This window comes from Lissotriton helveticus, chromosome 10 (assembly GCF_964261635.1).
Source record: "Lissotriton helveticus chromosome 10, aLisHel1.1, whole genome shotgun sequence".
In the NCBI taxonomy this organism is placed as follows: Eukaryota; Metazoa; Chordata; class Amphibia; order Caudata; family Salamandridae; genus Lissotriton; species Lissotriton helveticus.
In genome coordinates, this window is record NC_136071.1 from 47,718,022 (window position 1) to 47,862,200 (window position 144,179).

The following is a 144,179-nucleotide window of genomic DNA, read 5'->3' on the forward strand; positions in this document are numbered from 1 at the left end:
TCTGCAACAACCAAAGGCTTAAGGGAGGAGGGTGGCACATGTGAATCTACACCACTACATGGCGCAAACAGATGCTAACAGAGTAAGTAACATTTTCCGTTCATGGAATGTGTAGCTCTGGATGCACATGCTCTGCATACAATGTAAAGCAGTTTCCCCTATGAAGCAGTGGCTAGCCAGAGGATGTTGCAGGGCACTGGAAGTGTATGCTGGACAGTTTGGCCCTCTTGGGCTTGCTGCCTCTGTAGGACATCCACCCAATAATGTTTGGTGCATGTGTGTGGGGAGGGGACCAAAAGCTGCTTAACAAATATCAACTTATTGGATTATTGCCTAAGAAAGCCATTGAGGCTGCTTTTTTACATGCAGAATGCTGCCTTGGTGGGGCGGGAGTTGCCTTTTGGCTTTGGCATAGCAGGTTTGAATAGCCTTGGCAAGCCAGTACACCATCCCTGCTTTTGAAATTGCTCTGCCTTTTTTGTGATTTTGAAAAGGCTACAAATGGTTGTTACTTTTTACGAAATGGTTTTGTCAATGTAGAACATGAGGGCCCTCTTTACATCTAATGTGTGGAGTGCCCTCTCTGCAACTGAGTTTGCATGCCGAAAGAACAGTGGTAGTTCAATTGTGGTAGTTCAATTGTCTGGTTAAGATGCAAAGAAGAGATGACATGGGGAAGAAATTTTGGATTAGTTCCGTTAGCGTGTACCTTTTATAAAAATAGAAAAAAGGTTTCTCTAACGTGAGCTCTTGAATCTCGCTTACCTGTTGAAGGGAAGGGACACGTACCAGGATAAAAAGTGTAGCGGGCAAAACTGAAGAGACTCATGGGGGGGGGGGATGAGCATGGTGAGGACTACTTTGAGATTACAGCATGGGACTGGGTGTATTCTAGGAGGGATAACCCTCTTGAGGCCCTCCATGAAAGCTTTAATAACAGGGACTCTGATCAGAGAAGAGTGCTCCTTGTTTTTAAGTATGCAGCCACTGCAGTTAAATGTAGGCAAATGTTTTTTTAAGTCAGGCCTGAGAGTTGCAAGTGGAGACCATGTACTGCACTGTCGGTTTCAGTGGGTTGATGTGTTTGGGTAGACAGTAGTGGACAAACCTCTCCTACTTCGTGGCATAACAGGCATTAGTAGTGGGGTGATGGGCCTCCCAGAGGATGACAAACTCGGGGTACATTTATTTAACCAAACTCTAGCACCACAGGAGCCAGATCGCTAGATTGAGCTGTCTGAGGAAGAGAGATCTGAGGTTACCCTGGTGTTGTGCAAGAGGGTCCAGACTGCTGGGGAGCTTCTCATGAGGTACTACCGACAGCTCTAGGAGGGTTGTGAGCCAAGGTTGTCCACATGGGAGCCACTAGTGTTAGGCCAAGAGAGGTTTGCCGAAGCTATCAAATCATGTGTGGAAGAGGAGGAAAAGCACAGACAGGTATCCCTGACCAATTCAGGGCAGTGTGTGTAGAAACCTGCCGGCGAAGCTTGGGCATTTGGTGTTTTCGGGGGTTGTGACTCAATCTATGTTGGAAAATCCCCAATGCTGAGAAACAGGGGAGCAGGGCGTCTGGCAGGAGATCCTTCTCGTGTACTTGTAGCTGTATCCTACTGAGCAGGTCTGTGAAGTCTTTGTCTGCAACCAGATGGTACTCCTCTAGGAGGTGAACCTTGTGGTGAATCGCCAAATATCTTGTAGCAACTCCTACAGCTGGGAGGAGAGCATGTCCTCACGTTTCTGTAGGTAGTACATGTTGTATGTCTGATCAAGACGGTTTGGTGGAGAACACGCAGTAGAATGCTTTTCGAGCAAATAGGACTGCCAACAACTCCAGATAGTGTATGTGGTAAGTTTGTTGGAGGGGAGACCACAAACCCAGAATAATGATGTCCTGTAGCTGCCCCCTAGCTCCCTCCAACCCCCGATAGGCTTCCACATGATGGTCACTTGGGGAACGGGGTCGAGAAAAAGCCTTCCCTGCAACCAACTGTTGCTATTCCACTACATCAGAGAGCGATAGGTGCTGACCTTTATCAACACTAGCTCTTCTTATAGACCTTCCACTTGTGACCACTGGTGATGCATGTGTAACTGTTCATTATTGCCACTAGGAAAAATTGTATCTGAAGTGGTTGAAGGTTGGATTTTCTCACATTGATGGACAAACCTAGATCGTGAAGGAGAGCTAAAGTGATCCAGGTGTGAGATAGACACTGCAGCTTGCCTCCATTTTTTTCAGCCAGTCGTCAAGTTAAGGGATGACATGGATGTCACTCCTCCTGAGATGAGCAGCGAGCATTACCAGACATTTGGTGAAAACCTTGGGTGCAGTGGTAACACCAAAGGGCAGAACAAGTGCTGTCCACTTACCATGGATCTGAGGTAGTGGCGATGTGCAGGGTGGATTGGGATATGGAAATAGGTATCCTCTAAGTTGAGGACAGTCATGAAATCGCCTTGCCCCAGAAGTAGTATGACATCTTGGAGCGTGACCATTCAGAAAAGCTCTGACAGGATGTACTTGTTGAGGGGTCAAAGATTGTAGGAAGCTGGCTCTCTATCTGGTGGACCAAAACGAGGTACACTGTATAGAGAGCCCAGGCAACCCTTTTGGTTTTCAGAGGCAAAAATGAGAACACTAAGGGCCAGATGTAGGTAATTTTCATTTACCGATTCTTAAATACCGACTCATACCGAATCGGTATTGCAGAATCGGAAAATGAGATGTAGATAAAAAAAATCGGTAAAAATTACCGATTCGGAATCACTCGCTATCTGAAATCGGTATTTACCGAATCGGTACATACCGACTCGGTAAAATCCGAATCGGTAAAACCCATACATTTCAACGGGCCCATAGGAATGAATGGGTATTACCGATTCGGTATTTACCGAATCGGTAAATACCGAGTCGGAAATTTGAAACTGACAAACATGTGAGCGTGTGAACCAATCAGGAACTCCAACCACACCCAATCCCAAAGGTACTGGGGAATCAACCAATCAGAATCAAGCACCCCTCCCCAGTACCTGGGACTGGCCACGCCCATGCAGGTGCAGAAAACAACAGTCAGGAGAGCAGGAGGACAGACTGAGGAGCAGGCTTCCCTGAACTAACCTGTACAGCACCATGGAGAGTCAGGATGCACAGAGGGATGCTGCTGAGCGCAAAAGGAAGCTGAAGTTCAGCCCTGAAGAACTGCAGGTGCTTGTTGCAGAGGTCGTCAGACATTACAGCAAGATCTTTGGGAAACAATCACTGCATGTAGCTGAGTCCATCAAGCGCACCACCTGGATTGACATACAAGGCAAGGTAAATGCCATTGGTGTCACCCACCGCGAAATTGACGATTTGAAAAAATGGTGGTATGATCTCCGCATCATCACCAAGAGGAAACTAGCTGCCCACCGCAAGGAATGTGCTGCAACAGGGGGAGGAAGAAACCGAGCCCCACGACTCACCGACATAGAGGAGCTGGTGGAATCCACCCTTGAGTCCGAATCCATCCACGGCATCGGGGACGCTGACAGCTCTGCAAGAGCTGCAAAGAAACAAGGTAAGATGCAAGTACATTGTCATTAACCCATTTACCTATTCCCCCCACACACTCTGTGTGCCTACATCATACTCCAGAACAGGTTTTACCAATGTCCTGCAATGCATCATGGGAAATGTAGTCATGTTCTCACCGCTCCCCTCGTCACTCCAGCGCCAAGACGCCACGGCATTCGAGCGCTTTATAAGTACTTCAGTCAGTCAGTCAGTCAGTCATGGGTAGATACCTTTAAGCAGTCAGCATGCCATGCAGCAAGGAAGCAACAGACTACTAGCATTGGCTAATGAGAGACAGGCAAATGTGCTATAGTAGTGTGTTTAATCAGGAGACACAGGTGAACCACTCCACTGACACAATGTCCATGTCTGTCCACAGGGGAGTCATTGCGCAGCGCAGCAAAGGATAGGGAGAAGAGGAGGGAAGAAGCTGGACCCAGCACAGGACACGGAGGGAATGACAAAGAGCAGGCAGCCAAGTCACCTGAGGCGCCAACACCACCACAGCCACAGTCCCCTCTGTTATTTGGGAGTCAGGAGCGGCTGCACAGTGCCCCACCCCCACAACTCCATCCCCAGTGCTGGAAAGGGCAAGGCGCCTTGATGTGCCCCCTCCCCGCATACTGGAAACATCCGAGGAGGAAGAGGATGAGGGTGACATGGCCATCAACCCACAGGATTCAGCCGACGCTGAGCAGCTGCCCACTCCCAGAGCTGTGCGGGCCAGTGTCCGAGGACGAAGGCCACGGGAGGCTGATGATGTGCGTGACGATTAGGGGGTCTTCTGCGGACTGGAGGCCACCATGGTCAAAGTACAGCGCCTCCAGGCGAGAGCAATGATGGGGGTTCAGAGGCAGGCACGCACAACCAACAACAAGCTTGATGAAATAGGCAAGGGCATTGGAGACATATCCGAGAGCATGCAGTCAATGGCATCTGGCATTTCCGACATCACACAGTGCATGACTGTCCTGTGCGACAAGTTGGACAGGGACCATTTGGAGAGACGCAAGGCTCGTGTCGATGTGCGGCAGCAGACAAAAGCCCTGAACAGATTTGCTACTGCAACCACCGTGCTGTGCAGACGGTCAGTGGCAATGCAGGATGCCATTGTGCAGTGCTGCACCAATTTATCAGTGGGAATGGCCAGAGTGACCTCTGCAATGGAGCTCATGCTCGCACAACAGACTGCCATTCGAGGCGACACGTGTGGGGGAAAGTGAGGGGTCCACCAGCAGGAGTGGCGCAAGCACTCCTGTACAAGAGGTACGTAGGAGCGGCAGGCGTCATGCAACTGAGACAGGCCACACCGAGAACATTGACACACAGCCACAGCAGTCCCACCCTGTGGTCCGTGGCCGTAAACATGGACTATGCCCTCCACCCAAGGAACAGGTCACGGTGGTGTTAACCGTGACAACACAGTAATGGACATTTATATATCTTCTAACCAATGTGTGGTATCATTGCACTTGCGTAGTGAAAATAAAACTACGTACGTCATGAACTTTGCCTGTCTGTGTCTCATTACTCACTCAGAAATATTGCTGTGTGACCTCTGCCCGTCTCAGTCTCCCATCTGTAGCCGCTGCTGCTACTGTACCATGGGGCTCTGCCTGTTCTGTGTCATCATCAATGTCCTCATGATGTGTGATCTCCACCTCTGTGCCTTCCTTGGTGGCGAGATAGTGTAACATTGCACAAGTCGCAATGATTTTGCAGCACAGGATTGGGGTGTACTGGCGTGCCCCTCCACTCTTGTGGAGGCAGCGAAACCTGCTCTTTAGGAGTCCAAATGTGCGCTCCACAACGTTGCGTGTAGATCTGTGAGCCACATTGTACCGCCTTTCGCTCCTGGTGGATGGGTTGAGGTAGGGGGTGAGCACAAAGGACCGCAGGGGATATGCACTGTCGCCTAGGGGGGAGAAAGAATGACATTAATTGCATGTACATCATGCATTGTTCTGCTGTGAGTGTCATGGTGTGTCAATGTCATTTACCTAGCAGGCATCCGTTTCCAAATTCTCCAGCAAGTAGGCGTGTGTATATTCCACTATTCTGGAATATGTACGAATCATGGGTACTTCCAGGGAACTTCGCTACGATGTCTGTGATGATGTTCCCAGCGTTGCATATGACCTGTACGTTGATGGAGTGCGTTGACTTGCGGTTTCTGTATATGTGTTCTGTGGCTGCAGGTGGACAGGGTGGTACGTGGGTGCCATCAATGCAGCCTATCACGTGAGGGAAGTGTGCCAGTTGATAGAAATCGGTCTTGGTTTTTGCTAGTTCCGCTGGTGTATCAGGGAATGAAATGTAATGCTCCATCCTCTGCATCATGGCGTCAAGGAACCTCCTGAAGAAGCGGGACAGGCAGCTCTGGGACACACCACCCACTGCAGCTATCACACTCTGGTAGCTCCCGGAGGCAAGCAGGTGTAAGCTACACAGCACCTGCACATGGGGTGGGATGGCATGGGCCCTGGGTGTTGGGTGCTCCAGGAGTGGGTGTAGGTCCCTGATCAAGTCCTGGATGGTTTGGGATGTAGCCTGTACCTCTGGAGTATTTCAGGCTCTGTCAGTTGGAACAGTGTTATCCTCTGCCTGTACACTTGTTCCTCCCTTTGCCATTCTCTCTCTTCTGCTGCCTGTAGTCTTTGCCGCCTTGCAATGACGTAGAAAGCCGCCATTATGGTTCCACAGGTGCATTTTGGGACTCTTTTTATGGCCTTCACCTGGTTACCACCTGCATTCAATCCATGGTAAATACCGACTCATAAATACCGAATTTCCGTGAATTCGGTTTTTTTGAGCTTTCCTACATCTCCATGGCCATTTTTTACCGTTTCTTATTTACCGATTCGGAAAATAAGAAATCGGTAAATATGAATTCGGTATATTCCGCCTCGGTAAAAATACCGACTCATATTTACCGAGTCGGAATTTTACCGACTCATATTTACCGAGTTGGAATTTCATGGATACCGGTCGGTAACGGCCGAAATTACCGATTTTCGGCCGTTACCGACCGGTATTAGGCTACCTACATCTGGCCCTAGATGCTTTCTTTTGTGAAACTGTGAGAGAGCAGTTTAAGCTTATCAGAGGGTAATGCTAAGCATTTGTTGTACTCACAGAGACAATAAATGAAACACACACTCAAAAGAATAAATCCGAGTCCAATTTAGAAAAATAACGTGTTTGTATCTACATTTTGATACCAAGAACTTTGTTATCAGGCAAGTACTTTTTAAAATATTGAATTCCACAGATAAGTAAAATGTTCACTTAAATGAGTCTTTTCGCGTAAAACTTTCTTATGGGAGAAAAAGGCATTTATGTAGACAGGTACTTGCAGTAGGTTACCGTAGGTCCACTTCAGGACTTAAGGGGGTAGGGGGGTAAGGTCCAAAGTACTACCAGCAGTTAGGGTTTAGCTGCCCGGGGCATCTGGGGGCAGTGGGGCTTGTCGGGTTGGTAGCCTTACGTGCTATGCCAAAGGAGAGGGACGAAAACCAGGCTTCACAGGGGGACCAGTCCGGGAGCTCTCAACAAGGGGCTCTGTTCACATGGATCCTAGGAGCAAGGCAGCACAGTCAGTTCTGGTACCCCGGGTTGGGGTGCTCGAGTACACAGTGGTTTGGCCGGCTGGGCTGGTACGTCGCTGGGCCTTGCGGTTGCCGGTCTCACTGGTTGAGAGTGCAAAAATCCAGACAGCAGGGCCACTCTGAAAGTGAGTCTCTGCGGTGCTGACGTCACTCGACAGCTGCTCGTCTCAGTGCTGTTGGCATCCCAACGGGACTTAAAAAGGCCTTGGTTGCTGCACCCCAGATAGTGGTGTTATGCGGCTCCGGTTGGTGCTGGCATCTTCTCACTTGGTGGGGCAAAAGATCTGACCACACAGAGACCTCTTTCTGGGCAGCTGCTACATAGGTACGACCAGGGAGAGGCAGAAAGGTAAACCAGACTCTGCTGTTTTGGTGCCTGCAGACTGCAAGGTAGTAGCACATCTATTCCAATGGAGATTGCTGGCAATTTACGTAGGGCTGGCAGTCTACCGAGGATCTTGGTAGAGTTTCAGTGCCAGGTTGAGTTTGTTTCTTTACAATTGTTGAGACTGGTGCAGGCGCGCCAAAAGGTCCTCAGCAAGTTTTCAGTTCTTTTTTTAGAGGCTCTTCTTTGTCCACTTCTTCTGGGTCCGTCAAATCTGACTCCCTGATGTCAGGAGTCTGTCTTGATACTAAACCTAGGGGCGTTAAGGGGAATGAAGGGTAGTAGCCAATGGGCTACTTATCCCTGGGGTCACTACACCCACTTGATGACCACTTCCTGTGGTGAGTGGGCATCAACCTGTCCAATAGTTCCTAATTCCACCACACACAAGATGTTGGATTCAATCTTTCATGTTCACTTCAGGTAGCCCACCAGAGGAGTGGAACTAGCCTGGGGGTACAACACATCTCCTTGCATAGCTAATTTCCCACCTGTAAGGAAACCTGGAGATGAAGGCATTTCACATTCTGTTGTGATACGAAGAGGTCTATCTCTGGGGTTCCCCACGGTTGGAACTATGAGTGTAGGAGTACTGTGTGAATCTCCCACTCATGTACTTGCTGATGCATTCTGCAAAGTTGTTGTCCACTCCAGGTAGGGATTCTGGTAGGAGGTGGATTTAGAGATGTATGGCCAAATGCCATATCTGCTCTGCTACATGTAAGAGCTTTATAGAATTTGTGAACCTATTTTTTAATCTTTGTGGTCATGTTGTCAGTACAGACCAGAACTACTTTGAGATGATGTTACTGAAAAGCTTTATGAGCTAACAACTGCAAGAAGCTCTAGGTGACTGATGTGAAAGTGTTTCTGCGTTGGAGACCATACACCACATACGGCGAGGTCCTGCATATGCACCCCCCTAGAACCCTCTAGGGATGCATCTGGTGGAATGGTGATTTGCAGAACTGCAACTTTAAAGAGCAGAGCCTGCAACAGTTTGTTGCTTTTCCTCCACTGCAGACAGCAATGGGTCGCTAGCCCTACCAACACTAGATCTTGTGAATGCTTGACTGAAGAGGGCATTGAAGGGGACACATATGAGTCTTGGTGTAGCACTATGGAGATATAGGATGCCATAATTCCAAGAAAACTCATTATTGTTTTGACTTGGTGATTTGGCTGAAAAAGAGGCAATGCGAATTGAAACTTTAGCAGTTTGTCTGAGGAATGGGATGGGATAGGATTTGGCTGTTGCAGAGTTTAGGGTTGTGCCTATGAATGGCTGTATTTGCAAGTATTGCAGGGGAGAGTTTGCTGTATTGAATGTGAAGCCTAATGTGTGCAGAAGGTTGATAACTTTTTGATTGTCCTGCAGACATTGCTGTTTGTTTGCACTCTTGATCAGCCAGTTGTCTAGATATGGGACATGTGTGTGGCCCTCTTCTGAGAAGAGCTGCTACTACTATGAGGCACTTTATGACTACTCTTAGTGCAGTAGTTACTCCAAATGCCAACACTTTGAACTAGTAATGTTGACCATTTACTTGAAATCAGAGGTAGCGGCGATGTGCTGGGTGTACTGGAATGTGGAAGTAGTAGTCTTTGTGGTCTATTGCTGTCATGAAGTCTCCTTGCTGTAGCAATGGTATTACTTCTTGAAGAGTTACCATATGAAAATGTTCTGAATGGATGTACTTGTTGAGCAGCCGAAGATCTAGTACAGGCCTTAAAGTTCCAACCTTTTTTGGAATGAGGAAGTACAGTGAGTACATCCAGTGTCCTTGGTGTTGTTTTGGGACGTGTTCTATGGGCCCTTTCTGAAGCAGAGTTTGAGCTCCTCTTTTAGAAGTGTATGGTGTTCTGTTGACATAGTTTGTGTACATGGTGGTGAAGTGGGTGAGGGGCTGTTGTCAGGGACTGTCCGGGACTACGTGGGGAACACAGTCAGGGACTTGAGCAAGGACTGGGAACTGGGTAGAAAACTTACACAGGAAGAGGAGTACAATGCTGCCCAGGATCATACAGGACTCAGAGGAGAAAAAGGGACCCAAAGGGGAAGCCTGTACAAGTGAACAAGATGGGTAAGACTTAGAAAGGAAGGGCACTCAGAAAGCAATTTAGCATTCAGAATAACTACACCCAGGATGAATGAGCAAGACATATATATGAAACAACATTAACAATAAAGGGGGGTGTGGGGTAAAGCACTCAGGAGCTCCACATGGGAAGACTGAAGCTCAGTAAGTTTCTTACCCACAATTGCTGTTACAGATACTGACTGCAAATACCCACATGTAGGATATGGATACAAAGGCAGGGTCTGTGGAGCTTATACCTATGGTGATGTTATACATGTAACTCAAAGACAATACTCACAGTGAACAAGAAACACCACCTAGGTAGTCAGCTGTGCCCACGGATCCTGGCGATCAAACAGGAACGCACAAGGCAGTAACAGCAAAGGGGTAGAACTAAACAAGCACAATAGACAAGGAGCTAGCAAGGAGGAGTGCTTAACAGGAAAGGAAGGAAATGACCGGGCACACTTGGCAGAAAGCAGGTAACAAACATACAAGGTAACAGAAGTAAGACAGCAGAATAGAAAGACAGCAAATTAGAACTGGAACCAAGGAAATGGGAAGTAAGGCAGGGACTGGAAACGGATATACAGAAGGGGAGGCTACAAGGGTATACTAGAATAGTGCAGGTTAAGGAATCAAGAAAACAAAGAAGCAGAGAAGGCAGTATTGGGGCAGGAACAAGAAGTGAGGTAAGGCTCAGGAGTCAAGGCAGCACTGCAGGCAGGGCTGGTTCAGGAACAGGGAATTACTAAAGCTTCAAGGAGTCAAGGTAGCACTGCAGGCAGTACTGATTCAAGGAAACAGGACATAGCTACAGCTCAGGAAACAAGGTGTCAAGAGAGCACTGCAAGCAGTGCAAATCAGGAACAAGAAATAGCTAAGCCCAGGAACAAGAACAAAGAATAACTATAGCCCTGGAACTCAGGAAACAAGGTAGCACTGCAGGCAGTGCTAATTCAGGCACAAGGATTAGCTATAGCTCAGGAATCAAGGAACAAGGAGTAACTATAGTTCAGGACTCAGGAAACAAGGTAGCACTGCAAGCAGTGCTAATTCAGGAGAAGGGAAACTACTGTAGTTCAGGAACAAGGAATACTAAGGCTCAGGGGTCAGGGTAGCACTGCAGCCAGTACTAATTCAGGAACAGGGAAAACAGCAGCAGATCAGGAACAAGGCATAATTAAAGCTCAGGAAACAAGAATAGCAAAAGCTCAGGAGCACTGGAAACAAGGATTGGTCTCACCGCTAAACAGCTACAATGACCAACCTTGGTCTGAAAGGAGCTGGGGCTTAAAGGAGCTCACAGTAATCATATGCATCAGGTGTGAGCAGGCTAGCAGCAGCCAGCCACAGGTGAACTGAATTCCTCCATCCATCCTCCATCCTTCGCCTGCAGGGGTGGAGACAAAGCAGTGAACAGGGAATTCTGGGTAATGGAGTTTCAGGCATGAATAGGCTGGCTTCATGTATAAGCAGGCTGGCTTTCAAAAACCTGGCATGGATTGGGAATGGATGTCAATTCCCAATGAGTGTCTAAATGCCTGGAAGTCAGGATATGCATACAGGTGAGTGTCTGGAGGCATATTAGAACACTGGAACGCCCCACAATTTGGCCCCCTGGTGGTGGGCACGAGAGCACAGGGAGCGAATCGTGACAGCTGTAAGTTCGACAGTACCTATCTTTTATGATAGAAAGGGCTCAATAATCTGCTGTAAGCCTAATGATTACACTTGTATTAATCTCCCTTGCACTTGTATCTGCTGACTCTAGTGCACATTGTATGGTGGCATTAGAAATATTCTTCAATTCCTCCACTAGCTAAGCCCCTCTTTGCAGGTATTGGTCAGGGAGATGCTGGAGTAGTTCTTGCATTTCATCCCAATGGGCTCTATTGTATCATGAAAGGAGGCCTACAGAACTTGCTGTTGTTAGATGGTTGGCTGCTTGAGCAGCGACATATTTTCATGCAGCATCATACACCTTGCTGTCCTTATCAGTGGAGAATCAGGGGAAGTGGCCCTTTTCTGGCATTATGAACCACCAAAGAAGCTGCTGGAACCTGCCCTTGATGTATGTAGGGGCAGATGGGCAGGGCTTCTATTTCTTGTCTACCCTTTGACTAAGGATTTTTTTATGGTCGCTTAAAAGAATTCCCACTGTGGGCTTAAGCATACCTTTTACCATGGGCAAAAACTGTAGTGTTCAGTGAGACCTGCTTAATGTTTCCTTTAAAAAGTCATCCTTAGCCTCTGATGTGTACAGATCCACTTTATGATAGTGCAGTCTACTGAGAACCTCATGGTAGGTTGTTGTATCATCTAGTGGAGATGGTTTAGAGTCAGGAAAGGATAGCGTGTAATAGGGGGGAATGTCTTCGCCTGTGTCAAGGTCTCCCGTAGATGAAGGTGCGCTGCGATGCCTGTGGTTGTTACGTTTCTTCTGTGGGGCTTTGGATGGGTCTGGGCCCATGATTCTTCCTCAAATTTTTTTTTTTACTTAGGGATTGTGTCCATTGGTGGGAGAGGTGGTTTTGCAACTGCCCTTCCAGTGTCCGGATTGATAAATAATGTTTTTAGGTCTTGCGCCTTCGCGATGCACTGTGCAGCAGTGCTCGCACAGCGAGAGTCCTTGTGTCCAGGGTTCTGAAATGGACCTTGGAATTGTACACGCTTGTGCGTGTGTTTTTACATTTGTGGCCTGCTATTGGCCTTTGCCTGCATGTTTGTTTTCAAGAGAAAAATACTTTTACACACAAGGGTTGAGGCAAGAAAAGCCTGCACCTGCTAACATCTGTGGCTATAAAAAAATGTTTGTTTTTAAGAGAGCATGCAATGGGCCAAGGGCAGGCGCATAGTTCCGCCCATGGCCTATTGGTGTCTATTACGCGCATTGCTGCCAAATGGTTTCAATTATCGTGCCCGGACACGGGAGCAATAATTGAAACCATATGGCTCGCAGTGGTGCACGTGCACCACTCGGGGTTTTCTATGTTTCCAAAAGCGATCTTTTCGCGATCGCTTTACTTGTTCTTATCTTCCCAGTGCAATCGATTATTGAGCTTGGTGGAAACCATATGACCAAGAAGCCTGACAACCGAAGACACACACAGGCTGTACAGCGTGCTATACCTTTAAGATGCACCCGCCCAATCAGCAGCTTTGAAATGTTTTCGCGCTAAACACTGCACGTCTATGCCGCAAGAAGCTTAATTTTGTACTTGTTGGTTGGGTCAGCGAGCCTCTGACCACTGTGCATATCGAGTGAAGTGGCAACAAGACATTGGCCTTCTTCTTCCGTGCAGTTATTAGGGGCAGTTGCTGAGTATTGGGAGACTGGGAGATTTCTTACTTATCAGTGCTTCGGAAACACTTGAACGACTGCAGAAAAGCAAACCACAAGGTTATTTCATTTAAAACGTCTCCTTATATTTTGCATTGTCCTAGAGTTGTACAAAAAAGCTAGTAGATATCACAGAGATACCGAGCTATTAATAAATAGAGTTTTATTTAATGTTTTGAATTTTGCAGTGTTCCTCTTTGTTCTCCTTTGAACGAGTGAATAATTGTGATACGTTTGGAGCCACCGATAACGGTTTTGATCCCTTCTCTGCGTTCTGGCAGGAGCGTGCGGGGCGGTGCGTGTCCAGTCTACTTTCCTCGCAGCTCATGAGGCTTGGCTGTGGTGCCAATCTGCATCAGCGTGCGCCTGTGAACGAAAGCCCGGAGGAGCCGTGCTAATCGCATTATTCTGGCAGACAGACATCACTAGCCGCTCCAGATGGCCAGAGTCTTAATATCAAAGGACCGGGAACGGACCCAAGGACGCACTTGCCGGTTTGGACAACAGGCCAGCTCCGGGTGTCGCCGGGAAGAGCCTGGAGATGGCTCTCGGTGTAATGCAATCATGCCAGTTCTAAGCAGGTGAAATGCACACCGGGATATGTACTGAACGCCCTCCTGCCCTCCACTGCAAGGCGATAAAACACGCACTCAAATGGAGTCAAAATACCACGCTGGTTTTTTTGTCCTGAAAAAATACCACGCTGCAAGTATCGCACCGTAATTCCAAGTTTGAACGCGGTTTGTTGAGGTGGGGGCTCTAAGAGGGGGAGATATTTATGAAAACTAGACAGCTTGGTATTCCACTCAGTGCTCTGAAACTGGTTCACAATATCTCCACCGGTTAAAAGATCAGACTGTATTTTGAGTTATATCGTTAGAGTGGTAGTCTAAGACATCGACTGCACTGGACGGCCGGATGAGTTGGGGCAGTTCAGTCAAATGTAGGGCTGCTTTACCGCCTTTCACAGGCACAACCTGTCACACACCCCCTAATTCTCCTAAATGCCTGCCAGGTTTCAGGCCAACCCTAGGACCGACTATAGTGGGAAGGGAGGTTGGGGGTGGTGTGGGCGCGGGGCTTCAGACAGTGCCATATGGGCTGGTCTAACAGGTCAGTATGTGGGCCGCTTTCTATCTTTTTTGTGCCTGTTTTATGGTCTGGAAGGCTGTTTTTTACTGTTGATTTCCCTGATATTGCCACAAGCATTGCCTGGAGCACACACACATACATACAGTCTCTGCTACCTAGCAAAACACCTATATAACTTGCGTTTACTAGTTCAAAACTGCCCGATTTGCAAATATGGGCAATGTTTTTAGATATTTAATTCACTGATGGTGGGTGGGCACTTTTATTTTGGTGCCCTGGCCAATTTTTTGTCCCAGTCCAACCGTGGGAAGAGGGCATTCTGTCCGTATCTTGTACCCATGCATAATTTACTGCCATGCTCATTGATGTCTTTGGTGTGAATTAGTGAAAACAAATCAAAAAGTGTATTCATCTGTGAAAATAAGCAAAATAAGAAAAAAAAGAATGTGCGATTTCAAAATAGAATGGTACGAACAAACCTGTCTGCCCACTCCCTTGTTCACGCTGTTCCTCCTGGCAGGGCCATCTCAGCGCCTCGCGGTGCCAGGTGAGTTCCCTCTCCAGCATCAGTGCGACGACTCAGCCTTCCCAAACTAGGCCTATTCTGGAGGGAGACTGGTGATGAGGCAGCACTCTAACTCCTGCCTCTTCGCTATTCTGCCTACTGGTGCTAGGACTTGTGTCCTAGGAGGGCACAAGTCCTCCTCACCAGCGAGAAGAAACCTCACTATCGTGCGGGGGTTACCGTGAGGAGGGGTGGGGTGTAAAATAAAAAGAAACCTTACTTGACCGGGTCCACGCCGCCTCTGCTCCTGGGCCAGGTCCCGCACCGCCTCTGCTCCTGAACAGGAACAGGTATCCTACCTCCCCTCCTGTAAGCCATTCACAACACTGCAAAGGAAGCGTTGTGATTGGTGCAGAGTCCCAGAAAGCGCCCAGCCCGGCACCAGGTAGAGAGACCATTTTCTCTATGTTGGCTACATGCAGCCTACATAGACAAAACGTAGAGTGCGCATGACTGCTTTGGTCGGCCCCAGTCAGGGTACTCGGAGTGGTGCAAGCCACTCCCCCCCAACCCGCCCACCCGCCCGCCCCCAATCAGGCATATCCTTATACCCGCCCCCAACCAGGCATACCCCTGCCTTCTGCTTTCTCGCTACAGAAAAGGGGGTGGTGATGAACAGAGTGTCTGAATTAAGCAGACCACTCTTACCCAGTCCAAAGATCAGGGCTTGATCCATCACCGTTATTTAGCTCACTGCCCCATCCCAGCTCAGAACCTGGCTATATGCAAATTAGTCTGTCCCTGACCCAGTGCATCATGGGAACAAGGCAGACCAAACTACCAAGCCAATTCTTCACCAGAAAGGAGACAAGCTTCCGGGGACCGGTTTCTGGCATTTCAGCCGTCGTCGGCCCGTTCTCGCAGCAGAAAACAAAATGGTATTTAGAATACCATTTTATTTTCTGCTTCCAAGAGAGCAGTGGGCGACGCTCCTCCGCCCGCATGGAGGAGCCACCGCGGTGTTTAGGTACAGGTCCACTTTACTCAGTCACCCCAAGGTTTATATAATCGCCCAACAGTTCAGTTCCCTTTTCCCTTCCAGAGGTTGTTCATAAACATTCTTGGTTCATACTGCAGACCTCAGTCTGCTATTCAGACTCTCATTCTCACACAGTTCTCACACCCTGTGGTTACTTCATCTGGGCATTGCACTCCAGGTGGGTGCGGGAGTGGCGCCTGCAGAGATCCTTCCTGCTCTTACGGTGGTGGCTTCTGACCATTCAGGCCACAGCAGCAGCCTCACTTTGGATCTGAAGTCTCTGGGGATTTCAGAACAGAGGGTCCCTGCAGTAGCTCCAGTCTTCTGATGTTGCGTCCTCCCCAGGCCGGGCCCAGACCGGATCCTGGTACGGCAGGTGGTGCCTCCAGGTCACTATGAAAGCAGTGGATTGGTTTCAGCTGTTCTGGGTACCAGGAAGAGGAGATCGTTCACCTCAACAGTGATGGAGCAGCCAGACTCTGATGTGGGAGCGGTAGCGCCAGTCTGTGAGTCACAGCAGGCGGACTGTCACACTAGGTTCTTGAGATGTGCACGGCCAGTCATGACCAGAACCATTTAGGGAGGCCGTGGGCACTGTCGCCACGTAGTTAGGTCCTCCATTTCCTCCCTTGCAGTCCCTCGCTCACTCTCTTTGGCAATTCCCTACATTGGAACCACTCTGGGCATCTCCCCTAGTCAGTCTCTCCTCCTCCATGGCCAGGCACACTACTTCCTCTCAGCAGAGTGGCGTCTCGTCAGACCCTCAGATTCTCCAGCTAAAAGTGCAAACTTCAGGTGATGTTCCCTCCCCTCCAAGGGACCCGCTGTCAACAGATCTGGGTTTAATCCATCACCATTCTTTAGCCCACTCTGCCACCCCAGTTCAGACATGGCCATATGCAAATCAGTCTGACCCTGTGCCTCATGAGAACAGTCCAGCCCGAACTGCCAAGCCATGCCTTCCCTGGACCGGAAACAAGCTTCCTAGGACCGGTTTCTGGCATTTCAGCCGTCTTCAGCCAGGCTTGCTTGAATCCAGTGGCAAAGTGAGCAAGGGACTCACGTCTGAGCATACCCTGCCAACTTATGGCGAACAAAGCAGTACAAAAGGGGGTGGTGATGGACGGAGCATCTTGAACCAATCAAACACTCACACCCCTTCATACAGTCACAGAGTAGTCCTATGAGTAATCTGCAGAGCACTCCCTTCCTTGATTAGGAAGAAATTAGTACTTGAATACAATGGGTGATTGGGATCACACTTGTATAAACGTTTTCCAGATAGGGTACGTGGATGCACTGTCATTTTCTGGCTGCTACTCGCACACAGCCTTTGTGCAAGGTGATGGATCTCACAGTAGGTGGTAGTGATGCTGGCTCCAAGCAGGAGTTTTAAAACGAGAGCACAATGACGTGTGAACGCTCTGCACCTGGCTGACATAAGCTGTCCTGAAGCAGTAATCAGGGACAGATAACAGAGCAGGTCTGGTCTATAAACTTTCACATCTGCAACAATAGTAACTGCAGTTCCGCCCCACACCTACCAATTACCAAATGGCAGTGCTCTGGAAGATCAAATCAGCAGCCTCTTGCTAAGAAAGTACTCCCTGAATGTCTAAAGGGAGTCCTGTCACCAACAACCCTCACTTCAGTTTCTGCATCTCCAACAGTAGGAATGCATTCAAATCATTTCATCTTTTTAGGCAGTGCTGCCCTGCGAGGCATGTTGTATTCGGTATATGTACTATAGAAAACAGTTGGCCTAGACTTATTTATCATGCACTCGAGTCGTAATGATGTTCATGATTTGAAATACAAATTGCATATGATTAACATAAGCCAAGGCATGACGAGTGAGGCATGGATTCCCGCGGGCTGCTCTTCAATTAAAAAAGACCCATTTGGGGCGATTGGTTCACCCTGGATGGAGATTTTTCTCCCTTAAATACTTTGGCGGACTATAAAAGGGTTTACGGATACCCTCTACTACACCGCAATGGCTGTGCGGACTACCCACCACCGGAAGCTGTGATCAGGCCATCCCACAGGCACCTGCGAATAGGTTGTCTCCCATTTCCCTTGTCCCGAGGAAGACCCGCGAGCTGAGGATATAACTTACCCTCCATGCGTCGAAGTCGGGGACCTGTACACTATGCCACCTGTACCCTGTCCAACCTACAGATTATATTTCTCTGTTTCCTTGGAAATGATCGAGAACGACAACAGAAATGATTCATGAGGGGCAGGCCTTGATGCACCTTATAACCAGTTTTGTTTATAATAAATGTAATCATTCTTTACTTTGAACCTATCTTCACTCTGAAACCCCTCTTTTTCACCTTATACACTCCACACATGAGCACGATTCATCTCACTCCCTTTGGAGCAACCTCCTATCTTGCTACAGAGTATTGTAATATGTTTACTTGTATATAACGTGTCTGTGAATTAAAACAACTATCTTCTCAAAGAATTAATGGGTGCCATTGTTATTTTTATTTTGATGTGAAGGTGCACACTTGAGAGCTTTGTATGCATTTGTTACCTTATGCTAATCATATGCATATCTAATTTGTTTTTTCAATCATGATCATCACAACTCGAGTGCATGATAAATAAGTCTAGGACCAACTGTTTTCTATATTACTCGATTCCCAGGTCCGCGGACATCGTTTGGGTTACCCCATTTTGTTATAATGGGTATTCATTATATGGGCTGTCGGGGACTATGGACGTGGCCTTTGGTTGATTAGTTGGGCTGCTTTTCAAAATTCCTTTTCTCTGGTTGGTCAATATTGTGCATCTGTCCCGCCTTTCGGTGCTTGGTTACCTGCCAGCGGGCATCACCAATTGATTATTTTGGTTGGCCAGGGATGACCATCACTTGACTCCTCGCTCGTACATCCTCCCTTCTCACGTCATGGGCAAATGCAGAACCCATCCATGTTTTTATCTGAAGGGGGAACATTTAGGCCCTTTTCTTTAGGTCACTGGCCTGCTGAAGAACGGCTTGGGCCACACTGATTCACAAAAACTCAGTACGCTGCATTCACTGCTTCATCTGATTCACCCAAGGTATGGACGGCAGTTCTATGCACATTAAGAGTGCACGCTTTGTGTGCCCCTCAAGGTCACAGAAGTAGTTCTGTACCCCGCATTGCCACGGACAGCACTAGACATCTGCTCATACTAGATTAGCTTGACACTAGGATTTAAAACAAAGAGTTAGGATAGCATCTTCACAAGCAGGACATGGGGAACACGCCTGCTCTCCATGCAGGTGACATTTCCATCTCAGCATACATTGATGAGAGGCTCAAAAGGCCATATGTATCGAGCCAAATTAAGATCACAAACGCTGAAATTCACAGAATTTCAGCGTTTGTGATCGCAATTTAGCAGTGTGCAATATATCACACAAAAACCCACTCGCAAAAAAAAATTGCAAAATTTGCAGTTCCCAATTTCGCGAATGCATTTAAGGAATCGCAAATTGCGGGGAAATCGAGAGGTTCCTCTTTAAAAAGAACTATAAGCAACTGCCGCCATCTTGTGGCCGCGTCCCAAACTGCACTGGGTTGTTGGTAAATTTGCATGTGCGAGCTGTTAGCGGAAATTGTAAAATGCTATCCAAGATCACTTGAAAGCTAGAGGGATTTTCCTGCTCCCAGCATTGCTGCAGGCCTAAAAGACATCAAAACGAAAGGAAAAAAACAACTCCCTTGCAGTGAAAATTCAATTCTACGTATACAATAAAGAGCGGAGCTGTCGGATAGGTCCATCTTCGAAACAAATGTGTACGGTTCGGGCCTTTATTTCACGAACCGTTCTGCCAGATGTAACTGGCACCAGGAGGCTGTTTGCCCCGAGAATAACTGAAAGAGCACGTCAAGCACGTGGGTGTTGCCTAATTCTGCCCAGGTCGGATTCTTCCATCCTAATGAATGAGTGGGTTACGGCCAGAACGCATTACCACTACTAACGTTTACCACGTGACACTTACCACGCAGGGTGCCTTCCACGCAGGGTGCCTTCCACGACGTCTTTACCACGGGCTGGGGGGGAGACGTGGTATTCCTTCAAGTCGTTCTGCGTGGGCTTGGGGGGCAGAGGGGGGGGGGCTCGGAGGGGGGCTGGGGGGGGTCTCCCCCCCCAAAAATAACAAGCAGGCTACTTTAAAAAAAAAACGAACATAAATTTAAAAGAAAAAGGAAAGAGCCTCCCCCAAAGACGTGCCGTGTACGTCAAAAAATCAGTACTTTTTTATTTTGGTATACGTGTTTTGACGCTTGTTTCAATGGAGGATGGAAGTAAGGGCTCGTAGAGAAAGACGTGCAGGTAAGACGTTTCTAGGCGTAGTAAAATCCTACGTTGTAAATACCAGCGTGGTAAAGCCACTTGCGATGTAAAATTCGCGTGGTAAAGCCATGCGTGGTAATTGAAATCGTGGTATAATCATATATTCTAAACATGCGATTTTCCATAATTACCGATTCACCAAACTTACTACAAAAACATCACTCCATAACCTGCAGATTTAAATAAATAAAAAAAAACAGTTTCCAGCTTAAATGGATGAAAAGTTACTAAAAAAATGTAGCGTGTGCTGCTGCACTGTGGCAGACCCTTTGCAAAGTTTAACTGGCCACCTTTTAGTTGATGTCTTGTTTACTATGGTGTTATGATATTAGTAAGATAAAACCTTTGTCCTGATAGTACTCCTTTGCCACATAATTCCAGTGGTTATGGTCTTTCTTTTAATCCTGCCGAAGAACTGGACCACTTGGAGTCCTTCATTTCTCTCTACCCAAACATGAGTTAAGTCTTTCTTCTAGGTGCAGGGCTCAGTACTGCTTTGTAATCATGGCCGGCCCAGATAGAGACTGACCAATTGACCTCTCTCTCTATACATATATCTAACTATACAGAAATATATATCTAACTACACAGATCTATCTATACAAATCAATAGCTTGCTATTTATACAGATGGGTAGCATTCTGTATAGACAGACAGCTCTCTACCTAAACACAGACAGAAATACGGACAGTTTGAAGTGATCTCAGGCGTCTGTCCCTCAGGACGCAGATAGACAATCTATGCATGCCAATCATAGACCGTTTGCTGGAAAACCCTGAAAACCCCTCTGTTATAACACAGGACAAAACCAGAAGTGCAAGTCTAGAAATAAAGAAGCAGGACTGGAAGACACTAGGGGCCCGATGTAGGTAATCTCGATTTACCTACTCTAAAATACCGAATCATACCGATTCGGTATTTAAGAGTAGGTAAATTGGAAGGAGGCAGATGTAGGTCATTTTTCTTTTTCAATTACCGAATCTGTAAGATTCGGTATTTACCGATTCGGTAAATACCGAATCGGTATTTGCCATTGATTCCTATGGGCCCTGAAGCCCATAGGAATCAATGGCAAATACCGATTCGGTAATTACCGAATCGGTAAATACCAAATCCTGCCAGGGGGAACGGGGTGTCACTTTGACACCCTGTAGCACCCCAATGTCAGGCATGTGGCACACATACATGCCCTAAGGGCATGTCTGTGTGTCACATGGCACAGGTGTACATGCACAGATGTGCATGTACACCTGAATTCGTTATTTACCATGCAATAATATTACATGGTAAATAACGAATTCTTAGGGGCCTGTGGCACTGTTTAAAGCGCCACCTACATCTGCATTTGCAGATTCGGTATTTTTACCGAGTCTGTATTTACCAATTCGGTAATTTTACAGATTCAGTAAATACAGATTCGGTAAAAATACTGAATCTGTAAATACATGCCCCCTGTATTGGAAAAGGCATTTACCGGTCGGTAACGGCCGAATTCGGCCGTTACCGACCGGTAAATGCCTACCTACATCGGGCCCCAAGTTATTCTTTCCAGTTACTGCAGGCGCACAGGCGGTTAATGGCCTGGTAGCTGGCTCTGCAAGGGGATTTCTTACCCCCACCTGTCTTTTCTCACATTTTATTTATTTATTTATTTGTAAAGCACAACATTCATCCTGACGGATATCACAGCGCTGTCTTGCGGAGCACATGGTGGGTTATATTGGGTGCCTCCAACTGCCCACAATTACATCATAGGGAAAAGCTGGGTTTTTAAGTTTTTACTGAAGGTTACATAGTCCTCAGTAAGACGTAGGTCTTGGGGTAATTCGTTCCTGTGCTTAGCCGCCAGGTATGAGAACGATCGGCCTCCTGCTCTTACTTTCTTTATACGTCTGGGACTGGCTAGTGCTTGGTGTTGTGATCTCAAGCACCTCGTGGAGACGTAGAATTCGATTTTATTCTGGAGAATTCTAGGGCCAAGGTGATGCAGTGCCTTGTGCGCATGACTCAGCAGCTTGAATCTTGCTCTTTGGCGCATAGGTAGCCAGTGGAGCTGGTTCATGCATGCAGACGCTCAACTAAATCTGCTTTTTTTGCACACAAGCTTGGCAGCCGCATTTTGCAGCACTTGTAGGCGTGAGAAAAGGTAGTCTGCCATGCCCACAAACAGTGCATTTCCATATCCTAATCTGCTGATGAGTAATGCCTGTGTAACCATCGTTCTACATTCTAGTACGATCCAAGGGAAAAGCCTTCTTAGGACCTTCAAAATCGCGAAACCTCTTCCACACAGAACCCGCACATGATCCTGCATGGACAGAGTATTGTTGATGGTTGTACCCAAGTTTTTTGCACATTTTCTCAACGCTCTGCCTTCTTAAAGTTTTTTAAGTTTCTCTGCCTCCTGTCACTGTCTAGTCGTAAACTTACCATGAGGAAGCCACATTAGCCTTAGAGGTCCAAACTAAGGGCAGCTCGAAGGCCACAAGGGCCTGAACAGCTCACCTTTAAAATGGAAACTTGAGATTTCCTTTTTTAGACCTAAAACCTTCCTTGGTCTGGGAGTCTGTGCCAGGGGAAGGGAGTCATCTCACGCAGTGTCTGCAGTGTGAGAACCAAATGTACAAAAACATCCAACTTCATACTGCAGAACAGGTACAACATGAGCACATTATGGAGTGTGGGGAGGGAACATTCAGAGGGTTCTAAACAGGTCATCTTCGAGAACCACCTGCAGTCTCCAGAAGACCCTGTACACAGAAGCCCAAGAGCACACACCTGTCTGCTCTCACGCCCAGTGTACCACAGTGGCAATGTGTGCAGGACATCTGAGGATGGAGGGTGCAACCAAGTCTTGACCAACTGGAACACTCACAAACCTCAAACAAAAGCACCAGGCAGGCGGTCCCAAGGTTGTATCAGGCTTGCCCCATCCTTCTAACCTTTCAAGTCTTGTGAACTGAACCACAGGACTCCCTCAGAGCAAACACGAGGTCACGGCAAGGAGGCTGCACAAAACACACAAACATTCATTCAAAAATATATATCTCATACAAATGCACCATGTTCAAATATATAAATCACTGTACTTTTCTTTGATAAAAAAACTTTTTTTATTTAATATTTAAAAAAAGAAATCTGGATTCATTACCCTGGCCACTTTGCTTGGTTTGTTCTTCCTTTGTTGGTGGTTTGATAGTCAAGGATTTTAGAAGTATATACACATCCATATACGAACATAGCCCTTACCACCAGTTCCATAAGGTTTGGGTTCAAAATACACTGGCATGCCACCTCCCTACTGTTGGATTTGATTGGCTGACCCCCCCCCCCCCCCGGAGTTCAATGCCCCAGTGTAAAAGCGCAGCTTCCACTTCCGGCCTCCTAATCCAGCCCCCATAGCTCGGTTTGTCCTTTTCCTTTCTGTAGCTCCCAGAGCTTTGCCTTCTAGGACTACCCCTCTGAAGATGTGGCAGGAAGGACTCCTGGCTGCATGTTCTCCGTGCTCACAGCGCCTGGTGGAGGCCTTCAACAAACTCCAGGTAATATGGGTCTGGGAGAAAGAAAATCAAAATACAAGAATTGAGGGGATTTGTCTGTTTCAAAACGAATAAACATTAACGTTACCAGAACATGAGACTAAGTAATGTGTAGTGATGATGTCCACGCTGATGATGATATAAAGATGTTTATTTATAATTAAGTAGATAAGATGGTAATAACGCCCCACCAGGAACATCTAACATGATGCTCAGCCCAATGCCAACCGAAATCTTCAGTCCACAGAGCCCCAACATTCCACAATGCATCATAGCTGCAACATTCCACAAGCTGGGGTAGAAATGGATTTAACATGTAATGCATTAATAGGGTATCAGAATACTACATAATGCTCATCCCAGAGGTGTCGCAAAAACTATTATGATGCAAACCTGGGAACCTGGGCTATCACACGGGTTATTAAATGCAAGAAAAAGCAATAGTTTAAAGCCTAAACCTCCTAGGCCTTGTGTTCATGATTCAAAAACATACGATTATAATCAGACAATGATTTTACTTCTATAAATCCTATCACATTACCGTTTCTGCAAACAACGACGCATGAATCATGGTAAATCACACCAGTCCAGACAGCTTTGCAGCTCGGAGCGTACTCACTCAGGTAGAGAAACTCTCTGAAGTCTCTGGAAGGCGCGAACTCCAGGGCTGGGCGGACTCTTTTCTTGATCTCTTTTTGGCTCTACATTAATGTCCTGATGTACAAGTTACTTACCTTTGGTAACGATGTATCTGGTAGAGACGATTCTTGCCGCAGATTCCTTCACGTAGAAATATCCCCTGGCGTGAGACTGGATCCAGAAACTTTTTGCCACAGCATCCCTGCACGCCGCGTCGACATCACGCGACTTTGCCCAAGCGTCGTCCACGTACGTGATGTCAGCGAGGTCACATAAGACCCGCCCCAGCCTACGTCAGTTTTCTTCGGAGAATTTTTCCGCACCACAACGCAGAGCCACCAGATAAACTGCTGTGGGAGCATGGGAACAGTGTGCGAAGAGCAGAAAAATTGGAAAGTAATGGTGACTAACATCATCACAAGGAGAAGTGTCAATACTGCAGAACCCAAAGGCAGGGAAAGAAGAAAGAACAGAGCAGAGCCCTGAGCAGCCACCCTGCCGTACATAGACAGCCTCCCCGTGCCCCAGAGGCAAGGAACATGCGTAAAAGTCATGACACATGTAGCAGGCCCACCACTCCCATCCTGAACAAGGAAGGGGAGCCAGTCCCAAAACAGACAGGGAGAACAACCTCCAAGCCGCCCCAGCATAGAGGGCAACCATCCCCCAAGGAACAAGGGCAAGGCATGGTCAGATGACCTCTGTTCAGAGGATAGCAGATGGGGGGTGGGGGGAGGGGAGGACAGGACAGAGATTAAAGGCAAACCCCCGAACCTGGAGTAGCCAGAGCAGAGGGGTACCGGAGCACCAGAACCCCATCCTCCAACAGAACCAAGAGGAGGAATGTACCGCAACCAGACGGAGCAACCCGTCAAGAGCAAAAGAAGGCACTCACAGGAGACACAGACCCCCACCGGGAGGAGAGTACCGAAGACCAACCCAAGGGTCCTCCCAGACCGGTGAGAAAGGGCGGGTCGTGAAGGAATCTGCAGCTAGAATCGTCTCTACCAGATACATCGTTACCGAAGGTAACTCGTACATCTGATAGAGACTACTAGCCGCAGATTCCTTCACGTAGAATAGATAGCCTAGCAATACCCACGGAGAAGGAGGGTCTGCGAAAGGACCTCACCAGCCAGGACAGAACAGAGAGTCCCACGGAAGACCAGATCCGCGGACCAGGTAAGAACCTCATCCCTGCCAGGCAAGGGGAACCCCCACAAGCAGAACACCACCGACCCCAAGAGGATGTAGGAGGGAGAAAGAAGGCTAAAGAGGCCCGTACACTCACAGCAGAGGAACCAAGGGCAAGGCCAGAGAGGCCGAAGCACCCCACTCCCCTACAAGGCAACAGAGCTCCCATCCAATGCCAGACAGGCAGAGGAAGAAGAAGAAGAAGAAGAAGGACCCCAGAAGGCCCATGGAAACGAGGGAAACGAAGGCAAGCCTACCCTAGATGGAAGGCAACAGGCCAGCCAGAAGGGCACCACGAGTCGTAAGCTGCCAGAAGCAAGAAGAACAGCCCGGGGCCACAGGGAGACCGGGCAGGCGACGCCTGACAAGGGAGAACACAGAGTCATCCCAGCCCTCAGGACAGGAGCAGAAAGGCGAGGAAGTGCCCAGACACACCCCTGCGAGGGGTCGCGCACACAACTTCAAGAAGCAAAAGCAACATACTTAAACGCCATGGAGAACAGGCACCGAAGGCAACCAGGACTACCCAGCAGAACACAAGCTATATAACAGCCACCACTACCCCACATAGGGTACGTTAAGTCCCAAGATATGGGAACCCTCTTTGGAAGGACTTCCGCAGCAGCTGAAAAACAAAGAGCCGCGGGGAAAGAACCCCCCACGAAGGGCTTGTTAAGCAGCCCAAGAAAAAACAGAAGGCCTAATCTCAGCGCCAAGCCTGTTCAAATAGCTCCAGTAAAAATACACACACACAACAAGGGGCCGTCCAGCAGCCAACAATGCCATAGTCCCAGCAAGGAGGGCTTGATGGCCATGGCCATATAACACGCTCCACAACAAGGGCAACCGACCCAAAGAAAAGCCCAGAACCAGCTCAACTCAGCAGTCACTGAGGAGGGGAAGGAGGAGGAGGAGGATAAGGCGGAGGAGGAGGATAAGGCGGAGGAGGAGGACGGAGCCCTGCAAGGAACCTTTGGATGGCGGAGTCAGCCGGGGCATGGAATAACAGGCTGCCATTGAATGGAAGATCAATCAGTCGCTCCCGAATATTTTCAGGGAACACTCCATCCCGAACCCAGGCATGGTGACGGAGGGAGACTAAGGAAGCCATGGCCCTGCCCAGCACCTCCGAGATGTCCAAAGCGGAGCGGAGAATAAACGCTACTAGCTCACGGCCATCCAACGCATGATGCCGGAAATCCACGTGAGCAGTCTCTGGGGAAGCTGCGAATCCCAAAGACTCAGCCGAAGTCCCACAAACAAGAGGAGGCCCTAGCCAACACACATAATGTGTTAAGGACCCGCAGCGCAGCGCTGGTCGAGGCGAACGTGTTGCGCCCCCAAGAGTCCAGCCAGCGGACCTCCCGGGACGAAAGAGTCGACAGTGGCGGCAGGGAGGGAAAAGCGACCCATAAAAGTGGACTGGAGGCAGAGGGGTGGAGGGAAAGACACACCGGGTTATGAGGCGCCGGTAGGTGCCAGTGCAGAAGGTGCTGAGGCACCGGATCCCCTGAGGCGGGGCGCCTCCAAACCCCTGTCAGGGAAGAAAGGAGCAAACCCTCAAAGGGAAGCAAAATCTCCCTCCCACCAGAGCCCTGGTGGAGAACCTCCAAAAGATGGTCCACCGGGAAGTGAGCAATCGGGTCACCCATGCGCAGAATGTCCACAGCCCTGGACACCACGTGAGCGAAGGCCGCACCCGCCTCCGTAGGGCCCAGCGGTGGAGAAAGCAGCTCCTCTGTGGGCGACGGCTGCAAACTAAGGTGGCCGTCCCCGAAGCCAAGCGGATCGGGCAGAGGCAAGACCTGAAAATCAGAAGGAACCGAAGAATGGGGGACCTGCTGTTCCTCCGACGAACACCTCGGCCTCGAAAATGGCAGGGAGCCACCCTTCAATGATCAGGTGAAAAGGACACCACGCCGCGCGTCTCCGGGGGGGATGACACCAGTATGGAGCACCCTCTGGAGAAGAGGGAGCGTCCGAAGATGAATCCGCGGCACGACTCCTGTACGGAGCAGTAGAATCCGCCGCCCGAGGCAGGATGTCGACGCCATCTGGCACCGACGGAGACACCGGACAGGGCCCCTCCAAGTCACATCGCGCCGGGGACCGGCGCGGAGCCAAAGTGGTCAAGCGGCAGTGCTGGAACGGCACCGACTCGACCTCCGCCGAGGCAGCCGCCTGTGTGGAGGAACGAGAGGGACCGGGGGAGTGACATGAAGTCCTCCGCCAGGCTCGGCCCAGGATGTGGTGGAGGTGGCCCGGCGACCCTTGCGGCGGTGCCAGGGACAATTCAACCTCCGACTCGCCCCCTGACGAGGCAGCCGCTCGCGGGGAGGGACGAGAGGGGCCCGGCAGGGGACGATGGGACCCCACCCAGCCTCGACCCAGAGCAGAACAAGGAGGGTCCACCGACCCCTGTGTCGCTGCCCGGCCCCGTGGCGGCATCAGCTTAATAATGGACAAGGACTTCGCCTGCCCAGAGGGCCGAGTGGGGCTTGGGGGATGCGACCCGAGCCCAGGCGACCTCCCGTGACACCACAGGGACTCCCGCTGGAGTTTGCGGCGAGGCAGAGGCGCAGTGGTCTGAAGGAGGGACCCCCGAAGGGCCGCACCCCAACAGCACCACATCCTCCAAGCCTGGATCCGAACCAGTCAGCGCCCCGGCAGGCCAAACACCAGCCCCCGGGGGACAAACTGCAACACTTACCCACAGGGGAGCGACGCTCTCGCAACATCGGAGAAGGGCGAGGCCGACGACAACGGCCGTATCTGAAGCTGTCTGCAGAAGCTGACCGAGGAGAGGAAGCCGACCTGGAGAGGTGCGCCGAGAGTGAGCTAAAGAATGGTGATGAATTAAACCCAGATCAGTTGACTGGGGGTGAGTGTTTGATTTGCTCAAACGCTCCGTCCATCACCCCTTTTGTATCGCTTTGTTCGCCCTAAGTTGGCAGGGTATGCTCAGACGTGAGTCCCTTGCTCACTTTGCCACTGGATTCAAGATAGCCTGGCTGATGAGGGTTATGAACCCAAAACCGGTCCCAGGATGCTTGTTTCCGGTTCAAGGAAGACATGGCTTGGCAGTTCGGGCTGGACTGTTCCCATGAGGCACATGGTCAGACTGATTTGCATATGGCCATATCTGAACTGGGGTGGTGGAGTGAGCTAAAGAATGGTGATGGATTAAACCCAGATCAGTTGACTGGGGGGAGTGTTTGATTTGCTCAAACGCTCCGTCCATCATCCTTTTGTATCGAGAGTAGTTTCATCCGGCACTCCTGCCGCGACTTCGGCTTCAACTGTTGGCATGCTCATAAGCCGCTGTCCTCCCCTAAACACCACATACAAATGAGCCGACATAAGATGCCCACACGATGTGCAAGTCTTAAAGTCTGAAGGCATTCGCACACTGTTCCACCAAAAAATTGGACAATGAGGAGAAAAAAGGGGCCCCAGACAGGCCCGAGCAGAGACCGGATCCTCGTTGCATGCCGAAATGGAAAAAACTGACGTAGGCGCGCCGGGCGGGTCTTATGTGACCTCGCTGACGTCACACACGCGAACGACGCCTGGGCGGAGTCGAGCGATGTCGCCCCGCTCCCGGCGTGCAGGGATGCTGTGGCAAAAAGTTTCCGGATCCAGTCTCATGCCTGGGGATAATTCTATGTGAATGAATCTGCGGCTAGTAGCCTCTATCAGATTAGTCCTCTCCTTGATTCTTCCCTTGCATTCTGGTTTCTTTCCTTATTCTTTTGTCTAATACCTTATCTATTTGATTCGGAGTGTTAAAAGCGATGCTTGTTACGTCACAATGACTCACAACACAAGAAGGGACAACAAGTGCACAGTTTAATGAAGATGGGAGGAGAGGGTGGAACTCTTTCTGGCAGGGTGAGTGCCTGTGTCCGACAGGTTTCCACTTCAGCCGGTGATCTGGGAGGTCTCCAGTTAAAATGCAGCTCTAAATAGTTTAGTTGCCATCTGGGGGTCCCCCAAGGCTCCTCGCTGAGTCCTACGCTGTTTAATCTTTACGTAAGGCCGCTGGCTGAGGTTGTTCGTCAATGGGGTATGACAATGGTGTCATACGCCGATGACACCCAGCTAGCGGTCACGATCAGCGGGGATGCCGATGTGGATGCACCCAGATTCCAACAAGGACTGAGGGCGGTCGCTGGCTGGATGACGTCCAACTGTCTCCAGCTGAACGCTAGTAAGACCGAGGTCATGATTTTTGGGAAGCAACCGGAACTTTGGGGAGGCAGATGGTGGCCGGGGGATCTGGGTCCTACACCTATCCCAGTCTCTGAGCTTAAAAACCTCAGAGTCTGGCTGGATCCCACCCTTTCGTTTGTATGTCATACTAAACGTACGGCGGCCTGCTGTTTTGGCATTCTACGGGGACTACGTCCGGTGCTTAAGTTTTTTGATGCCGCCACCCGGCAACTCGTGATCCAAGCCACTGTCATCTCCAGGCTGGATTACGCGAGCTCTTTATTCGCTGGCTTAAACCAAGCAGAAATTGGTCGTCTGCAGCGGATTCAGAATGCCGCTGCGAGAGCGGTGGTTGGACTACCTAGATCCTGTCCGACCTCTAGCACCCTGCGATCATTGCATTGGCTACCGGTGGCCCAGCGGATTCAATTTAAGGTCCTCTGTGTCGCCTACAAAATACTTAAGGGATCCCCAGCCATGATCTTGTCCAAACTTCTGGCCCACTACACCCCTGTACGAGCATTAAGATCTGCTGATCTGGAACTAGCGGTTGTCCCTCGTGTCAAGCGCAGCAGAGCCGGCGGACGTTCTTTCCAAGTCCGCGCGGCAATGCTGTGGAATTCTCTTCCCCCGGCGATTCGCGCCCTTAGGGACTTGTTCTCATTCCGCCGAGCGGTGAAAACTTTCCTGTTCCCTTAGCCCATTCCCTCGGTTGTTTTTATCTTGTTGTGTTGTGCTGCTACCTTGTCGCGGCGCCAGGACGCTCCTTCGCTGGAGCAGCTGCGCGCCTAATAAAAATGCATAACATAACATAACATATCATAACAGTGTCCTGAGTCATTTGAAGCTGGATTCAGGTTTCAAGGTTTGTTGAACGAGTTTCAGTCTGCGGATCTGCCTCAGTGTCCCTTCCTCCTGAAGGATCAGTAATGGACCAGGTGGGTGGACAGGCAACACATCTGGCTGTAGATCAATGCCTGTTTCTGCAGATATTCTGGGCATTTCACTGAGCTGGTGTTCTAGACCGTGCAGTGCAGAGAGCCTTGAATTTTATTCTGGTTTCTACTGGAAGCCTGTGGAGAGCTTTCAGAGGAGACCTGATGTGTTCATGTTAGTGGAGGTTCAGGCACATTCTGGTGGTGTCACCTCTGTAGCCTGGCATTCACGCACAGAGAGACCAGTGCAGATAAGGTCCAGGCGTGCCATGACAAGGGCTCTGGTCAACTCCACTCAGTGGTTTGCTTGGAGTAGAGAGAGGTTATTCTTAAGTTGGGAGTGCTAGAGAATTGGGGAACAAGGTTTCAGAACCAAAATGTATCCGTATGTCTTTTGGGTATTTCATGGAGCGGTTCCTAGACCTGGGGGCGGGGCAGCATGCGACGGATAGTGTGGCATGCTCAGTTTCACTCATTTTGAGGAGGATCTAGGGATTGGTTCTGCTCATGCAGAGGAAGGTCTCCTTTGTCCAGTGATGCACATGGTCCAAACAGACGGCAAGTTTTCTTTTGCCCCTGCATGACGTAACGTGCATCTCCATTGCGCTGAAAGATTTGGGCTTGAATTCCGCGCAGGCCTTGCAGTTCTTGGTACTGTGGTCTCTTGGTAGGCAAAGACTGCATGCCTGATGATTGTCCTTCTGGCAAAACGTATGGCTACACTCCAGGCAGAAACAAAAGGGTGTGTTCTCCATGTGACTCAGAGGAGGGGGCCCCAAGCCTGTGCATCCTCCCCTCTTCCTTCAACGGGTAGCCTCGTATTTCCCCTACTTCTCCACTCGCCTACCTCTGAGTGCCTTATCTTCTACAAGTGCTTCTTTCACTCCTCCTTAGCGGAGTGTTTGTTTGGTGGGTTTGCATCCATTCCTCCTTTCTGGTGCTTGGCCGGTAGGTTCATGGGTACTCCAGCGTCCCTACACTCTGGTGTTTCAAGTGTGGGGCCTTCTTATATTTTTCCTCTGTCCTTGTTTGTAGAGTTTCTGACTCATGTGCAGTCCTCTGAGTTGGAGCCTCCTGGCTGGGTCTTAGCCTTGGCTCTTTTCAGGGGACGCGGTGTTGTCTTGGGTTGAATTGTCGTTACTCTTTTGTCCTTCACTATTAATGGACTGTGGTTGCAGACTTCTTTCGTCTGCTGCACAGTTTTTCATATGTTGTTTTTCTGTCTCTAGGGAGAATGTTGTATTGTTTGCAGGGTTGCTTTACAGTGGCTGCGCTCTGCTCTTTCCTTCTATGACTTTCGGTGCCACAGTGCCTGGCACTTTCCCGAATGGGCTGTTCTCCTCCATTCGTTTCTGTTTATCTGCTGTTTCACACACTGTTCCCATATTCTCACAGTTTTTGTTGTGATGGTTCTGCGTTTTGGCGCAGAAAAGGTCTCCGAAGAAAACTGATGTTGGCGCGCCAGGGTGGGGATTATGTGACCTCACTGACGTCATGCCCGCGGGCGACGTCAGGGCGGAGTCACCCGGTACTGCCCACCGGCGAGCAGAGATGCTGGGGAAAAGAAAAGTTTTCCGGATCCAGTCTCACGCCTGGGGATAATTTTACGTTAAGGAATCTGCGGCAAGAATTGTCTCTACCAGATCCATCGTTACCGAAGGTAAGTATCTCGTACATTAAGTCCACTCAAAGGAGGTTACAGTACTTGAGGACTCAGCTTATCTAGACGTGGGACTCAAACAGTGGCTTCTAGTTTTTGATACCCTGGCATCTGGATTACACATCATGTTGGTGCCCAGTGTTTTCTGAATATGGGCATGGTGAGGATAGGACCATAGAGCATGATTGGATTTTGGAATAAGCTGCTGCTGTCTGCAATAGGTAGGGGCTCGCGGGCAAATAATGTGTTTTTCCCTCAATGTCTCTATGTTTTCCAGTGATCCATGTCCCCGTTGACACAGGAATGGACCAGTTGTTTGTGTCCATTGTCTGGCCTGGAAAGGACAGTTGATTTAGGTTGAACATATTAACCTTGCAATGGGAAAAGGTAGGGTTGGAACAACCAGATATGGAACTTTATCACATGGCATCCCAACTGCAGCTTGATGTGCAGTGGTTGGACGAAAACATTACCTGGGAGACCATTTACTACAAAGGGGTGAATGCAAATGCACCACTCCTGGAATTTCTCAAGATGGAGGGAGCATCCCGGTGCACTTTTCAAATACAATCAGGCAGGTGAGTCCGGTCTGGGAGGAATGGTGAAAGTTGGTATGAGACATTGGCTATTTGCAGCCAACATGAGGTTGTGGAGTCACATTGTACAGGAAATGTCAGCAATGTAAGGCGGGAGGGAAGAAGTTACTATAAGATACCTAGAAACAGATCGGTCACATTTACAGAAGCGCTGGATTATTCTGGTAAGACTAGGTGAGTTATGTGGAGTACACACATTATCAAAGCCCCAGACACAACACAATGATTCTGGATATAAGGATGCTTGTGGCTAATATATATAGGGTGTCAAACCAAGAAAGAGGTGGTAGTGCTATGGAGGCATGGAAATTTGACCAAAGACTGCGAGGAACCACTCAGTGAGACAAGGCATGCGCCTAGGTTTTCAAAAAGTATTTAGCAATGCATAGTTTAAAGTGGCTCGGTCTAAATACCTCCAGACAACCGACTTGTTGCGGCTCATGTTAAGATTTATCGTGAATACTCTTCTAATTGCCCAGGGTAACAAGAATCAGGAGCAGAGTTCTTACACATGACATGGCAATGCTTACATGGACAAACTTAATGGAATAAAAAAACAATGCCCACTGGAGCTGCTCCTACAAAAAAGGGTAACTTGATGTGTAGGTTTGTGGTCCTGGGGACCGTGGTGGTAAAACATTGACTAGCCATATACTGACTAAGCCCGAAGTCGCCAAGGATGCAATGCTCGATCAGGGACATGATAGGACACGACGGAGGAAGTCAGATGAAGGCAGGAAGGAGAGATGATAAACTTACTTTTGGCACAGTGGGCAGCAGTACTTCAGGACCTCATCATGCACTGGTGAGTTTTAGGCATGCACACACACCACACAAAAGCATAAGCCCATGCACACACGAAAGGAATATTCTGCCATAGGCAGAGGTGAAAAGAAAAAAGCCGCCAGGCACAGAAAAAAGGAAGTTGCAGCTCTAGGCAGAGAAAGAAGGCACAAGCCATGCATAAAATAAAATGAAATCATACTCCACGCAGAGCAAAGGGAGGGTATAACCCAAGCAGAACCATAGGGAAAACATACTAAGGCACAGAAAAAAGGAAGGTGTCGGGGCGTGGCCAAGATGGCGACGGAGTGAGACGTCTTTTAGAGTCCCTCCGGCGCCGACCTCAGCTTAGCGTTGTCTAGCACCTGGAGCACCAAGCTATCGGCGCCCCCACTGCCTGCTGTGACCCCCAAGGCAGAGGGGCTGGGTCCGGTAATGCGCACTCGTCCAGCGGGGGCTCTGAGGCGGACTCCGGAGCAGTAGCGACCTGCGGCCCTGCGATCCCCGACCTCGAGTGGCGAGAGGGGCCGGGCTTCCTGCACCGCGGAGGAGGTGAGCGACCGCTGGCGGAGGGCTGCGCACAGGCAAGCCTTCGGCACCATCGGCTTGCGAATCGCCCCGGCCGGGGGTGCTGCATCGGGCCCTGAGGGGGGGCGGCCTCGCCCAGAGACTTCGCTACGGCCAGGAGGAGGGTGCCGAAGACGGAGGTCGGCAGAGGACGGCGGGAACCGCGGCTGCTCTACCTCTCCCCCCCCCCGTCCCTGATCTAACGGGGGGGCTGCCTGGCCAAGGGGCTCTTTCAGGGACGCTGTCCGAATGCGGAGTACGCCCGGAGGTGCTGCCACGTCGTCTAGCTGTGCCCCGCCTGAGAAGCCACGTTACTGCAGAAGGCGCCGCCATTTGCAAGACTGACCTGCATGCCCTGGTAGCGCTGGAGTTGTAGAGAGGGGCTCTGAATGGCGTTGCTCAGCAGCGGGGGCCGGTTGAACCATCTGGGGCCTGACCTGCGAGATCACCGCCTCTAAGGGGCCTGGCTGGCCAGGGGCCCTACGGGGTCCACCACATTAGCGGTGCAGGAGTAGACGGGGACAACGCAGGCACCCGGACTGAAGGGGTGGTGGCGCGCGACATACGCCACGTGGTGCTTGACGATCCTCAAGACGCTTGTGGCCGGCGTCGACACCTGCGGTGGCCTTGGGAAGCAGCAGTGCTCGGCTCTGGGCGCAAATCTGGGAGCCTCGCAGCTGCAGTGATGGTCCGTCTGGTCCCGGGACCGGGCCGGCTGTTCTTCAAGAACCTGGCGCTATCTACAGGGGACCTTGCGACGAGCCCCTGCAGCAGACCGGAGCCCTCTGCAGCCGCTGGTGGGAGAGCAATTCAACGGCGCCACGATGTCCACGTCGCAACGCAAGGGGAAACCTGGCAAGGAAGCACCACAGAAAGGGACCCAACAGCCGGCGTTTCCTGGACCCAGCGCGTCTCCCGGGCAAACCGACGATGAGGCTCCCGCCACCAAGGCCTTTATGAAGGAACTCTTTGCCGCCATGAAGGATGACATCTCAGAGCTCCGCTCTCAACTGGCCTCGGACCTCCGCGAGGTACGGAGAGATGTGGACGGCATTGGGGAACGGGTTGCCACCCTAGAGGATCACGACCTCAGTATGGCGAACGACGTGCACCAACTACAGCAAGATGTAATTCGGCTCACGGAACAGAACCTGGATCTTCAGGCGCACGCAGAGGACTTAGAGAATCGTTCCCGCCGGAACAACATCCGCATCCGGGCAGTGCCATGGGACGGAGAAGCTGGTGACTTGCGGGGGTATGTGGAAGCGCTCTTCCTACAGGTTCTTGATGATGAGGACGTGCGTGCCGTCAGGATGGACAGGGTCCACAGGGTTGGCTTGCCCAGACGCGGAGGGGGGCCTCCTCCCGATATTTTGGTGTGCGTCCACGACTTTCAGCTGAAGGAGCGCATTCTCCGGAAGGCCCGGGAGATCTCTTCTATACAGTTCCGAGACCACCGACCCCAACTGTTTCAAGACTTGGCGGCTTCAACTCTCCAGAAGCGACGGGAGTTTCGTCCTATCACCTCCTACCTCAGGGAAAAGTCTATATCTTATTCCTGGGGCCACCCCTTTCGCCTCATCTTCAGGTGGCAGAACAGACTGGTGCAGGTCCGGTCTCTTCAGGCGGCCAGGGATCTCTTGGGCCTTGACGATGCTTCCCCTGCCCCAGATGACGGGGGCTCCCCTTCGAGGCGGAGACACCGGTCATCGTCTTGGCAGAGAGTGGGCCGAGACAGTAACCCGAGACGGCCAGATCGCACAACCAGCTTGCAGGAGCGGGGAGCAGCGGTTGCCTCCGTTGCATCTGTGACGGTGCCTTCGACGCAGGGCAGCTCTGGGGCGGCTTGAGCCTCGTAGCAAAGTCTTATGGCGCCGGAGGGGCCCTTCACCTTCAGGTACTGTGGGTAACTTGTACTTTTGGGAAGACACCACAGTCCGGCCCTCGGAGGGCACACACATTGGGCCCTTCCCCCACCACGAGGGGCGAATACATTTGCCCTTACGTGGGAACTTCTGTTGCTTGTTCGTATACTTTCTTTGCTATGCAGTTTTGGGCGGGGGGGATCCGGGATGGTATGTTGAGGGAGTGGGGGGGGGGGGGGTGTAGGGAAGTTAGAGGGGTTGCATTGGGGGGTGGTGGTGACCAGAATGAGTGGTTGGGTGTGTCTGTTGCTTTTGGTTTGGTACTACTTCAAGGGATTGTTGGCGCGAGCCTTGGTTATGGTGCGGTCTATGCTCCTTGTTCAGGTGTAGTAGCGCATGTGCAGCTATGGGTGGGACCTCTGGGACAGCCTGACGATTGGCTCTGGGGGTTGCTTGGAGAGGAGGGGTGGCAGCCTAGCGAGAGTGGTGGAGGGGATGGAGTGCAGGGGGGGGTCTGACGTGGGAGGTGGGAGGCATGATGGGGTTTTTTCCCCAAGGTGATAGCTGTGCGACAGGACTTACTGTTTTACGATGCCAGTTAGTATTGGTACATGGAATGTGAAAGGTCTGAACTCCCCGCAGAAACGCCAGAAACTTTGGAAATACTTAACTGATCATCAGCTAGATGTGGTGGGCCTCCAGGAGACTCACTTAGCGCGCAGAGATGAGCTACGCCTCAAACACAGGCACTTCCCCCTTATTTACAGGTCCTCGGCCTCCTCTAAACATAGGGGGGTAGCCCTCTTATTTCGCACGTCCCTCCACTTCCAACCAATGGGGGTGGAATGCGATAGGGAAGGCCGATGGCTGATGGTAAAGGGGTTATTGCATGGTAGGCTTTGCACTTTTGTGGTGGTGTATGTCCCCAATACGGGTCAAAATAGCTTTCTCCAGGATCTGCTGCGCAGGGTGGGGGACTTTGTGGAGGGGCACTTGTTTTTGCTAGGGGACTTTAATATGGTTTGGGACAGGGACCTGGATAGAGACCTCAGAGATCAGACGCTGGCCTGTTTTCTACTGAAACACGGCGACTGGTGGGTGAACTAGGCCTGATTGATGGCTGGCGCTTTCAGCATCCCCAATCTCTAGATTACACCTTCTTTTCTCATGTCCACCATTCCTATTCCCGCCTCGACCATGTCTTCTTGAGCCAGGCGCTGAGGGGGGGATGTCCGCGACTCCAGCATTTTTCCATTGTCCCTGTCTGATCACAGCCTGCTAGTCCTTGGAATACACTGGACGGCGAAAGGTGACAACCTTCGTAAGTGGTACTTTCCAGCTGCGCCCACTCGGGACGACACCTGCTGCAGGGAACTACGGAGGCCATTCGAGAATTCATGTCTCTTAACCCCGTCTCGGACACGTCTATTTTTACCACTTGGGATGCTTGCAAGGCCTCGCTATGGGGCACCTGCCTGGCTCTCAATGCCCGCATTAACAAACTGAGGAGGAAAGAGCAGGAAGGGCTGGAGGCCGAACTCGCCACCTTGGATCAAGCGCACAAGCTCCACCCGTCTCGACTGACCTTCCGCCCCTTGACAGCGGTTAGGGGGAAATTAAAGGCGCACTACAATAATCGGGAGGAATTCACCCTCTTAAGGCTCCGACACCTCTCGTACGCTCAGGGGAACAACGTGGGACGACACTTGGCCCGTCAGCTTCGGGATAGGAGAGAGAGGGAATACATTGGAGGTATTCGTGGCTCGTCTGGTGACCTGCACCACCGCGATGAGGACAAGGCATCCCTCTTTGGCCGCTTTTATGCCGATCTCTATGCGGGGGATGCCCTCGATGCTGAGGATCAGGCGAATTATCTGGCAGAGCTCCCTATCCCCCAGGTCTCTGCTGAACGAAACGACTTCCTGACTGCCCCCATCTCAAGAGCGGAGGTGCTGGACGCCATCAAAGCTCTGAAACTCCATAAGGCGCCGGGTCCTGATGGCTATACCGCCCTTTTCTATCAGACCTTCGCAACGGAGTTGTGCGACTACCTGGTCTCCCTCTTTAATGAAATGGCGTCGACTGAGAGGACTTCGGGTACTATGGCGGAGGCGGTGATATCTGTTATTCCTAAGGTGGGGAAAGACCCGTCCAAATGCTCCTCATACCGACCGATAGCCCTCCTCAATATTGACGCTAAGCTATATTCTTCTATCCTTGCACGAAGGCTCCAGGACTTAATGCCGGTCCTCATCCATCCGGACCAGTCCGGCTTCATCAAGGGCCGAAAGACCCATGATAATTTGAGACGAGTTGTCCACCTGAGAGAAAAAGCCAATCGGTTTCGTATCCCAGCGGTGCTGGTCAGTCTTGACGCCGAGAAGGCCTTCGACCGTGTGGACTGGGGGTTTCTGTTTCGCACCCTGACCGCATTTGGCTTTTCGAGTAAATTTATAACTATGGTACAGGCAAATTATAGTGCCCCCCGCTCCAGAGTGATGGTCAATGGACACCTCTCCACCTTCTTTTCGCACACTCGGGGTACCCGACAGGGCTGCCCCCTTTCCCCCCTGCTCTTTGCGCTGAGCATTTGGCACTGGCAGTGAGGGGGCATGAGGGGATCCGAGGTCTCCCCTTTACCGGTGAGCAACACAAAATCTCCCTGTTTGCGGATGACGTTTTATTATCCATGGGGGATCCGGCGCACTCACTCCCGCACGTCCAGGAGGTCCTCTGTCGCTTTGAGTCGGTGGCTGGTTTCAAAGTTAACTTTGATAAATCGTATACCCTCAATCTCACACTCCCTCCTGCAGAGGTGGAGAGGGTGCGGCCGCTGACCCCTCTATCCTGGGCGACCACCTCTCTCCTTTATTTGGGAATTCGGCTGACGCCTTCCATAGGGGGGTTGTTCTCTGCGACCTACCCTCCACTGCTAGCCTCGGTGCGAGCAGACTTAGATCGATGGAAGCCGAAGTACATCTCGTGGCTGGGTAGAATTCACGCTTTAAAGATGGTCCTCCTGCCCAAATTTCTGTACCTCTTCCAGGCCCTCCCCATTCCGATCGATATGGACTTCTTCCGGCGCCTTAAGACCTTGATGCTGCGCTTCACCTGGCAGGGGGGTCCAGCGCGTTTCTCCTTCGCTACTCTGCGGCGGCCGCGGAAGGAGGGGGGGTGGGTTTCCCCGATATGCACCTCTATTACAAGGCTGCACAATTGCGAGTGATGGTGGAATGGTCCCAACAACTCTCAGAAAAACACTGGCTGCACATGGACAGGAGTGTCGCGGGGAGGTCCATATGGGACCTGGCTTGGAAACCTAAGGTGGATAGGCCCAGGAACGCTTACATCAGTACCCCCACGAGCACGGTACTGAAAGTGTGGGACTCGGTCGCCGGCAATGATCGCTGGACCACGTTTCCCTCCCCCTTTACACCGATACACTTTAATCCGGCTTTCCCGCCGGCGCTGCAGGAAGGCCCCTTTCAACTGTGGAGGGAAGGGGGCTGTAGGGCCCTCACACACCTGTTTCACGGTTCTGCCCCACTCACCTTCGCTAATTGCATGAGGGACTATGGCGTCCCGGCCACGGAGCGATACCACCACCTCCAACTTATCCACTGGGCTACCTCCTCGGGGATAGGCGACGCAGCCACTAGACCCCTGTCCCCATTTGAGGCCTTTATCCTCCGCACCAACACTATGAGAGGTGCTATCTCCTTCCTTTATAACCTGCTCCTTACCACCGCCGTGGCACCCCGTCCCCGCTATATGGGGCACTGGGAGGAACTTCTGGGGAGGGATATCACAGATGAGGAATGGTCGGGTCTTTGGCGCGACATTACGGCGCATAACCATTCCATAGAACTACGAGAAGCTCATCTCAAGACCCTCATGGATTAGTACTTATACCCATCTAAGTTACATCGCATATTTCCGGCCTCTTCAGACCGGTGTTGGAGGGGCTGTGGCCTCTTGGGTGACTTCCGCCACATCTGGTGGGACTGCCCGATCATTCGCCCATTTTGGGATGAGATTTTGTCCCATAGCAAAGATATTCTCGGATACCCTGTGGCTGACTCCATAGATCACGTCCTGCTGGGACTACGGGACCCCGCTCTCGAACGTCAAACCAGAGCTGACAAACAAATCCTGTGGCTCTGCATTGGAGCTGCCAAGCTCACCCTAGCAGCGGCCTGGAAGAAGCCAGAGGCCCCAGCGATATCCTTGTGGCACGCGTGGCTGTGGAGATTATTGAGCATGGAACGAGTGGCGGACATCTTCCTAGGAGCCTTCAAGAATTTTATGTTCCGATGGGGTCCCCCTGGTCCGCTTTCTCTCAAAAGGGCTGCCATCTGCTGTTTGTCCATCCACATTGCGCACGCTTCATCTATTCCAGATATGACCATGGCTGTATGACTGTTGGAGTGCTTGGGTCTATTCGTCACCACCACCTGGGGGGTGGGTAGAGAAGGGGGTAGGGTGGGGTATAGTAGTTATGTTAATTGTTGCGACGCCCTCAAGGCACTGGGAGGCTTCAACCTCTCCTGCACTGTATCAATCGCCTTCCCCCCGGTACCCCAGGTAGGCGGAGCTTTTACCCCTCCGGATTCAGAGGAGGGATTGACTTTGATGGACATCGGAGACTGATCTTCCAATTGCACTGTGGTACCTGTTATGCCGATTATAATGTGCTGTATGCCTCTTCTTTATTCCTCCTGTGGGATGCACTGCAGGGCTGTCGCTTGTATTATTTTCTCTGTTCTTCAAAACAATACAAATAAAACTTTAAAAAAAATAAAATAAAGGAAGGTGTCGCTCTAGACAGAGGAAAAAGGAATGCATTACCATAGGCAAACAGATGGCAAATCCCATGCATTAACAAAATGAAGGCATATCCTAGGCAGTGCAGAGAGTGAGCAAGTCCATGCAAAAACAAGAGGAAGGCATACCCCAGGCAGCGCAGAGGAAGAGCATTCCCAGGCACAAACAAAAGGAGAGCATAGCCTCAGGCATAGACAACACAAAGGCATAGCACAGGCACAGAAAATGCAGGATAAAAGGAAAGCACAGACCCAGATAACGCAAAGCAATAGCATACCCTTGCACAGACAAAAGGAAGGTATAGTACAGATGCAGGAAAGGCGGGATAAAAGGAAAGCATGACTCTGGACAGCGCAGATGGAGACCATAATCTTGCACAGATAAAAGGAAGGCATACCCCAGACACAGAGAGCTACATCATGCACAAACAAAAGGAAAGCATAGCTCTAGGCATTGATAAAAGGAAGGCATAGTCACAAGTGAAAGGCAGGCCTAGCCCCAGGCCACCATGATGTGTGGTCTGCATTCTTCAATGGGACAGTCAAGGCACTCTACACCCACCCTCTGATGACCTCACCTTGGTCAGGGTCAATGAATCCATGTCGTATGAGGAAGTCGAGCACCACCAAGGCACAGTTGGGTTTGAAGTCAGTGGTTGCTATGGTCTCTTTCACCTAGGACCAAAACGCAAAACAAAGGGAAAAAAGGTGTAACATGGAAGGAGCGGTAAACTTGCATTATTTGTGGTATTGGTCACCGTCACTGCGCTCAACATCCTCAACTCCAGCAAATGAAGCAGGAACCACAAGCTGAGCCCTGTACCAAGGGACGCCTGGTGATGCCCTTCTGTACGCCAGTTATGAATCTGAAACTTCTTGTGCAAAACTCTCCATCCACATCTCATTGCTAACAATCTCACTCTGTCGATGCCCACAGCATCTTCCTTTGGGATTACAGACTTTGGCCTTATTTAGACTCAAACAGAAGAAGGTATCACATGCTGAGCTCTGTGCCATGGAACGCCTCGCTAGGACAGTGCTCTTCTGCATACCAATCATGAAATTCCGGGTGCACCTTCTGGTGCACAACTGACCATCGGTGCTTCACCACCACAACAGAGCCCTGGCCATGCACAGAGTTTCTCCCTGTGGTGTTCCAGAGACTCAGCTTCTTCACTCAGAACCAAATGAAGGAGGCTTCACACTTGAGCTCTATACATAGGAACACCTGCCCAGGACGGTGCCCTTGCGCTCAACTCTTCGTTTGCAACACACTAGCACAACACAGTTTTATCCATGTCCAGAGAATCAATTACATGATGCATTCATCACACACCTCATCTGAGCAGTGCCCTTCTGTCAACCAGTCTTTATTCCCTGGTGCAGCTCCTTAAGCACAGCTGCCCAGCCGCATCTCAACATCCATGCACAGAAAATCTCCCTGTGGTGTTACATCCAATGACCTTCTTTAGACTCAACCAGACGAAGCACGTATCACATGCTAAGCTCAGTGCCAAGAGAGGTCTGGCCTGTGCCTAATATGAAATCCCTGGTGCCAGCTTTTAGCGCAGCTTCTGCACAGCTGTCCACACACACCTCACCCCTCACACAGCTGTCCTTGGCTTTGCGTCTCTTTTCTCACCTTCTCCAGGGCTCACAGGTAGAACCTCAACGCCCCACATAGCTGTGTCCTTCACTTTGGGTCTCCTTTCTCACCTTCTCCAGGGCCCATAGGTAGAACCTCACCTCTCCACACAGCTCTGCCCTTGGCCTGCCATCTCCCTTCTCCCCTTCTCCAGGATAGGACCTCCATGGTCGCACATCTCCCTTCTCACTTTCTCCAGGGGCCACAGGTAGAACCTCACCTCCCCACGCAGCTATGTTCTTGGAATCGCGTCTCCCTTCTCACCTTTTCCAGGGGCCACAGGTAGCACCTCACCACCCCACACAGCTCTATCAACGGCCTAGCATCTCTCTTCTCACCTTCTCCAGGGGCTACAGGAAGAACCTCACCACACCACACAGCTCTACAGCATCTTCCTTCTCTAAGGCCCACAAGTAGAACCTCACCATCCCACAGCGCTCTTTCCTTGACCTCACATCTCCCTTCTCACCTTCTCTAAGGCACACAGGTAGAACCTCACCGCCCCCTCAGTGCTCGGTCCACGGCCTCGTGTCCCCCTTCTCACCTTCTCCAGGGGCTACAGGTAGAACCTCACCACCCCTCAGCGCTCTGTCCACGGCCTCGTGTCTCCCTTCTCACCTTCTCCAGGGGCTACAGGTAGAACCTCACCGCCCCCTCAGTGCTCGGTCCACGGCCTCGCGTCTCCCTTCTCACCTTCTCCAGGGGCTACAGGTAGAACCTCACCACCCCTCAGCGCTCTGTCCACGGCCTCGTGTCTCCCTTCTCACCTTCTCCAGGGGCTACAGGTAGAACCTCACCGCCCCCTCAGTGCTCGGTCCACGGCCTCGCGTCTCCCTTCTCACCTTCTCCAGGGGCTACAGGTAGAAGCTCACCACCCCTCAGTGCTCGGTCCGTGGCCTCGCGTCTCTCTTCTCACCTTCTCCAGGGGCCACAGGTAGAACTCCTGCACTTCTCCATCTCCCACTCTGGGCACAAAGTCCTGGGGCAACTCCAGGTCAAACACGAACTGGCACTCGGGGTAAACGCCCTTCACACTCTCATAGGTGTAGCTGCAAAAAGGAAAAATAGGAGACAATTTGTGTAACTGTTTACAAGAAACAGTCTAATTTCAACAACATGTATGTTTCGGCGGCTCAGCGATCCATCTAGTGGATGCGGTTGTTTATTCATGGATATCCTAAAAACAATCTTTGCACATGAAGTGCCTACATTCACTGCAGAGAGCCCCACCGCCAGGCATTACCGTAATTTAAAAAAAGCTGGAAGGAATCTTAAATTCACATCAACACTGTGTGCTTAGTTTCTGACATTTATACATGAAAATACACAGCATATTTCCAAAATAGTGAAGTTGCCACAAACCACTTTTCCACTTTTCTCTTAAATTGCTGCTTTTGCTTTCACCTTAGCAACACTGCTTAGTTTCTTTCTTTTTCTTGGGAATCCTCCACTAGTGCTACTGAGTTCTGGGATTGCCTAATATCGGATGCCTGTCTACACCTTCTGTCCCTTTTTCTCACTCTTCAAGACTTTTTCCTCCCTCTTATCTCCGGTTGTCATTCTCGCTATTTTGTCCCTAAAAAATTAAGCGTTACGTAACTCCCTTCCATTGATGCCACCAACAAAAACACTAAGAGAGAAGAGAGGACGGGACAAAATAGAGGACAGGAAAAAAGAGAAGAGGGGAGAAAAGCGAGGACAAGAGAGAAGAGAAAAGAGGAGAGGAGAAGAGAAAAGAGAAAAGAAATGCAAAAACAACAGTTGATGGACAGAATGCAGAACAATGTCATACATTCACCCCAGTACAGAGATATGGGCCTAAATCAATCATTTTGTTGCTCACCATGCCATTCCAGTTTGAACCCAGCCATATGCAAATCAGTCTTGACCCTGTGCCCCATGGGAACAGTCCAGCCCGAACTACCAAGCCAGGTCCTCCCTGGACTGGAAACAAGCATCCTAGGAACGGTTTCGGGCTTTCAGCCCTCATCAGCCAGGATAGCTTGTTTCCAGTGGCATGGAGAGCACGGGACTCACGTCTGAGCACACCCGTCCCACTCGGGGTGACAAATGCAAAAACAACAGTTGATGGACAGAATGCAGAACAATGTCATACATTCACCCCAGTACAGAGATCTGGGCGTAAATCCATCATTTTTTTGCTCACCATGCCATTCCAGTTTGAACCCAGCCATATTAAACCCAGATCTGTGACTGGGGGTGAATGTTTTGCCAATTTGCAACATTCCGTCCATCATCTTGTGTGTTTTGCTGAGAGAAAAGAAAGGCAGACTCCTGGAGCTTGATGTGAAAGAACAATGTATCTGAGCCTGCACCCCAAAACAAACTCAAAATGGAACTCAGTTGAGGGGCTGTCACCTAGACACCACCCGAGAACACAACAGAATTAGGAATAAATCTTGAGAGTGCACTCAAAGTGGATGGCAAAAAAGTAGGAATAAATCTTAGAGTGCAATCAAACTGGTACCCAACCTCAGAGAGCACACAAACTGGACCCCAACGACAAAGTGCACTTAAACTGGACTCAACTAAGTGCACTCAAACTGGGCCCACCTGAGAGCGCACTCAAACTTGACCCCAGTCACAAAGTGCACTCAAACCTGAACCCAACCTTAGAATGTGTCCAAACTGGATCCCAACCTAAAGGTGCAAGCGAACTGGAACACAACCAGAGAGCGCACTAAAACTAGACACCAACCAAAGAGTGCACGGACTCTGGACAGCAACTTAAAAGTGCACTCAAAATGGGCCGAAGCTGGATGCATGAAGTGTCAGAGTTGAGTCCAGACTGAGTGTTCTCTGAACATAATCAAAACTGACCCACACATCTGGGAGCAGAATTATATTGGAATTCATTGCAGGAGTGCAATCAAACTGCACCCAAAACCGAGGACCCAAGCAAAATTGAACTTAATATCAAATGAGAGCGCACTCAAACTGGAAGCCAACCAGGAAGGATTATATGAAAGTGCACTGCTAACCTGAGAGTGCATTCATACTGGTCTCACACTTGAGATGACACTCACACCTGTCCCCAAACTGAGAGCGCACTCAAACTGGATCCAAAATTGAAACAACACTCAAACTGGACCCCGATCAGTGAGCACACTCTGGGGGCCTGATTCACTAAGGTTAACTTACGCTTTTGTGTATGTTTACAATTGTCTGCTATTCACAAAGGGATTTACGAGTAATAGCTTCACGAATGAGGAGTGACTGTATATAAAAAGATAGGACAGTCTTGTCTTTTTATGTGTTGAGACTTCGCACTCGTAAAGCTACTACTCGTAAATCCCTTTGTGAATAGCAGACAATCGTAAACTTACAGAAAAGTCTAAGTTTACCTTTGGGAATTAGACTCCAAGAACACAAAGTGGACCCCAATATATGGGCAAATTCGAACTGGGTACCAACCTGCAACAACACTCAAACAGGACCAAAACCTGTCAGCAACACTAAGATGAGAGTGGAACAGAACAGTAACCGCATCAGCCATCTTTCTGCTCACACTAGCCGTGCTTTCAAGTTGTGCCCGTCTAGGACGCCTAAAGCCTCACTTCCACATTTGGTTTTGGAGGCAAGAAATTAATTTCTAAATTAGCTTGCTCAGGAGTGGAAGTTTACATGTTTATATTTATCTGAAGGTGGTCTGTGTACTTTCCCAGGACATCAGAATGCTGCACCTTTGTAACTCCTTTGTTCAGTCCCATCACATGATCTGCTTTGTAGCCCTGCACACATAAAAACCATACATTTGTGTTCTGCCTCTGCTCGTGCAGGTGCTGGAGGGTCCCCCTTGTCGCCTGTTCCTGTGATTCACAGTTTCATTGTCTTTTGTTAATAAAGTGAAGACTTTCTTTAACAGGGGCAATTGAACTAGAACACAACTTCGAGGACAATCAGACGGGATCCCCAAATGAGAGTAGCATCTGAGCCTTGGTACCCAACCTTATATCACAATTCAAATGGAGCCCCAACTGAGACTGCAAACAAGCTCGCTGCTCTTCAGGGAACGGCTAACGATGGCCCGGTCCAAACGAGCAATGAAAAGCTACCGAGGCTCATAAAGACTCAATGATGCAAGCCGACGGACCGGTTTACCATCCTGATGTAATATACCATTTTATGTCCTGTGCATATCTTACGTCACTGATGTTTGGCATAAGCTTCCAAACTAGTTCACACCACTAATGAAGGATGCAAGCTTGGGGACTTGTTTACACCACGAATTTATGATGAATGCTTCACAACTAATTCACAACACTCATGCACGATGCAAGCTCGGGGACTTCTTCACACCACTAATTAATGATGCATGCTTCCCGACTAGTTCACACCACTGATGCAAGCTTGGGGACGTGTCTATACCACTAATGTACGATTCATGCTTCCCGACTAGTTCACACCACTGATGCAAGCTTGGGGACGTGTTTATACCACTAATGTACGATTCATGCTTCCCGACTAGTTCACACCACTGATGCAAGCTTGGGGACGTGTTTATACCACTAATGTACCATTCATGCTTCCCGACTAGTTCACACCACTGATGCAAGCTTGGGGACGTGTTTATACCACTAATGTACAATTCATGCTTCCCAACTAGTCCACACCACTGATGCAAGCTTGGGACGTGTCTATACCACTAATGTACGATTCATGCTTCCCGACTAGTTCACATCACTGATGCAAGCTTGGGGACGTGTTTATACCACTAATGTACAATTCATGCTTCCCAACTAGTCCACACCACTGATGCAAGCTTGGGGACGTGTCTATACCACTAATGTACGATTCATGCTTCCCGACTAGTTCACACCACTGATGCAAGCTTGGGGACGTGTTTATACCACTAATGTACAATTCATGCTTCCCAACTAGTCCACACCACTGATGCAAGCTTGGGACGTGTCTATACCACTAATGTACGATTCATGCTTCCCGACTAGTTCACATCACTGATGCAAGCTTGGGGACGTGTTTATACCACTAATGTACGATTCATGCTTCCCGACTAGTTCACACCACTGATGCAAGTTTGGGGACGTGTTTATACCACTAATGTACAATTCATGCTTCCCAACTAGTCCACACCACTGATGCAAGCTTGGGGACGTGTCTATACCACTAATGTACGATTCATGCTTCCCGACTAGTTCACACCACTGATGCAAGCTTGGGGACGTGTTTATACCACTAATGTACAATTCATGCTTCCCAACTAGTCCACACCACTGATGCAAGCTTGGGGACGTGTTTATACCACTAATGTACGATCCATGCTTCCCGACTAGTTCACACCACTGATGCAAGCTTGGGAACGTGTTTATACCACTAATGTACAATTCATGCTTCCCAACTAGTCCACACCACTGATGCAAGCTTGGGGACGTGTCTATACCACTAATGTACGATTCATGCTTCCCGACTAGTTCACATCACTGATGCAAACTTGGGGACGTGTTTATACCACTAATGTACGATTCATGCTTCCTGACTAGTTCACACCACTGATGCAAGCTTGCGGATGTGTTTATACCACTAATGTACAATTCATGCTTCCCAACTAGTCCACACCACTGATGCAAGCTTGGGACGTGTCTATACCACTAATGTACGATTCATGCTTCCCGACTAGTTCACATCACTGATGCAAGCTTGGGGACGTGTTTATACCACTAATGTACGATTCATGCTTCCCGACTAGTTCACACCACTGATGCAAGCTTGGGGACGTGTTTATACCACTAATGTACAATTCATGCTTCCCAACTAGTCCACACCACTGATGCAAGCTTGGGGACGTGTCTATACCACTAATGTACGATTCATGCTTCCCGACTAGTTCACACCACTGATGCAAGCTTGGGGACGTGTTTATACCACTAATGTACAATTCATGCTTCCCAACTAGTCCACACCACTGATGCAAGCTTGGGGACGTGTTTATACCACTAATGTACGATTCATGCTTCCCGACTAGTTCACACCACTGATGCAAGCTTGGGAACGTGTTTATACCACTAATGTACAATTCATGCTTCCCAACTAGTCCACACCACTGATGCAAGCTTGGGGACGTGTCTATACCACTAATGTACGATTCATGCTTCCCGACTAGTTCACACCACTGATGCAAGCTTGGGGACGTGTTTATACCACTAATGTACAATTCATGCTTCCCAACTAGTCCACACCACTGATGCAAGCTTGGGGACGTGTTTATACCACTAATGTACGATTCATGCTTCCCGACTAGTTCACACCACTGATGCAAGCTTGGGAACGTGTTTATACCACTAATGTACAATTCATGCTTCCCAACTAGTCCACACCACTGATGCAAGCTTGGGGACGTGTCTATACCACTAATGTACGATTCATGCTTCCCGACTAGTTCACACCACTGATGCAAACTTGGGGACGTGTTTATACCACTAATGTACGATTCATGCTTCCTGACTAGTTCACACCACTGATGCAAGCTTGGGGATGTGTTTATACCACTAATGTACGATTCATGCTACCCGGCTAGTCCACACCACTGATGCAAGCTTGGGGACGTGTTTATACCACTAATGTACGATTCATGCTTCCCGACTAGTTCACACCACTGATGCAAGCTTGGGGACGTGTTCATACCACTAATGTACGATTCATGCTTCCCGGCTAGTCCACACCACTGATGCAAGCTTGGGGACGTGTTTATATCACTAATGTACGATTCATGCTTCCCGACTAGTTCACACCACTGATGCAAGCTTGGGGACGTGTTTATACCACTAATGTACGATTCATGCTTCCCGACTAGTTCACACCACTGATGCAAGCTTGGGGACGTGTTTATACCACTAATGTACGATTCATGCTTCCCGACTAGTTCACACCACTGATGCAAGCTTGGGTCGTGTTTATACCACTAATGTGGATTCATGCTTCCTGGCTAGTTCACACCACTGATGCAAGCTTGGGGACGTGTTTATACCACTAATGTACGATTCATGCTTCCCGGCTAGTCCACACCACTGATGCAAGCTTGGGGACGTGTTTATACCACTAATGTACGATTCATGCTTCCCGACTAGTTCACACCACTGATGCAAGCTTGGGGACGTGTTTATACCACTAATGTACGATTCATGCTTCCCGACTAGTTCACACCACTGATGCAAGCTTGGGTCGTGTTTATACCACTAATGTACGATTCATGCTTCCTGACTAGTTCACACCACTGATGCAAGCTTGGGGATGTGTTTATACCACTAATGTACGATTCATGCTACCCGGCTAGTCCACACCACTGATGCAAGCTTGGGGACGTGTTTATACCACTAATGTACGATTCATGCTTCCCGACTAGTTCACACCACTGATGCAAGCTTGGGGACGTGTTCATACCACTAATGTACGATTCATGCTTCCCGGCTAGTCCACACCACTGATGCAAGCTTGGGGACGTGTTTATATCACTAATGTACGATTCATGCTTCCCGACTAGTTCACACCACTGATGCAAGCTTGGGGACGTGTTTATACCACTAATGTACGATTCATGCTTCCCGACTAGTTCACACCACTGATGCAAGCTTGGGGACGTGTTTATACCACTAATGTACGATTCATGCTTCCCGACTAGTTCACACCACTGATGCAAGCTTGGGTCGTGTTTATACCACTAATGTGGATTCATGCTTCCTGGCTAGTTCACACCACTGATGCAAGCTTGGGGACGTGTTTATACCACTAATGTACGATTCATGCTTCCCGGCTAGTCCACACCACTGATGCAAGCTTGGGGACGTGTTTATACCACTAATGTACGATTCATGCTTCCCGACTAGTCCACACCACTGATGCAAGCTTGGGGACGTGTTTATACCACTAATGTACGATTCATGCTTCCCGACTAGTTCACACCACTGATGCAAGCTTGGGGACGTGTTTATACCACTAATGTACGATTCATGCTTCCCGTCTAGTCCACACCACTGATGCAAGCTTGGGGACGTGTTTATACCACTAATGTACGATTCATGCTTCCAGACTAGTTCACACCACTGATGCAAGCTTGGGGACGTGTTTATACCACTAATGTACGATTCATGCTTCCCGACTAGTTCACACCACTGATCCAAGCTTGGGGACGTGTTTATACCACTAATGTACGATTAATGCTTCCCGACTAGTTCACACCACTGATGCAAGCTTGGGGACGTGTTTATACCACTAATGTACGATTCATGCCTCCCGACTAGTTCACACCACTGATGCAAGCTTGGGGACATGTTTATACCACTAATGTACGATGCATGCTTCCCGGCTAGTTCACACCACTGATGCAAGATGCAAGCATGGGGACTTGTTTACACCACTAATTTATTGGGAATGCTTCCCAACTAGTTCACACCACTAATGCACGATGCAAGCTTGGGGACTTGTTTACACCACTAATTTATGATGAATGCTTCCCGATAAGTTCAAACTACTGATGCGCAAGCTTAGGGACTTGTTTACATCACTAGTGTATGATACATGATTCACAACTTATCCACACCACTGATCTATGACGCAAATTTACACCAAAATATACAATACCCTTTATATGCTTGTTTAGAACACTGATGTACGATTTGAGCTTGCAGACTTGCTTACACCACTGATGTATGATGCAAGCCTGCAGACTTCCTCACACCTTTTAAGCAGTGCTTGAATTATGAAAAAAAGCAGGGATCCAACTTTTTCTTAGGAGTCCACCACCAGCGCAGCCAAATACCAGTATTGGCACACTTCAAGGCTTCTAGTTTTAATTCCACTTCAGAGCTCTTTCTTCCTTCTCCCCAAACACTTCCTATCACTTCATCTCACTCTTGCAGGTTCTTTTTTATCCCTGCTTTCTCCTTTTTCACAATTTCCATATCTTTACTTACTCCTCCTTTTCCCCCTTTCTACCTCCAGCTCCGAATCAAAGTCTAGGGTCTCAAAGATGAGTGCTGGTGCGCTACCCTGATGTACGATGCTCGCTCAGGGACTGGTTTACCCCGGTCACTGGCATATGATGCAAACTTACAAACCTGTTTCCCCACTAATCTAGGATTCAAGCTTACTGGCTTGTTCACTCAACTGATGTGTGATGCAAGCATGTGGACTGCTTTAAACAACTCATACATACGGTACACTTTATGTGTGATGCAACTGTATTCCATTATTGTTTTTGAATGCTAGTAGTATCTAAAAACCATTCAAAACCGTTGTAATAAATAAGCGAGACACCCAGAAAATATTTTAAAAAGAGGCAGATCCAATTCTCAGAGCTAGGGCTGTTTAACCAAAAGACTCGGGAGAAGCAGACATGCTCAGGGCAAGTACAAGACTTACTCTTTTTTTTAAAAATAGCTTGTGCTTTTCATGAAAATAAACTGTACATAAACGTAGAGGGATACACTTGGCTAGCAATTTAATTAACTCCTTAAAAATCCCAAAATGCTTTGCCTAGTAAAATAATTTTGTTGACAAATGTTTGTCCAGAGAACTAAAGTTTGCAAAATCGACTTCCGGTGGGTATTCAACCCATGAACCTGCAGGCCATGCATATATTTCTGCAGCGAGTGTGCAACTCACAGATGTGACTAGCTCTCTATAGAGTATGTTATTACTGCAATGGTCCATGCCCCTCAGCTGCAGGTTGTACACATTAGCCAGTGGGACCTTTTCCATTATAATTAGATCAGGTACATGTTCGGTTAGGTAGGGTGACCCACCCTCATCTGGGACCTGCTCATACCATCTGGTCTTAAAGTGGTGTATTCTAGCTTCTTAACTTCTTTTTATAAATCACAGCAGTTGGGTGGGGTGGGTTTTTGGATTGCTTCACATAACAAATGTTTTTAGTTTTTATTTGAATTAAAAAAAGAATTTTTGAGCGACAGATACTTCCCTGGATAGAAGTGTAGGCTCGGGGAGGAGTTGGATGTTGGGACTTTGTTCAAGGTCTTCAAGTTGTTGATCTGGCAAGGTACTCCTATTCAGGAGCTGACAATTATGAGGCTGAGTTGAGGCCAAGCAGAGGCATCCTTTCCCGAATACTGGGACCTTTATTAAGAGCTGAGCAGGCTCAAACTATCACCCTCTACCGCCCCACCAGATTCCAAACCATTGATTAAAGCACTGAAAATCTTTGGCAGAACATTCTAACCTGGAACATCAACAGACCCAGTGGTAGAATCAAGTCTGGGGCAGTATTGCAATATGCCAAGCATCATTCTCCACCTGTCCTCCAGTTGCAAGAAATGCATCTCATGAGCACCAATTGTAACTTTCTGGGAAGATCCACTTATAATAAAGTATATCATCCATGCTTCACTGTGAGTTCTAGAAAGCGTAGCAAGCTTGTTTCTTTTTATTGGTGGGTCCCGGGTACACAAAGATAGTTTAGGTCGATACATGTTGGTGACAGGTAAGCTAGAACATCCTGTACACGCAGAAGGGGGGACAAGGTGATTTTAAAGACCAGCGAGGGCGAACTCCCTGATTCTGATAACAAAACACACAAGAGCCCTCGGGTCTATCAAGAGATACTAACAGACAAAGAAGGCTGACTAGGAAGAAGGCATCCCTTTAAAGGATGGTTTCCCTCAACCACCAGAGGTGGCAAGCTTCATCATTAGGAATCCTGCTTGCATAATGAAGCCTAGTCATGATGCGGGCTACAACCCCCTCGCTGCGAGGGAGGAGCTCAGGGATGTTTTTTGTGGGAGGGTTTATTATTAAAACCCAATGTGAGCTAACAGAGTGTTGTGAGGGGTGCAGTGCTGATAGTGAAGTGGTGTAAATCTAGCTACAGGGTTTACCACATCATTTTATTTTGACTACCTTGTGCTAGGATTAAAAACAGAAGGTACGACAGAAACCATCAGATTCTATCTTATTGTACTCAGATCGACATGTTTCACCCAATGACCTAGAATGAAGATAGCTGTGGCTTTCTTCAGGATCTCAAGTTAGCTACTGCTGTGAAAGTGATATTGTTTCAAGTACATAGGATTTAATACAGAATCAGTGACCCAAGAAAAGCAAGATGGTGAATTCACCGGTTGTACCTGCAGACGTCGGGCATAGTTTCCCAACTGTCCTTAACATAGAGGCTCAAGGTACAAACGTGTCTCCATCCTGTGCGTGGAGTGACTGCTGCACTCGAGTCTCTTTTTCATTTCATTGACCATCTTTCAAGCTGAAGGGTCCCCTATGGTCCATGTTGAGTGTCTATTACAACCTACTTCCCTTACTCTGAGACCTCCATGGGCTCACAATGACTGGAGGACACTTTAATTTGACTATCGAACACATTAACTTGACTATGGAACTCAACGACTGCCACGCTTGTCCCATTAGAACTTCAAGAAATGTGGGGATTGTCAATAGAGTTACTTTTCTGGGCCTGAGTAACATATGGCAGTCCTGGCACTCAGACTTGAAGACCTTCACCTTTTATTCATCTGCCCATCAGTCATTTTCCAATATGACACCAGCCACAGAACATAGACTCTAACATCCTACCCAAGGCATATCCGATCACGCCCAGTGGAACTGACCCTTGGGTCCCACACGTACACTCCAAACACCAACATCTGCTCCAAAGGATTGAGTTCACCAGACTCTACCTTAAGCATTTGGATTAGGACAAGGCTCGACTCATGTGGATAGCCTCGGAGATGTGTATTGTGGAATCTATCTTGCTTTGAGTTGCATTTTATAACACTCAAAAGACCTGAAGAACGTACAGAGACCTGCTGGTCTATAGCTGAACTTGCCGCACCCTTGCAAGCACAATGCCTTGAGAAATGACAGTCACAAGTGTGTGTGACAAACTTTTGCTAACTTATAAAACCTTCAAGTCAACCTCTACATTTTGAGTTAGTCCTGAAGGGCGCTACTCTCCACACAGCAGCGTTATATAAAGTTACATTTTGAAACCTTACTGCCTGCTTAGTTTATTAAATTTTAGGCTTCTACAGCATCTACAAGATGAGAGATTAGAGGGTTAAGATCATTTAGTGGTTGACCAGCTGAGACATGGCTTCCAGGTCTCTTGTTGCAATCAGGGATCCCTGGGGGGCACTGGGGTCTGGCACCTTTGCAGGCTATTACAAAGGCCTTTACAGGGCTGATCTTTATCAAGCTATGAGGCTACTAATCCCTTATTATGAGAATTACAGATCAAACCCTACCTAGGTGATCAAACCCCTAAATGCCTGGATGCAAAAGAACAACTTTGCGCAACGGTTCCAAAGGTAAGGGAGAACGGAATATCAACTTCAAGTCTATGCAGATGACATAGATTAACAGATATACTAGAACTAAATCGTAAGGCTTACGGCCTTGGGGTTAAACTGTATAAATCGTTGTTCCTATCAAGGGTGGGCAGGTCGACAGTTCTTGCCAGTCGTTGCCTGTACTGACCCGTAGAAATACATATTACTGTGGATTGGAAGTTGTGTTGGGATCTCAATGGCCGTTCTCTCCTAGAAGGCCTGTGAAGTGTCCTCCAGAACTAGGATAGCCTTCCCATTGCCATAATCTGAAGAGCAGCCTTTTATAAAATATCGTCGTTTTTCCTAGGTTCCGCTACCTGCTCAGAAATAACCCCTATGAAATTCAAGGGAATTTTTGCGATATTTTGAGGGATTTATCCCATGCTTTCTTGTGGAGCAGTGAGTAGTGTAGGGTTTCTGTGGACAAATGTGCGAAGTCAGCCGACAATGGCAGACCTGACATGGTGGACATGCCCGTGTACTACTGGGGTGCAAATAATTGGCTTTTCAGTTCTAACAACAACCTGGCCTTTTGCCTATAAATTGGATGTGACCCGGTCCCTGTTACACCCCCGCCTGGCCTGTGCCCCCCTGAAACCTTACCGTTGTCAAGGACTTCCCACTCACGCACTTTTAGACAACCCCCTCGGGTCCGTAACAGTGTCAGAGCGAACAGCATGACCCACAGTGCCCCGCCCCTCTCTCTGTTCCAGGAACCTATCACCGGGCCTCAGGCACCGGAAGTACGTCACCGTGAACCCGGAAGGCCCGCCTCCGAGGCAGCGACAGCACCAGTGAAAAGCGAACGCCACTGTGAGGACGAGGTCGGAGCATTGTGGCAGGATACTCAGACTGGTGTCGGAGAGCGAGAGGAAGAGCAAGCCGAAGAAGACGAGTGGTCGGAGGACTGGTGGAGCCCTTGAGGAGGTGGCTGAAGAGCGGCCGTAGCTCAACTGGAGAGCTACGGCGGACCGGGTGAGTAGCGTAAACCTCCCCGTGAGCACGCTAGGTGTTCAGTGTATATATTGTATAGTCCTCTCACCTTTAGGCACTTGTCGCACGTTAACTGCACTGTGATTACTGTAAAGCACTTCACCTTGCAAACACCCCTCTTCCCGCCACCGTCACCCTAACACATTTTCTCTGACCTACTTCCCTGACTTCCGTACGTTCCTCCTCCCCATAGAACCCTACCTCACTAGTCCTTCTTTTCTTCCCCCACACGTCCCGGTGTCGGTGTCAGCATACGATTGAGACCAAGTTCGGTCTAACGGTCCCTTCTCTCTCTTATTGCCCTCCGAGGTATCTCCCCAGCTACGGAGACGAAGAACATCCCAAGACCCGGCAATAGAAGATCGTCGACCAGGAAGAACCACCCGTCTTACCGGACTGCCTTTGTCATCCTGTCTATTGACTTTCGTACCAATAAAACTCTACTATAGCCCACTATATCCGGCCTCCTTGCCTGATTTTCCGGCCCGCGACACCCCCACGATCACATTTGGTGTCAGAAGTGGGATCAGCTGGAAGCATGGAGGCCGTCATGAAGAGGATGGCCGACTCCCAAGAACAACTGGGGTTACTCATGGAGAAGTTTCTGAAAACCGCCGAAGACGACAGAGGGCAGCTACATGACGTCTTGAAGGGCCAAGGAACCGCTCACGACCAAGCTATGGGCAAACTGTCTGACGTCTTAGGACAACCACGGGCCATGGCTTCACTCCCCTCCGTGGTATTGCAAAAGTATGTCCCGGGGGAAGACCCGGACTATTTCTTTACGAACTTTGAGAGGCTGGCACAAGCGGCAAACTGGCCCGAGGATCGTTGGGGCCAATACCTCGGTCCCCTCCTCACTGGAGACCTACAGGCGGCCTATCAACAAGCCAACATTCAAGGCAACAACCCCTATGCCGACATAAAGAAGTGCATTCTAGAGCGCTTGGGGGTCGACGACGACACGTACAGAGTGAAGCTCAGACAAGCTAAGGAAGGGCCGCAAGAAAATCCGCGCGCTCTCTCCTTCCGCATCAAGGATCTTGCCAACCGGTGGCTTAGACCGGAAAACTCCACCAAAGACGAGATATTAGAGAAAGTCTATCTCGAGCAGTTCTTGAACTCTTTGCATCCCGCCACTCAGAGATGGGTTCGGCAACATACTAGGCTGACTTTGGAAACCGCAGTGGAAATCGCCTGTGCCTATGGCCGTGCTCAGGAGTTGCAACGCGGTAAGGAGGAAAACCCGCACCGACCCCACAACCCCACAGCCAGCCGTCCAACCCGCCCGTTGCCCTCTCGAAGACCTGAACCTCCTCCACTCTTGCACTCTCCAGTCCTGTATCGTCCCCCCAATCCCGGACCCCAGTGTTACCAGTGTGGGAACTTTGGCCACATTGCCCGCATGTGTCCTCAGAAGGAGGTACCCATGGAAATTGGACTGGTTCGGAACTATGTTTGCAACACACCAAGGGACACCCCACCTCCGTTTCATTGTCCCGTGACCATTGAAGGACAGGAGTTGCTGGCCCTCGCTGATACCGGGTGCAGACAAAGCGTCCTTCGGCCGCAAGACTTGGTTCTTCCCACCGGACCACCAACCGGAACAGTGGCAATACAGTGTGTACATGGCGATACCAAACGCTATCCCACCACCCAAGTCTGGGTGCAACATCCCAGAGACCCGGGAACCCACCTCACGGTCGGTCTGGTACCGGCGTTGCCCGAACCAGCTATATTAGGTAGCGACTATCCCGGACTCCCAACCCTTCTCCAGGACACTACGGACTCCCTGTCACAATGGTGGAAAGAAGCCCCTTACCCTCAGGGTCCGTCCTCTCCTTGCAAAGAACCGAAACCGCACAAATCCAAGAATCAGAAAAGACAGGAGAAGAAACACCCTTCCTTTGCTTATCCAGTGAATGTGGATGACTCACCCTGGCAAACCGATCAAGAGTTCCGTGCCGCCCAACAGGAGGACCCACTCCTGCAAGAAGCATGGGGAAGGGCCTTAGAACAGGAAGACCCCACACAAGTAGGTCCTTATTTCTTTAAGAAGAGGGGGTTGTTATATCGAAAGGGAGGCCCCTTACAATCTGCCCAACTGTTGATTCCCGGCCCCTTCCGGGACAAGGTCCTCTTTCTAGTGCACAGTCACCTGTTAGGGGGTCATTTTGGGGACGAGAAAACGAGCCAGACTGTCCTTGATAAGTTTTACTGGCCCGGGGTACATCAATACATCAAAACCTACTGTCGCGAATGCGTTGTCTGCCAGAAAAACAGCCGATACCGACCCCCTAAGGTACCACTACAACCTCTTCCTCTCATTGATGTCCCGTTCACTAGGGTAGGGATGGACATAATAGGGCCCATGTTACCCTCCCGAACAGGTTGTCGGTACGCCCTTGTCATAGTAGACTACGCTACCCGCTTCCCGGAGGCCTTCCCATTACGCCAACCCACAGCACAGAACATCGCCAAGGTACTAATCACACTGTTTACCAGAGTAGGCTTTCCCCGAGAAATCCTCACTGATCAAGGCACCCCATTCGTTTCCTCCCTACTCAAACAAGTCTGTTCTACGCTAGGAATAAAGCAAATCCGAACTTCGGCATACCATCCCCAGACGGATGGTCTAGTCGAACGTTATAACGCAACGTTGAAACAGACACTGAAAAAACTGTTAGGCCTGGAGGCCAAAAGATGGGAGGAAATCCTGCCGTTGGCCCTGTTTGCCATAAGATGTAAACCCCAGAGCAGTACGGGCTACTCCCCATATGAACTGCTGTATGGGAGGCCCCCAAGGACCCTACTTGATATGGCCCAAGAAGCCTGGGAAGCTGAGCCTGACCGTACCCGCCCTTTGCCTGAATACGTTAACAATCTCAAGACCCATTTAGCTGAGATAAGAGAGATAGTGAAACAGAACATGGAAAAGGCCCAAAATACGCAGAAAAACCAATATGATAAGGGTACCAAGGCCAGGGTATTCGCTGTGGGTGACCTGGTCCTCTTGATGATGCCCTCCTCAGACCAAAAACTCTTGGGCCAGTGGCAAGGGCCCTATGCCATTCAACGACAGGTCACCCCCGTAACATATGAGATAGAACTCGATCCCACAAGAGGCACGTCCCAGATCTATCATGTAAACCATCTAAAAAAGTGGGAGGGACCCCGTCCTGTTCTTTTGGGAAGTAGGCCCCCTTTTTCCTTTCCGTTCGACCCCTGTCTGGACCCTGCTTTAACTCCGGTACAGGTCCAAGCCCTCCAAACAGCCCTGACCCCTGTAATGAGGGTCTTTTCTTCTTGTCCGGGACGTACTACCGTCACCGAACACTCGATTGAGACAGAACCCGGGAAGGTGGTTAGACTGCGTCCCTATCGAGTCCCTGAGGCACGCAGAGCAGTTATAAAGAGGGAGACCGAGGACATGTTAAGGATGGGAATCATCGAGCCGTCGGTCAGTGAGTGGAACTCCCCTATAGTTCTGGTGCCGAAACCCGACGGCTCTGTCCGATTTTGTATAGACTTCCGGGAGGTGAACAAAGTCTCCCGATTTGATACCTACCCTCTCCCCCGAGTTGACGAAATGGTCGAAAGGATAGGGAAGGCCAAATATATTTCAACCCTTGACCTCTGCAAGGGTTATTGGCAGATCCCCCTCCGAAAACAGGATAAGAAGAAGACCGCTTTCTCTACCCCGGAGGGTTTGTTCCAATTCATTGTCATGCCCTTTGGGTTACACGGTGCCCCTGCCACCTTCCAGCGGGCCATGAATCTGGTACTACGTCCCCACACAGCCTATGCAGGGGCCTACTTGGATGATATAGTCATCTTTAGCGACAGCTGGGAACAACACCTCATCCATTTGCATGCGGTTGTCTCTTCCTTGGGCTCCTTTGGGTTTTCCATTAATCCGGCTAAAACCACCCTGGCCGCCCAAACCGTCCAGTACCTCGGTTTCCTTTTGGGTGAAGGTCTGATCCGACCCCAGGAGTCCAAAACCAAAGCGATTGCGACTCTCCCGTTTCCCCGGACAAAGAAAGATCTCCGGGCGTTTCTAGGACTCCTAGGTTACTATAGGAGATTTGTCCCCAACTTCTCTCAAAGGGCTGCCCCTCTTACCGACCTGTTAAAAAAAGCCACCCACACCGAGCTAGCTCTAAACCACCCCAGTCCCCTGGTATGGCAGGCATTTAACGACCTGAAAGACGCCCTGACCTCCAGTCCTGTCCTGGTAAGCCCTGATTATACCCGGCCTTTTGTACTCCAAACAGACGCGTCCGATCAGGGATTAGGAGCGGTCCTCTCCCAAATCGACTCACAAGGGAATGAAAAGCCAATGCTATATCTCAGTCGAAAACTCTTTCCTAGGGAACTTAATTATGCTGTTGTTGAGAAAGAAGCCCTCGCAATCAAATGGGCTATCGAGAGCCTGAGATACTACCTAGAGGGTAGGGACTTTACCGTTTACACCGACCATGCCCCCTTGGAATGGATGGCCCGGAATAAGGGACACAACGACCGGGTCCTCCGATGGTTCCTATCTCTCCAACCCTTTCGGTTTCAGACACGCCACCGAAAAGGACCTGAACAAGGCAACGCAGACTTTTTGTCCCGGTACCCCAGTTCCTCCACCGGTACAAGAAGGACAGCTAGGGGAAGGGAATGTGACCCGGTCCCTGTTACACCCCCGCCTGGCCTGTGCCCCCCTGAAACCTTACCGTTGTCAAGGACTTCCCACTCACGCACTTTTAGACAACCCCCTCGGGTCCGTAACAGTGTCAGAGCGAACAGCATGACCCACAGTGCCCCGCCCCTCTCTCTGTTCCAGGAACCTATCACCGGGCCTCAGGCACCGGAAGTACGTCACCGTGAACCCGGAAGGCCCGCCTCCGAGGCAGCGACAGCACCAGTGAAAAGCGAACGCCACTGTGAGGACGAGGTCGGAGCATTGTGGCAGGATACTCAGACTGGTGTCGGAGAGCGAGAGGAAGAGCAAGCCGAAGAAGACGAGTGGTCGGAGGACTGGTGGAGCCCTTGAGGAGGTGGCTGAAGAGCGGCCGTAGCTCAACTGGAGAGCTACGGCGGACCGGGTGAGTAGCGTAAACCTCCCCGTGAGCACGCTAGGTGTTCAGTGTATATATTGTATAGTCCTCTCACCTTTAGGCACTTGTCGCACGTTAACTGCACTGTGATTACTGTAAAGCACTTCACCTTGCAAACACCCCTCTTCCCGCCACCGTCACCCTAACACATTTTCTCTGACCTACTTCCCTGACTTCCGTACGTTCCTCCTCCCCATAGAACCCTACCTCACTAGTCCTTCTTTTCTTCCCCCACACGTCCCGGTGTCGGTGTCAGCATACGATTGAGACCAAGTTCGGTCTAACGGTCCCTTCTCTCTCTTATTGCCCTCCGAGGTATCTCCCCAGCTACGGAGACGAAGAACATCCCAAGACCCGGCAATAGAAGATCGTCGACCAGGAAGAACCACCCGTCTTACCGGACTGCCTTTGTCATCCTGTCTATTGACTTTCGTACCAATAAAACTCTACTATAGCCCACTATATCCGGCCTCCTTGCCTGATTTTCCGGCCCGCGACACCCCCACGATCACATTGGATTATCTGAAGTTCCCACTCTGTTAAGATTCTTATATTACTCCCCGATAGTCAACCTCCAGCCACAACAACAAAACTAAAAACTGTTGGCAAGATGGGGTGAGCTGGATTTTTAATTTTTTTATTGAGCATAACATGATTATTAGATCATACAATATTTAAATTCATTCTTATATCAGGCATCAGGGCACATATTAAACAGCCAAATAATTAACCTGGGTCATACAAATACATTATACATTTTAACAAATTTCATTGCCATTGAGTCCCCAATACCCAAAGTTCCCCCTTCTAGTAAACTGTGAAAAAAGGCATAGTATGTATATATAGAACTAATAGCAGAAGAAAAAGAGAAGAAAAAAAAAACCTTACTCCAAGTTCCCCAAGGCATCCTTCATAAATGAAGAGTATCGCCCTAGCTTACACCAGACACAGTGATGGTCTTAAATGTATCTCTCTTCTAAAGATCCTGCTCCAATAATCCTCAATACCCTCTTTCAGTACAGCTAGCTTTGCACAATCATAAAACATGTGTCCTAAATCAGCATGCACTGCCCACACCGAGGGCAATTGTCATCAGCCCTTCTGCCCCAGCTGAACAATTTGGCCGGTGTGCAATATGAATTAAAAATTGTTTTAGAATGTTGGGCTTTCAGACTTGCAGTTAGCAACACTTTCATCCCAACCGCTGTTGTGATCTGAATATTTGCAACCTGATCCCCAGTTTTCCGCCCACTTAGCTTCTTGCTTGTCAAGATCGTTCTCCGCCATATGTTCCGTAATGCGTAAATCTGCCCAGTTTTATTTTAATGAATTATAATCCTTACACAGAACCCAGGATACCCCTAAGAGATTACAGTAAATGGTATGCTCCACTCCAAGCACTGTCATGGACGCTACTCAGAGAAGGGAGCTTTCTGGTTTGGTTCTGCCCAGTAATCCAGGGTTATTGGCAGAAAGCTAGGGATAGGGTCTCTTGAGTCTTGGTATATCCAACTCAATTTTCCACAAAGGTGGGGCTCTTCTGAATCATGGAAGGCTAGAAGGGTTCTGATGGGTGGAGATTAATTTTGGGTCTAGGATTCTTTTTTGTCAGAGATGAGAATGCATCATCCCCTTTGGGATCGCTTTGTTCGCACTAAGTTGGCAGGGTATGCCCAGACGTGGGTCCCTTGCTCACTTTGCCACTGGATCAAGCTAGCCTGGCTGATGACTTCTGATTAGCCAGAAACCGGTCCCAGGATGCTTGTTTCCGGTCCCGGGAAGACATGGCTTGGCAGTTCGGGCTGGACTGTTCCCATGAGGCAGAGGGTCAGACTGATTTGCATATGGCCATGTCTGAACTGGGGTGGTGGAGTGAGCTAAAGAAGGATGATGGATTAAACCCATATCAGTTGACTGGGGGTGAGTGTTTGATTTGCTCAAACGCTCCGTCCATCATCCCCTTTGGTATCGCTTTGGATTCCATTTTGTCAGAGATGAGAATGCATACAACTGGAGTTCTAACAGGGCACCACTCTTCATGACTTGTTGATAGGTATGAACCACTGATCTCAGATTGAGGAGGTAATCTACTAAGCAATAGGGTGCCCAGGTAAAGGTCAAAAGGTTTGGAGCCCTGGTGGGATCATGTTGTATGAGTCATTTGGGATTGTGTTGTGAAGATTGTGTTTTCTTTGCGAGTACAACGTCTAATCTCCTTGTCTATCCGTGTAAGGCTATTTAGTTGTAACACTACCTATTTTGTTAAAGATCAAAAAGCAATAAAAAGAACCAGGTAATGAAAAGACTGCACTTTGGTAGGAGACCACAGGAGATTCATTACGGACAGAACCATGTCCTGTTTTCTCCAATAGGACCACAGGAGACCCGTTCACTTCTTTCCTTGTTACTTATGCCAACAAACAATTTTAGGGACTACTAAGACTTGAAAGGAATGTATTTGCTGTAGGAAGAATTGCGGATTTTGATCAAGATACACAAATATAGGTTATAAATTACTAAAAACGAATGCTTAATATCACTTAAGGATCTCACTGGAACCTACTAGGGTTGTTGTCACAAATAAATTAGTTATGTAAACACAGCATCATTGTTACTATTATTAGACAAAGACTATTTTTCTATTATTTGCAATGAATGGTGGATCCGAAGTGATTAAACAAATGGGTAAAGTCACAAAGAACTAAGACACTAACCACTACCTCTCTATTAAAGGTACCTAAAGTTCTTGCATTACCTGGCTCTTCAATTGTCCAAGATAAGAGTACAAAAATAAGGTGGAATCTAGAGACTTGACGTCTTAAATCACACAAACTGTGAGAAGTTGGCCTGATGTGCAGTGCTCACTATTCTAGTGATCACTATATATCAGTCCAAACAACCCTTATTGATGATTGGTTGTAAGTCAACCTTATAGACCAGCTATCCTAGTAGCATGGATACGAGCAGTCTAAGGCTAAGACTCTAGAGGGCGTGTTAAGCCAGCTGTTTTACCATCACATTACCCCTTGAACACCCAGTGAAAGGACACCACACAAGTGTTATGAAAATAAACAGTGTATTTATTAGAATCACAACAGCCCTGTACTCTTTATGAGGACAGGGTGCTAGGCACACAACAAAACTCTTACGAAAATACTTAAGTTAGCACAGTATATACAAATGCCCGAGGGGCACGAAAAACCATATACTCTAAAAGTGGAATGCGAATTACTAGCAGGTAAGTAACAATTCTCAGAGGCTTTAGAAACGCTAGGCCTACAATACTAAACACTCAGGTTAGGAGCAGGAGGCCTAGGGACACCACGTGCAGAGTGGGAACTCTCACGCGTAAGGCGGGAAAAAGCCTATGGAAGCTAGAACTCACAAAGTTACTGTTCTCGGGCGAACCCGACTAGGTAGGTCGAAAACGACAGTGGATCTGGACCCTTGGATAGTGAGGCTATGCTGGGGCACCGAAATGCCGAAGTTACCTAGCCCAGGGGCTGCGGCTGCATAGGTCTGAAAAGACGTCGGGATTCCTCGTTGACGAACCAGGAGCCTGAAGAAGAAGTTGCTGGCAGGCGGCCAGTGAAGAAAAGTTCGAAGAGATCCAAGCCTGGATCAGGGAAGAAGAAACCTGAAAGCAGAGGGGACCAAGTTCTTGAATCACTAGCCAGTGATTAAGTGGGCACCAGGATGGCACCGGGCGAAGTCACCGCAGTCAGGTGAGTGGGCGCTGCTGGGCTCTGTAGTCTCACGGACCAGGAGGCGTTGTCGGCGACCAGGATGGAGGTACGAGCTGTCCCACGATGGATGATGCTTTCGACGTTGCTGGACCCAGGATTGGGGCAACAAGTCTTGGCAAATTCAAGCCCACGCGGTGGACCTAAAATGGCGTCTGGAGTGGACCAGGAGGGTCCGGGGTGCTCCTCGTTTGGAAGGGAGCAAGGGCCAGTCTGGAGCAACCAGACCAGCAGCAGTGATGTCGTCGGGCGTCATCAGGAAGGCCACAAGCCAGCGGGCTAGTAGCCAAACAACGCGGTGAGCAGCAAAAAGCAGAAGGGCCCCACGCAGATCGTGGAGATGCTGGGAGGCTGGACTTCGGTGCTGGAGCTGCTCAGGGTCGGGGCTTCTCGGTCCCCAAAGCACTCACCAGAGGATCCCTCGGCGGTCGTGCTGGAAAGAAGTCGTGCAGTCTTGAAGATGGCCGGTCCCTCGAGGTCTCGTCGCACCCACGGTTCTCAGCTTGGCTGTAGAGGTGGGTAGAGGTCAGAGGTGCCAGGGAAGCCGGTTCTCGTCGAGCTGGGCAGTCGGATTCCGGAGGAAGGACTTGCAGCAGACCGCAGTGTTCTTAAGATGGTGCCTGCGGATGCAGGGTGACTACTCCTTAGTCACAAGGGAGAATCTTGAAGAAGAAATCTTGATGTCCTTTCGTAGAAAGTCGTGTCTTGATTCCAAAGATGATCTAATTTGGAAGGGGGCCTGCTCCTACCTTTATCTGGGAAAAGGGGGCTGGCACGCGACTAAGTCCTGCCCTATGGGTGGGACCAGGAGGGGGGTGGTTACACCCCTCTCCTTTGGCGGGCTTTCCCCAGGCCAGGGGCTGGAGTGCCCCTGGAACTGGTTTCAGCCGGCCTATGCACAGTGAGCACCGGGGTGCCACTTGCAGTCACCTTCCTCTGAAGCCCTGCCTACCTAGGATACACAAAATCCTGTCTGGGACGGTGCTGGCACCGCCCCTGGCAGGAAACCCTTTGTCCTTATCTCCTGCTCTGGGAGGACTCCCAGCAGCAGGAGGGCAGACTTGTGTCTCGGTGGCAGCATCCATTTTGTGGAGCTGAGGCTCTGTTTGACTTTAACCGGGGTTAGAGGTTACATACATGTCGTGTCCCTCTAGAAGGGTGGAATGCTAACCCCGTCGCCAGATTTGGCGAGGGGTTAGTATTCCAATTCGTATGACACCTTACTCGACATGTTTTGATAAAGCGATACCAGAGTTGGCATATAACCGCGAGGATTATAATGCACTTAAGAGTATATGGTATGCGATATCATGGAAACGGCTAAGGGATGGATCCCGAAAGCCGCAGACAGGCTCAGCTCATGCCAGAGCACCATCTCACACGATTCCAAGCACTCTGCCTTCAGGATTGTTAAGGCCTGCCATAGGAGTGACTGATAGGAGATCTGTGTGTCCATTTTAGGGTTAGATATAGGTATACTATATCTAAAGCAAAGGGTGAGTACACCACCTTGCCCCAGCTGTCGTGCAGCCAGTTGTGTCAGTTTAGTTAGTCAGCCCAGGGGGGGCATAATACATGCTTCAGCCCCTGGGAGACTTCTGGGTACACCTCAGCCCTGGGTACAGGGACTTGAAGAGGGCCCAGTGCCAATTCAGTACCTGAGTACAATTTGGATAGAGAGAACAGCTAGGCTGTGGGTCTGATTAGCAGGCCCACAGCCAGGGAAAGTCGTAAACCAGTGCAGCAAAAAGCAAAAATCTGGGTGATCATAGGATTGCAGACCCTACTCTCCTACATGACCCCCCCCCAAACTTTGGGACAATAAACTAACCTTGACCAGGTGAGTCTTCTTGCTCTAAGTGGAAATACCTGGAGAGCCCATCAGCATTGCTGTGATCAGTACCAGGTCTATGCTCCACTGTAAAATCCATCCCCTGTAGGGAAATGGACCACCTAAGCAGTTTGGGGTTTTCACCCTTCATCTGATTTAGCCACAAGAGGGGCTTATGGTCGGTCTGAATGGTGAAGTGAGTGCCAAACAAGTAGGCCCTCAGCTTCTTCAGGGCCCAAACCACAGCAAAGGCCTCCATCTCAATAGCTGACCAATTTTTCTCTCTGGGGGTCAGCCTCCTACTAATGAAAGCAATAGGCTGATCATTACCATCAAAATTCAGTTGAGACAGAACAGCTCCCACACCCAACTCAGAAGCATCTGTTTGGACAATGAATGGCTTGGAGTAATCTGGACTCTTAAGGATAGGTGCTGTGCACATGGCCTGCTTGAGGTCATTGAATGCTTTCGGACAGCTTGCTGTCCACTGAACTTTCTTTGGCATCTTTTTGCTTGTCAGGTCATTAAGAGGGGTCACTATGGACCCATAATTTCTGACAAACTTCCTATAGTAACCAGTCAGGCCCAAGAAAGCTCGAACCTGAGTCTGGGTGATTGGAGGAGCCCAGTCCTGGATGGCCTGTATTTTACTCTCCAATGGCTGAACCTGGCCTCCACCTACAAGGTGGCCCAGGTATACAACCTGTGTCTGCCCTATCTGGCACTTAGTGGCCTTGATAGTGAGGCCTGCCTTTTGCAGAGCCTCTAACACTTTCCTCAGGTGGACCAGGTGATCCTCCCAGGTGGAGCTAAAGACAGCAATATCGTCAAGATATGCTGCACAGAAGTCATCCAGCCCAGTGAGGACTTGATTCACCAACCTTTGGAAGGTGGCAGGTGCATTTTTCAAACCAAAGGGCAATACCACAAACTGATAATGCCCACCAGGGGTAGAAAATGCTGTCTTGGGTTTGGCCTCCTCAGCTAACCTGATTTGCCAATACCCAGCTGTCAAATCAAATGTACTTAAGAAGTTGGCAGAAGCCAATTTATCTATAAGTTCATCTGCTCTTGGTATTGGGTGGGCATCAGTCTTAGTGACTGCATTGAGGCCTCTGTAGTCTACGCAAAACCTCATCTCTTTCTTACCACCCTGGGTGTGAGGCTTTGGCACTAGAACTACTGGGCTAGCCCAAGGGCTATCTGAGGGCTCAATGACTCCCAGCTCCAACATTTTCTGCACTTCTGTTTTGATGCAGTCTCTAACATGATCAGGCTGTCTGTAGATTTTACTCTTGACAGGCAGACTGTCCCCAGTGTCAACATCATGGGTACACCAATCAGTTTGGCTGGGTGTTAGAGAGAACATATGTCTGAAGGATTGCAGAACTTGCCTGCAATCCTGTTGCTGATGCTCAGTGAGGCTGCCACAAAAGACAACACCATCTACTGACCCATCATCAGGATTCTGAGTGAGCAGGTCTGGGAGAGGGTCACTCTCTTCCTCCTGTCCCTCATCTGTGGCCATGAGCAAGCTCATGTCCTTCCTGTCAACATATGCCTTGAGCCTGTTTACATGGAGCACTCTGAGAGGGCTCCTGGGAGTTCCAAGGTCCACCAAGTAGGTAACCTCTCCCTTTTGCTCAATGATGGTGTGGGGCCCAGACCATTTGTCTTTCAGAGCTGCTGGGGCCACTGGCTCCAGCACCCACACCTTCTGTCCTGGCTGGTACACAGTCAGAACAGCCTTTTGGTCATGCCAAGCTTTTTGAAGTTCTTGGCTGGCCTCAAGGTTTTTAGATGCCTTTTCCATATACTCAGCCATCCTGGAGCGGAGACCAAGTACATAGTCCACTATGTTGGTTGCAGGCTTTTTGAGAGGTCTCTCCCATCCTTCCTTCACCAAACACAGGGGTCCTCTTACAGGATGCCCATACAGAAGCTCAAAAGGGCTGTAGCCAACCCCCTTCTGTGGGACCTCTCTGTAAGCAAACAAGAGGCAGGGCATCAGGACATCCCATCTTCTCCTAAGAGTTTCAGGTAGTCCATGAATCATCCCTTTGAGGGTCCTGTTGAATCTCTCAACAAGCCCATTGCATTGTGGGTGGTAGGGTGTGGTGAACTTGTAGTTCACACCACACTCCTTCCACATTGCAGTCAGATATCCTGACATGAAGTTTGTACCTCTGTCAGAAACAACCTCCTTAGGGAAGCCCACTCTGGAGAACACTCCAACTAGGGCCCTTGCCACTACAGGTGCTGTAGTGGTCCTAAGTGGAATAGCTTCAGGATACCTGGTGGCATGATCCACCACCACCAGTATAAACTTGTGCCCTGATGCTGTCTGGGGTTCCATTGGACCAACAATGTCAATCCCCACTCTTTCAAAGGGAACCCCCACCACAGGTAGTGGTATGAGGGGGGCCTTTGTTGTGCCACCTGACTTACCACTGGCTTGGCAAGTGACACAGGAGCGACAAAACTCCTTGGTATTCTCATTCATGTGGGGCCAGTGAAAGTGTGAGACAAGCCTGTCCCACGTCTTTGTCTGACCTAAATGACCTGCACGGGGAATCTCATGGGCCAAGGTGAGAAGGAAACCTCTCAGAGACAAGGGGATGACCAGCCTCCTGGTTGCACCAGGCTTGGGGTCTCTTGACTCAGAGTACAGGAGTCCATCTTCCCAGTATACCCTGTGGGCACCTGTGGCATTCCCTGCAGCCTCAGCAGCAGCCTGCTGTCTGAGGGGTTCAAGGGAAGGGCAGTCTAACTGTGCCTTCCCCAGGTCTGCTCTGGAGGGTCCCCCTGAGCCCAGAAACTCAACTTGATCAAGTTCAAGCTCTTTAGGCTCAGTTTCCCTCAGCTCTCTTAGATCAGCCTCCTCAGAGACTTGATCCTCAACCTGGGGCAAGGGGGAAGGCAAAGCCTTACCCTTACTGCTCTTCTTCTTGGAAGGTGTCTGGTCCATAATTTCAGGATCCAGCACCTGTTCAGTGGGGCATCTTCTGGCCTGTGACCTAGTCACAGCAAGCACATGTGCTGGCAAGCCTAACATTTCCATGTGAGTCCTCTGCTCCACTTCTGACCATAGTGATGACTCCAAATCATTGCCCAACAAACAATCAACTGGGAGGTCTGAACGGACTACAACTTTCTTTTGTCCCTTCACTCCACCCCAGGAGAAAGCCACAATCGCCATACTATGACTGGTAGTGACGTTGCTGGCATTGGTCACCAGGAAATCTGTACCTGGCATGATCTGTCCAGGGTTACAGTCTCAAGGAGTGGCACATTTTCGTGGAAAGCGGAAGCGATTGACGTGTACTCACCGCATCTCTATGCTTTGACCGATGCGCAAGCAGTAAGGGTTAGCAGCCGCGGACAATCAACATATTTACTACCGGCACTGACACATCCATTCTTGCGCGACACCATCGAAATATCGTGCACAAACCCTCTGTGCCTAGAGACATCGTGCACAGACCCCTTATGCTTAGAGGTAACGATTAGCCGTCTGAGCTGGAAGCCTCCAGCTTGATTTACAACCACCACGATACAAAATTTCACTATTTAGAAATCGTCGAGGGTAATTATATCCTTAACCTGAAGATATCGCTTTTCCGCTTTTCCGCTTCCCCACATTAATAGGAAACAACTTGAAAACATTGATGTTCAAGAGATCAATTCTGATAGTGTGAACTCTATTCACCTACCCTGTATATACACTAAACAAATTACGTGTTCACCATACGAAAAATCTTTTTTAATATAAGAAAAATGATGGTTACAGTCCTGATGAAGGCATAGTGTGTATGTCGAAACGCGTCGACAGGATACCATCAATTCCTTAAATATTAATTTTTATTGTGACAACATATGTATTAGTACAATGTTATTTTATCAATTAGGATCAATGTATTGATTTTTATTATATGTCTTTATCATATTAAACATGTATATTTTTTCATATTGAATTGGTTGTGTATTTGCCATTTGTCTATTGTGCCACTCCTTGAGACTGTATGCCTGGGATTGTTATTTCACATATATTGTTTGCCCTGTCCCAGGATATTTATCCACAACAGGGGGTCCTTGCTTGTTTCACAAATGATCTGTCCAGGGTCCACAAAGTTAGGTGTCACCATGGTGACACTGGCACAAGTGTCCCTATAGGCCTGAGCCATCTTGCCATTAATCAAAGGTGTCTGCCTGTATTTGCCCAAAGTATTGGGACTTATATCAGGGGACATATCCATATCCCCTGTACAGACAAGGACAGCCTGAGTGAGTGTGCCAACTAAGTTGTCAGACCCCTCAGTTCCCAAGGTTAACCCAACTAATGCCTTGGGAGGTACACTACCACTACTGACTGTACTAGGGGTGCAGTTGCCTTAGGGGCTGTAGTGGCAGGAGTTTGTCCTCCTCTTTTGGTGCACTCACTAAACCAGTGAGACTTACTTTTACAGTACTGGCACCACCTCTTTGACTGGCCTTCTTGATTCTTCTTCTTCTGGGAAGCCTGACCCCCACCCTCTTTGGTTTGTTGGGGACCTGGTGAAGACTTCTGGTCATTTTGTTCACTCTTAACATTACCCTTCTGGTCTGCTTTCTTCTGACCACCCTGGTTCTGGTTCTGGTTCTGCTTGATCCTTGTCCTGACCCATTTGTCTGCCTTCTTTCCCAATTCTTGGGGAGAGGTCAGATCTGAATCAACAAGGTGCTGGTGCAACAACTGGTTCTGACAATTGTTTAAAATTTGTTCTCTCATCATAAGATTATACAATCCTGTGTAATCTGTAACCTTGCTACCCAGCAACCAGCCCTCCAAAGCCTTAGTGGCACAATCCACAAAGTCAGACCAGTCCTGAGACTGAGTTTTCTGGGTGTCTCTGAACAGCAACCTGTAGTGCTCAGTGGTTAAACCAAACCCATCAATCAGTGCATTTTTCAGGACCTGGTAATCATTAGCATCCTCCACTCTTGTAGTGAGGAGCTTATCTCTACCTTTACCATCAAAGGAGAGCCACAGTATAGCTGCCCACTGACTTCGGGGAATGCACTGCACAGTGCAGGCTCTCTCCAAAGCAGCCATCCATTTCTGGATGTCATCCCCTTGCTTAAAGGGGGGCACTATTTTCGTCAGGTGTTTAGTATCTAAACCCTTCTCTCTATCTCTTGGGAGATTGCTGCCACCAGTGGGAGCTAACCCACTCATCTGCTGCTCTCTAGCCAAGGCAAGCTTCTCTTTGGCCAGGGCAATTTCTTCCCTTTCAATCCTCAGAGTAGCCTGTCTCATCCTAGCTTCATGCTCCATTCTCTGAGGGGAAGTCAATCTCCTCTGGGGAGAGTTCCTTCTCCTCTGAGAAGAGGCATTAGAGTGCAGAGATCTATTGGAGTCCCTAGAAAGAGATCTATCTCTCCTAACTCCAATGTTAGGCCTACTTAGGGTCAGTACTGGGGGTCCCCCAGATCCTAGCCCAAGCAAGTCTAAGTTGGCCCTGGTTAGCCTTCTGACTACCTCAAGACCTTTGTCTACCTCATCCCCAGAGAGTTCCTCCTGATCCTCCTCCTCCTCAACTGCAGTAGCAGTGTTGGGGAGGTCTGGATCCCCAGAGGTTCCCTCTAAGGCTGGCATGTTCTCATGTAACTGAGAAATCTTTCTGGCATCATATGTCTCTAAGAGACCTATCAGAAAGGGAATGGTGGGGTTAGACCCCTGCTTCAGTTTCCTGGAGGTACAGACTTGTCTCATCTCCTGGAAACTGAGAGCTGCATATCTTGAAGTGACCTGTGGAGGGTCAACACTTACCAGGGGAGTCTCAGTGGACTCTCCATGGTTAGACATGCTTTTCTAGTGAGGTGTAAGTGGTGCACTTACCTACACTATATGTTTGCCTACTGATCCCTTGCTAGAGTTGTAGTTTAGGGTGTGCTAGGCCCTAGGAGCTACAACAGCTGGTTCAGTAGAACTCAGAGTATTCTAAGCTAAGTTATATGTACCTTTAGTACTTATGTGATCTTTCACAAGATATTCTTAGGATATGTGTGGTAAAACAACAGCAAGCTCAAATCCCAACCGCTGCCACCAATGTGAGAAGTTGGCCTGATGTGCAGTGCTCACTATTCTAGTGATCACTATATATCAGTCCAAACAACCCTTATTGATGATTGGTTGTAAGTCAACCTTATAGACCAGCTATCCTAGTAGCATGGATACGAGCAGTCTAAGGCTAAGACTCTAGAGGGCGTGTTAAGCCAGCTGTTTTACCATCACATTACCCCTTGAACACCCAGTGAAAGGACACCACACAAGTGTTATGAAAATAAACAGTGTATTTATTAGAATCACAACAGCCCTGTACTCTTTATGAGGACAGGGTGCTAGGCACACAACAAAACTCTTACGAAAATACTTAAGTTAGCACAGTATATACAAATGCCCGAGGGGCACGAAAAACCATATACTCTAAAAGTGGAATGCGAATTACTAGCAGGTAAGTAACAATTCTCAGAGGCTTTAGAAACGCTAGGCCTACAATACTAAACACTCAGGTTAGGAGCAGGAGGCCTAGGGACACCACGTGCAGAGTGGGAACTCTCACGCGTAAGGCGGGAAAAAGCCTATGGAAGCTAGAACTCACAAAGTTACTGTTCTCGGGCGAACCCGACTAGGTAGGTCGAAAACGACAGTGGATCTGGACCCTTGGATAGTGAGGCTATGCTGGGGCACCGAAATGCCGAAGTTACCTAGCCCAGGGGCTGCGGCTGCATAGGTCTGAAAAGACGTCGGGATTCCTCGTTGACGAACCAGGAGCCTGAAGAAGAAGTTGCTGGCAGGCGGCCAGTGAAGAAAAGTTCGAAGAGATCCAAGCCTGGATCAGGGAAGAAGAAACCTGAAAGCAGAGGGGACCAAGTTCTTGAATCACTAGCCAGTGATTAAGTGGGCACCAGGATGGCACCGGGCGAAGTCACCGCAGTCAGGTGAGTGGGCGCTGCTGGGCTCTGTAGTCTCACGGACCAGGAGGCGTTGTCGGCGACCAGGATGGAGGTACGAGCTGTCCCACGATGGATGATGCTTTCGACGTCGCTGGACCCAGGATTGGGGCAACAAGTCTTGGCAAATTCAAGCCCACGCGGTGGACCTAAAATGGCGTCTGGAGTGGACCAGGAGGGTCCGGGGTGCTCCTCGTTTGGAAGGGAGCAAGGGCCAGTCTGGAGCAACCAGACCAGCAGCAGTGATGTCGTCGGGCGTCGTCAGGAAGGCCACAAGCCAGCGGGCTAGTAGCCAAACAACGCGGTGAGCAGCAAAAAGCAGAAGGGCCCCACGCAGATCGTGGAGATGCTGGGAGGCTGGACTTCGGTGCTGGAGCTGCTCAGGGTCGGGGCTTCTCGGTCCCCAAAGCACTCACCAGAGGATCCCTCGGCGGTCGTGCTGGAAAGAAGTCGTGCAGTCTTGAAGATGGCCGGTCCCTCGAGGTCTCGTCGCACCCACGGTTCTCAGCTTGGCTGTAGAGGTGGGTAGAGGTCAGAGGTGCCAGGGAAGCTGGTTCTCGTCGAGCTGGGCAGTCGGATTCCGGAGGAAGGACTTGCAGCAGACCGCAGTGTTCTTAAGATGGTGCCTGCGGATGCAGGGTGACTACTCCTTAGTCACAAGGGAGAATCTTGAAGAAGAAATCTTGATGTCCTTTCGTAGAAAGTCGTGTCTTGATTCCAAAGATGATCTAATTTGGAAGGGGGCCTGCTCCTACCTTTATCTGGGAAAAGGGGGCTGGCACGCGACTAAGTCCTGCCCTATGGGTGGGACCAGGAGGGGGGTGGTTACACCCTTCTCCTTTGGCGGGCTTTCCCCAGGCCAGGGGCTGGAGTGCCCCTGGAACTGGTTTCAGCCGGCCTATGCACAGTGAGCACCGGGGTGCCACTTGCAGTCACCTTCCTCTGAAGCCCTGCCTACCTAGGATACACAAAATCCTGTCTGGGACGGTGCTGGCACCGCCCCTGGCAGGAAACCCTTTGTCCTTATCTCCTGCTCTGGGAGGACTCCCAGCAGCAGGAGGGCAGACTTGTGTCTCGGTGGCAGCATCCATTTTGTGGAGCTGAGGCTCTGTTTGACTTTAACCGGGGTTAGAGGTTACATACATGTCGTGTCCCTCTAGAAGGGTGGAATGCTAACCCCGTCGCCAGAATTGGCGAGGGGTTAGTATTCCAATTCGTATGACACCTTACTCGACATGTTTTGATAAAGCGATACCAGAGTTGCATATAACCGCGAGGATTATAATGCACTTAAGAGTATATGGTATGCGATATCATGGAAACGGCTAAGGGATGGATCCCGAAAGCCGCAGACAGGCTCAGCTCATGCCAGAGCACCATCTCACACGATTCCAAGCACTCTGCCTTCAGGATTGTTAAGGCCTGCCATAGGAGTGACTGATAGGAGATCTGTGTGTCCATTTTAGGGTTAGATATAGGTATACTATATCTAAAGAAAAGGGTGAGTACACCACCTTGCCCCAGCTGTCGTGCAGCCAGTTGTGTCAGTTTAGTTAGTCAGCCCAGGGGTGGCATAATACATGCTTCAGCCCCTGGGAGACTTCTGGGTACACCTCAGCCCTGGGTACAGGGACTTGAAGAGGGCCCAGTGCCAATTCAGTACCTGAGTACAATTTGGATAGAGAGAACAGCTAGGCTGTGGGTCTGATTAGCAGGCCCACAGCCAGGGAAAGTCGTAAACCAGTGCAGCAAAAAGCAAATATCTGGGTGATCATAGGATTGCAGACCCTACTCTCCTACACAAACCCAAAACGCAATCGAAGTGGTTATTAAAAAATGGAATTCACAAAATTGTTTCTGTACTACTGGAAACCTAAGACTGAGGTTTCCAGGAATAACCTGGTAATTTGCTCTATCTTTAGCTTTCCGAAACCATGCTAAGTGCAGGAGTGCTGAAACTAGTCATATTTTGTGAAGAAAGGCCTCTGAAAGCAAACACTTCTGTACTTCTTTACTCATCACAATTTGTTTTTCAATTTTTTTCTTTGGCAAGACAGAAACCTGAGCAAATGGTTCCAGAGAGATCACATGGCATTAGTAAATACATTGTTTGCAACACTTTAAGGAATCAGAGCATGCACTTTCAGATACCCAGTAGTGTATGAGACCTCTCCTTAAATGCTTTCACAGCCCAGTCAAGTGCACAAGTTCACTTTAACCCAAGATTTCAAAGTCACTCAATGCTGTGCAGAGAAACATTTACATAACTCATACCTAACAGATCCGACTGGCTTAGCTCTGGCTGCAATGGCTTCTGGGATACACGCTTCCTCCTGGCATTCTTTGATCATAGTCTCTTTGATTCCCATCCCAGTGGAGATGCCCCCGGCTGCCTGCAACAAGGAAGGAGTGACTATGACAGAATATGACATATCAATAGCCTATTACATATACAGAATTGTAACCTTTACCAACCCCTTCTATTTTTGATCCAGTTTGTGATCAGCATATCTTCCAAAAAAGAGTAAACCACATCTCCCACAAGAAGAGCAGCCAGACTCAACATGTAGGATCACAGAAGATCTCAGAAGGGAAGCCGTCAGAAGAGTGCATTCCTTACTTTAGATTTGGTGAGTCAGGGCACACAGAAGCGTGGTAGTTTTTACTGCCAATTCCTCTCTGGATATATCCCACACCAGGACCCATATGAACAATGGGTCTGTGCTGCGTAGTCGCTGAAATAGGCGTCCAGCAGAGGCCGACCTGATACTACCGCCTGCTTGAACCGATGCCAGCCGCTAAGTGGAAGCACACACTTAGAGCACAGCGGGTGCATTTTTCTGGATCTGTAACTTCTGTACTTGGCTCTCTAACAATTGCTGTAATCCTACTGAGATGCCATTGTACTGTGCTTCAATCTGGGTTATTTCATATTAGTTGCAGCGTCAGTATGGAAGTTAAAGTGTCTTAAGGCAAGGATATAAGACAGTGAGATGATCCCTTTCCCCTACAGATCAGGAAATCTACCTGGCCAGTGAGTAGCTGCATCCTGAGTGCAATATGTTAGAATGAATGTTTAAGTTAGAGAAGGTGAAAGAACATGACATGCATTTAAGCATTTGTTTTGTAAAGTGCTACATCTGATCTGGGTCACTTCCGAGACCTTGAACAGAAAGAAAAAATACACAGAATTCCGAAAGCATGAGAGTTAGGGTCTAGCCAGATCCAATATTCTTTCATCACCCCGAAGAAGAGATGGTTTTAGTTGAAAGGCTTTCAGGAGTTCTCCGAAATGAAGGGAACAGGCTAGAGTTTAGGGATAAGCTTGTTTCAAAGTTTCAAGTCTTAGGCCCCCCAGAATCATTGACTCTATGTATGCTGTTGTATCAGATGAGCCCCCGAGGATCAGCCGTTCTTGGTTGGAGAGTAGAAGACAGCCAATTTATTAAGGTCAGCAGGAGCTTTGAACCAATATAACTTGTGCACTAGTAAATATTATTTTATTCTTCAGTGGTAACAAATGGGTAGCCCAAGAGCATCATATTGCTTGCAGCACCCTAAAATGTTGCTCTCCAAATGTTCCATTCCACAGGTTTATATTTCTAGGCAGTACAAACATTTTTCTGGTACAGAAGAGCATGTGGACTCTTCCATTTTATTCTCTAACAAGTATGCCCCAAGGACTTGTTATGGCAAAAATACCAGTGTTCAAGAATTGCCAGGCTGAAGAGACTGCGGCTGCAACCTCGGTAGTGGTGAATTAGGGTCTCTGAATGGGAAAAGCGAGCTTCCTGCTGAAGATTCTAATAGAGTCAGGGAGATCCCTTCGATGATACAATAAGAGTTTGCATGTAAAGAATATAGAGAATGTGCAGTGATACAGCCAAGCGGATACCACTGATACAACCTGATTATAGGCCAAATTCAAGGTGTATGATCACGGTTCCTGTTCTTCTTACCCAATGATTGAACATTTATGGTGAATTCCATTAGAGGAAGTAATGAGCCAAGACTCCGCTAACCAGAGCTAGAAAGAATCACACATTTGGTCACTTCCGGCAGTATAAAACTGGCAAAGTGTGCATACTAGGAGCTTTATGTAAAATAGCAAAGTGTGCTGACAGACGTATTATGAAAACTGGAAAAGTGTCTTCTAGATATTATGGGATTTGCAAAGGTGTACATTGCTGCCATTAAGAACAGATACAAAGTGTGTTCAGCAAGAGAGAGAGAAGGGTATCTGAGGTGCACAGAAAGAAAGAATAATAGAGAGAGGTCTAAGAAAGAGACAGAGCGGAGTGTGAGGAAGAGAGAGAAATAAGGCAGATGGGGAGAGAGAGACAGAGAAAGAATAAAGGCAACACAGCTTAAAAAGAGACCTAGGTAGTTCAAGCACAGCATAGACTTCCAGTACAACTGGTAATAAAACGCATATTAAAAAAATGCAGGTGATGGTAGTAGTGCCAAGATGATGATTGATTGAATATCTTTATTCGGTAAAATTTGTTCACCATAAAAGAGTACATATACACAATAAAAATACAATTCCCCCGCTAAAAACAATAATAATATAACAGTATGATTAATATAGACCTAGGACAAGCATCCTCAACAGTCACTAGGTTAAGTAGAAGAACCATCAATTACATACAATCAATCAATTGGTAGCCTAGAATGCAGCTTCAGTAACCTTGAGCGCGTCAGCCATGCACTACTCAAAAATGTTGCCACCCCACATATCATGGCAGTGGATGTTGAGTCAGTAGAAAGTACACGTAAAGCCAAACTATGACACCTCAACCCCAACTCCCTGCATACGGGTTTCAGCCAGATCTTCCGAGCCACTTTGTAGGCAGGACAGGCAAAAAATAGGTGGGCCACAGACTCCTTAGGTGCTGCGCAGCCAGGGCACGAACTCGAGGGGGCACCAGAGTTGGACCACCTCGCGGTAAATTCATGCACCGGGAGGGTCCCATACCTTAGTTTTAAATATAGCGCTCTGTCTAAGGGTTTGGTTATCAAATCAAAAAAGGGTTCCAGCTTTCTCACCCATTTGAATTCTAAAAACCGATCGGTGAGTGAACCCCCAACCATACCGCGTAATGCCTCGCCCTGTACCCAGTCCCAGTATAGCTTCTTGATCACTGGTTTGGGCGGCGGCATTTGTGACTCCCATGCATCTCTCAGACCCAATTGGAAAACCAGGTCTCTCAGATTGTTCACCCATCCAATCTTATTGCCAGTGTCAAGCAATAGTAGATCATCCAACCCTTCAGCATATTTGACAAGCTCCTTAGTCCTTCTTAAGCGGACCCAGAAGAGCAATGGGCGCAGCCTCACTAGGTCCTTAAGGGCTCGTCTACCCAAGTCTAGTCGCAAGGGGATCAGCGGGGTAGAGGCGGGGAGAGCCACCACCTCCCTCAAAAACTTATTTTCCGCTAAGGAAAGTTCCGAAACATTCTCGAACCCCCAAAGCTCAGAGCCATATAATGCAGCCGGGAGTATCTGACCCTCATAAATGGCCATGGCCGGGGAGACAGGTTTGCTGGTTGACTCTCGAAACTCCCTCAGAATCACCCCAGATACCAAGATAATAATCAAAACCATGAGTATCACGTAGGACCTTAGGGGTCATGAGAAGAAACTGGCCACGATGTACCTCCTCTGCTATCAAATCCCACTATTTGTGTTCAAGTTAAAGGCTTTTCACCCTCTGCCAGATGTCTGTATGCAGTGCCACACATCTTACTACAAACACAAGCAGTTTCCTGGTCTCAGACTTCAGTCAAGCTGTTGGCCAAACACGAATCAGTGAATAATCATCTCAGGCTCATTGGGAAATGGAGAGTCCATTCGATAGGTGGTCCGAATCCGTTTAATCGATTTGTCCATTCACAGCTCCCACTTGTCCCATTATCCTGAGCTCCTTTCATGCAGCTGATTTAATACAACGCAGACACATCTGTACCAGAACACCAAGAACACCACTCCAGTCCCACAAAAATATCACCTCCGCATCCACATAGACAAACATACATCTGGTCTTCTCACACACGAAGTTAATCTGTGAAGCCGTTCAACCCAATTCCAATCCTTCTCAACAAACTTGCATTACTATTAATCTAACCACCAGGTCTTCACTAGGGGCCCGAACCTTCAACCACTCACTGCCAACTCACAACGAAAAGCTGATTTTTCTCCCACTTGCCTATTAGACGCAATAAAAGCTTATAATTCAAAACAAAATCCAATGTATGACAAGAACATGGATGCCCCATAACAAAAAATTCAGTAAAAATTAAACGGTATAGTAACTTGAAGCCACCTTACCATGTTGTCCAGCAGGCCTGGGTACGTAGGTTTGTTCTGCGACCTTCTTGCGATCCACATAAAAAGCTCACTTCCACGCTTAAAATAGCCATTAACGTGAACTCCATACTGTTTCACCCCAAACAGTGCTGCAGTGAAAGAAAAATAGGCATTTATCCACACAATAGCATCAAAGGCCACATCTCCATTTAGGCAGAGAAGGATCGTCTCACTGCTTCTCTTAGGTCCTGCCAGCGACATTACTTGGATGCAAGAGGCCCAAAAGAAAGAAACCACATCATTCGACAATAAATCATGTTTTTCCTACACGGAGAAGTAATTTAGCACAAAAGCATTGGCTTTTGCCAGATACGCATTTGAGGCAGCCTCTGAAAAGTAGCCCTGTGGTTGGAAAGTGGTGTATGTATATAACAAGCAGCTTAATGGCCCTTCTGCTGTGTTGACACTACCAAGAGACGCTGGGGGTTTGGCCCTACCAGACTTGGTCAGATCAGATCAGATCAGATCGGATCAGATCAGATTAGCTTTATTCGATTTTTAGTTAAAACCCATAAAAGCAACAACAATACATACATGCATAGATATGTCAACATTTCATTACAAAGTTAAGATCAACTATTAAAACAGGATTAAATAAATGTGACGAATCAACTAATCAATATTCGTGTATATTCAGGACTAATTAGAGGCTAGAGGGTTAATAGCACAGGGTACACGGGATCCCCTTCTCCAAGAATTATAATTCATAGTCATTGCCATTTGTCTTGGAAGCGGAATATGTTGGGAGCTGGGATAAAAATCATACAAGTCCCAAATGCAAATAGGGCCATCTCCTTCTTTGGGCTGGCAAAATCGTAGGTAGGGGACAATGTTCCTATTCTTAAATTTGATTAAAATCAAGTCCCCCGAGATGTCTTTGGGCAACGTACCTAGCCACCCCACCCTCCTGACACTCAGGATTCCACCAACTAGGTCAGGTGGCAACGGTCTGTTGTGTTTTAGCCAAAAAATGACTTTATTTAGCAGGTCCTGGTGTGTTTCACGTTTGGCCTGGCTAAGTGCAGGGACCCCAGAGAGGACAGTCACGTATGGGGCGGCTTCGGGAGGTAGATTAATGCGGTGCCTTCTTTCTAGAGCGACCCTGGGAGCTCTATAAGGTACGAATGCGGGATTAAAAGTAACGTTAGGGCCAGTTGGAATAGGTGGGGTAAGAGGGGATTCAAGAGTTTGGACTTTCCTGCATGCAGAGGGCTTAGGCTTTTCGTGGTTGATGGGAGGATTAGGGCAAATAGGTATAACAGTTTTTTCAGTTGGTAGAGAGTTCTTTTTAAGTGTTTTTTCAATGCTGGTCAGCCTGTCCCCCAAATCATTAATTTTTGTGACCAGAGGTGATATTGCAGATATTAACAATTGCTCAAACTGGGCCAGTAAGGACAATTGGAGGGGCGATACAGGGTCGTAGGTTCTATTCACAGCCTTATCCGACATAAATGTAGTTGGGTTAGAGGGGTTTGATGAAGGGCTAGTGCACGATTTATGAGCTTTAGATTGAATCTCATTGTCATTATCTTTTTCCTCATCATGCTTCCTTTTGCAGTTTAAACACCAGGACAGTGTGTTGACTTGAGATTGGACTTTATTGGGAGATAGAGGTACATCCCGTGGAGTGCCGTTTAGTTGGTCAACGTCTCTACCCATTATAGGGGGGGTTGATACATCCGGGACGTACTTTGTGCCACACAGGGCATTCAGCTCCTCCCAGATGGACATGGTTAATGGAATAAAGAACTCCAAAAACGACAATAGGCAGTACAATGCGAGATGAATAAAGAGTTAAAGCGTCTCTATACCTCCTACTTAGAAAGAGTCAAGTGGGGTGGCCCGTCCCGTCCTCCTCTGGCCGTAGAGGGCCGTAGAGGGCCCGCCCTTTGCCCGGGCTTCGCCCGGCGTCCCGCGATGCGGAGCAGAGCGCAATTTTAAGGCGCCTCCTGGCGCTCTCGTGATAGCAGCGCCGCCGCTGAGGCTGCCGGGAGATGGAGTCCCGGGGCGGCGGCGCTATGGACAGCAGAGATTGACTCCTGGCGGTGGCGGCTGCAGTGGGGGCCTCCTCACCTCCCCCCTCCGATGTGGCAAGTGTCTCCCCGCTCCGCCAAGCAGAGCGCAATTTTAAGGCGCCTCCTGGCGCTCTCGTGATAGCAGCGCCGCCGCTGAGGCTGCCGGGAGATGGAGTCCCGGGGCGGTGGCGCTATGGACAGCAGAGATTGACTCCTGGCGGTGGCGGCTGCAGTGGGGGCCTCCTCACCTCCCCCCTCCGATGTGGCAAGCGTCTCCCCGCTCCGCCAAGCAGAGCGCAATTTTAAGGCGCCTCCTGGCGCTCTCGTGATAGCAGCGCCGCCGCTGAGGCTGCCGGGAGATGGAGTCCCGGGGCGGCGGCGCTATGGACAGCAGAGATTGACTCCTGGCGGTGGCGGCTGCAGTGGGGGCCTCCTCACCTCCCCCCTCCGATGTGGCAAGCGTCTCCCCGCTCCGCCAAGCAGAGCGCAATTTTAAGGCGCCTCCTAGCGCTCTCGTGATAGCAGCGCCGCCGCTGAGGCTGCCGGGAGATGGAGTCCCGGGCGGCGGCGCTATGGACAGCAGAGATTGACTCCTGGCGGTGGCGGCTGCAGTGGGGGCCTCCTCACCTCCCCCCTCCGATGTGGCAAGCGTCTCCAGACTTTATTTTGCAGAAGAATGGAATAGCTAGATATTTGCCCACCCTACCCCCTGATGGTACGGTCTATTTATGGACTTCAGTTTTTGAAAGCAATTGTCAGTCACTTCTGTAGAAGGAAATTCCAATGCGTCTCAATCCATAGACAAGAAACTGAGTCACACTGGACCTTTCGCAAATGATATGATAAATGGCTCTTTATCAAATAAACAGGCGCTTAACTCTGTAGCCAGTCATTCTACACAGTTAATCTGATATCTGGTTCAGCCCCTTTGTATACAAATCAATAATAAGCTTTCTTTTTTAGTGCCTTGTTTTTTGGGTTTTTTTTTAAACACACAATACAAGTTATGTAGTATTAAAAGGGATTAGCTGTAACCATGATTCTAAAAGAGTTATTGTTTTTTCTTTAATTATCAAATTGCTTTACCTTTTTTCCGCCCATATTAGTTTCCTGAGAAGTCTGCATCTGCTGCATTTTAAACAGAGCTACAACATAAACCAAGGGAGCTTGAAAAGAAAGAAGATGAGAACCTGAATTGACTCACCGGTCGCAGCACGCTCCATGTTCATTAGAGAGCGGTCAGAGAATTGGGGCATCACTTCGTAGCGCTAGCAGGACAGATGAGAACACAAAATGTCAGAGCAGGCTCCAAAGCAGAGCAGAAATTCTTTCTGGCATGCAGGTACACTACTTATTGTTTGTGAATATACTTTTCCCTCCAGCTGGGCTTTGGGACCTAGGTAAATGTCTGTGTCCCTTCTAAAACTACACTCAGTTTACAGTCAATATCATATTTGGGTAGAAGGCTACATTCATTTACAGCAAATCACAGTGGGCCCAACTGCACTTGTCAACAAAAATTAACACACACAAGCACAAAGCTAGCAACACTACATTTAGACAACTTATCACTACTGAACAATGGGCATGTGATCAACTTTAAGCAACTGGTAAATCCCTGTGATCACACCTACACGTCACACCGTCAGATTCCTGAACAAGAACCTGTCATCCAACTCAGAGGTAAGCCAGAACACAATACTCGAAGCATACCACAAAGGGAAAACTGAGAATTGAGTATGAGGCACATGAGACAGCAGAGAATGCTAGTAGGTAATATTATGGCTCCATGCCAAAGCCTTAAACACTACATTTATGTCACCTATCTGTAAGTGGGACAGTATGCCAAGTGGGAAGAGCCCTTATGAATTAGGGTTTAAAGACACCCAGAGCCAAAACGTTGGACATGTCATAATTGCCGCTTTACTTCAGTCTAGCAACTAATTATTCTCAACTGATGGGATGTAAAATGAACTCCTGTTGGACATTACTTGGTATAGCCTTCATGGAAGCTCATTTCTCTAAATATTATGTTCCCTCTAAGGCAGGGGTCTTCAAACAGTGATGCAGAGGGCAGGTAGGGCTTATACTCTGGCCAAAAGAAGCATTATGCTGATAACAGTGCTTTGTTTTAAGCAGAAAACAATTTCTGACAATAAGCCGCTCTGTAATGGGCCATCACTAACACATTTTGTTATTTATATCCTAGCTGGGAGTATGTGTCAAACGGGAAGGAACTCCAAATAGTCTTCAAAACCCCTAGTCCCATTTCTAATATTCACACTATGGATACTTTTACATGTTAGTAAGGCCTGTCTGCCCAGAATAGTAGGTTTTGCATTCATATATTTGATTGCATATTAAAAACGGTAACAGAACTTACCTGCAATTATTAAATAAGTATAGACATATCTAAACATTGCCAATTTAATAGAATAATAAAAAAAAATACTGAGGGGGGGGGCAAACAAAAGTTTGAAGTCCACTGCTCTAAGGGGTAAGGAATACCTAGCATCCATACCTATGATGTAAGATTAAGAGGTCTGCTTTTGACTTGCATAGTGTAGCTGCCTAGCTGCGAAAGACGTTGCGCACATACCAAGAACATAAATGTGCTTGCAGCCCACCCATTGCTTACCACTCGACTGCTTTACGGCCACACTTCTTATTCAATGGTTGCCTTGTCCATATTTTGTCTGTTCCTCCCATGGAGCATACACCAATGTACTTGTATCCTTTATCCTTCTACTGCTCGCTCACTTATAGGGAACAACTTTTTTGTTGTTGTCTTAAGCACTCCACCAGAGTCCAGGCATTCCAAACTGTTTCCCTGGTGAGCTTCTTTCCCTCACTCCTTGTTGCTCTCTCTCGCCCGTGTTCTTCTCCCAGTTCCGCTTCGTGATGTACTCAAGCACATGTGCTTCTCCTCTCTGGATGCTTTCTTATCTGTCCACTTCTCCCCTCAGCTCCACGTTGCTCTCTCCCATCCCTTTCCTTTTCTCTGCCCTCCACCCATGGCCTCTGTATTGCTCCCACCCCATCCATGCCTCGTGTCGCTTCCCCTCCACTTGCATTCCCCATTCTGAAATCCTTGAGTTGCTACCACCACTCATGTTGGTTCCACCCAGTTTTGCTCCCTGCCCGCTTTCAATAAAAGGAAAAAAATGTGTTTTTTCCTTTACCCATCCAACTTGGATCGGTAAATAAAAAATAAAAGTGTCTGTCATTTTGTGGGCACACACATGCCTACAAACTGACTTGGACAGCCACGTTATGGGCTTTTTCCCCTCTTTTTTTAACCATGCTGTACAGCATCACACCAAAAACATTAGCAAAGCCAATCTGTCCCAGAGGTGAGAGCAATTGGGTTTGCCAATGCTTGTTCATGTTGGTGGAAAAAGAACAATGTAGACAAAGAGTGACACGTCGTTGTGCTGGGAAAAGTTTAAAGTAGGCTCAGGAGGCCAAAATAAAACAAAAGTTAGAAATGAAGGTTAGTGCATATGCAGAGCAGGTAACGTCATAGTTGCTACTTGTGATAAGCACTGCAAGTGATGTATTATTAGGAAGCAGAAGACTTCCTCCTGGGGTGCTTACAAAACTGCTTTGATCCCTTTTGAATTTGAAGGCTGAATGGCTCTCACAAGAACAAATGGGCAGCCTCTTATCATGGTCACTGCTCACCTCATCTCTCCACTCTCTCAGTGTTTGAAAAAGGTTCTTGCTTCTTAGGTCCTCCAGAACCTGGTGGACCGCTGCTGAGCGCAGATCGTAGGACGACAGCTTCGTGTTGAGCTCCACCGAGGGCGGACCTGTGGTGGAATCTTGATGCACGGTAAAAACCTCAGGGTAACCACGCAGCTCCTTCACCACAGCGGCTGGGATGGACCCCACATTCTGGCCGTCCACGAGGAAGGTGGAGCATGTCCCTTTAGAGGACCCTGAGTTTAACAGAAAAAAAAATTCCCATGATTACATCAATACATTCAATACTGTCTTCGAAAAGTACAGTTGTTAAAGAGTTTAGTCACCTTGCGTTTAGTGACAAATACGGATATATGCAAACGAGGCTCATTTCCAGTCTGCTAGGAACAAAGCAGCCATTCTTCCATTTTGTACAAAGAGGAGGTAGCAAGTCCACACACCACTGCATCAATCACTACTCCTTCCACCAATCAAATTAACCTGACATCACACTAAATGAAATTATATTTGGGTAAAAAGTCAAGTCTCCCCTTAATAACCAAAGAGATCACTTAGGGATGGATGGTAATGAGACATATGCTGAAAAATAGCAAATGCCCAAATCCTCCTTTCTCTTTATCCCTTCCTGCCTCATTTAGAGTAGAAAAAAAATGGTTTTTCAATAACAGAGCCTCAGCAAGCTCAGCAGTGGGAAACATCCTGTGGCTGTGGAAAGCTGCCCTATCCAGTGCACTCCTTTTTAGGTCTCGCCTAGGCAGCGCTTGCACTATCTCTTCGAGACATGCTGTACATACAGCTCCGCCCACTTTACGCCTATCTTTTGAATTGGCTCCTGTCCCTGTCCTTTGTAAATTGTGGCTTTTCATTGGTCAATAGGCTTAGTAGTTCCTCCTTAGTACTGCCTGGTCTCTTCTTGTAATCTCCCATGAGGACACCCCCTGTTACATGTGCTGTTACTCCCTAGGTTTTAATTACAGTCTTAAGGCACTATTTTCTTTAAAGGCTTCAGGCAAGACACACACTTGGTCCTAAGCTAGGCTGGGAGTGGTTACCTTGGTCACTAGAGACCAAATGAATCTGAAATTAATGTAATAATTCTTTAGTCACATTTCAGAGCTAATAATTGTATATATGGACATGGCTATTTGAATGTACTCGTAATACCGTCTTGAAAGCAATGCATTATGGGAAGGGTGGATTTACCATATCTTCTGCAGGGTGCAGTCCCATGTGACCAAAAGAGGACCGCAGTGCAGGTGCCTTACTCACTAAGGACCTCTAGAAGCAGTTTACAGTACTGCACAGAGACGTGCAATGCTTGTGCCTTGCTCACTAGGGACCTCTAGGAGCAGCTTGCGGTACTGCACCAAGACATGCAACGCTGGTGCCTTGCTCACTAGGGACCTCTAAGAGCAGCTTGCGGTACTGCACCAAGACATACAATGCTGGTTCCTGGCTCACTACGCACGCATTTGCAATGCACTAGGTCTTGCATTACTGAAAGTATGAGCTATTGGCATTCCATTATAATTTGCAACGCCAACACCTCAAACTATCAGTAATGTGAGACCTGTTGCATTGCAAAAGCTTGTTTCCTGTATGCCGCTTTTATGAAAAAAATTATGGCAAAAAGCAGATGGAGAAACATTAAGAGCATTGACTTTTTTGTTTGTTAGAAACACCTCCCACCTAGAGGATTTGTTTCCAACTAGCCCGTACTGAAATAACACACACTGCCTTTTCAGCAAAAATCCTACCACCATGTAGGTAGGAGCACTTTTGAAGAATATTTCCCAAAGACGTGACCAGGGACTCAACATCTGCTAGTAGTGTCAAAGGGTGTTGGTACAGGTGTGTAGAAGCCACACTGCACAAACCAGGATTAAAGCCAGTAATTGCGACGCACTGCACCACCCATATTCAGGCTCCAGTTTGTCAGCAACTGATCTAAAATTCCACAGCACTTACAGATTCCACAAAGTCATGGAACCCCAAAGCGGAGTGAAAAAACAGTGTCGCCAAGCAAGTCTATCACACTTGGGGTTCACAATTGTTTTGATAGAATTGGAACTCTTATCAGGATGTTCAAAAGCAAGCAATTGGTGGCCCGTTAACAGACTCATAGCTAGGAGCCAGCATTCCTTGCATATCATGGGCACTAAGAAGGCAACACATATGAACATGAGCCAAAAGTTGTCCTGTAATATTGTTAAGAGGACGGCTAATTCATACCTTCTTTCTTTTTCATCTTAAAAATTAGGGCATTCAACCATGTACGAAGGGCATCAAGCAGTAGTGGAGGAGAGGAGCACGCCCAATCCTTAAAATGGACAGGGGCAAAGTGTGTGTTACAGACCAAATGCATGAAGATTGGTCCACCCCTCCAAACGTACACGTAAGCCTCACAAAAGTGGGCTAGCCAGAGAGTCAGGAAACTGCACATGCAAACCAAAGCAGAAGATGAAATAAAAGAATAAAAGTAGCTGCCACCTACACTTGAGGGGTATAAGCGTGCTATACAAAACAAAATGAGACAGAGCAACTTTTCTAAACCTGCAGTCTGCTACTGGAGGTAACCAACACCAAACTCCTTGCCTACTACAGTAATCTGTGAGATTCTATGGAACAAAATACCTGCCTGTAGGATTTAATGTATAGTATTTTTTTTAAACATATTTTTGTGTCATAATTATTGGTAGCTTGTTGACAAAGTGCAAGATACAGTACAGGTCATTGCCATAATTCTTCAGATCAATTCCTAGAACTGTTACGTTACAGCATTTTAAAAGTGATCAATTATTGCACCAGTTCTCCAACTCAACAGTGACACTATAATCTACTCGTGACCTTCACCCTTCTCTCTGTGCATAGCCAACCTACTTACTAATCTACTTCTAACCCCAACTAACTCCCAGCCCCCTTCCCCAGCCACTGGTGTGTAGCACATTAAGCACAAACATAAAGCACATCTCATGACCCAGCTGCAATTCAAGCGTACCGATGACAGCGGTGTACAAGGCCTGCTGCAGTAACAACGCGATTGCACCAGCATTTCCCATGCCGTCGCCATCTCCAACGCTTTGTCATTGTTTGAGCGTCGTGCCTGTTGGAATCGAATAAAACTCTCACTACTGGCCCATTTACTTAGCTCCGCCTTCCATCTCTTACTGTTGGGACCATCCTTCGACTTCCAGTGCATTGTTATTTCTCTTTTCGCTAGTAATAATCCCATGTCCACAAATTTACTGGTCACTTTCGTTTTGGGTGTGTGGGGGAACCAATGTAGTAAGCATGTAGCTATATCAAAATCTAATCGTCGATCAGTGACAGCATTTAACAGGTTTCTCACTTCCTCCCAATAACCTCCTAACTTTGGACACTCCCACAGCAGGTGCTCCAGCTCCACCCCATCTCTTGCACATCTAGGACATGCTGCATCTTCTACCTGAAAGTATTTCCGAATCTTACCCGGTGTTAAATATGCCCTGTGCAGTATGAAGAAGTGCACCAGTTGGAACCGGGCATTCCTAGTGCCTTTCCAGGCCCTGTGAAAGATTTGTCCCCATACGGGTTCGGTATGGGCTTCTCGATGCCGGTCTCCCATTTCGCTCGTAACGTGTCTAGTGGTTTTAGTCCCTCATTTAGCATCCTGGAATAGAGGCATGTAACTGCCTTGAAGGTCCCTTCTGCCATCACTACATACTGACAAGCCATAGTCGTTTTGGGTTCTACTGATCCCTCCCTCCAGTGTTTCCTAATTGCTGCTACTAGAGCAGCATGTATCAAGAATCCCCCTCCCGTTAGATCATATCTCTCCTGCAGCACCTGATAGGGTAGTAACTCGCCTTCCTCGTATAGGTCACCCAGTACCTGAATCCCTACCTGTTCCCACTCCATCAGAGGCATCCAATCTCCACCATGGGGTAACGCTGTTATCATCCCTAGTGGGATTTCAGGAGCATAGGGGTGCAGTACCCCAGCCCAACGCTGGCTACGGTTCCAACATAATCTCAGCGTTTTCACTTCTAACAAGAGATCCCTAAGGTTAAGCTTTTGCTGCAGGACTATAAATGACAGTATATGTCTTTGGATTCCCCTGCCTCTCAAGTGTTCCGGGCCTCTAAACTCCCTTGCAATTTCTTGTGTCAAAATCTGGAGTTGTGCTGCTAAATAATAGAGCTCAAACTCTGGAACCGCTAGCCCGCCTTCAGCTTTTGGTCTCACTAGTTTTGCTTGGGCCACCCTTCATCTTCCAGAGCCCCAGAGGAACCCCACTATCATGGATTTCAGTAGCTTGAACACAAAGCCCGGGACCCAGATGGGCAATGTCCTAAAGAAATATAACAATCTAGGCAGAGCCACCATTTTCAATAATGCTATCCTTCCCATCACAGACAATGGTAGCGTCGACCAAAATGCCATACTCCTCTTCAAAGCTCTCACACATCTCCCGATGTTCCCCTCCAACATATCAACGGTCTCATGGTAAATACGAACCCCTAAGTATGTCAGGCATGTCAGCTCCCAACGGACATCCCAAGAGAGCACAGGTAGTAAACCCCCAGACGTCACCAGGAACAGGCACGTCTTATTCCAATTCACCCTCAACCCTGAAATGTCGCCAAACTTCGATAAAAAATCTGCTGCTCCCTTCAGCGCTCCCCCTGTGTCCGCCAAAAACATCAGTAGGTCATCCGCGTAGAGCGAAATGTATTGCGGTTCCCCTCTAAATTGCAGATCCTCAAAACTCTGCCCCAGGCTAGCTCTAGCCGCCAAAGGCTCTATAGCCAGGGCAAACAAAAGCGGAGACACCGAGCAGCCCTGCCTCGTTCCTCGTGCCACTCGGTATTGGGGCGAAATCAATGCCCCCACTCGCACCCTTGCCACTACTGAAGTATATAACACCCTAGTCCAGCCTACGAACGCATCGCCCAATCCAAACCGCCCCAATGTTTTGTATAAGTATGGCCATTCCAAACTATCAAAGGCCTTTTCTATGTCCACTGATAGGATCGGGGGCATATATGAGCCTCTTTGATCGCCCCCCATAATCCTCAGAAACCGTCGCACATTTGTAGCAGTGTTCCTAGTTGGGATAAACCCAGCCTGGTCCCCATGTATCAAATCAGTCATATGCTGCAGGAGACGGGACGCCAATATTCGACTCAGGATTTTATAATCCGTGGTCAGCATTGACAATGGCCTGTTAGCTGTCATTTCTGTGCTCTCTCTGTGCTCTCTCGCCCTGGCTTTAATAAAGGGATAATAAGCGCCTCCCTCATGGACATAGGAAGGTGAACCAGTTCTCGTGCTTCGTTATAAACTGTTAACAACCGCGGGGCTAGAATATCCATATAGCGCGAGTAGAATTCTATGGGTAGCCCATCCACACCCGGAGTTTTATTTCGAGCCATGTGCTTAATCGCGCTCCGGACCTCCTCAAGAGTAATGTCCCGGCCTAAAGAATCCGCTTGTTCCTCTTCCAACTGCGGAAGTAGTACGCTCTCTAAGTAGGCTTCGATTTCTATTTCTCCCGCCACCAGTGAACTGCCATATAATGCCTTATGGTCTGATAGTGTCCTAGCCAGATATTCCGAGCGTACTACGGTGGGCACTATCGATGTTGAGCATAAGATTGCGTCTAACCTAACATGGAGTTCGTGCATCGCCGAAAAGAAGTAGTAGTCCCAGTCTCGCGGGTGGTGGTTGCGCCATACATCTACCAGGTTCCATCTATTCTGCCAGTCCAACCTGCTTTTGGCCAATCTACGGATGGGGGAGTCTGCTAATGGGGGGGGGGTGATCTGTCCAGTGATATATCTACTATGGAGTTGAAGTCCCTCCCTAGTACCACTGGGCCCGTCAAATAATGTGCTAATATACCCGACATGCGGTCAAGGAAGCGTGCTTGGTCTATGTTTGGTGCATATATACTGCATAGCGTTATGTCCCTACCATGTAATCGCCCCACCACAGCTACAAATCTGCTTTCCGGGTCTATTGTCTGTTTCGTGGCCTGAAAAGGGACCCCTGCTCTCACCCAGACTAACGCCCTCCCGTGCAAATGCTGAATATGATGTACTAAAAACCTGGCCTCTCCACCTGTGCTGCAGTGCCTGACCTTCAGTTTTGGTAAGATGGGTTTCCTGTAACAGCCCTATGTGTACTCCCCTCCTGACTAAGTATGCATGGACTTTATGGCACCTCGTCATAGTGTGCAGACCCTCACATTCCAAATGATGCGACGCAATTCAGGTAACGTCCCGATTGCAGCTGAACAAATTCCACCCTTCGCTCCGTACATGCCCACACATCCCAGTGGCCCCTACTACCCAACCAGAACGCCAACAGCCCCATCCACCCACCACCCCAAGAACAGGTCCTAGAACAAAACTGCCAGTCCCCATCCAAACCATATCAACAGTTAACACACATCTAAGCCCACCAGTAGTCACTGCGGGTATGCCTTATGGGCAGTTGGGGGTGCTCAGTGCCAGCAGGCGACAGCGAAAACTCCTGGACCCATTCTGATTAGATCCCCTAGTAAAACACAGAAACCTCTACCTTCCCGTCCACTTCTCCAAACCCCGTGGAGCCCCCATCATTATCCAAGTCCTGCGCCACCGAGCCATCCCCAAAAGCCCCTCCCCTCGAGCAACCAAGCTCCCGCACCCTGCAACCACAACAGTGTCCTCAAGCTCGCCAGAGTTCCAATACTCCAACAGCGACCTCCCAATGTACATGCCACTACTCATCTAATAGTCCATCCGCTGTTGACGGTGTGACCTACGGTCCTTGGAGGCTGTCCGTTTCTGATCTCAGTGTCCGACTGTGCCTTGTCCCCATCCGAGTCCGTGCCCTCCTGAGAGTGGGTCCGCTGGTCTCCCGACAGAGCTGATACCGCTTCCAGCACCCCTCGGCACTTCTCCTCATTCAGTGACGTCGATGGTTTCCGCAGCCCCCGTAGTCTTCGGCGTAGCCATTATGATTTGCGGAGTTGATGGGCTCTCGGAGGATCTGAAACCTGAAGTCCCGCTCGATCAGCCCTGTAGGATTCCAACCATGTCCACACCTCATCCGGGGTGTCAAAGAACTGGGTCTTGCCATCCAAGATTATTCTCAGTTTGGCGGGGAACAAGAGGGAGTACTGGAGTCCCTCCGTTCTGAGCTCCTTTTTAACTGATAGGAAGGACGCGTGGCGGCGCTGTATATCCAAAGTATAATCCGGGAATAGTATTACCTTGCCGTTTCCAACTTGATATGGACCTTTGGTGCGCAACTTTTGGAGCAAGAAATCTCTGTCTCTATAGTGGAGTAGACCGGCCACCACCGGGCGAGGCGGCCGGCCCGGGGGTGGCGGCTTCGCAGGCACCCTATGTGCACGCTCCAACGTGTAGAAGGAGGATAGTCCCTCAGGGGCCACCACCGACTGCAGCCAGTTCTCTATGTACTGTACCATATCGGCCCCCTCTTCTTGTTCAGGCAGGCCCACCACGCGGATGTTATTACGTCGATTTCTGCTTTCAGCATCCTCAGCTCGCCTATCCAGTGCCTGGATACGGTCCAACGCATCCGATCGTTTGCTCTACAACACGGTTTGGGCTGGCGCTACCTCCTGGAGTATGCCCTCCACTTGCTTTACTCTATCAACAAGCTTAGAGTGAGCTGCTCGCAAGAGGCCAAGGCCCGTTGCCACCTGTTGTAAGGCGGTGCGAGAGTCCGCTATGTCCACTAAAATGCGGTCAAACTGTGGTTGCATCCTAGGGTCTTGAGGCGTCTCCAGGGCTCCCTGTTCTGTCTGGGTGGCAGTCTCTGTGTCTGATAGCTGGTGTGCACCATCCTTCTTCCCCTTGGGTTTCACCATGGTCTGGCCCTCCAGACCAAGTCCCGGTATTTATCGGCTCTCCACCGCGTCGTTATCACTGATAGAAGACCCAAGTATCGATCAGCAAGGCCATCAGCACCTCTCCCCAGGAACACTCGTATTTAGTAGTTTGCGCAACCCAGCCCGCAGAGCACCCTCAGTATTCAGGAATTGCAATTCCGGCGTATTAATGGCAAGGTCCCAGTTATGCCTATTTATTGCCAGTCCCAGAGCCTCTCACTCACACTTGTGCCTGCTGCCAGCTACCTCAACCCCGGGATACACTCTCCAAATAGTCCTAGGCTTGCTGCTCACATCGCCCTTATGTCCGCTCAGGCCGAGCCTCTCCTTCCGAGCCCACTCCAGTGCTGAGGTCGCGGCACCCCACCAGTTAGGCCCGGTCAAGACCACAACGTTGTCTCCCCGTCACCGCGGTAATTCTGATGACCCTAATCCAGTGCCAAACTGAGTCTCAGCGCCCCAGGGTAGCCTCCTCCTCCATCGATCTCTCCTTCGTTCAGCCGTGCCCCCCCACTCCACCGTGAGCAATCTCCAGGGGCGCAGGTCAGAGCTTACCGTGCCCCGCAGTCCATGCGCCTCACAGGCCTCTAGCTAAGCCACGATGTCCACTTTGCTCATCCAGCGGCGTGTGCGCTCCTCTGCTCCCGCCCCAGTCCGCAGGCTGCTGCTTCCCACGGAGTCCCGCTGCCTCCTCTCCGTTTCAGGGCTCCGAGCCATGCAACTCTCCACTCACTGCCTCCTTTCCTCCGTAGCCGCTCCCAATACAGTCAGCCTCCAGGGGCACACCAAGTTGCTGTATCCTGGGGTCAGCTCTCTTCCCCACCGTCCTCCTCTGTGTCCTGCCATGCCCCTTCACTCGCTGCTCTGCCTTCACGGGGGTACCAGATCCAGACACCCAATGTCACCAATCTCGCGCTGCACAATGGCCCTTAGGGATGCCACAACTAGCGCCGCTTTCACCGTCTCTGCTGTCCCCCTGTGTATCTCCTCACTCCCACCCCAGCTCGCAGGCCGCAGCCTACCCCATGCCCCGCTTCCACCTCTGCAGCTCGGGGCCCAGGGTCGCCGCGCCCCACTCACCGGTGCCAGAGCAGGCACTGCCGTCCTTTCGCACCCTTCCAGGCCGCCACATGCAGTCACGCTGTGTGCCGGTCCCTCAGTGCCACTTAAGGGAGGGTAAAGTCTCGGGGCCTGCGCTTCTCGTTGCCGCACCGCTCCCGCTGGTGGCAACCCTCAGGCCATGCCTACACCTGCGACCACTCAGCTGATCGCTAGTCTCCCTCGCGCACAACCCCGATCTGGGCTGCGAGGATATCCCTGCCACGCCGGTCCTGCTGTGTCACCAGCACTTGTGCTCCCCGGTCCGCTGTGCCGATCTTCCTTTTCACCCGGGCTCGGGATTTAGAGCCGCTGTGCCGCCGCCATTTTGGAGCCCTCGTTCGCAGCAATCCCGGTGCAGCAAATCACCCAAAGCTCCCGACTAGCTCCGTAAAAAGCTCCGGAAGCACGCTACTCTGGGTCTGCACCGCTTCCAGCACACTCTGTGCTGACAGATGGGTTCAGGTATCGGGAGATAACAGGATAAATTCGGGGATTTGCGCGGTGCTCAGAGCTCACGCCGCCTCGCCCATCGGCCTCCCCCTAGGATTTAATGTATAGTATTAACAATAAACCTGTAAATGTCTATTGTTATGTTAATAAAGCTTCTAGAGCGCACTGTTACCCTAGGGTGTCCTGGTGCTGAGCACTGCCTCCATGGTTATAGAAATGATAAGACCGTTCAAGAGAAGAGTCAGGTCTTCTGCCCCTTCCTGAAGGGGAGGAGCTCGGTAGAATTTCTGCAGTGCAAGGGTAAGCTGTTCCAAGCCTTTGAGGCACAGTAGAGAAGCTCCCGCTACCCCAACTTGCTTTTTTGACATGAGGAATGATCACTTGTTTTGCTTCCGAAGAGGGCAGCGCTCTTCCAGGAACATCCACTGTATGCGTTGTCTCCGATAGGCAGGACCAATGCCCTGTAGGGCCTTAAAAACGGTGCAAAGGGCCTTAAATAGAGCACGTTATTTCACAGAGAGCAATGAAAATCTCGAAGTCCATTTCTCGCAGAGACAAACTTGAGTATGCCCGTTAGCAGCCTGGCTGCCGCTTTTGGACAATCTGGAGTCTATTCAAGTGTCTCTTTTGGATGTTCAAATAGAGTCTATTGCAGTAAACCAGTTGTGACAAAATGAGTACTGTGACTGCTGTCCTCAGGCTATCTTCAGGAAGGAGGAATTTTATTTTCCTAAAGATTCTGAGGAGGTCAAAACTGGTTAAAACAACCCTGCTTATCTAGTCACCAAAAGAGAGTTTAGAATCAACAATCACCTCCAGATTCTTGGCCTTCTCAGTAGGAGGCGTGCCCATTACATCTGGCCACCAATCAGGCGTCCAGAGATTTGTGATATTACCAAATATGATAACTTATTCCTGCATTAAGTTTCAAGCAGTTTGATGACATCCAGCCCGTGATGTAGTTCAGATTTCGTAGTAGTTAATCAAAAGGAGGGATAAGGGATCTGAATCTCCGTTTCATTCCCCACAGGAAGTAGTAAGTTAATCAATAGAGAAACGGACACTAGTTACACCTTATGACCATTGGTACAAGGAATGAATCAGAGTAACCTCAATAAACTCTATGTCTTGGTAGGAAAAAGGTGCGGTATATCTGATTCGTCCGCCCCGCAATAGAGTTGTGGCAGTTATCATTGGTTACTCCGAAGTAGTGATTTTGCCAGCCTCAACCCGAGGCGCCTCTGGTCTAGGGTGCAGCGTCCAGAGAAAATGAGTGAAAAAGTGTGAAAATAAATTGTACAAAAAAATGAAAAAATTGTTAAAAATGGTAAACAACCCGATGGATTTTTAATATAGGTTGCTTAACCACAGATTATTAAAAGTGGATAATACTCCTTTTTAGACCAAGTAACTGGATCTAGCAGTATAATTAAGGCAAATACGTCGACATGTTTCAGCTCCTTGGGCCTGGATGGGTCTATGGAGCTTTCGTCAGGACTAACAAACAAACATAAAGGTTCATACTCACACAATTTGTGCAGTATTTGTTTCTGATATGGACACTTTTTTGATTATATAGCCCCGGGGCAGAGTCAGCACAAGGCAGGAACCTTACACGCACGCGGCTCTGGGCTTCTAAATTTAAAAGCGGAACCCCGATGAAGTAGAGCACTCCCTGACATAAGATTGTGAAGGAGTAGTTCTCTACTATATAATAAAAAAAGTGTCCATATCAGAAACAAATACTGCACAAATTGTGTGAGTATGAACCTTTATGTTTGTTTGTTAGTCCTGACGAAAGCTCCATAGACCCATCCAGGCCCAAGGAGCTGAAACATGTTGACGTATTTGCCTTAATTATACTGCTAGATCCAGTTACTTGGTCTAAAAAGGAGTATTATCCACTTTTAATAATCTGTGGTTAAGCAACCTATATTAAAAATCCATCGGGTTGTTTACCATTTTTAACTATTTTTTCCTTTTTTTTATACAATTTATTTTCACACTTTTTCACTCATTTTCTCTGGACGCTGCACCCTAGACCAGAGGCGCCTCGGGTTGAGGCTGGCAAAATCACTACTTCGGAGTAACCAATGATAACTGCCACAACTCTATTGCGGGGCGGACGAATCAGATATACCGCACCTTTTTCCTACCAAGACATAGAGTTTATTGAGGTTACTCTGATTCATTCCTTGTACCAATGGTCATAAGGTGTAACTACTGTCCGTTTCTCTATTGATTAACTTACGTAGTTCAGATTTCATCTGGAGTCAAGCATTGCTTTATTTGTTGTGAGTCAGACAGACTGCATTTAAAATTATGCAGATTTGGTGCAAGTGAAAAACGCATGGCACATGAAACATGAAATGAGGCCATAGTCAGTCTGAAATGCTTGTGCTGAATTAACGCACAAGTCACTACTTGTGTAACGATATATCTGTAGGAGACATTAGTTAGTATTAGATTCCTTACCTTAGAATATCCCCAGGCGTCAGACTGGATCCGGAAACTTTTGCGTAGCAGTACCCTTGCGCGTCAGTAGGCGTCGTCTGCGGCTCTACGTCCGTCGTCGGCGTGGTTGGCGCCGTGATGACGTCGGAGTACTTAGACGCTGCCTCCGCGTGCTGACGTCAGTTCTTAGACACAGCTTTTCCGCGCCAGAAACGCAGAGCCATGTTAAAAACCAACACTGGTGCCATTGAAACTAGGGCCTGAAAGGGGGTAACCCTAACCCTAGATATCGGTTCGCAGAACGGGGAGGATGGGTGGGTCGGTAAGGAATCTAATACTAACTAATGTCTCTTACAGATATATCGTTACACAAGTAGTAACTTGTGCATCTGAAAGAGACACGTTAGTATTAGATTCCTTACCTTAGAATAGATACCCCAGCAATACCAACCCCGGTGGTGGGTCTGTGAACCAATAATCACACCAGAAAGTCCTGGAGGACAGAACGGCCAAAGAAGCCATCCCTCCGGACTTGGCTGTCGAGGCAGTAGTGTCTTGCAAACGTGTGCAGCGATGCCCACGTAACTGCCTGACAGATGTCTTGTAAGGGCACTCCCCGGCTCAGGGCAGTTGTGGTCGCTGTGGTTCGGGTAGAATGAGCCCGCAATCCAACAGGGGGCTCCTTTTTAGCCAAGGAGTAGCATGCCTGGATACACAAGATGATCCACCGGGAGATGGTCCTCTTGTGCACCGCTTTCCCCTTCTTAGCGCCCACGTAACCAACAAAGAGTTGGTCATCCACCCGGAACTGGCATGTACGATCCAAGTAAAATGAGAGCGCACGTTTTGGGTCCAGACGGTGGAGTCCCTCTTCCTCTTTAGAGGGATGCGGTGGCGGGAAGAAGGTTGGCAAGGTGATAGACTGCCCGATGTGGAAGGCCGTGACAACCTTGGGCAGGAAAGATGGCTTAGTACGCAACACCACTTTGTCCGGATGGACAGAAAGGAAAGGTGGAGTACAAGAAAGGGCCTGGAGCTCACTCACTCTCCTGGCAGAGGTGATGGCAACCAGGAAAGCAGTCTTCAGAGTAAGAAGGCGGAGAGGACAGTTGTGAAGTGGCTCAAAGGGAGCGCACATCAGAAACGTAAGAACCAGGGTCAAGTCCCACTGAGGCATCACAAACGGAACAGGAGGGAATGTGTGTGTGATGCCCTTTAGAAATCCATTTACAATAGGGGACCTGAACAAAGAAGGTTGATCAGGCAGCCTTAGAAAGGCTGAAAGGGCAGAAAGGTAGCCCTTGATAGTGCCCAGAGCAGAGCCCTGCTGGGCAAGAGAAAGAAGGAAGAGAAGAACCTCAGAAAGAGGGGCATTGAGGGGATCCACAGCCTTTGCTGTGCACCATGCCACAAATCTGTTCCACCTGCAGGCGTATACCGACTTTGTGGAGGGACGCCTGGTTGCCAGAATGACGTTACAGACTTCAGGAGGCAAGTCAAATGGCCTCAACTGTCGCCGCTCAATCTCCAAGCATGGAGGTGGAGACTGGACAGGTTCGGGTGGAGGACCGTCCCCTGAGTAGCTCTGGATACCAGTACCTTTGTGCCCAGTCCGGAGCCACAAGGATGACTTGGGCCCGGTCGCGCTTGATCTTCTTCAGCACTCTGGGCAGAAGTGGTATAGGCGGAAAGGCGTACAAAAGACCGCAACTCCACTCGCGACGAAAAGCGTCTCCGAGCGAGTGCCGCCTTGGAAATTCCAAAGCGCAGAACTGATGACAATGCGCGTTCCCTTCGGTGGTGAATAGATCTAACCAAGGCTCTCCCCATTGCTGAAAGAGGCCTTGCGCCACATCCGAGTTCAGACGCCATTCGTGATCCATCATGCACCGACGGCTGAGCTCGTCCGCCCTGGCGTTCAGAGAACCTGCCAAGTGTTGAGCCACCAGGGTCACGCCCTGGCGTTCCAGCCATTGCCAGAGGCGCAGAGCATCCTGGCAAAGGGTCCACGACCCCACCCCGCCCTGTTTGTTGCAGTACCACATGGCGGTGGTGTTGTCCGTGAACACCTGCACTACACTCCCCCGGACAGAGGGGAGGAATGCCTTCTGTGCTAGACGAATCGCCCGTAACTCCAACAGGTTGATGTGGAGCCGGGCCTCCGCCGGAGACCAGAGGCCTCTGATCTCCGCCTCTCCCATGTGGCCTCCCAAGCCCTGGAGGGACGCGTCCGTCACAACTACGTGCTCCGGTTGGGGAAGGGAGAGGGATCTGCCGCTGACCCAATCGCGGTCCGTGAGCCACCACTGCAGCTGTGTCGCAGTGCCCTCCGAGATCAGGACGTGGTCGGACAGGTTGCCCTGATGCTGGGCCCACTGAAACTTCAGGTCCCACTGCAGAGCCCGCATCCGCCACCTGGCGTGATGCACCAGTAGGATGCAGGAGGCCATCAGCCCCAGAAGCCGCAGCGTCAACCGGACCGAGACCCGGGATAACGGCTGAAAGATGGGAATCAGAGCCTGAATATCCCGGACCCGCTGTTCGGGTGGATAAACCCGAAACCGCGCCGAGTCGATAACTGCTCCGATGAAAAGGAGCTTCTGAGAGGGGCACAGGTGTGACTTCGGCACATTGATGGAGAACCCCAGCCGGTGCAGGAGATCTGCCGTAGTCTGGAGGTGGCTGACGACTGTCTGGGGCGAGCCCGCCTTCAACAACCAGTCGTCGAGGTAGGGGAAGACTGAAACCCCTAACCTGCGACCACCGCCTTCACCTTTGAGAACACCCGTGGGGAGCACGGTATACTGAAAGTGCTCGTGGCCAACCGTGAACCGCAGGTAGCGCCGGTAGGCCGGCAGGACGGGGATGTGGAAATAAGCGTCCTGCAAGTCCAACGCTACCATCCAGTCTCCTGGGTCCAGGGCAGCTAGGACCTGAGCCAATGTCAGCATTTTGAACTTCTTCTTCCGGAGGAAGCCGTTGACGTTCCTTAGGTCCAAGATAGGGCGTAGGCCCCCTTTGCCCTTCTTGGGTACCAGAAATTAGTGGGAGTAGCAACCACACCCTACTTCTGGCCCAGGAACGCGCTCGATGGCCCCCTTGGCCAAGAGGGCCGTAACTTCCTCCTGCAGAAGTCGCAAATGATCCCCCGATACACGGTGGTTCTGCGGTGGCATGGCTGGAGGAGTCGCCTCGAAGGGGAGGGAGTAGCCCCTTCGGACGATTTGCAGCACCCACCTGTCCGAAGTGACAGTGCGCCAGTGGAGGTGGTGATGGCGAACCCGGCCCCTCACTGGCGTCACATGCGCCTGAAAGCATGGACTAGGCGGATTTAGAGGCGGATGCTGCGGGGGAAGGTGTGGACTGACCTCGCCGTTGTCCCCGACCGCCGGGACGGCGGTTCCCACGGCCGCCACCGCGTTGGGTATTATACCTTGCGGAGCGTGGCTGGCAGCATGTGTGGGTACACCCCTTCCGTGGCCACGAAAGGAGTGAAAGGCAGCCGATTGCTGGCGCGGGGCCGAGAGGCCCAAGGACTTGGCCGTAGCCTCGGAGTCCTTAAAGCGCTCAAGCGCATGGTCTGCCTTGTCGCCAAAGGGGCGACGGCCATCAAACGGCATGTTCATAAGTGTGTTTTGGACATCGGCCGAAAAGTTGGCGGACCTCAACCAGGCGTGGCGTCTGACCGCCACCGTCGTTGCCATCGCTCTACCTAGTGAGTCGGTGGTATCCAGCCCACACCAGATAGAATATTTGGCTGCATCCCGGCCCTCCACAAGGGCTTGGCCGAGTTTGTCCCGTACCTCCAACGGACACTCTGGCAGCACTTCCGCAACCATATCCCACAGAGAGTGGGTGTAGCGGCCCAAGAGGCATGCGGTGTTGGAAGACCGCAGTCCCAGACTAAGGGAGGAGAAGATCTTTTTACCGTACTGCTCGTACCTCTTGGATTCCCTGTCCGGCGGCCCGACTGGAATGCGGTCTGGGAATTGGAGGCCTGGATGACCAGGCTCTCAGGGGTGGGATGGGTGGACAGGAAACATGGGTCGCCCAGGGCTGGGCGGTGGCGTCTGGCCACGTTCCTATCGACGGGCGAACCCGTAGCGGGCTTGGACCAAGTGCCCAGAAGAACGTCGGTCAAGGCCTCATTAAAGGGCAGCAGAGGCTCGGCCGACCTTGACTGCGGTTTAAGGACCTCAGTGAGGAGATTAGTCCTCACGGCCGCGACGGGGAGCTCAAGGCTCAAGGCCTTGGCAGCCCTCATCAACACCACACTGTAGGTTGCCCCCTCCTCCGAAGCCACGGTAGGAGGGGAGACAAAACCAGTGTCTGGAGAGGTGTCCAGGCCACTGGCCTCCCCAAGGTCTCCTGCCCAGTCCTCATAAGACAGACACTCTCAGGTCAGAGGGTCCTCAGACCCCTCCCAATCCCCTTCATCACCCATCTCCTGATACTCAGGGTTCTCAATCAATGGGGCCTGTTCATAGAAGTTAAACTCCCCAAGCGCCGTCGGGAGCGGCGCCCGTCGGGGCCGTCCCGATGCCGGAACAGGAACGAAGGAGGTATCGGGGACGGCGCCGCCGGGGGCGACACCGGATGGTCCGACGCCGGGGAGGTCGTAAGGTCCACCGGCGACGACCCAGATCCCGAAGAAGGTCTAGCGGGGTCCCGCGGCGCCGTGCCTGAAGGCGCCGGGACCGCTGGACCCTGCGGCGCCGGGCCCGAAGGCACCGGCGGTGTCGGAATTGTGGGGCCCCGCGGCGCCGGGCCCGAAGGCGTTGCCGGCGTCGGGGCCGAAGCCCCCGACCAGCTAGAGGCCCCAGACGGGTCCGCTGGGCCCGGAGGCGCCGCGGAGCCCGTCGGAGGAGAGAGTTTCCTCATGGCCATGAGGAAGCGCTCGATCTCCTCCGGCGTCGCGTCTTGCCCAGGGACCGGAGAGTGTGGGGCTGGACGCGGCGCCCGTGACTCCGACGGAGCTGCGTGGGTGGTGTCACCCGAACCCCAGGCCGCATCGCGCGAGCGTCGGGGGGAGTCCGAGGACCGATGACGCCTCTTGGACTTCTTGTGCTTCTTACCTGACGACGACTTCGACCCGGAGGAGTGCGGCCTACTCTCGGAACTGTAGTGGCTCCGAGCCCGCGACCTGTCCCTCGACCTCCCGTGGGACCGAGACCTCCTGCGGCGCGGGACCGACTGCCGGAGTTCGAGTCGCCTGCGGGACCGCTCCAGCCTGGCTTTCAAAGAGAGGGCCCGGCTGTCGTAGCAGGCCTTGTCGTCGTGGTCGACGCCTAGACAAGTTAGGCACAGGTGGTGAGGATCCGTGACCGACATCGTGCGGTCGCAATCCTCGCAGTGCTTAAAGCCAGGCATCCCTACGGCACCTATCGGAGTCGTAAGACTTCGAGAAATGATCAAAAGTGATCCAAAGTCAAAAACTGACTACGGGTTACTGCTTTTTCCAGATCTGCGCTTACTGGCGCGGAAAAAAGAACTGACGGCAGCACGCGGAGGCGGCGTCTAAGTACTCCGACGACGTCATCACGGTGCCCACAACGCCGACGACGGACGCGGAGCAGCAGACGACGCCTACCGACGCGCAAGGGTACTGCTACGCAAAAGTTTCCGGATCCAGTCTGACGCCTGGGGATATTCTAAGGTAAGGAATCTAATACTAAGGTGTCTCTTTCAGATATGTGTTTTGCAGTGTAGAGAAAACTTGTGATTTCAGTGGCCTTTTTAGCTTTGAAGATAATCATGGAATGTGTTCTCTCTTCCCAGCTCATTTTCCTTGTAATCTACACTCCCTGTTCCTGTTTTAAGAGATTTTGGCTTTGTTGCATATTTAGACAATGCATATTCAGTTCATAACACATCTTCTTATAATGTGTATTAATTAACCATGCATCAACACTACACGCGGGGCAAAACGCATTTTGCATGAAAAGCTATCTAAAACATTAGAGCATGTTGCTATGAGTATGTATTAACTGTGTGTGCTTTGAAAATTTACACTGGTGCATGATTATGCTATGTTGCACATTGCATATTTTTGCATGTGTACAAATATTTGAAAAGCTGCTTTAAACTAATAGCTTTTGCTAGGTAATAACTAATACAGGGTACTAGTGTGGGGGAGGTAAACATAATGGGTACAATTTCATAAATTAATACTTTTTTGTGTTTATTTTGTTTATGGGCCAACCATAAAATGGCTGGCTGAGAATCGTGCTGAAACGAGAGACTTATGCGCAGATTATACCAGATTGCCTAAAGTGGAGAAAGGAGTCAAGGCCAAGGTAAACTGAACATTCATGTTATTATGCCAATGTACCAGTGTTTATAGAAAGTATCCTTCCTGCGTGCGATGTGAAAGGAAAGAAATGGACTGACACATTTTTCTGCCTTAATGTTGCATATTTGTATAATTATTGATGTTCCAACAATAAGACTGTATTAAGCATGAACGCTTCCTTTGTTAAAACTAGTATGGGTTGGATTTGCCAATGAGAATGGGTTGCTGAGACCCTCATGTCATCTATGCTAACCAATCACGGTGCAAGCTTTACTAAAAACTGCAACATTATTAGTATAGTCAGCCAAGAATTAGAGTATAAATAATGACCTCTTAGGGGGCGTGTTTGCTTCTCTTTAAGCCAGGGGGCCTCTGTCTGGGAGGGAGGAGAGGAGAAGAAGCAGATGAGAGCAGACATCAATTGGGTTAGGTACGCGAATGTCGCGGGTGCAATCTGGGAGGAGATTGCGTCCGAGGAGAGATAGAGGGAGGTGGGGGGCATAGGCTAGCCTTGCACATCATATTTTTGCCAAGGCAGATCACATTCATGGGTGGTCTTGTGAAGGGCGGGCTGTCTCGCTCCTTGTGAAGCATAGAAAGGCAGATTGAACAGACCAGGGCAGAAGGTTGAGATTTAGATGCTAAAAGTTTAAGTTTATGCTTTGACTAATTATTTAGTTTTGAAAAGATTTGTCTTATGCATTTATTTCTCTTTATGGGAGATTTTTGCCAATTATGAATGATTGATTAGACTTGCATAATTCACTCTTGAATTACATTTCTTGAACTCTTTAAAGAATTCTGACTGACAGTTGATGCCCAATTCCCTTCCTTTATGGAATGATTTGTATGCAACCTATAATATGTTCTGTATTAATTCTATTTTTCCTGTTTTCCAAATTCTGTAACCCGATTGATATTTGACTTATGAATAAAGGGTCAGAGAAACTTAACTTTTGACTAGAAAATAAAACCCTTTAAAATACTCACCAACTCTCTTTATTGGCTTAAATATTATTTGTTTTTTGATTTTTCATGTTTATGTAGAGTCTCCTGAAGGGAATACACGGTGTCAAGGGTCCAACACCTTTTCAGCGGTAAGATAGAGGTAAATTAGGTTTTGCATTTAGAAATTACTGCCCTATACCACAATTGAGAGCAAATCGGCAGAAGCAGATATGCCCCCTACAATACTTAAGTCCATTCTTAAATATTGTAAGTGCCAGGGAAGCCATAAGGAGTACATGGGCTAGAAACTTGACAACTTGAGTTCCCCAGCACCATAATGGCTTCACTGAAACCAGGAGTGTTTGGTACCAAACAGCTCCTTGTAATAAATGCACACTGATGCCAGTGTGAGTTATTAAAACCTTACTCAGAGGGCACCTCAGAGGTACCCCCTGAAATCCTACTGACCCTGGTGTGGGCACTGAATGGCTTTAGGCAGCCTGCCACACACAGACATGTTTCTGGACTCCTGGGTGGAGAGCCTCTTCTCTCTGAGATCAGAAACAATACACATCCTGGCCAGACGGGTCACACCTCCTCCCCCAGGATGGGCCAGTGCTCAAAGGGGAAGCTTCAAAGACCATGAGGCCTTTGTAATGCAACGCCCAGTCATTGCAGCTAGCAGCAGATGGCATTCCCCAGTTTATACCCTAACTTTGGGCAGGAAAACATCAGGAAAACTTAGGAAGACTAGGAGCTGTGCCCACCATTGCTAACTCCACCCCTCAGGTGGAGGAGGCAAAGCTATAAAAGACTTGTCAGTCCTCTCCATCTTGAAGATGAGGGAACTCCTCCAATCAGGGCTAGGTCTAAAGCCCCTCCCACAGCAGGGTGATAATAGTGGGTGTAGTCACCCCAGGTAAGTTGCCCATTGGCCATGTCTACTACGTCTCCTAAATTTAGTATATAGTTGGCACTCCTAGACCTAGAAACTAGATCTGCAACAACCTAAGAAGAAAGAAGACATCCCTGCAGAGAAGCCTGAAGGTGATGACTGCCTTGGCCCCAGCCCTACTGGCATGTCTCCAGATTCAACAATCCTGCGAATGGTCTTGTGGCAAGTGACCTCTGAAAACCCTGGTAGGACTGCTGAATTCGAAAAAGACTCCAATCTAACGGGGACAGTGGACCTGTTCAGAAGAAATCTATGACAAGGGCTCTGGATCCAGCTGGAACCGCGATCCCTGCCCACTCTGCACCGGACGCCCATGGCCCGAGTCGGAGTGGTTCACCTGTTCAGTGAAGTCTCCCCAGCGATCCCAACCTTGAGTCCAGCATTGGCTGACCTCTCCTGGACCCCTCGACAAAGTCTGCAGCCTGAATCCAGAGGCTCCTCCTAAATTAGACAGGCTCCGGTAAGAAAATTCCCTCGTCCAAAGGCACCCCTCCACCCGAAGCCTCTGCACCTTGGTGGGCTAAATCAATGGTGCCCCTAGGGCCCCCTACACCTCTACTTACTTATGCTGTTCGTGGTCTCCCTCCTGCAACCTCTGGTGCGACAACTGCAGCCTGTTTGTAGAAAACAGAATCTCCATTGCAAAGCACTGGGCTCCGGATGCTGAATTTGCACCGTGCACCCCGCCGCCCTTGTGCTGCTGGTGGTGTATGTTTGGTGCTGCTTTGTGGACCTCCCTGTGCTTGCTCTAAACCCCAAAGCTTGGCCCCTGCAACAGATCTACTTCGAGCACCCCCCCCGTCTCCATTGAAACACATTGGGCCGAACTCAGATTTTGCCCTCTGCACCTCACCACCCCTTTGCCACAGGTGGTGCAGTGTTGGTACTCACCTGACCCTTGCTGACCTTTGGTTCAGAAGGCTGGAACTGTACGTTGTGTAATTCCCTGCATAACCACATTATTGTTTTTCTCCGTAGGATAACATTGAACTGTTCAGAAATTGCACTGTGTTGACTTTTGTAAGAGAAAAGCATTTAATTTAAAAAGTGCTTACCTTATTGCGCAGATCTGAGTCTTAGTATAAAGTACAAACAAAGCTTAGTTTTATAAAATTGGTGTGGATTCCCTTGTTTAGTCATATGTCCATTATTGGTCAATGTTGTGCAATAAATGTTACACTCCTCTGTGTTAGGCATAAGGCTGCTTGCCGAAACTACCACTAATAGAGCAACTTGGGTTTGCATGGAGCCCTGTACACTTTTGCTGAACCCCTGGACTATGTTCACAGTATAACCACCTAGTGGCATATCATATACAGAGCCAGCTTCTTAAAATGGGGCAAACAATGACGAAGGAGAGGATGGATGAGGCAAGCAACAATAAGGAAGGGAGGAGCCGAAAAGACAAGCAACAATGCAGGAGGAGGGGGGGGCAGGGAAAGCAACAATACGGGAGGGCGAGAGAGGAAGGGGTGAAAGTAAAATGTAAAATAGTACCTCTGAAAGCAGCAAATAGTGTAAAGACACAGGGCGAGGTAAGCAGTACCTGGTGGGCCATGTTCCAGAGTAGTGATAAACACATGAAGAAAAAGCAAAACTGGCATTTGCTGATGAAAGAGACGCAAGTAAATTAGAGCGTCCACGCAGGTCCTTTACCATATAGGTATTTGTACCTTTACATGTTCTTTACCATGCTGGTATTTTCTTTTTACCTAACATACTTTTTTATGTTTTTTTTTAAGTGATTTCAGGGTTTAGGTAAAGGGAGGACATGGTGACTTGAGGATCATGGGATGGCGGGATGTTAAGGGAGGTAAGAGTGACTTGAGGGTTCAGGAGTGTTAGAGGTAAAGGGAGGTGAGGGTGACTTGATGGGTGGGTTGAAGTAAAGGGAAATGAGGGTGAGTTGAGGGTTTAAGTTGGGTAGAGGTAAAGGGAAGTGATGGTGACCAGAGTTCAGGGGTGCGTAGGGATAAAGGGATGGAAGGGTGACTTGAGGGCTCAGAGCGGGTTGAAGTAACAGAGGTTTGGGTGACTTGAGGATTCAGGGTTGGGTAGAGTTAGGGGTAGGGTTAAAGGGAGGCGAGTGTGACTTGAGGGCTCAGATGTGGATAGAGGTACAGGGAATAAGGGTGATTTTAAGTTTTAGGAGTTGATAGAAGTAAAAAGGAGGTGACGATCACTTGGGAGTTCATGGGGTGGGTGGAGGAAAAGGGAATAGTGGGGAACTTGAGGCTTGAGGAGTGGGTAGAGTTAAGGGGAAGTGAGGGTGACACGAGAGCTCAGAGGGGACAACGGTAAAGGGAGGTGAGGGTAGCTTGAGGGTTACGGGGTGGGAAAAGGATGGGAGGGTGGCTTGAGTGGAGGTAAAGGGAGTTGGGGGGGGGGACTGCCATCTCAGGAGAGAACTAAAAAGGAATGGTCACATCTTATTTTGGCACTAAAACAATGGGTTATCTTCATTTATTCCAGGATGGTTTACAGGCTTCTGATATATAATAGGGCTTGACTCTGAATGTAACTCTTGGTGAGATAATAATAGTAGCTTTCATTTATATAGCACAGGTATCGAGGTGCTTAGGGTAAATTTAAGGATCAGTTCATAATCACAGGATGTTGAGCTGACACCAGAATCGTACATGGATCCCCAGCTCCCCAGTAAGCAGCTCTGGCCACTGCTCCATATCCTCTCTCTAATCATGTTGCAGGGATCAGCACTTTATGTGGCCAAAAGAGGTCCCAAGGAACACTTAGTGGCAGCCTGTAGTACTGCACCTTCTCACTGCTTCGGGCACAGTAGAAAGTAGATGTTGCTGCACCCTCACTAATGTGCTTCATAGCTAAATACTTATAAGGTCCCTAAGGGAAGACCGATTGCATTGCAAATGCTTGTTTCCTTTGCTGTCCCCTATTTTCCTTTGGTTGTGAAAGGAGGCTCCTGTAACCAATACCCTGCTGATACAGAAAAAACAATTCCCAAAAAGTAGCACTATCAGTCTCTAAAACGATGTCCTTGGATAGGTTAGGGATTAGCCCAAAAACTAATTTTGTGGTAGGATAGATATCAGATAAGTCAAAGGCATTGGGTCAACCACCGAACATATAGCCAGTTGTGGTATCATACTGTTTTTAGACAGCCCCCTGGAGAAGAAGCTGAATGGCCTGGCAAACCAGCTGTTTAAATAAGGATTCCACAATTCTGGCAGGTGATCTTCTATAATCCTACTTCAGCCACCACTTGTGAATTCACCAAGCACAGAGTAAGGATATGTCGTAGAGGGAAGAATGTATTAATGCTCACACACAGAAACAGTGTTAAGTTCAGTTTTGTAAAACAATTGCTTGACTTAATCTCTATTCTTCACCGGTTCAGTGTGCATTGAATCATTGGGCGTAAACTCTTGCTGTCTAATGTGTTTTTTAATCAAAGGCTTATTATTTGGGATACCTCATGTTGTAATGACTGAGACAAGGGACGTGGAGGTAATTCCTGATTACTTGCCAGTAATCTTCAATACTCTTAGTCCTACTAATCCTCATCACAATCATTATGACCCAGCCTACCTCCCTCCGAGCCTTTGTTTGATATTTGAGGCGGAATCCTGATAAGCCCATGCTTTATATGGCAACCAGAGGGGTGGGTAGGACTTACTAAAATACTCCTGTGTGTTTTTTTCTGTCCAGAGGATGGAGACACACTCATGTTGTAATGACTGGGACTAGGGACATAGAATGACAAATATTCCACCCATAATGCTGTTGGTTCTCCATCACTAGTGGTGCTTCACTTCTTTAGCCACATCGCTAACAAAACTCTGGGTCCCACCCCTGACCCCTCGTTGCGGGCTCTCTTCATTCTCCACATTCAGCCAACTTCTTTTTTCCAGTTAAGTATGCCTGTTCTCCACCCTGGTAAGAGGTTCCTGCTCCTGAAAGGTATGTATACTGAGTGCGTCCTATCTGTTTGGTGCGCTCTGGAAGGTAAGCACATGGGTTATCTTCGGCCATCTTCCTGTTTCTTTGATGGAGACGACCTTCTCCTACTGTTAAAAGTCACCCTACCTTTGAGATCGCATTCACCAATGTCCCTTTACTCGGGACTGAGTCTGTGCTGGCTCCATTTGCTTCATCCCCATATAACTAGAAACATTTCTTCACTGCCCCAACAAAATGGGAATCTAAGAAACTAATAAGGTAGGTATGTTTGAACTTGAAAAGAGACATCTTCAGAGATCTTAACATGACCGGTACTGTTGTTAAATGTCAGCTATGGGTAAATCAAACAATCATTTAGTTATTCATTACGTTCTGTTACTTGACGTGTTCATTATAAACACGAAATCACATGACACTGAATCGAAAATAAGTTGGTTTAGCAATGTCAGCATTGATCCGTAATGCTGTGTGTAGTTAAAAGTCAATCTATTCTTAGCACTTCTTGTGCGCACAGGGTAAGTGGCCTCCCTCTGAGTGTAAAGTCAAGAGACTACTACACCTCATTAGGAACACAGTTTCCTTTACCATCACATTGCATTCTGAAGTTGCTATCCTGATTCACATCAACTAAACCAACTGGATTTACATACCAGAAAATAATGATTGTAATAGTTGGGAAGTCGGAGATTTTGGAAAAAAAGAAAAATCACGGGAATGTCTTTCCTCTGTTCGCTTATATTGAAGCGGAGGCATTTTTTTGGGAGAAACACCAAAAAAAAGTTTTTTTTGGCTTCAGAAATCTATTATTTCAGTATCAAGAGACCATTCCGCGCAAATACACTTCCTATTAAAAAAAATAACATTTCCTGTGACATTTGAAAATTCTTTAAAAAGTTGTTAGGCACTTACCGTCGGAAAAAAAATCTACTTGTTTCATAACACTTATTAAAAAATATCGGTTCAATATACAATTAAAGAGAAAAGGTCCACCAATTACGGTAATTCCTAGCTTTTTTAGCCCCCAGTACAGCACCTGGCAGGATTGCTAAAACACATTTTACCTTTGGTTTAAAATGTTTGATTTTTTTTTATCCTTTCACAGAAATATGCCAGGAACGCTGGGTTAAAATAGAAATTACACTTTCTAGCGTCCACGGAAATACAGCTGCTACCTCCCTCCCTTGACTGTAAGAGAAGAAGCAGCAGCGCAATACAAATACCTTTTACAATTAATATACCGGCTGTAATAGAAAGAGAATGTTTTACAAGATCTTCGCGTATACCCTGTACAATAATAGGACTTCTGACAAGCTCTTGGCATACCAGCTGAAATAGAAAAGGGACTGCTAAGAAGAGCGTGATAAGCAGTGAAATAGAAAAGGGACTTCTAAAAATAGCTTTGCACACCGAGTGAAGTAGAAAGAGGACTTCTTACACGACACCTAGCTGGAATTAGGCGCTCAGAGCATTCATCCTACGGCACAATGAAACAAGCTAGGTGACGATGGAAGCACGTGTAACATAACAGTGCTCGTAAGTAAGCAGAGTAGATCCGAAGACCTGATGCCTGGGGAAAAAAACGTTCTGCCGTCGCCCCTAAACAGTTACAGACCTGGCAGGTGAAAGGAATTCATGCTGCGCACGAGCGCGCGCACACGCTCCGACCATGCCATGCCCATCTCATTCCCTGCTGGCGAGGAGGCCATCTTGTGAAGCACCGCCCATCACGCGCTAGTGCCGTGTTTTAATGTCCAATCCGTGAACAGGTTGACTGATGACGTAGGTATGGGCCTTCTGTCTCGAGAACGCGCGCAACTAAACTACATAGCTGCCAAGGTTTCAGGTTGCCTTATGTGTGTCATTTTCTTAATTTCAGTGAAATTACGAATGACATTTAATGATTATGGGTGACACTTTCTCACGATCAAAATCGAGCCAATGAAGACGAGGGAAACATCAGAAATTGCACCCATTTGAGCAGTGGATTATATATTTGTAACTAGCTTTTAAGGAAGAGCATGCTTTTTTTTTTCAGACCAAGGTCTAAGAATTTTCTACATCTGTTTCAATGTTTAGTGGATTCACGGTTAAGCATTACTCTGCCTGTTTGGACCAGATTAATTAGGGAGAATGGTACACTGCCTCACAGCTTATTTTGTCACATGTATGCTGTGTTTCTTCTACTGGTCAACTTTTGTATGTCTCGCATAGGCAAGGCTTGTGCTGTCTCTTTGAGACATGCAGTATTCAATATATGTGCATGACGTTCCGCCCACTTTCCGCCCATCTTTTTAATTGGCTCCTGTCGCTGTCCTTTGTAAATAGTGTTTTTTTATTGGTCAATAGGCGTTGTAGTCCCCCCTTAGTAATGCCTTGTCTCTTCTTGTAACCTCCCATGAGGACACCCCCTGTTACATGTGTTGTAACTCAGTAGGTTTTAATTACAATCTCCGAGCACTATTTTCTTAAATGGTTTGTAGCAGGCAGGCAACGCTCAGTGACACACAGCACTTCCAGCAGAGCATGCCAGAGGAGCTTTATCCTTCATTATAGCGGCCGCACAGATCGCAGGGTGACTTTCACTTGCCAAACCCTGTTGCAGTCAGGACACGCTCAGTGAGACAGACCACTTCCAGATGGCATGCCAGAAGCGCTTTATATTTCATTATGATCTGCCTCGGTCATAGCTCAGGGTTGATTATCTCTAAAGATAGGCATTTTGGTATTTACTAACAATAAAGGCTGGGACTACAGGGGAATCTTTCTTTGTTAGGCTTTGGGGGGTCCCGTTGTTTCTGCAAGCACCCGCCCATCACAGAGGGTAATTGCTCGGATTCTGTGGGAGTGCTGTAAACACAAGGCCTCGATGAAAATGCCCATTAGGTCTGGCAAATGTCATGCTTGGAGTCGGTGCTCAAATCCCTGGGCATGGTCTCTGCTATGGTGGCACCAGGCAGCTTTTCTTTGAAATCAGGTGAAAGGACGCAGCGTGTTTAAAACAAAATGCAATGCGTCGTTAATAACTACAAGTAAAGAACGTTTCCGTTCCCCCAAGGTTTTGGCCACAATCATCGAAATTATAATGCTATTTTCCCTGAGGGAGACAGCATAGTGTAAAGACATAATTTTAGCTTCAATAGGACGAGGGTCGTGTTAAGGGAATTACAGGGTGGGCTCAGGATGCTTCCCCTGAGAAATATGTGAGAAGAAATATGTTCACATTTTGAAGGTCGGCGCACTCAGCAATGAAGCTATGTTTGTTTTCGCTCTTTCTTTTGCAGGGCGTTTTGCAGCGCTAACAAACAGCACAGCAGCAGCAGGCTCTTGAGCCAATCCGCGGCACCGACCGCATGCATGTCGCCGAGCTGCCGTAGGTACGCGGTAGAGACGCCAACAGCACAGCTGTGGTAGGCATTGCATAGATTGTAAACAGCACTGCAGTGTTATGAACCACAGAGCTCATCGCCAGCAGTCATGCTGTAGCACAGCCCGACATCACCGCATGGATGTTATATGGGGTGATTAAGAGTAAAGATGTAGCAAGCGGGCCGAACAACACGGCTGCATGATACAGGCCCTAGTCCTGTTTCTCTAATCTTGGGCATCTGTGCCCAGGCCAGTAACCTCCCAGCTCCGCCAGCAGAGGTGTGCACAAGACTGCAACATGCACCCCTGCCCGTGGAGGAAGTGCAGAGCAAAGATGTATGCATGGGCAGCTCACCTTGTGTGGTTAATCAATCACCGTTTGCGTAGTTATGAGTGCACTCCGGTAAGGCTTGTCCTCTCTGTACCCCCTTGCAGGGCATCGGTGCGACGGCCTAGTCAACCGTGGCCACACGAAAGCCAAGTGTAGAGGCCCTGGCTATTCACATGTCTGCCAAACCGAATGTTTGCGTTTAGGGTTCCTGTGTGACATCATGTAGAGTTATTTCTTAGTCATTCATGCTTGTCTGGGATCAAGGTTTCCCATTTAGCATTACTAGCCAGCTGTCCACCCGATGGAAAACTTCTGGCCGTTGATGAGGGAAATGTTGATTCAAAACTTAAAATAGTCCTTAATCTAAAGAGAATCGAATTCTCACATGAAAAGCTCAGTCTGTTAATTGTTATTTAGAGTTAGCAGAATGCAGCACTGCCTGAGCTTCCAAAATTAACCAGACAACAGTGCTGCCCCCTTCAAATCCAAAAACTGACCCCTATAACTATGGCTAAGCTGCAAGGCTACCTCAAAAACATCACCAAAGCAGCAGAGACCTCAAATATTCTTTCTAAAACAACAGCGACACCCAAATACTGACCAAAGCAGAAGTGATCCCCAAAGACAGACGAAACATGCTAAAAGCAGTAGAAACTAATACACTCAACGAGAAACACTGAGCACCAAACATTGCCCAAAGCAGAAGTGAACCCCAAATACACAGTAAGCCAACGAAAGCAGTACAGACCCAAAAATAGTTCATTAAGCGAATCTGAGCATTTGCAACACCAATAGCTCAAAGTTTCACTAATGCGCGACATATTGCATTGCAAATGGTTGTTTTTTATGTCTGCGTAACAAAACAACTTCGGATCTCAGTCGGCCCAATCTCATTTTCTAATAACTATAGTAGCTGATTACAGCCCCTTTAGGCCTCTGTAACAGGAAGCAATGGTGTAAATGGGAATATGTTCTAATCATTTAGAAGAATCTCCGTTATCAACTGCTTTGTTCAAACCTGAACCCCATATTAGAACAGACTGTAATAAGTCAATGCAGGATCAATAATTTCAACCTCAAATGCCTCTTAATTTAGGCAGAATTTACAAGTGATGGGAAGGACTGCATTATAGAGCTAAATGTTAGGACTTAATCTGAAAAAGTGATCACAAATCAAACGTGGAATACTCACCATTTGTAAAGGGCATGGCATGGCACGCAGTCTTCAAAGCCTTTAGGCCCTCAGCACCTCCTCTTTGTCTCACCATGACTGGATACAGCCCCCGGGGAACACCGCCCCCACACACAAGCATGTCGAAGGCAGCACGTGTCACGGAGGATACTCCTTCTCCCTTCATTTTCTTTTATTGCAAAAACGATTCTAGATGGCCCTGGCTGGCTTCAGCAGGCATTTGAAATTGAAAGCATCCTGCCTGTGTCAGTCCACAGGAGGCACCTGCTGAACTTCTTTCTTTACCAGCTCTAACACTGACGGACTGCCTGGCAGTAGTAAACTTTGTTGTGTGGGCAGGCCATATGGCTGCAGCCACGTGCGCAATACTACTGACCAATTAGTGCCGGGGAGTTAGCTAGGTCAGCCTGCGCTACATTACGCAAACAAAACACAGTCCAATCTGGGTGAACCAGCCAGGTCCCAGCAAACATAACAGAACTGGAATTGGCTGCAGTGTGACGCCTGCAACCTCACTAAATAGTCGACTCTACAGAGCAAGAAAACAGATAATACACTCAGCTTTTTAGTTAGCTGATTTGCACGATAACCTTTTTACATGCGGTAATGTGACTTAAAATGTGTTAGTGTAACGCGAGATGTGTGACACTTGGCAGGACTGCAGGATATTGGCTGTAGGATATTGGCGATGGCATCTGCAATTAGTTACCCGCTTTTTCCTTGGTCAGGCAGCCACTTTTCTGCCCTTCAGTTACTTCATCGTTACACAGCAGTTTTTCTGAATATCTGTAAAACGTCTTAGTGAAGTTATTTGTGACTTTTTCTTTTTTTTATAAACTTTTATTGTTTTTTGCAAGGAAAAACATTAGTGAACAGTCACATTCTACAAATAAATAAACAACATACTCCAATTCACACAGTCACTAAGTAAAAATATCAATGTTCCGAACATGAGAACAAATACAGATACACAGATCCTGTAAAAGAAAAGAAAAAAAAGAAAAACATAAACAAACAAAAAAGAGAAAAAAAATAATGCATTTAGATCCAATCAGTAATCGGTGCCCAGATCTTTGTTCCCATGTCCCTTCTTTTCAGCCCCTTGGTTTTATAAATAGCTAATTCTATATTGTACATTGATAGTAATCTCTCCCGCCAGTTAAGAAAAGACGGGGGATCAGAATTAATCCAGTCTCTTGTAATGCAAGCTCGGGTTACCGCCATACAAATGAAAAGAAAGCGAGTTGTAGCTTTTGATCTTGGGATGCCTGAGCTTAAACCAATCAGTACCATCTCTGCGGTTATAATAATATTGCCCTTTAAAATAACAGCCAGAAAAAGTTTGATTTGTTGAAAAAATTCGGCAAGCTTAGGGCATTGGAAAAAATGTGTATTGCATCAGCCGCATAAAAACCGCAGCGATTGCACTTAGTTCCCATTGTGTACTCCATTTGACAACTTTACTGGGGGTATAATGGAGGTCATGTATACTCATAAAATGTTGCAATTTCATCATCCCAGTTATAAGAAATCTATTAGCAAGCATGACTGACTCGCGTATATCAATTTCTGGTATCCCCAGCTTACTTATCCATCTAACTTGACAATTTTCTAGATCATCAGGGAACTTCTGGGTCAGGCATAAATACAAAATACCTACTGATGTTTTTTTCCCCAGATGATCCAGAAGGGGAATTTTATTCATTCTAATATCTGCCGCATGTCTTGGACTTTGCACAAAAACTTCGAATCTGGAGAAACTTAAAAAAAATCATTTTCAGTTAAGGAAAACTTAGTCTGTAACTCATGAAAAGAAGCCATCTGACCGTCAAAAAAAAAGTCCCCTAGATAACGTACTCCTTTCGACCCCCATCTAACAGCTACTAAATCGCAAAAAATAGAGGAGGGTAATAAACCAGGTGCAGCAAAAGGTGTATACACATTCAATTTTGTTAATCCCAAATGTCGCCAGACCTTTTGCCAAACACCTAATGCAGCTTTCAACGTCTTAAATCTCGTCTTTTTATAGTAACTAGGTTCAATCACCTTGAGAAAACAGGCTTTCATTCCCTCTCCCATAACTAATTCGTAAATTGACGGAGTATTGCACAAAGGGATTCTAGCTCTATCCCCCAATATAAGTGGACTCATAACCTGAAGGGTTGCCGCAATATAATAAAAAAGAAAATACGGGACATTCCACCCTCCACACTCCTTACTAAGAATCATCTTTTTAAAGGCTTTACACTGTCGTTTGTATCCCCACAAAAATCTAGATGCTGCCCTTTCTAAATTTTTAAAACAAATAGGGGGGGAATTCTAAGGGTACTGAACGAAACATGTATAGTAATTTAGGTAACATTTTTCAAAGTCAGTTTTAAGGCAAGGCCCAGAGTCTAATGGTGTGCAAGTTTGTAATGATCGGGGCCCTAGACCCCCATGCACCTATAATGACCACACAGACACAGTGAGTTCCGATCTGGAACTGGTCCTGTGCACGTGCTCCCAGACCCTTTTATTGGCAGGGTCATATGTGCTGTGACACCTGTGATGGATGGATGTGGAGTGATGTCGGAAGCCAGCCCTCAGGGAGTGGCTGGTAAATGCATACACAAAGAAACACTAGACCAGTGACCAGCCGTTGTCATACAAATCTACTAAATGATTTAGAAGAGCGGTTTAGTTTTTGGCAGCTCACTCTATCAATTCCGTTAAGAGGTCAATGTTATGTCGTAGGACATTGACCCACATGTTAAATAAATACATACAAAGACAGCACTGGTGTATGCTGGCCCCGGCGTCTTTATTAACAAGGTCACTGGAATGGTGATGCCCGTGCTGGACGGGTGAGTAGTGGGTGTATGTACAGCCCTCAGGGAGGAGCAGCCTGGTGACTGCCCAAAAACTAAAATAAGTTAATGCAAGTTCAAACTGTGGCCACAAAATAACCTCAAAACTGAACATCACTGAGCCCATCGGTCTCTAGAGTCAATCAGCAGGACAATAATGACCCACTGGCATAGTGTGGATGCAGCTAGACATCACTGCTCTAGTTCATAGTTTAACCTGATGGGATTCAGGGCACAGACACTGGCGCAGAAAAGTACAGGATCACTTGAGTTTATCACAGCAGAATTAGGTCCAAAGGGTACAGAGTTGATCCACCCAGCTGATGCTTTTATAATCAAATTTAAAAAGCATGCATTATGAGCATTGTTGGAATACGGTGCCAAATTTGCTTTTGTGCTGTTGCTTGATTCTCAGAAGACAGTCTTGTAGGAACTTGGAAGTGCGCTTACAGTTTTCTGAGGCCCTCTGGTATCCATTGGTGAAGCAGCATCAGTACATCTCTAACTTGGGGATGTGTTGCCAAGGGGACTGCATGTGATGTGTTGCTAAGGCTGCATCTGGGCCAATGCAAGACTGCCAAGGAGCTACTGCGTAGTCCTTCCTGCTATTGCAGGGGTATATAGGCACAGGCAGTGGAATTATGCGATTGTGCTGCTGCAGCGATTTTTGCATAATTATACAATTCCGGCATTTGCCACAAAATCCACCATCTGCCTCATAATCTTCAGATTTTAATAACAAAAGCTTTTTTTTCTAGCTCAAACGGTTCAAAAGTTAGTAAAAATGCAGTGACGTGTTGCTGTGCAGTGGAGGGCCCTTTGAAAAGCTTTACTGGTCACCTTTCTATTGCTTTTTGTAATATTTGGGTGTTGAACAGGTGCTAATTAGGGGCAACCACTACCCAGGCTGTTTACAAGTTTAACAAGCATTGGCATAGCCAATAGGTCTCGCCTTTAGGACCTTATAAGTGTTTAGTTATCCAGCACAATATCCTTGGTGCAACAACATCAAGTGTTGTATGGCTAAACACTTAAGAGGTCCCAAAGGCGAGATCTATTGGCTATGCTTGTTCTGAGTGAGTGGCTTGTGCAGGTATGCCACTGTGAGGTAGAGAATCTGCGAGTGCTTTTACAGGAGCCCCTGTGACATTGTGCCTCTTCAAAATGTATCTTATTGCCCTCCAGTGACACTTTACCCGTCACTGGTGGTGGGCATGGTGGTGGACGTAGTGGTGGTGGTGGACGTAGTGGTGGTGGACGTAGTAGTGGTGGTGGACGTAGTGGTGGTGGTGGACGTAGTGGTGGTGGTGGACGTAGTGGTGGTGGACGTAGTGGTGGTGGTGGACGTGATGTTGGACGTGGTGATGGTGGATGTAGTGGTGGTGGTGGACATGGTGGTGGTGGACGTGGGGGTGGACATGGGGGTGGGGGTGGTGGTGGATGTGGGGGTGGACGTGGTGGACGTGGTAGCGGTGGTGGACATGGTGGTGGACGTGGTGGTGGTGGATGTGGAAGTGGTGGTGGAAATGGTGGTGGTGGTGGACGTGGTGGTGGAGGTGGGCGTGGTGGTGGACGTGGTGGTGGAGGTGGACATGGAGGTGGAGGTGGACATGGAGGTGGAGGTGGTGTTGGACGTTGTGGTGGTGGACGTGGTGGTGGACTGAGAATGCAGACTGCTAATTCGAACACTGTGAGAGGAAGTACTGGGAATGCTGATAATTCATTGCCAGAGTTCGCTTGTTTAAGAGATGAGAGAATGAATGGTAGCGGTGATGTTGGTGGTGTTTCTGCGAAATCAGGAGTTTACACTCGGCTGGCGAGATGGACTGCTTCACCAAAACAGTTTCACGATTTTGTAATGTAATGGGGTGATATCTTAGGAACACTTTTGAGGAGTCATGCAATCGAGTTGCTGAGTACTTTGCAGATAAGGTTGGGAAGATTTATTCTTCTTTTCCTGACTCTGCTCGCGATGGCAAGAGAGTGGAGAAGGAATCTGTGGGTGCTTCCGAAATGCAGGGTCTTTATGAATTTACTGTGCCCCCAGGACACTCTTAAAAAGGTTGCCACTAGCATCAAGTCGGGCTCGCCCAGGGACCCGGCTATCCCCAGGGTGCTCAGAGGAAGTATTGACACACTTAGGCCTTTTATGAGATATCTTTTAGAGTTGTCTTTCACCTCAGAGTGGCCCCAGAAATGTGGAAGGAGGCTGTAGTACTTCCCTTACAGAAGAAACCTCATATCAGCGCTGACCAGCTTGACAACTTGCACCCCATCTCCCTGCTTCCGTATTTTGCTAAGGTTGCGGAAAAGATTGTGAATATTCAACTTACAGCACATATTTGTAACAACAACCTTCTTCATCCCTCCCAGTCTGGCTTCCGGGCTTTTCATTCCACTGAATCTGCCCTGTTGTACTCCACCTCCACCGAGACCATCCGGAAGTATGTGGTGTTAGACCTGACATCATTGGCATGAGTCTCCCTTCCATTTTTGACGGATTGCCTCCTCTGTTTTGACATATTTTTGCTGGTTGTATGTTTTGGGCCCTGTGCCACTGCTAATCAGTGCCTCAGTGCAAGTGCTCCCTATGTTAAATTGATATTCTGATTGGATTCCATGATTGGCTTATTTGATCTACTGTCAGCCCCTAGTACAGTGCACCATGTGTGCCCAGGGCTTGTAGAGCAAATGCTGCTGGTGGGCTTGCAGCACTGGTTATGCCACCCACAGAAGCAGCTTGTAAAGTGTGTCTCAGGCCTGCCATTGCAAGGCCTGCGTGTAGTCTGTGACTACCATGTCGACTTGGCCAAGTGCACCCATTTGCCAGTCCCAAAAACTTCCCTTTGCTTCATATTAGACACCCCTGTGGTAGGCCCAAGGGCAGGGTGCATTGTAAGTATAAGGTAGGACATGCTCTGATGTGTGTAGCATGTTCTAGTAGTGAAATACAGCCATTTTCGTTTTTCACTATTGAAGGCTACCGGTTCTCATAGACTAGAATGGGCAGTAAAGATTGTTACATCCCTACAATCCTAACTGGCTCAGGGAACATGGTAGAAATTCGAGTTTAGTATGCCTGAACTCAGAATAATAAAATACATCTTTTAGTAAAGTTTATTTTAATATTCTGTGTTTGCAAATATCACTTTTAGAAAGTAGGTATTTGCTTGCCTAACCATTTGAGCCCGCCTCTGCTGACTTGTGTATTCCTTGTCTGGGTTTGTGTGTGACAGGGCTGGGGAAATTCCAAGAGACAGTCTGGGACAGCCCAGTGGTGAATAGGGAGATTTACCTCCAGATGGGAGGGGGAGAGTGCACCTGGGACCTGAATAGGGCTGGGCCTTCCCTCCACAATGCTGGCCCCACCCCCTGTGGCTTGGCTGAGGTCTCTGCCCTGCACAATGAAAGGAGAAGGGGAATCCTGTCAACAGAGTGCTCCAGAGCTGCATCTTCCCTTCCCTGTGCTGGCTCCACCTCCTGCGGGGCGTCTGATGTTTCTGCCCTGCACAGTGAAAGGAAGAGAAGAGTCATGTAAACACAGTGCTCAGGAACTGGTTTGAACTAGGCAGAGGCCTCTCTTCCTTCAGAGAACAAAGAATGTTTTGGTATAAATATTGGGACCCAGTCCCACAGACTTTAGATCACTTCTGGAACAAGAAACCTTCCTGCCAAGGAGAAGAACCAAGGAAGCTGCAGGAGTTTGGACTGCCCCTCTGCCAGTGTGCTGTTTGCTGGGTTGGCCTGCAGTGGTTGCTTCATTGCCAAGGGAAAGGAGAAGGAACTTTGTAAGGACTTTCATCTACAGAATATTCTCCAAGGGCTTGAACTGTGCTGGCCAAAAGACTTCACCTCCAGCTCCCTCCTGAATTTCCTTGCTGGGAATTCTGACTCCAGTCACTTGTGTGCCACTGGGAGCTGGAACCGCGACGCATCGAGAGAAGCGTGTCACCGCCGCAGCTGAAATCATCGCAATGCCGGAGAAGCGAGAGTTCGTCGCATCTCCCTGGAAGCGTGTGTTCATCGAATCTGTCTGCTGTCGCATCGCCGGAGAAGCGCGACGCATCGAGAGAACTGTCATCGCATCACCGGAGAAGCGCATCGCAGGGCCTGTCGCGGCTCCAAAGTACAGAGTCGTCGCAAGGCTGCCAGGGCGTCATCGCATCGCCGCATCAAGGGCACTATCTTCTTGCATCGCAACTGGATCATCGCATCGGCATCGCATCAAGGCGGAATCTTGCGCACCCTAACAGGTCGAGAATCTACGCATCACCTCCGCACCGGTAAGACTCACAACGAGTCCCCTACTCTGCGCAAGCATTAAGAAAGGACGCAACCGTACCCCCGGGTCACGGAACAGACGCATCTCCCCTTCTGCGAGCCTTTTGTTTACTTTGCGTGCCGCATCCAAGAACTTTGTTGAGAACTTTGTCGCATTTACCAATAACTTGAACTAAGAGACTTTTATCATCCTTTAAGTAACCTTTAGTATAGTATTGTGGATTTTTGTCGTTTGTGGTCTTGTGTTTAAGTCTATATAAAGAATTTTTATAAAACCTGTGTTGTGTCCATCTGTAGTGCTATCACTGTATTACTGTGTATATTCACAAATGCTTAACACACTGCCTCTGAGATAAGCCTGTCTGCTCGTTCAAAGCTACCAAGGGGGGAGCAGGGGTTATTAAGGAGAGTAATCCCCTTGTCCTGACTTAGAAGTTAGGGTCCCTATTTGGACAAAGGTGATAACCATTGCCAACTAGAGACCCCCAGATCTAACGTGTGGACGAAGGACAGACAGCGGCCTTAATTCTTTTAGACTTAAGTGCCGCTTTCGACACTGTTGCCCACCATACCCTGCTTCATGATCTAGAGAGAGGGGGTGTAGCTGGCAGAGCATTAAAGTGGATGGAATCCTTTTTGACTGAGCGTAGCTTTCAAGTCATGCAGGGCATTTATTACTCTAGGAACATCAAGCTGACTCAGGGGGTGCCTCAGGGCTCTATCTTGAGCCCAACACTGTTCAATCTTTAGGTCGCCCCCTGGCTAATATCTCGGATACATTTGGGATTAATGCCTTGTCCTATGCTGATGACACCCAGCTGGTGGTCTCTCTGACCCAAGCTGGAACTGCCTCCAACTTTGTATCCTGCCTTCAAGAACTGGCTGTATGGATGGCAAATAACTGCCTAAAGTTGAATGGCAGCAAGACCAAGGTGTTGGTGATAGGGAAGGCTCCATCAGTATGGTCTTCGGCATGGTGGCCCCAGTCATTGGGTCCTACTCCTACACCTTGCGAGCAAGCTAAGAACCTTGGGGTTTGGGTGGACAATAAGTTGTCTTTCGATTTCCATACCAGGCGGGTGGCAGGCACCTGTTTTGGCATCTTGAGGGGACTACGGCAAACCCTTGACGCCCTACCCACTGCACCTTGAAAAATCCTTGTTCAAGCTTTGGTAACCTCTCACCTAGATTATGGCAATCTTCTGTATCTGGGTGCAACTGTCAGATGCTTGCAGCGTTTGCAGTGCATCCAGAATGCAGCAGCAAGACTGGTTCTCATGGTCCCGAAGAGTGCCTCAGCTATTGGTGAGCTTGCTTCTCTACACTGGCTTCCCATCAGAGAAAGAGTAAAGTTTAAGGCCTTGTGCGTGAGTCATCAGATTTTACAAAGAAAGGGGCCCATGTATCTGCATGATTTTCTAACTCCCTATGTACCGACAAGACTGTTAAGGTCCAGCGGGAATGGTAAGGTGCATGTCCCCAAAATCAAGAGAGCCAGGATGGGTGGTCACTCGTTTTGTTACTTGGCGGCCCAGCTGTGGAACACGCTCCCTCAGGCACTCCGGCTGGAGTGTTCTGAATCTATCTTCCAGAAAGGTCAGAAATCTCATCTGTTCCCTGCTTCTTAATTTGTTCTGTTTAGTTCGGTCGTTGCTGCTTCTTTCACTGCTACCTTAGCACAGGGACACACTGGCATCAGTGTAACCAGGCATGTTTCTTATTTGTATCTTGTTACTGGTCTAATTATGATCTCGGTTTGCACATGTTATTTAGTTTTTTTCCTTCGTCCTTTTAAGGTCAATATTATATGCTTATATCCTATTATAAAAAAACTGCAAAAAACACAGTTGATGGACAGAATGTAGAACAATGTCATACATTCACCCCAGTACAAGGATCTGGGCCTAAATCCATCGTTTTTTTGCACTCCACATCACCCTGGGTTAGACACTGGCTATATGCAAATCAGCTCTGACCCTGTGCCTCGTGGGAAAAGTCCAGTCCGAACTACCAAGCCATGTCTTTCCCAGACCGGAATCAAGCATCCAAGGACCGGTTTCTGGCTATCAGCCTTCATTCAGCCTGGATAGCTTGACTCCAGTGATGTGGAGAGCCTGGGACTCACGTCTGAGCATCCCCAGCCCACTCGGGGTGAAAATTGCAAAAAACACAGTTGATGGACAGAATGTAGAACAATGTCATACATTCACCCCAGTACAAGGATCTGGGCCTAAATCCATCGTTTTTTTGCACTCCACATCACCCTGGGTTAGACACTGGCTATATGCAAATCAGCTCTGACCCTGTGCCTCGTGGGAACAGTCCAGTCCGAACTACCAAGCCATGTCTTTCCCAGACCGGAATCAAGCATCCAAGGACCGGTTTCTGGCTATCAGCCTTCATTCAGCCTGGATAGCTTGACTCCAGTGATGTGGAGAGCCTGGGACTCACGTCTGATCATCCCCAGCCCACTCGGGGTGAAAATTGCAAAAAACACAGTTGATGGACAGAATGTAGAACAATGTCATACATTCACCCCAGTACAAGGATCTGGGCCTAAATCCATCGTTTTTTTGCACTCCACATCACCCTGGGTTAGACACTGGCTATATGCAAATCAGCTCTGACCCTGTGCCTCGTGGGAACAGTCCAGTCCGAACTACCAAGCCATGTCTTTCCCAGACCGGAATCAAGCATCCAAGGACCGGTTTCTGGCTATCAGCCTTCATTCAGCCTGGATAGCTTGACTCCAGTGATGTGGAGAGCCTGGGACTCACGTCTGAGCATCCCATGACATGGCTTGGTAGTTCGGACTGGACTGTTCTCACGAGGCACAGGGTCAGAGCTGATTTGCATATAGCCAGTGTCTAACCCAGGGTGATGTGGAGTGCAAAAAAACGATGGATTTAGGCCCAGATCCTTGTACTGGGGTGAATGTATGACATTGTTCTACATTCTGTCCATCAACTGTGTTTTTTGCAATTTTCACCCCGAGTGGGCTGGGGATGCTCAGACGTGAGTCCCAGGCTCTCCACATCACTGGAGTCAAGCCAAGTCAAGTCAATAGATTTATATAGCGCGCTACATATCCAGAGGGTCTCAAGGCGCTTGAAGAAGGGTGGGGAATTACTTGTCAAATATCCACGTTTTGAGTTGCTTTCTGAATGCTAGGTGGTTCTGAGTAAGGCGAAGGTGAGTGGGAAGTGAGTTCCAAGTTTTAGCTGCTAGGTAGAAGGATCTACCTCCCATGGTGGTTTTGTTGATGCGAGGTACAGTGGCAAGGGCTTGGTTGGAGGATCATAGCTGGCGGGAGGGGGTGTAGAAGGATAGTCGTGTGTTGAGGCATTCGGGTCCGATTTCGTAGAGTGCTTTGTGTGCGTGGGTTAGGAGCCGGAAAGTAATCCTCTTATTGACAGGGAGCCAGTGGAGGTTTTTCAGGTGACCAGAGATGTGTTCTTTACGCGGGATGTCTAGTATGAGTCTGGCTGAAGCGTTCTGGATGCGTTGGAGTTTTTTCTGGAGTTTTGCGGTGGTGCCGGCGTAGAGGGTGTTTCCGTAGTCCAGTCGGCTCGTGACCAGAGCGTGGGTGACCGTTTTTCTAGTTTCGGTGGGGATCCAACGAAATTTTTTTTTGAGCATTTGGAGAATGTTGAAGCAAGATGAAGAAACGGCGTTGACTTGTCTGTTCATCGAGAGTGAGGAATCCAGGATGACGCCCAGGTTCCGTGCGTGGTCCGTCGGGATGGGTGCTTTTCCAAGGGCCTCTGGCCACCAAGAGTCATCCCAGGCGGAGGGGGAGGTGCCTAGGATGAGGACTTCTGTTTTGTCTGAGTTCAGTTTCAGACGGCTGTGCTTCATCCATTCGGCTACTTCTTTCATTCCTTCGTGCAGGTTGGTTTTGGCCGTGTTGGGGTCTCTGGTGAGTGATAGGATCAGTTGAGTGTCATCCGCTTAGGAGATGATGTTGAGATTGTGTTGGCGAGCGATGGCCGCAAGGGGGCTCATGTATACGTTGAAGAGGGTGGGGCTGAGTGAGGATCCTTGTGGTACGCCGCAGATGACTTCAGTGGCCTCTGACTTGAATGGTGGAAGGCGGACTCTCTGGGTTCTTCCGGAGAGGAACGAGGTGATCCATTCCAGTGCTTTTCCTTGGATTCCGACGTTTCTGAGGCGTTGTAGAAGGGTGCTATGACAAACCGTGTCGAAGGCTGCGGAGAGGTCGAGGAGGACTGTGTCTCCATTGTCCAGTAGAGTTCGAATGTCGTCTGTTGCTGCGATGAGGGCGGTTTCAGTGCTGTGTTTGGCTCGGAAGCCGGATTGTGAGGAGTCGAGGGATTTGTTGGTTTCGAGGAAAGCGGCGAGCTGGTTGTTGACCGCTTTCTCGATGACTTTGGCCGGGAATGGAAGGAGTGAGATAGGGCGGTAGTTTTTGAGTTCGGTGGGGTCAGCTGTGGGTTTCTTCAGGAGGGCGCTGAGTTCGGCATGTTTCCAGCTTTCCGGGAAGGTTGCGGAGTTGAGGGAGCAGTTGATGACGTCTCGAAGGTGCGGTGCAATAATGGAGTCTGCTTTGTTAAAGATGTGGTGAGGGCAAGGGTCTGTGGGGGATCCTGAGTGGATAGAGTTCATCAGACGGATGGTGTCATCAGTGGAGATTGGCTTCCAGTCATTGAGGATGTTCAGGGGGGGTGGGGGTCCTGCAGGGGATTGGGTCGGTTGGTCTCCGGGTTGGTTGTCGAAGCTGTTGTGGATGTCCGCAATTTTGTTGTGGAAGAATGAGGCTAGGGAGTCGCAGAGGGCTTGAGAGGGAGTGATGTCGTTGGAGTTGGCTGAGGGGTTGGTAAATTCCTTGACGGTGTTGAATAGTTCCTTGCTGTTGTGGGCGTTGTTATCTAGACGGTCCTTGAAAGTGGCTTTCTTGGCATTCCGGATTAGTTGGTGGTGTATGCGGGTGGCGTTTTTGAAGGCGTCCTTGGTGCTGGTGGTTGGGTCTTTTTTCCAGGCCTTCTCGAGGGAGCGACAAAGTTTCTTGGATTTCTTAAGATCATCGTTGAACCAGGAGGCCTTCTTGCTGCCTAGTTTGATTTGTCGTTTTTTCAGTGGTGCTAGGATGTCGGCGCTGTTGGATAACCATTGGGTAAGGTTGGTGGCTGCTTGATCTGGGTTTGAGGAGTGGGCGGGGGGGTTTTGAAGAAGCGATGAGGAGATCTGGTCGATGGTGATTTTGTTCCAGTTTCTTTGCAGGGTGGGTTGGGGGTGGTTGTTGGAAGTGGGTTTGTTGTAGGTGAAGTGAACGCAGCTGTGGTCAGTCCAAAGGAGAGCTGTGGTGTGGCTGAAGGAGACATGTTTGCTGGAGGTGAAGATAGGGTCGAGTGTGTGACCTGCGATGTGGGTGGGGGTGGTGACTAGTTGTTTAAGTCCGAGGTTTGCGAGGTTGTCCAAGAGGGTGGTGGTGTTGCGGTCGTTGTTCTTTTCAAGGTGAAAGTTGAGGTCTCCCAAAAGGATGTAGTCCTCGGAGGGGAGCGCGTGTGGAGTGATGAAGTCCGTGATGTCTTCACTAAATTGTGCGCGGGGTCCTGGTGGCCTGTAAAGGAGGGTGCCTCTGAGTGTGGTCTTGGGGTCGATGTGGATCTGGAAGTGAAGGTGTTCAGAGTTGGCGAGGTTGACGTCTGAGCTGGTTGAGATGCGGATGGATTTCTTGTGGACGATAGCGATGCCTCCTCCTGTGTGGCCGGTACGGTCCTTGCGAATGATCTTAAAGCCTTCCGGAATGGCAATGGTGATGTCTGGGGCTGATGTGGCGTTCATCCATGTTTCTGTTAGGAAGGCGACGTCCGGAGAGATGGTGTCTAGTAGATTCCAGAGGTCAATGGCGTGCCTGTGGACCGAGCGGGTGTTGAGCAGGATGCATTGTAGGTGGTTGGGGTCGGATATCTGTTGTGTGTTCGTAGATGAGGAGTTGTTCCTGGTGCTGTCGAACTTGCAGGAGTTGCAGGAAAAGGGTCCATGGGTGTGTCCAGGGGCGGCTTGGACGCAGTTGGGGAGTTGACCGGGGTTGAGGGCTAGGAGGGTGTTGGCATCGTAAGTAATGCGGGAGGGGAGGACATTACGAGGACCAGGGGCTCTGGCGCTGGGCGCGGTCCCGGGGCGGACGGGCGTAGACGGGCTTACCTTTGGCGCACCTTCGGCGCGGCCGTAGCGCGTGGACGCTGCGCGTGGGGGCATTGGCCATAAATGGATGGTGGAGGGGGCGGAGCGTGGGAGGGTCAGCAGATGGGAGGCGGTAGCGGGGAGGAGGGGCGTGCCTGGGAACAACAACAACAGGAAACAAAATGGAGGTCAAAGGGGAGGCGAGGCAGGGGCAGCAGATCGCCTGAGTCACCGAGAGTGATATCAATGTAATTGAAGTTGCTGGCAGAAGTGAGCATACACAAACAATTGCAAAGCAGGGCGGGCGGCGCTACAATTACATGCGCTATGAGCCGGTCAATTACAATGCGGAGACAACGTTATAGTGAGCAGCTTCTGAAATCGCACTACGCTAATGTAACTAAGCGCAGGCGATACCGTGGTGTCCAGATAGGGGTGCGATGATCACCAGGCAGGCAGCAGCAGTAATGGGAGAGGAGCGAGGAGGGAGCAACCGGTCAGGAACGAGTCCGGGCGGTCACAAGGGTGGGGAGGAGGTGGCGAGCTCTATGAACGTGGGTGGGAGGGTCAGCAGATGGGAGGCGATAGCGGGGAGGGAGGAGGGGCGTGCCTGGGAACAACAACAACAGGAAACAAAATGGAGGTCAAAGGGGAGGCGAGGCAGGGGCAGCAGATCGCCTGAGTCACCGAGAGTGATATCAATGTAATTGAAGTTGCTGGCAGAAGTGAGCATACACAAACAATTGCAAAGCAGGGCGGGCGGCGCTACAATTACATGCGCTATGAGCCGGTCAATTACAATGCGAAGACAACGTTATAGTGAGCAGCTTCTGAAATCGCACTACGCTAATGTAACTAAGCGCAGGCGATACCGTGGTGTCCAGATAGGGGTGCGATGATCACCAGGCAGGCAGCAGCAGTAAAGGGAGAGGAGCGAGGAGGAAGCAACCGGTCAGGAACGAGTCCGGGCGGTCACAAGGGTGGGGAGGAGGTGGCGAGCTCTATGAACGTGGGTGGGAGGGTCAGCAGATGGGAGGCGGTAGCGGGGAGGAGGGGCGTGCCTGGGAACAACAACAACAGGAAACAAAATGGAGGTCAAAGGGGAGGCGAGGCAGGGGCAGCAGATCGCCTGAGTCACCGAGAGTGATATCAATGTAATTGAAGTTGCTGGCAGAAGTGAGCATACACAAACAATTGCAAAGCAGGGCGGGCGGCGCTACAATTACATGCGCTATGAGCCGGTCAATTACAATGCGGAGACAACGTTATAGTGAGCAGCTTCTGAAATCGCACTACGCTAATGTAACTAAGCGCAGGCGATACCGTGGTGTCCAGATAGGGGTGCGATGATCACCAGGCAGGCAGCAGCAGTAATGGGAGAGGAGCGAGGAGGGAGCAACCGGTCAGGAACGAGTCCGGGAGTCAAGCTATCCAGGCTGAACGATGGATTTAGGCTGTCGCATCGCCGGAGAAGCGCGACGCATCGAGAGAACTGTCATCGCATCACCGGAGAAGCGCATCGCAGGGCCTGTCGCGGCTCCAAAGTACAGAGTCGTCGCAAGGCTGCCAGGGCGTCATCGCATCGCCGCATCAAGGGCACTATCTTCTTGCATCGCAACTGGATCATCGCATCGGCATCGCATCAAGGCGGAATCTTGCGCACCGCAACAGGTCGAGAATCTACGCATCACCTCCGCACCGGTAAGACTCACAACGAGTCAACTACTCTGCGCAAGCATTAAGAAAGGACGCAACCGTACCCCCGGGTCACGGAACAGACGCATCTCCCCTTCTGCGAGCCTTTTGTTTACTTTGCGTGCCGCATCCAAGAACTTTGTTGAGAACTTTGTCGCATTTACCAATAACTTGAACTAAGAGACTTTTATCATCCTTTAAGTAACCTTTAGTATAGTATTGTGGATTTTTGTCGTTTGTGGTCTTGTGTTTAAGTCTATATAAAGAATTTTTATAAAACCTGTGTTGTGTCCATCTGTAGTGCTATCACTGTATTACTGTGTATATTCACAAATGCTTAACACACTGCCTCTGAGATAAGCCTGTCTGCTCGTTCAAAGCTACCAAGGGGGGAGCAGGGGTTATTAAGGAGAGTAATCCCCTTGTCCTGACTTAGAAGTTAGGGTCCCTATTTGGACAAAGGTGATAACCATTGCCAACTAGAGACCCCCAGATCTAACGTGTGGACGAAGGACAGACAGCGGCCTTAATTCTTTTAGACTTAAGTGCCGCTTTCGACACTGTTGCCCACCATACCCTGCTTCATGATCTAGAGAGAGGGGGTGTAGCTGGCAGAGCATTAAAGTGGATGGAATCCTTTTTGACTGAGCGTAGCTTTCAAGTCATGCAGGGCATTTATTACTCTAGGAACATCAAGCTGACTCAGGGGGTGCCTCAGGGCTCTATCTTGAGCCCAACACTGTTCAATCTTTAGGTCGCCCCCTGGCTAATATCTCGGATACATTTGGGATTAATGCCTTGTCCTATGCTGATGACACCCAGCTGGTGGTCTCTCTGACCCAAGCCCGGGCTGGAACTGCCTCCAACTTTGTATCCTGCCTTCAAGAACTGGCTGTATGGATGGCAAATAACTGCCTAAAGTTGAATGGCAGCAAGACCAAGGTGTTGGTGATAGGGAAGGCTCCATCAGTATGGTCTTCGGCATGGTGGCCCCAGTCATTGGGTCCTACTCCTACACCTTGCGAGCAAGCTAAGAACCTTGGGGTTTGGGTGGACAATAAGTTGTCTTTCGATTTCCATACCAGGCGGGTGGCAGGCACCTGTTTTGGCATCTTGAGGGGACTACGGCAAACCCTTGACGCCCTACCCACTGCACCTTGAAAAATCCTTGTTCAAGCTTTGGTAACCTCTCGCCTAGATTATGGCAATCTTCTGTATCTGGGTGCAACTGTCAGATGCTTGCAGCGTTTGCAGTGCATCCAGAATGCAGCAGCAAGACTGGTTCTCATGGTCCCGAAGAGTGCCTCAGCTATTGGTGAGCTTGCTTCTCTACACTGGCTTCCCATCAGAGAAAGAGTAAAGTTTAAGGCCTTGTGCGTGAGTCATCAGATTTTACAAAGAAAGGGGCCCATGTATCTGCATGATTTTCTAACTCCCTATGTACCGACAAGACTGTTAAGGTCCAGCGAAATGGTAAGGTGCATGTCCCCAAAATCAAGAGAGCCAGGATGGGTGGTCACTCGTTTTGTTACTTGGCGGCCCAGCTGTGGAACACGCTCCCTCAGGCACTCCGGCTGGAGTGTTCTGAATCTATCTTCCAGAAAGGTCAGAAATCTCATCTGTTCCCTGCTTCTTAATTTGTTCTGTTTAGTTCGGTCGTTGCTGCTTCTTTCACTGCTACCTTAGCACAGGGACACACTGGCATCAGTGTAACCAGGCATGTTTCTTATTTGTATCTTGTTACTGGTCTAATTATGATCTCGGTTTGCACATGTTATTTTGTTTTTTTCCTTCGTCCTTTTAAGGTCAATATTATATGCTTATATCCTATTATAAAAAAACTGCAAAAAACACAGTTGATGGACAGAATGTAGAACAATGTCATACATTCACCCCAGTACAATGATCTGGGCCTAAATCCATCGTTTTTTTGCACTCCACATCACCCTGGGTTAGACACTGGCTATATGCAAATCAGCTCTGACCCTGTGCCTCGTGGGAACAGTCCAGTCCGAACTACCAAGCCATGTCTTTCCCAGACCGGAATCAAGCATCCAAGGACCGGTTTCTGGCTATCAGCCTTCATTCAGCCTGGATAGCTTGACTCCAGTGATGTGGAGAGCCTGGGACTCACGTCTGAGCATCCCCAGCCCACTCGGGGTGAAAATTGCAAAAAACACAGTTGATGGACAGAATGTAGAACAATGTCATACATTCACCCCAGTACAAGGATCTGGGCCTAAATCCATCGTTTTTTTGCACTCCACATCACCCTGGGTTAGACACTGGCTATATGCAAATCAGCTCTGACCCTGTGCCTCGTGGGAACAGTCCAGTCCGAACTACCAAGCCATGTCTTTCCCAGACCGGAATCAAGCATCCAAGGACCGGTTTCTGGCTATCAGCCTTCATTCAGCCTGGATAGCTTGACTCCAGTGATGTGGAGAGCCTGGGACTCACGTCTGAGCATCCCCAGCCCACTCGGGGTGAAAATTGCAAAAAACACAGTTGATGGACAGAATGTAGAACAATGTCATACATTCACCCCAGTACAAGGATCTGGGCCTAAATCCATCGTTTTTTTGCACTCCACATCACCCTGGGTTAGACACTGGCTATATGCAAATCAGCTCTGACCCTGTGCCTCGTGGGAACAGTCCAGTCCGAACTACCAAGCCATGTCTTTCCCAGACCGGAATCAAGCATCCAAGGACCGGTTTCTGGCTATCAGCCTTCATTCAGCCTGGATAGCTTGACTCCAGTGATGTGGAGAGCCTGGGACTCACGTCTGAGCATCCCCAGCCCACTCGGGGTGAAAATTGCAAAAAACACAGTTGATGGACAGAATGTAGAACAATGTCATACATTCACCCCAGTACAAGGATCTGGGCCTAAATCCATCGTTTTTTTGCACTCCACATCACCCTGGGTTAGACACTGGCTATATGCAAATCAGCTCTGACCCTGTGCCTCGTGGGAACAGTCCAGTCCGAACTACCAAGCCATGTCTTTCCCAGACCGGAATCAAGCATCCAAGGACCGGTTTCTGGCTATCAGCCTTCATTCAGCCTGGATAGCTTGACTCCAGTGATGTGGAGAGCCTGGGACTCACGTCTGAGCATCCCCAGCCCACTCGGGGTGAAAATTGCAAAAAACACAGTTGATGGACAGAATGTAGAACAATGTCATACATTCACCCCAGTACAAGGATCTGGGCCTAAATCCATCGTTTTTTTGCACTCCACATCACCCTGGGTTAGACACTGGCTATATGCAAATCAGCTCTGACCCTGTGCCTCGTGGGAACAGTCCAGTCCGAACTACCAAGCCATGTCTTTCCCAGACCGGAATCAAGCATCCAAGGACCGGTTTCTGGCTATCAGCCTTCATTCAGCCTGGATAGCTTGACTCCAGTGATGTGGAGAGCCTGGGACTCACGTCTGAGCATCCCCAGCCCACTCGGGGTGAAAATTGCAAAAAACACAGTTGATGGACAGAATGTAGAACAATGTCATACATTCACCCCAGTACAAGGATCTGGGCCTAAATCCATCGTTTTCTTGCACTCCACATCACCCTGGGTTAGACACTGGCTATATGCAAATCAGCTCTGACCCTGTGCCTCGTGCGAACAGTCCAGTCCGAACTACCAAGCCATGTCTTTCCCAGACCGGAATCAAGCATCCAAGGACCAGTTTCTGGCTATCAGCCTTCATTCAGCCTGGATAGCTTGACTCCAGTGATGTGGAGAGCCTGGGACTCACGTCTGAGCATCCCCAGCCCACTCGGGGTGAAAATTGCAAAAAACACAGTTGATGGACAGAATGTAGAACAATGTCATACATTCACCCCAGTACAAGGATCTGGGCCTAAATCCATCGTTTTTTTGCACTCCACATCACCCTGGGTTAGACACTGGCTATATGCAAATCAGCTCTGACCCTGTGCCTCGTGGGAACAGTCCAGTCCGAACTACCAAGCCATGTCTTTCCCAGACCGGAATCAAGCATCCAAGGACCGGTTTCTGGCTATCAGCCTTCATTCAGCCTGGATAGCTTGACTCCAGTGATGTGGAGAGCCTGGGACTCACGTCTGAGCATCCCCAGCCCACTCGGGGTGAAAATTGCAAAAAACACAGTTGATGGACAGAATGTAGAACAATGTCATACATTCACCCCAGTACAAGGATCTGGGCCTAAATCCATCGTTTTTTTGCACTCCACATCACCCTGGGTTAGACACTGGCTATATGCAAATCAGCTCTGACCCTGTGCCTCGTGGGAACAGTCCAGTCCGAACTACCAAGCCATGTCTTTCCCAGACCGGAATCAAGCATCCAAGGACCGGTTTCTGGCTATCAGCCTTCATTCAGCCTGGATAGCTTGACTCCAGTGATGTGGAGAGCCTGGGACTCACGTCTGAGCATCCCCAGCCCACTCGGGGTGAAAATTGCAAAAAACACAGTTGATGGACAGAATGTAGAACAATGTCATACATTCACCCCAGTACAAGGATCTGGGCCTAAATCCATCGTTTTTTTGCACTCCACATCACCCTGGGTTAGACACTGGCTATATGCAAATCAGCTCTGACCCTGTGCCTCGTGAGAACAGTCCAGTCCGAACTACCAAGCCATGTCATGGGATGCTCAGACGGGAGTCCCAGGCTCTCCACATCACTGGAGTCAAGCTATCCAGGCTGAATGAAGGCTGGATAGCTTGACTCCAGTGATGTGGAGAGCCTGGGACTCACGTCTGAGCATCCCATGACATGGCTTGGTAGTTCGGACTGGACTGTTCTCACGAGGCACAGGGCCAGAGCTGATTTGCATATAGCCAGGGTCTAACCCAGGGTGATGTGGAGTACAAAAAAACGATGGATTTAGGCCCAGATCCTTGTACTGGGGTGAATGTATGACATTGTTCTACATTCTGTCCATCAACTGTGTGTTTTTTGCAATTTTCACCCCGAGTGGGCTGGGGATGCTCAGACGTGAGTCCCAGGCTCTCCACATCACTGGAGTCAAGCTATCCAGGCTGAATGAAGGCTGATAGCCAGAAACCGGTCCTTGGATTCTTGATTCCGGTCTGGGAAAGACATGGCTTGGTAGTTCGGACTGGACTGTTCCCACGAGGCACAGGGTCAGAGCTGATTTGCATATAGCCAGTGTCTAACCCAGGGTGATGTGGAGTGCAAAAAAACGATGGATTTTGGCCCAGGTCCTTGTACTGGGGTGAATGTATGACATTGTTCTACATTCTGTCCATCAACTGCGTTTTTTGCAATTTTCACCCCGAGTGGGCTGGGGATGCTCAGACGTGAGTCCCAGGCTCTCCACATCACTGGAGTCAAGCTATCCAGGCTGAATGAAGGCTGATAGCCAGAAACCGGTCCTTGGATGCTTGATTCCGGTCTGGGAAAGACATGGCTTGGTAGTTCGGACTGGACTGTTCTCACGAGGCACAGGGTCAGAGCTGATTTGCATATAGCCAGTGTCTAACCCAGGGTGATGTGGAGTGCAAAAAAACGATGGATTTAGGCCCAGATCCTTGTACTGGGGTGAATGTATGACATTGTTCTACATTCTGTCCATCAACTGTGTGTTTTTTGCAATTTTCACCCCGAGTGGGCTGGGGATGCTCAGACGTGAGTCCCAGGCTCTCCACATCACTGGAGTCAAGCTATCCAGGCTGAATGAAGGCTGATAGCCAGAAACCGGTCCTTGGATGCTTGATTCCGGTCTTGGAAAGACATGGCTTGGTAGTTCGGACTGGACTGTTCCCACGAGGCACAGGGTCAGAGCTGATTTGCATATAGCCAGTGTCTAACCCAGGGTGATGTGGAGTGCAAAAAAACGATGGATTTAGGCCCAGATCCTTGTACTGGGGTGAACGTATGACATTGTTCTACATTCTATCCATCAACTGTGTTTTTTGCAATTTTCACCCCGAGTGGGCTGGGGATGCTCAGACGTGAGTCCCAGGCTCTCCACATCACTGGAGTCAAGCTATCCAGGCTGAATGAAGGCTGATAGCCAGAAACCGGTCCCTGGATGCTTGATTCCGGTCTGGGAAAGACATGGCTTGGTAGTTCGGACTGGACTGTTCCCACGAGGCACAGGGTCAGAGCTGATTTGCATATAGCCAGTGTCTAACCCAGGGTGATGTGGAGTGCAAAAAAACGATGGATTTAGGCCCAGATCCTTGTACTGGGGTGAATGTATGACATTGTTCTACATTCTGTCCATCAACTGTGTTTTTTGCAATTTTCACCCCGAGTGGGCTGGGGATGCTCAGACGTGAGTCCCAGGCTCTCCACATCACTGGAGTCAAGCTATCCAGGCTGAATGAAGGCTGATAGCCAGAAACCGGTCCTTGGATGCTTGATTCCGGTCTGGGAAAGACATGGCTTGGTAGTTCGGACTGGACTGTTCCCACGAGGCACAGGGTCAGAGCTGATTTGCATATAGCCAGTGTCTAACCCAGGGTGATGTGGAGTGCAAAAAAACGATGGATTTAGGCCCAGATCCTTGTACTGGGGTGAATGTATGACATTGCTCTACATTCTGTCCATCAACTGTGTTTTTTGCTATATCCTATTATATGCTTTTGTGGTTCATTTCTAATGTGAACTGTAAGAAGGGAGGATGTGTGGTATCCAGGGTAGCAGGTTACCAAAGATGTAGTTCTAGAATGTTAGAAGCTAGAGGACTGGGGTGGGGGTGGAAGCTGTGCCCCAGCTTGCTCTCTAATAAAAGGTATGTCTTACACATTAACCCCTTCGATGCTGGAGGAGCCAAGCTCGCGAGCGTAATGGTCGCCTTTTAGCTCGGCTCCCGCAGCCCTCCGGCCTGATCATCTATCCTGTATAATATCCTGTCCGGGGACGACACATTATCGGAGAATTGGAAACGGAACATCTCGCCTGTACTCACCATTTGGCCCGGAGGTTTCGACGTGCAGCCGCTCCGAAGTTGTGCCCTCCGCAAGACCGGGGCCTCCGTGGAACCTAGACCGGGACCTAGCCTGTGGGATCCGATGACTGTCGGCCCCGGTCGAGAGAGTGAACCAATGATGAGAGCCGTTGTGCGAAAATCCCGGCGATCCTGATCCGGGCCTGCCCTGGTGACCGCGCGGCCGATGTGGGTGAGATGCACCGGGGACTGATTCTGTGAAGGGGTCCTCCCCCCGCCGCTGCTTGTCCGGCGGCCCTGGACCTCAGCGCCCGGACTCTGCTTGTTGGGGGCGCCGGTGCTGGTGTAGGCGGAGACCCGCACTGGGCGGACATCCTTTCGGCACCAGGGCTGCCATTGCTGGGAACCCCCCGGAGCTCTGTGAAGTCCTACATTTTTGAACTGTTTTTTGGGGGTCGCGGAGGGCGGCGACTGGGCTGACTTCGCGAAATGGCGGCCGACCCTCTGAAACATGACTCGCCTTGTGGCGGCGGGCTTGGATTGCCTAATTGCGCGGGGGTCCGGTCTGGTGAGCGTGAGCTTACGGTCAGAGATATCCTGGAAGCTCTGAGATCCCTGCGCGCATCCCTGGCCCCCGATGTCCCTGTGAGTCCGCCACGATCTGCCGCCATTTTGAGCAGCCGTTTCTTCTTGCCATCCTCTTGTTTCAGTGACTCCATTGTTTCGCCCCCCTCGATTGCTGCAAGTGTTGCTGCCGCTGATCGAAGTTCATTTGGTGTGTCGGTGCCTTTGGAGCTCCCTGTTTTTCGAGGTTCTGACCCCGGAGACTTAGACATTGTGCAGCGGCCCTGTTCGGCTCGGATGCCTAGAAATATTGGTGGACTGCCGCCTGCACCTGCTCCGATGGCTTCGCCTTTGTCTATTACAGAGACCCCCTCGCCTTCCCAAGCGGCGAAACTGGACTCCTGTTCTTCATCACCCGTGCTGCGATTGCTGATGTATTTACACTATTTGCTTGGACTTTTGCTCACTTGCGGACCGATTTACCCCCCATGTCTACATGGTAGTCCACATTTTTTTCGATTGTGTGCTGGTCTTGTATTGAGTAGCTCGTTTTACACTGTCATGTGCTGGGTGGGATTTGTGGTTCGGAAGGGATGGGGGTGATATTCACGACTCCTGGTTGATTATTGGTATACGACTTAGTGGCGCAGTTGTTTGTACCCATAGAGCGGTGGGAGGTCCCCTCCTCTGTAAGTTTTATGGCGCTTGATGGGGTGTCGTCCTGGTCTGTTTTTGCTGCGATTGTCTGGTTGGGCGGAGGGCGGCGGCCGACCATATTGATTTCTGCTCTTCTACTCCTCCCTCCTGTTTTCTTTATTTCTGTTTCTTTTTGTCTCGTTCTTCTCTCTTTCTTTCTTGCTATATTTCGGGTTCTGGTTTAGGGCGACAGGCACGCTGTCTGAAGGGTAGGCCATAGCCTTCTACAGGGGTGCAGGGTGGGATGGGTGGGTTGGGTTCTATTTGTTGTTTGTTTTATGGTTCTATGGCCCTTTTGTATCTCTTTATAGTAATGCCGCGTCCGTCCCTGCCTCCCGTGGTGTGTTCGGAGTGGGGTGTGTGGCGTTGTTAACCCTCCTTTTATGGTTCGGTTGCTTTTCTTCTCGATTGCTGTACCCTCGCTGGTGCTGATACTCCTGTTTTCTCCTGTACTCCCGCCACGGGACGCCTGTGTCGGCATGTCTTCTTTCTTTCGTTTTTGTGTTTCATTTCTTTTTCTCATTGTTCCGCCTTGTCCTCCTCCCCTCCCCCCTTTCCTCCCTCTTCCCCCTCTTTTCCTCGCCCCCGCCCCCCTCCCTCCTTTTTCCTAGAGGTCACTATGACGGGTTAATTTTGATGTAATGTTTATCCGATCCCTCTGTTCTGGCTTAGCTGTGGTTTGGGTGGTGGGCATGTAACGATGATAATGCTCAAGTGTCGATTATGTCTAAATTATCCTGATCTTCCTGTGTAAATTGTGTTGCCTCTCCTGTATTGCGGCCCCATACCCCCTTATTGTCGCTGAGGCTGGTTCTGGGACTTCGGACGTCTCTATATTGAAAGTGAGCCTGTCGTACGCCTTATCCCCATATTATAAAATTAACCTTTTTTGCTCCGGTGTCTTGGCCCTCTGGTTCCTAGGTATATTCTCCCCTTTTTACGATTGTATTGCCTCTGCTTCTTGCTGATTGACTCTGTAATGTTTGCCTTGGAACTTCTGATTGCTTTACGTATTGAGGCCGGCCGATTTGGTTGTAGGCCTAGACTTGTATATCCTTTTGACGCTAATAAAGGTTTAAAAAAAAAACAAAAAAAAAAAACCCCTTCGATGCTGATGACAAAGCCAGCTCGTCATCAACGTTACCTGCGGTGCGCGGATGACGAGCTGGCTTTGTCATGATCAAGCCATTTTTGAAACTCCCGCGTACAGCGGGAAACCGCGGTAGCGGTTAACTGCCGGTCTTGTCACTACAGAAGCAGCTGTCCACAGTTCGGCTCCATCAGCTGTGCTTGGCTAGTGAACTAATAACCCAAGGAAAACAGGGGTACAGCAGAAAAACGAAGGAAAATGCTACTTACCAGTATGCATCTGTTCTTGGCATGTAGGGCTGCAGAACCACACACTATTGCATTAGATCACCATTTGGTGGTGGGCCCGGATGATTACACTTTGTTGTTGTCTTAGAATAGTCTTTTGTCTGTTGGATGACTCCTCCCTTAGATCGTAGTGCGCATGGGCATCGACTCCATCTTCAGATTGTTTTCACCATTGGGCAAATGATGGAGTTGTATGATTAAATATAGAGATGACCATGTGTTGTGTATCTAAATAAGATAATACTGGAACAGACACAGGTAGCCAGGGAGGCGGGTGGGCGTGTGTGGTTCTGCAGCCCTATATGCCAAGAACAGATGCATACTGGTGAGTAGCATTTTCCGTTCGAAGGCATATGGGCTGCAGACCACACACTATTGTATAGATTGCACAGCAGTTTCTCCCTTAGCGGTGACCACCCGTGTCTGCTGCAGTAGTTTGAAATAATGTTTTGTGTACAGCCTGGCCCACACTTGCTTGTTGTTTTTCCTGCACATCTACACAGTAGTGTTTTGTAAATGTGTGCGGAGTAGACCATGTAGCTGCTTTACTGATGTCATCTAATGGTATGTTTCCTAGGAATGCCATAGATGCCCCTAATTTACGGGTAGAATAAGCCCTAGGGGGAATGGATAGAGTGTGTTTAGCTTTATGATAACACATTTCAATTGTTAATGCTTGGATCTCACTTACTCTTCTAAGTGAAGTAACAGCTACTAAAAAAGCAACTTTCCATGTAAGGAACTGTAATTCACACTTATGTAATGGTTCGAAAGGAGGACCCAGGAGTCTTGTGAGAACAACATTTAAATTCCACACTGGAGAGGGTGGTATTCTGGGAGGAATTATTCTTTTGAGTCCTTCCATAAACGCTTTAATTGCAGGTACTCTAAACAATAACAAATGTCTGTTTTGAAGATATGCTGCTATAGCAGCAAGATGTAACCTGATTGAGGAATATGCTAAGTTAGATCTTTGCAGATGTAACAGATAGCATATGATGTTTTGTATGGAAACATCTAAGGGATTGATGTTATTTGTACAATATACAACTAACCTTTTCCACTTTGCTGCATAAAATGCTCTAGTGGTAGGGCGTCTTGCTTCTTTTATGACATTCATGCAATCAGGTGGTACGTTTAGATATCCAAATTCTAAGACCTCAGGAGCCAAATCGCTAGATTGAGCTGCATTGGGTCTGGATGCATAATCTCTCCATGATTCTGTGTCAGTAGATGTGGAGAGAGTTTTAGTTTGTAATGTGGTACTACTGATCGCTCTGGAAGCGTGGTGTATCATGGTTGTCAGGCCCACGTTGGCGCTATGAGAATCAATGTGAGAGAATGTTGCTGTAGCTTGCGTACCACTAATGGAATTAGTGGGAGAGGTGGAAAAGCGTACGCAAATTTGTTTGACCAGTTCATCCATACCGCATTGCCTTTGGCTAATTGGTGTGGGTATCTGGCGGCGAAGCTTGGGCATTTGGAGATGTGGTTTGTAGCAAACAGATCTATCTCTGGTTGACCCCACTTTTGAAAAAAATGGCTGAAGAACTTGATGATGATGTTCCCATTCGTGTATCTGTTGTCTTTGACGACTTAACAGATCTGCAACTTGATTGTGAACTCCTGGTAGATGTTTTCCTAACAGAAAAATGTTCTGAGGAATGGCCCACCTCCATATGCTCTGCGCCAGCCGGGAGAGCTGTAGGGAGTGTGTTCCTCCTTGTTTTTGAATATAATACATTGCTGTCATATTGTCCGTCCGGACTAGTACAGCTTTGTTTGATAGGTAATTCTGAAACGATTTTAGAGCTAGAACATTCGCTAGTAACTCCAGATGGTTTATGTGGAGTAGTTTTTGTTGTATTGTCTATGTACCCTGTACTGTGTGATTATGTAAATGCGCTCTCCCCATCCTGTGAGAGATGCGTCTGTGGTTAGTATTATTTGTGGAACAGGTTCTATAAACGGCCAGCCCTTGGAAAGGTTTTTGGTGTTCCACCATTGCAGAGAGCGATATGTCTGGTCGTCTACCACCACCAGATCTGTTATTTGTTGCTCAGCCTGATTCCACTGACTTGCCAAGCACTCTTGTATGGGGGGCATTTGTAGTCTTGTTTATGGTACTATGAAAATACAAGATGCCATCATTCCTATTAGTTGCATGATCACTCGAGCTGGTAGTGAGTGTTGTGGCTGGAATCTTCTGATAAGATCCTGCAGAGTTTGTATTCTTGTTGGGTTGGGGTACGCTATTGCCTTGGAGGTATCTATGGTAGCACCCAGATACTGTTGAGACAGGGATTGTTGGAGATGGGACTTCTTTTGATTTACTGTGAATCTCAGTTTGTGTAGCAGGCATATTGTTTGATGCGTGTGCTGAACACATTGGTTGTATGACTTGGATTTTATTAACCCATCGTCCAGATGTGGGATGATATGAATGTTGTCCCTTCTTAAGTGTGCTGCTACTACTGCTAGACACTTTGTGAACACTCGAAGTGCTGCAGTTACTCCAAAAGGGAGTACATTGAATTGGTAGTGTTGACCTTCTAGAATGAACCTTAGGTACTTTCTGTGCGATTGATGTATGGGAATGTGGAAGTAGGCGTCCTTGAGATCTAATGTGACAAGGAAGTCTCTCTTCTTTAGCAACGGTAGAACCTGATGTAGTGTGACCATATAAAAGTGGTCTGATTGTATGTACAGGTTTAGGGGCCTTAGATCTCAAATAGGTCTGAGGGACCTGTCCTTTTTGGGTATAAGAAAGTATAGAGAATAAACTCCTGTGTTTTGGGACTGGTTCTATTGCATTCTTTTGCAGTAGAGATTCTACCTCTTGTCTTAACAGTATGAGATGTTCTTGTGACATGGGACGTTGTCTGGGTGGTATTGTTGGAGGAGTGGAAGTGAGCTCCAGGCAATAACCTGACTGAATTATTTATCTTACCCACCTGTCTGTGGTGATGGAGTTCCAGACAGGTATGAACTGTTGTAACAGGAGTGGAATGGTCTGGGGGGGATGGAAGGGAAGTCACTGTTTGGGAGTAGAGGTGTTGCGATTGTTGTTTCCTCTACCTCTGCCCTTATTGTTGATTCCTCTATAACCTCCTCTATAATATATTTTACTGGGCGAGGTTTGGTTGGGCGCTTTAAACTAAGAGGAGGTATTGTCGGTTTGGAAACCCTTAGAGGTGCCCCTATATGAGGAGCGGCGAAAGGAAGGTCTATGGGCTTGGGTTTGTAAAGCTCCCATGGATTTTGCCGTGTCTGTATCTTTTTTCATCTTTTCTAGTGCACTATCAACTGATGGATCGAAAAGATGTTGTTTGTCAAATGGCGGGTTTAAGATACTGGGTTGCACTTCTGGTTTAAACCCAGAGATGCGTAACCATGCATGTCTATGCAACAATACACATGTATTTATTGCTCTAGAAGCTGTGTCTGTCTAGTGCACATCTTATGGAGGTATGTGTAATAACCTTGCCTTCCTGTATTAGGTCAGAAGCCCTGATTTTATATTGTTCTGGCAAGTGTTGCATGAGTGACTAACTCATCATAATGAGCTCTAGCATATCTTGCTAACAAAGCTTGAGTGTTAGCAATCCTCCAGACATTGGCTGCTTGTAAAATGGTGCGTTTTCCTGAAGCATCTAAAAGCTTAGACTCTTTGTCAGGGGTGGAGCATCCCCTGTTGTCTGCGAGTTAGCTCTTTTTCTCGCATTTGACACTACTAGTGAGTCCAATGGAAACTCCTTTAATGTATGCTGGATCAGTTGGAGCTGCTTTGGACTTCTTTTCTAGTCTGGGGTTAATTACCCTGTCTCTGACTGGGTCTTTAAATATTTCAGGTGCATGTCTTACCACTCCACTAAGTATTGGAAGTGTGGTTGTGGTCTTATGTGACAACATTAATGTGTCCATTAGGAAGTCTTCTTCCATTGTATCTGTGTGTAAGTCTACTCCATGGAAAGTGGCTGCGCTATGAATGAGCTGCGTAAACCCAATAGTGTCATCTGGGGAGATGGTCTAGATGGGTATACATCATCTTGTAGCAGATTTGGTGCATCTGGTGCATTATAATCTTCCCATGGGTCACCTGATGCCCCAGGAATATCATCTGGGTCATTAATGTCATCCATGTGTGATGTTCACTCTCTATGTCTTGCGAGTAGCTATCCCCATCATCCTCATCTTGTGGTATAAGACTATGTGTACTAGATGGTGCATGTACAGGAGAAATATCTACTGGTACGTCTACTTCTGGTGAAGGAATCATCATTGGTGAAGTTTGAGCATGCTTTTTTAGAGGAACTGGCGATGCTTTAGGATAGTCCGTTTTCCTCTTTTCAGGCACTGAAGTGATATGTCCAGTCTTTGGATTAATATGAAGAGTCTTTTGGTTTGGATCAGGTTTAAAAAGCTCTTCTACTGGCAAATCTTTTTTTGGCGCCAATTTACTTGGTTTGGGGCCGAAATGCTTTTCTTTAACAGTGTCTATTGTCTTTGGAGCAGGCTTTGGTTTTGGTTCCGAAGACTTTTTCCTAGGATCCGCGCTCTTTGGATCCGGAGTTTTTGTTCCCGGAGGTGGTTTAGACTCATCTACCTTCGGAGCCGGAGTATGTTTCGGTACCGGAACCATCTTCGGGTCCACTTTTCTCGGAACCGAGATGATTTTTTGGTTCGGTAGCTTTGGGTACCTCTTTCAGTGCCGAAGCACAAGTTACTTACCTTCGGTAACGATATATCTGTAAGAAACAGTAGTTGGTATTAGATTTCTTACCTTAGAATATCCCCAGGTGTCAGACTGGATCCGGAAAATTTTGCGTAGCAGTACCCCTGCACGTCGGTAGGCGTCGTCTGCGGCTCCGGGTCTGTCGTCGTTGGCGCCAGGATGACGTCGGAGTACTTAGACGCCGCCCTCGCGCGTGGACGTCAGTTCTTATACACAGCTTTTCCGCGCCAGAAACGCAGAGCCATGATAAAAACCAACACTGGTGCCATAAAAACTAGGGCCCTGAAAGGGGATGACCTTAACCCGAGGATGGTTGGGGCGGTAAGGAATCTAATAGTAACTACTGTTTATTACAGATATATCGTCACCGAAGGTAAGTAACTTGTGCATCTGAAAGAAACAGGTTAGTATTAGATTCTTACCTTAGAATAGATACCCCAGCAATACCAACCACGGTGGTGGGTTTGCGAACCAATGATCTCACCAGAAAGTCCTGGAGAACG

General features: G+C 48.9%; 1 protein-coding gene across 2 annotated transcripts; it reads right to left on the bottom strand.

The window, feature by feature from the left end:
• Nucleotides 1-23,054: 23,054 nt before the first annotated feature.
• LOC144785878 (uncharacterized) lies at nt 23,055-111,277 on the bottom strand. 2 transcript variants are annotated; one of them, XR_013602052.1, is made up of 9 exons: nt 111,143-111,277; nt 85,489-85,745; nt 83,009-83,072; nt 79,751-79,878; nt 75,695-75,813; nt 43,340-43,472; nt 41,357-41,453; nt 40,628-40,719; nt 23,055-23,518 (listed from the first exon to the last, which is right to left on the bottom strand). XR_013602052.1 is itself a non-coding variant. In XM_078664735.1 (8 exons), the coding sequence occupies exons 1-8, from the start codon at nt 111,234-111,236 to the stop codon at nt 23,472-23,474; spliced, it is 939 nt and encodes a 312-aa protein (XP_078520861.1). In that variant the 5' UTR covers nt 111,237-111,277; the 3' UTR covers nt 23,055-23,471. The 2 variants fall into 2 exon arrangements, 1 of the variants encoding a protein (XP_078520861.1); XM_078664735.1 differs by lacking the exon at nt 40,628-40,719.
• Between the last annotated feature and the right edge of the window lie 32,902 nt (nt 111,278-144,179).

What these genes read in the sequence shown, in the direction of transcription:
- LOC144785878 (XM_078664735.1), bottom strand. Translation starts at nt 111,236, where the DNA reads ATGGCCTCCTCGCCAGCAGGGAATGAGATGGGCATGGCATGGTCGGAG. An exon ending in GAATTCCTTTCACCTGCCAG is followed by an intron (nt 85,746 to 111,142) that starts GTCTGTAACTGT and finishes TGTTAAACTCAG; the next exon opens with GGTCCTCTAAAGGGACATGC. An exon ending in AAGCCAGTCGGATCTGTTAG is followed by an intron (nt 43,473 to 75,694) that starts GTATGAGTTATG and finishes TCCTTTTTGCAG; the next exon opens with CTACACCTATGAGAGTGTGA.